Genomic DNA, 141,372 nt, shown 5'->3' on the forward strand with positions numbered 1-141,372 from the left:
CAAAACACTGGTATTTAGGTAGCTTCAAGGCAGCATGAATGGAGCTTTCAAAATGGGAAAGCAAGCCTTGTGCCATCAGGTCTCCGTTTCCAGGGAACACGCAGCCTACCCCCTTGTGATGTCTACCAAGTAAATATTCCCTCAAACTACACAATGGTCCCTTCCCTGAAGAATGTTTTCTTGGCACGGAGTTCTGCATGTAGCGAACTGCCTCTCCCAAGGAACGCTTTGGTAACGCTATCGGGGCTTAGGCTCTTCTAAAACCCTGCAGTGTAAGAGGAAGAACTGTGCTTTGGTTACAGGAGGAACGCAAGCCGAGTTTCTCCTGTAAGTATGGGGTCTTAAGGTATGACTTTGTAGAAGGAATGTGAAGCAGTTTTGATTTCTCAGTGCCGCTCAGCCTAGGGCATTGAGGCAATTTGCATGACATGTAGGACGTGAGAGAACAGATTACCTGGAGCTGTTGGAGTGCTGAGGAAATGTAGCTCTCCCAAGGAAGAGTGCAGTGTGTTGCCCTACACTTAGCATACACAGAGTGACTGGGAAAGGTATCCGGGCCTGGATGTTTCTTAGCAACCCAGTGGAGCCTGCCGGTACTCGGTGTTTTTGCACGGAATAGGGTGCCCAGGCGAGATCCTAGGTGTTTTGAAAAGCGTAGTAACGTTAAAAGAAAGGAGAACTGCAACTCATGTCTCAAGGAAACTTCTCCACGTGCCGCTTCAGCAGGGCTCTTCAAGGCTTTACCTTGAGGAAAGGACTCACGTCAAGTTTCCTGGTAGCTCTAGAGCGTCTCAGGAGGAGCTCCCACCCAGGCTATGAAAGCACCCTGTTGATTTCGAGAAAACTCGTTCCCTTCCCAGAGCCCTGCCTACAGTGACTAGAAACTCGTCCAAAACACTGGTATTTAGGTAGGTTCAAGGCGGCATGAATGGAGCTTTCAAAATGGGAAAGCAAGCATTGTGCCATCAGGTCCCCATTTCCAGTGAACACGCAGCCTACCTCCCTGTGATTTCTACCAAGTTAATATACATTCTAGCGACACACTGGTCCCTTCCCTGAATAACGTGTTCTTGGCACGGAGTTCTGCATGTAGCGAACTGCCTCTCCCAAGGAATGCTCTAGGTACGCTATAGGGGTTTAGCCTCTTCTAAAACCCTGCAGTGTAAGAGGAAGAACTGTGCTTTGGTTACAGCAGGAATGCAAGGCAACTTTCTCCTGTAAGTTTAGGGTCTTAAGGTATGACTTTGTAGAAGGAATGTGAAAGAGTATTGGTTTCTCAGTGCGGCTCAGACTAGGGCATTGAGGCAGATATGCATGACATGTAGACGTGAGACAACAGATTGCCTGGAGCTGTTGGAGTGCTGAGGAAATCTAGCTCTCCCAAGGAGGCGTGCAGTGTGTTGCCCTACCCTTAGCATATTGAGAGTGACTGGGAAAGGTTTCCGGGCCTGGATGTTTCTGAGCTTCCCAGTTGAGCATGCCGGTCCTCGGTGTTCTTGCAGGGAATAGGGTGCCCACGAGAGTTACTAGGTGTCTTCATAAGCGTACTAACGTTCAAAGAAAGCAGAACTGCAACTCATGTCTCCAGGAAACTGCTCCACGCTTCGGCTTCAGCAGGGCCCTTCAAGGCTTTACCTTGAGGAAACGACTCACGTCAATTTCCTTTGAGCTCTAGAGCGTCTCAGTTGGAGCTCCCACCCAGGCTACGAAAGCACCCTGTTGATTTAGAGAAAACTCGTTCCCTTCCCACAGCCCTGCCTACAGTGACTAGAGACCCGTCCAAAACACTGGTATTTAGGTAGCTTCAAGGCAGCATGAATGGAGCTTTCAAAATGGGAAGGCAAGCCTTGTGCCATCAGGTCTCCGTTTCCAGGGGACACGCAGCCTACCCCCTTGTGATGTCTACCAAGTAAATATTCCCTCAAACTACACAATGGTCCCTTCCCTGAAGAATGTTTTCTTGGCACGGAGTTCTGCATGTAGCGAACTGCCTCTCCCAAGGAACGCTTTGGTAACGCTATCGGGGCTTAGGCTCTTCTAAAACCCTGCAGTGTAAGAGGAAGAACTGTGCTTTGGTTACAGGAGGAACGCAAGCCGAGTTTCTCCTGTAAGTATGGGGTCTTAAGGTATGACTTTGTAGAAGGAATGCGAAGCAGTTTTGATTTCTCAGTGCCGCTCAGCCTAGGGCATTGAGGCAATTTGCATGACATGTAGGACGTGAGAGAACAGATTACCTGGAGCTGTTGGAGTGCTGAGGAAATGTAGCTCTCCCAAGGAAGAGTGCAGTGTGTTGCCCTACACTTAGCATACACAGAGTGACTGGGAAAGGTATCCGGGCCTGGATGTTTCTTAGCAACCCAGTGGAGCCTGCCGGTACTCGGTGTTCTTGCACGGAATAGGGTGCCCAGGCGAGATCCTAGGTGTCTTGAAAAGCGTACTAATGTTAAAAGAAAGGAGAACTGCAACTCATGTCTCAAGGAAACTTCTCCACGTTCCGCTTCAGCAGGGCTCTTCAAGGCTTTACCTTGAGGAAAGGACTCACGTCAAGTTTCCTTGAGGCTCTAGAGCGTCTCAGGAGGAGCTCCCACCCAGGCTATGAAAGCACCCTGTTGATTTAGAGAAAACTCGTTCCCTTCCCAGAGCCCTGCCTACAGTGACTAGAAACTCGTCCAAAACACTGGTATTTAGGTAGGTTCAAGGCGGCATGAATGGAGCTTTCAAAGTGGGAAAGCAAGACTTGTGCCATCAGGTCTCCGTTTCCAGTGAGCACGCAGCCTACCCCCTTGTGATGTCTACCAAGTAAATATTCCCTCAAACTACACAATGGTCCCTTCCCTGAAGAATGTTTTCTTGGCACGGAGTTCTGCATGTAGCGAACTGCCTCTCCCAAGGAACGCTTTGGTAACGCTTTCGGTGCTTAGGCTCTTCTAAAACCCTGCAGTGTAAGAGGAAGAACTGTGCTTTGGTTACAGGAGGAATGCAAGCCAACTTTCTCCTGTAAGTATGGGGTCTTAAGGTATGACTTTGTAGAAGGACTGTGAAACAGTATTGGTTACTCAGTGCCGCTCAGCCTAGGGCATTGAGGCAGATATGCATGACATGTAGACGTGAGACAACAGATTGCCTGGAGCTGTTGGAGTGCTGAGGAAATCTAGCTCTCCCAAGGAGGCGTGCAGTGTGTTGCCCTACACTTAGCATACACAGAGTGACTGGGAAAGGTTTCCGGGCCTGGATGTTTCTGAGCTTCCCAGTCGAGCATGCCAGTCCTCGGTGTTCTTGCAGGGAATAGGGTGCCCACGGGAGTTACTAGGTGTCTTCATAAGCATACTAACGTTCAAAGAAAGCAGAACTGCAACTCATGTCTCCGGGAAACTGCTCCACGCTTCGGCTTCAGCAGGGCCCTTCAAGGCTTTACCTTGAGGAAACGACTCACGTCAAGTTTCCTTTGAGCTCTAGAGCGTCTCAGTTGGAGCTCCCACCCAGGCTACGAAAGCACCCTGTTGATTTAGAGAAAACTCGTTCCCTTCCCACAGCCCTGCCTACAGTGACTAGAGACCCGTCCAAAACACTGGTATTTAGGTAGCTTCAAGGCAGCATGAATGGAGCTTTCAAAATGGGAAGGCAAGCCTTGTGCCATCAGGTCTCCGTTTCCAGGGAACACGCAGCCTACCCCCTTGTGATGTCTACCAAGTAAATATTCCCTCAAACTACACAATGGTCCCTTCCCTGAAGAATGTTTTCTTGGCACGGAGTTCTGCATGTAGCGAACTGCCTCTCCCAAGGAACGCTTTGGTAACGCTATCGGGGCTTAGGCTCTTCTAAAACCCTGCAGTGTAAGAGGAAGAACTGTGCTTTGGTTACAGGAGGAACGCAAGCCGAGTTTCTCCTGTAAGTATGGGGTCTTAAGGTATGACTTTGTAGAAGGAATGCGAAGCAGTTTTGATTTCTCAGTGCCGCTCAGCCTAGGGCATTGAGGCAATTTGCATGACATGTAGGACGTGAGAGAACAGATTACCTGGAGCTGTTGGAGTGCTGAGGAAATGTAGCTCTCCCAAGGAAGAGTGCAGTGTGTTGCCCTACACTTAGCATACACAGAGTGACTGGGAAAGGTATCCGGGCCTGGATGTTTCTTAGCAACCCAGTGGAGCCTGCCGGTACTCGGTGTTCTTGCACGGAATAGGGTGCCCAGGCGAGATCCTAGGTGTCTTGAAAAGCGTACTAATGTTAAAAGAAAGGAGAACTGCAACTCATGTCTCAAGGAAACTTCTCCACGTTCCGCTTCAGCAGGGCTCTTCAAGGCTTTACCTTGAGGAAAGGACTCACGTCAAGTTTCCTTGAGGCTCTAGAGCGTCTCAGGAGGAGCTCCCACCCAGGCTATGAAAGCACCCTGTTGATTTAGAGAAAACTCGTTCCCTTCCCAGAGCCCTGCCTACAGTGACTAGAAACTCGTCCAAAACACTGGTATTTAGGTAGGTTCAAGGCGGCATGAATGGAGCTTTCAAAATGGGAAAGCAAGACTTGTGCCATCAGGTCTCCGTTTCCAGTGAGCACGCAGCCTACCCCCTTGTGATGTCTACCAAGTAAATATTCCCTCAAACTACACAATGGTCCCTGCCCTGAAGAATGTTTTCTTGGCACGGAGTTCTGCATGTAGCGAACTGCCTCTCCCAAGGAACGCTTTGGTAACGCTTTCGGTGCTTAGGCTCTTCTAAAACCCTGCACTGTAAGAGGAAGAACTGTGCTTTGGTTACAGGAGGAATGCAAGCCAACTTTCTCCTGTAAGTATGGGGTCTTAAGGTATGACTTTGTAGAAGGACTGTGAAACAGTATTGGTTACTCAGTGCCGCTCAGCCTAGGGCACTGAGAGAGATATGCATGACATGTAGACGTGAGACAACAGATTGCCTGGAGCTGTTGGAGTGCTGAGGAAATCTAGCTCTCCCAAGGAGGCGTGCAGTGTGTTGCCCTACACTTAGCATACACAGAGTGACTGGGAAAGGTTTCCGGGCCTTGATGTTTCTGAGCTTCCCAGTCGAGCATGCCGGTCCTCGGTGTTCTTGCAGGGAATAGGGTGCCCACGGGAGTTACTAGGTGTCTTCATAAGCGTACTAACGTTCAAAGAAAGCAGAACTGCAACTCGTGTCTCCAGGAAACTGCTCCACGCTTTGGCTTCAGCAGGGCTCTTCAAGGCTTTACCTTGAGGAAACGACTCACGTCAAGTTTCCTTTGAGCTCTAGAGCTTCTAGGTGGAGCACCCACCAGGCTACGAAAGCACCCTGTTGTTTTAGAGAAAACTCGTTCCCTTCCCACAGCCCTGCCTACAGTGACTAGAGACCCGTCCAAAACACTGGTATTTAGGTAGCTTCAAGGCAGCATGAATGGAGCTTTCAAAATGGGAAAGCAAGCCTTGTGCCATCAGGTCCCCGTTTCCAGTGAACACGCAGCCTACCTCCCTGTGATTTCTACCAAGTTAATATACATTCTAGCGACACACTGGTCCCTTCCCTGAATAACGTGTTCTTGGCACGGAGTTCTGCATGTAGCGAACTGCCTCTCCCAAGGAATGCTCTAGGTACGCTATAGGGGCTTAGCCTCTTCTAAAACCCTGCAGTGTAAGAGGAAGAACTGTGCTTTGGTTACAGGAGGAACGCAAGCCGAGTTTCTCCTGTAAGTATGGGGTCTTAAGGTATGACTTTGTAGAAGGAATGCGAAGCAGTTTTGATTTCTCAGTGCCGCTCAGCCTAGGGCATTGAGGCAATTTGCATGACATGTAGGACGTGAGAGAACAGATTACCTGGAGCTGTTGGAGTGCTGAGGAAATGTAGCTCTCCCAAGGAAGAGTGCAGTGTGTTGCCCTACACTTAGCATACACAGAGTGACTGGGAAAGGTATCCGGGCCTGGATGTTTCTTAGCAACCCAGTGGAGCCTGCCGGTACTCGGTGTTCTTGCACGGAATAGGGTGCCCAGGCGAGATCCTAGGTGTCTTGAAAAGCGTACTAATGTTAAAAGAAAGGAGAACTGCAACTCATGCCTCAAGGAAACTTCTCCACGTTCCGCTTCAGCAGGGCTCTTCAAGGCTTTACCTTGAGGAAAGGACTCACGTCAAGTTTCCTTGAGGCTCTAGAGCGTCTCAGGAGGAGCTCCCACCCAGGCTATGAAAGCACCCTGTTGATTTAGAGAAAACTCGTTCCCTTCCCAGAGCCCTGCCTACAGTGACTAGAAACTCGTCCAAAACACTGGTATTTAGGTAGGTTCAAGGCGGCATGAATGGAGCTTTCAAAATGGGAAAGCAAGACTTGTGCCATCAGGTCTCCGTTTCCAGTGAGCACGCAGCCTACCCCCTTGTGATGTCTACCAAGTAAATATTCCCTCAAACTACACAATGGTCCCTTCCCTGAAGAATGTTTTCTTGGCACGGAGTTCTGCATGTAGCGAACTGCCTCTCCCAAGGAACGCTTTGGTAACGCTTTCGGTGCTTAGGCTCTTCTAAAACCCTGCAGTGTAAGAGGAAGAACTGTGCTTTGGTTACAGGAGGAATGCAAGCCAACTTTCTCCTGTAAGTATGGGGTCTTAAGGTATGACTTTGTAGAAGGACTGTGAAACAGTATTGGTTACTCAGTGCCGCTCAGCCTAGGGCATTGAGGCAGATATGCATGACATGTAGACGTGAGACAACAGATTGCCTGGAGCTGTTGGAGTGCTGAGGAAATCTAGCTCTCCCAAGGAGGCGTGCAGTGTGTTGCCCTACACTTAGCATACACAGAGTGACTGGGAAAGGTTTCCGGGCCTTGATGTTTCTGAGCTTCCCAGTCGAGCATGCCGGTCCTCGGTGTTCTTGCAGGGAATAGGGTGCCCACGGGAGTTACTAGGTGTCTTCATAAGCGTACTAACGTTCAAAGAAAGCAGAACTGCAACTCGTGTCTCCAGGAAACTGCTCCACGCTTTGGCTTCAGCAGGGCTCTTCAAGGCTTTACCTTGAGGAAACGACTCACGTCAAGTTTCCTTTGAGCTCTAGAGCTTCTAGGGGGAGCACCCACCAGGCTACGAAAGCACCCTGTTGTTTTAGAGAAAACTCGTTCCCTTCCCACAGCCCTGCCTACAGTGACTAGAGACCCGTCCAAAACACTGGTATTTAGGTAGCTTCAAGGCAGCATGAATGGAGCTTTCAAAATGGGAAAGCAAGCCTTGTGCCATCAGGTCCCCGTTTCCAGTGAACACGCAGCCTACCTCCCTGTGAGTTCTACCAAGTTAATATACATTCTAGCGACACACTGGTCCCTTCCCTGAATAACGTGTTCTTGGCACGGAGTTCTGCATGTAGCGAACTGCCTCTCCCAAGGAATGCTCTAGGTACGCTATAGGGGCTTAGCCTCTTCTAAAACCCTGCAGTGTAAGAGGAAGAACTGTGCTTTGGTTACAGCAGGAACACAAGGCAACTTTCTCCTGTAAGTATGGGGTCTTAAGGTATGACTTTGTAGAAGGAATGTGAAAGAGTATTGGTTTCTCAGTGCGGCTCAGCCTAGGGCATTGAGGCAGATATGCATGACATGTAGACGTGAGACAACAGATTGCCTGGAGCTGTTGGAGTGCTGAGGAAATCTAGCTCTCCCAAGGAGGCGTGCAGTGTGTTGCCCTACCCTTAGCATATTGAGAGTGACTGGGAAAGGTTTCCGGGCCTAGATGTTTCTGAGCTTCCCAGTCGAGCATGCCGGTCCTCGGTGTTCTTGCAGGGAATAGGGTGCCCACGAGAGTTACTAGGTGTCTTCATAAGCGTACTAACAATCAAAGAAAGCAGAACTGCAACTCATGTCTCCAGGAAACTGCTCCACGCTTCGGCTTCAGCAGGGCCCTTCAAGGCTTTACCTTGAGGAAACGACTCACGTCAAGTTTCCTTTGAGCTCTAGAGCGTCTCAGTTGGAGCTCCCACCCAGGCTACGAAAGCACCCTGTTGATTTAGAGAAAACTCGTTCCCTTCCCACAGCCCTGCCTACAGTGACTAGAGACCCGTCCAAAACACTGGTATTTAGGTAGCTTCAAGGCAGCATGAATGGAGCTTTCAAAATGGGAAGGCAAGCCTTGTGCCATCAGGTCTCCGTTTCCAGGGAACACGCAGCCTACCCCCTTGTGATGTCTACCAAGTAAATATTCCCTCAAACTACACAATGGTCCCTTCCCTGAAGAATGTTTTCTTGGCACGGAGTTCTGCATGTAGCGAACTGCCTCTCCCAAGGAACGCTTTGGTAACGCTATCGGGGCTTAGGCTCTTCTAAAACCCTGCAGTGTAAGAGGAAGAACTGTGCTTTGGTTACAGGAGGAACGCAAGCCGAGTTTCTCCTGTAAGTATGGGGTCTTAAGGTATGACTTTGTAGAAGGAATGCGAAGCAGTTTTGATTTCTCAGTGCCGCTCAGCCTAGGGCATTGAGGCAATTTGCATGACATGTAGGACGTGAGAGAACAGATTACCTGGAGCTGTTGGAGTGCTGAGGAAATGTAGCTCTCCCAAGGAAGAGTGCAGTGTGTTGCCCTACACTTAGCATACACAGAGTGACTGGGAAAGGTATCCGGGCCTGGATGTTTCTTAGCAACCCAGTGGAGCCTGCCGGTACTCGGTGTTCTTGCACGGAATAGGGTGCCCAGGCGAGATCCTAGGTGTCTTGAAAAGCGTACTAATGTTAAAAGAAAGGAGAACTGCAACTCATGTCTCAAGGAAACTTCTCCACGTTCCGCTTCAGCAGGGCTCTTCAAGGCTTTACCTTGAGGAAACGACTCACGTCAAGTTTCCTTGAGGCTCTAGAGCGTCTCAGGAGGAGCTCCCACCCAGGCTATGAAAGCACCCTGTTGATTTAGAGAAAACTCGTTCCCTTCCCAGAGCCCTGCCTACAGTGACTAGAAACTCGTCCAAAACACTGGTATTTAGGTAGGTTCAAGGCGGCATGAATGGAGCTTTCAAAATGGGAAAGCAAGACTTGTGCCATCAGGTCTCCGTTTCCAGTGAGCACGCAGCCTACCCCCTTGTGATGTCTACCAAGTAAATATTCCCTCAAACTACACAATGGTCCCTTCCCTGAAGAATGTTTTCTTGGCACGGAGTTCTGCATGTAGCGAACTGCCTCTCCCAAGGAACGCTTTGGTAACGCTTTCGGTGCTTAGGCTCTTCTAAAACCCTGCACTGTAAGAGGAAGAACTGTGCTTTGGTTACAGGAGGAATGCAAGCCAACTTTCTCCTGTAAGTATGGGGTCTTAAGGTATGACTTTGTAGAAGGACTGTGAAACAGTATTGGTTACTCAGTGCCGCTCAGCCTAGGGCACTGAGAGAGATATGCATGACATGTAGACGTGAGACAACAGATTGCCTGGAGCTGTTGGAGTGCTGAGGAAATCTAGCTCTCCCAAGGAGGCGTGCAGTGTGTTGCCCTACACTTAGCATACACAGAGTGACTGGGAAAGGTTTCCGGGCCTTGATGTTTCTGAGCTTCCCAGTCGAGCATGCCGGTCCTCGGTGTTCTTGCAGGGAATAGGGTGCCCACGGGAGTTACTAGGTGTCTTCATAAGCGTACTAACGTTCAAAGAAAGCAGAACTGCAACTCGTGTCTCCAGGAAACTGCTCCACGCTTTGGCTTCAGCAGGGCTCTTCAAGGCTTTACCTTGAGGAAACGACTCACGTCAAGTTTCCTTTGAGCTCTAGAGCTTCTAGGTGGAGCACCCACCAGGCTACGAAAGCACCCTGTTGTTTTAGAGAAAACTCGTTCCCTTCCCACAGCCCTGCCTACAGTGACTAGAGACCCGTCCAAAACACTGGTATTTAGGTAGCTTCAAGGCAGCATGAATGGAGCTTTCAAAATGGGAAAGCAAGCCTTGTGCCATCAGGTCCCCGTTTCCAGTGAACACGCAGCCTACCTCCCTGTGAGTTCTACCAAGTTAATATACATTCTAGCGACACACTGGTCCCTTCCCTGAATAACGTGTTCTTGGCACGGAGTTCTGCATGTAGCGAACTGCCTCTCCCAAGGAATGCTCTAGGTACGCTATAGGGGCTTAGCCTCTTCTAAAACCCTGCAGTGTAAGAGGAAGAACTGTGCTTTGGTTACAGCAGGAACACAAGGCAACTTTCTCCTGTAAGTATGGGGTCTTAAGGTATGACTTTGTAGAAGGAATGTGAAAGAGTATTGGTTTCTCAGTGCGGCTCAGCCTAGGGCATTGAGGCAGATATGCATGACATGTAGACGTGAGACAACAGATTGCCTGGAGCTGTTGGAGTGCTGAGGAAATCTAGCTCTCCCAAGGAGGCGTGCAGTGTGTTGCCCTACCCTTAGCATATTGAGAGTGACTGGGAAAGGTTTCCGGGCCTAGATGTTTCTGAGCTTCCCAGTCGAGCATGCCGGTCCTCGGTGTTCTTGCAGGGAATAGGGTGCCCACGAGAGTTACTAGGTGTCTTCATAAGCGTACTAACAATCAAAGAAAGCAGAACTGCAACTCATGTCTCCAGGAAACTGCTCCACGCTTCGGCTTCAGCAGGGCCCTTCAAGGCTTTACCTTGAGGAAACGACTCACGTCAAGTTTCCTTTGAGCTCTAGAGCGTCTCAGTTGGAGCTCCCACCCAGGCTACGAAAGCACCCTGTTGATTTAGAGAAAACTCGTTCCCTTCCCACAGCCCTGCCTACAGTGACTAGAGACCCGTCCAAAACACTGGTATTTAGGTAGCTTCAAGGCAGCATGAATGGAGCTTTCAAAATGGGAAGGCAAGCCTTGTGCCATCAGGTCTCCGTTTCCAGGGAACACGCAGCCTACCCCCTTGTGATGTCTACCAAGTAAATATTCCCTCAAACTACACAATGGTCCCTTCCCTGAAGAATGTTTTCTTGGCACGGAGTTCTGCATGTAGCGAACTGCCTCTCCCAAGGAACGCTTTGGTAACGCTATCGGGGCTTAGGCTCTTCTAAAACCCTGCAGTGTAAGAGGAAGAACTGTGCTTTGGTTACAGGAGGAACGCAAGCCGAGTTTCTCCTGTAAGTATGGGGTCTTAAGGTATGACTTTGTAGAAGGAATGCGAAGCAGTTTTGATTTCTCAGTGCCGCTCAGCCTAGGGCATTGAGGCAATTTGCATGACATGTAGGACGTGAGAGAACAGATTACCTGGAGCTGTTGGAGTGCTGAGGAAATGTAGCTCTCCCAAGGAAGAGTGCAGTGTGTTGCCCTACACTTAGCATACACAGAGTGACTGGGAAAGGTATCCGGGCCTGGATGTTTCTTAGCAACCCAGTGGAGCCTGCCGGTACTCGGTGTTCTTGCACGGAATAGGGTGCCCAGGCGAGATCCTAGGTGTCTTGAAAAGCGTACTAATGTTAAAAGAAAGGAGAACTGCAACTCATGTCTCAAGGAAACTTCTCCACGTTCCGCTTCAGCAGGGCTCTTCAAGGCTTTACCTTGAGGAAACGACTCACGTCAAGTTTCCTTGAGGCTCTAGAGCGTCTCAGGAGGAGCTCCCACCCAGGCTATGAAAGCACCCTGTTGATTTAGAGAAAACTCGTTCCCTTCCCAGAGCCCTGCCTACAGTGACTAGAAACTCGTCCAAAACACTGGTATTTAGGTAGGTTCAAGGCGGCATGAATGGAGCTTTCAAAATGGGAAAGCAAGACTTGTGCCATCAGGTCTCCGTTTCCAGTGAGCACGCAGCCTACCCCCTTGTGATGTCTACCAAGTAAATATTCCCTCAAACTACACAATGGTCCCTTCCCTGAAGAATGTTTTCTTGGCACGGAGTTCTGCATGTAGCGAACTGCCTCTCCCAAGGAACGCTTTGGTAACGCTTTCGGTGCTTAGGCTCTTCTAAAACCCTGCACTGTAAGAGGAAGAACTGTGCTTTGGTTACAGGAGGAATGCAAGCCAACTTTCTCCTGTAAGTATGGGGTCTTAAGGTATGACTTTGTAGAAGGACTGTGAAACAGTATTGGTTACTCAGTGCCGCTCAGCCTAGGGCACTGAGAGAGATATGCATGACATGTAGACGTGAGACAACAGATTGCCTGGAGCTGTTGGAGTGCTGAGGAAATCTAGCTCTCCCAAGGAGGCGTGCAGTGTGTTGCCCTACACTTAGCATACACAGAGTGACTGGGAAAGGTTTCCGGGCCTTGATGTTTCTGAGCTTCCCAGTCGAGCATGCCGGTCCTCGGTGTTCTTGCAGGGAATAGGGTGCCCACGGGAGTTACTAGGTGTCTTCATAAGCGTACTAACGTTCAAAGAAAGCAGAACTGCAACTCGTGTCTCCAGGAAACTGCTCCACGCTTTGGCTTCAGCAGGGCTCTTCAAGGCTTTACCTTGAGGAAACGACTCACGTCAAGTTTCCTTTGAGCTCTAGAGCTTCTAGGTGGAGCACCCACCAGGCTACGAAAGCACCCTGTTGTTTTAGAGAAAACTCGTTCCCTTCCCACAGCCCTGCCTACAGTGACTAGAGACCCGTCCAAAACACTGGTATTTAGGTAGCTTCAAGGCAGCATGAATGGAGCTTTCAAAATGGGAAAGCAAGCCTTGTGCCATCAGGTCCCCGTTTCCAGTGAACACGCAGCCTACCTCCCTGTGAGTTCTACCAAGTTAATATACATTCTAGCGACACACTGGTCCCTTCCCTGAATAACGTGTTCTTGGCACGGAGTTCTGCATGTAGCGAACTGCCTCTCCCAAGGAATGCTCTAGGTACGCTATAGGGGCTTAGCCTCTTCTAAAACCCTGCAGTGTAAGAGGAAGAACTGTGCTTTGGTTACAGCAGGAAAACAAGGCAACTTTCTCCTGTAAGTATGGGGTCTTAAGGTATGACTTTGTAGAAGGAATGTGAAAGAGTATTGGTTTCTCAGTGCGGCTCAGCCTAGGGCATTGAGGCAGATATGCATGACATGTAGACGTGAGACAACAGATTGCCTGGAGCTGTTGGAGTGCTGAGGAAATCTAGCTCTCCCAAGGAGGCGTGCAGTGTGTTGCCCTACCCTTAGCATATTGAGAGTGACTGGGAAAGGTTTCCGGGCCTAGATGTTTCTGAGCTTCCCAGTCGAGCATGCCGGTCCTCGGTGTTCTTGCAGGGAATAGGGTGCCCACGAGAGTTACTAGGTGTCTTCATAAGCGTACTAACAATCAAAGAAAGCAGAACTGCAACTCATGTCTCCAGGAAACTGCTCCACGCTTCGGCTTCAGCAGGGCCCTTCAAGGCTTTACCTTGAGGAAACGACTCACGTCAAGTTTCCTTTGAGCTCTAGAGCGTCTCAGTTGGAGCTCCCACCCAGGCTACGAAAGCACCCTGTTGATTTAGAGAAAACTCGTTCCCTTCCCACAGCCCTGCCTACAGTGACTAGAGACCCGTCCAAAACACTGGTATTTAGGTAGCTTCAAGGCAGCATGAATGGAGCTTTCAAAATGGGAAGGCAAGCCTTGTGCCATCAGGTCTCCGTTTCCAGGGAACACGCAGCCTACCCCCTTGTGATGTCTACCAAGTAAATATTCCCTCAAACTACACAATGGTCCCTTCCCTGAAGAATGTTTTCTTGGCACGGAGTTCTGCATGTAGCGAACTGCCTCTCCCAAGGAACGCTTTGGTAACGCTATCGGGGCTTAGGCTCTTCTAAAACCCTGCAGTGTAAGAGGAAGAACTGTGCTTTGGTTACAGGAGGAACGCAAGCCGAGTTTCTCCTGTAAGTATGGGGTCTTAAGGTATGACTTTGTAGAAGGAATGCGAAGCAGTTTTGATTTCTCAGTGCCGCTCAGCCTAGGGCATTGAGGCAATTTGCATGACATGTAGGACGTGAGAGAACAGATTACCTGGAGCTGTTGGAGTGCTGAGGAAATGTAGCTCTCCCAAGGAAGAGTGCAGTGTGTTGCCCTACACTTAGCATACACAGAGTGACTGGGAAAGGTATCCGGGCCTGGATGTTTCTTAGCAACCCAGTGGAGCCTGCCGGTACTCGGTGTTCTTGCACGGAATAGGGTGCCCAGGCGAGATCCTAGGTGTCTTGAAAAGCGTACTAATGTTAAAAGAAAGGAGAACTGCAACTCATGTCTCAAGGAAACTTCTCCACGTTCCGCTTCAGCAGGGCTCTTCAAGGCTTTACCTTGAGGAAACGACTCACGTCAAGTTTCCTTGAGGCTCTAGAGCGTCTCAGGAGGAGCTCCCACCCAGGCTATGAAAGCACCCTGTTGATTTAGAGAAAACTCGTTCCCTTCCCAGAGCCCTGCCTACAGTGACTAGAAACTCGTCCAAAACACTGGTATTTAGGTAGGTTCAAGGCGGCATGAATGGAGCTTTCAAAATGGGAAAGCAAGACTTGTGCCATCAGGTCTCCGTTTCCAGTGAGCACGCAGCCTACCCCCTTGTGATGTCTACCAAGTAAATATTCCCTCAAACTACACAATGGTCCCTTCCCTGAAGAATGTTTTCTTGGCACGGAGTTCTGCATGTAGCGAACTGCCTCTCCCAAGGAACGCTTTGGTAACGCTTTCGGTGCTTAGGCTCTTCTAAAACCCTGCAGTGTAAGAGGAAGAACTGTGCTTTGGTTACAGGAGGAATGCAAGCCAACTTTCTCCTGTAAGTATGGGGTCTTAAGGTATGACTTTGTAGAAGGACTGTGAAACAGTATTGGTTACTCAGTGCCGCTCAGCCTAGGGCACTGAGAGAGATATGCATGACATGTAGACGTGAGACAACAGATTGCCTGGAGCTGTTGGAGTGCTGAGGAAATCTAGCTCTCCCAAGGAGGCGTGCAGTGTGTTGCCCTACACTTAGCATACACAGAGTGACTGGGAAAGGTTTCCGGGCCTTGATGTTTCTGAGCTTCCCAGTCGAGCATGCCGGTCCTCGGTGTTCTTGCAGGGAATAGGGTGCCCACGGGAGTTACTAGGTGTCTTCATAAGCGTACTAACGTTCAAAGAAAGCAGAACTGCAACTCGTGTGTCCAGGAAACTGCTCCACGCTTTGGCTTCAGCAGGGCTCTTCAAGGCTTTACCTTGAGGAAATGACTCACGTCAAGTTTCCTTTGAGCTCTAGAGCTTCTAGGTGGAGCACCCACCAGGCTACGAAAGCACCCTGTTGTTTTAGAGAAAACTCGTTCCCTTCCCACAGCCCTGCCTACAGTGACTAGAGACCCGTCCAAAACACTGGTATTTAGGTAGCTTCAAGGCAGCATGAATGGAGCTTTCAAAATGGGAAAGCAAGCCTTGTGCCATCAGGTCCCCGTTTCCAGTGAACACGCAGCCTACCTCCCTGTGATTTCTACCAAGTTAATATACATTCTAGCGACACACTGGTCCCTTCCCTGAATAACGTGTTCTTGGCACGGAGTTCTGCATGTAGCGAACTGCCTCTCCCAAAGAATGCTCTAGGTACGCTATAGGGGCTTAGCCTCTTCTAAAACCCTGCAGTGTAAGAGAAGAACTGTGCTTTGGTTACAGCAGGAACACAAGGCAACTTTCTCCTGTAAGTATGGGGTCTTAAGGTATGACTTTGTAGAAGGAATGTGAAAGAGTATTGGTTTCTCAGTGCGGCTCAGCCTAGGGCATTGAGGCAGATATGCATGACATGTAGACGTGAGACAACAGATTGCCTGGAGCTGTTGGAGTGCTGAGGAAATCTAGCTCTCCCAAGGAGGCGTGCAGTGTGTTGCCCTACCCTTAGCATATTGAGAGTGACTGGGAAAGGTTTCCGGGCCTAGATGTTTCTGAGCTTCCCAGTCGAGCATGCCGGTCCTCGGTGTTCTTGCAGGGAATAGGGTGCCCACGAGAGTTACTAGGTGTCTTCATAAGCGTACTAACAATCAAAGAAAGCAGAACTGCAACTCATGTCTCCAGGAAACTGCTTCCTGCTTCGGCTTCAGCAGGGCCCTTCAAGGCTTTACCTTGAGGAAACGACTCACGTCAAGTTTCCTTTGAGCTCTAGAGCATCTCAGTTGGAGCTCCCACCCAGGCTACGAAAGCACCCTGTTGATTTAGAGAAAACTCGTTCCCTTCCCACAGCCCTGCCTACAGTGACTAGAGACCCGTCCAAAACACTGGTATTTAGGTAGCTTCAAGGCAGCATGAATGGAGCTTTCAAAATGGGAAGGCAAGCCTTGTGCCATCAGGTCTCCGTTTCCAGTGAACACGCAGACTACCCCCTTGTGATGTCTACCAAGTAAATATTCCCTCAAACTACACAATGGTCCCTTCCCTGAAGAATGTTTTCTTGGCACGGAGTTCTGCATGTAGCGAACTGCCTCTCCCAAGGAACGCTTTGGTAACGCTATCGGGGCTTAGGCTCTTCTAAAACCCTGCAGTGTAAGAGGAAGAACTGTGCTTTGGTTACAGGAGGAACGCAAGCCGAGTTTCTCCTGTAAGTATGGGGTCTTAAGGTATGACTTTGTAGAAGGAATGCGAAGCAGTTTTGATTTCTCAGTGCCGCTCAGCCTAGGGCATTGAGGCAATTTGCATGACATGTAGGACGTGAGAGAACAGATTACCTGGAGCTGTTGGAGTGCTGAGGAAATGTAGCTCTCCCAAGGAAGAGTGCAGTGTGTTGCCCTACACTTAGCATACACAGAGTGACTGGGAAAGGTATCCGGGCCTGGATGTTTCTTAGCAACCCAGTGGAGCCTGCCGGTACTCAGTGTTCTTGCACGGAATAGGGTGCCCACGAGAGTTACTAGGTGTCTTGAAAAGCGTAGTAACGTTAAAAGAAAGGAGAACTGCAACTCATGTCTCAAGGAAACTTCTCCACGTGCCGCTTCAGCAGGGCTCTTCAAGGCTTTACCTTGAGGAAAGGACTCACGTCAAGTTTCCTTTGAGCTCTAGAGGGTCTCAGGAGGAGCTCCCACCCAGGCTATGAAAGCACCCTGTTGATTTAGAGAAAACTCGTTCCCTTCCCAGAGCCCTGCCTACAGTGACTAGAAACTCGTCCAAAACTCTGGTATTTAGGTAGATTCAATGCGGCATGAATGGAGCTTTCAAAATGGGAAAGCAAGACTTGTGCCATCAGGTCTCCATTTCCAGTGATCACGCAGCCTACCCCCTTGTGATGTCTACCAAGTAAATATTCCCTCAAACTACACAATGGTCCCTTCCCTGAAGAATGTTTTCTTGGCACGGAGTTCTGCATGTAGCGAACTGCCTCTCCCAAGGAACGCTTTGGTAACGCTTTCAGTGCTTAGGCTCTTCTAAAACCCTGCAGTGTAAGAGGAAGAACTGTGCTTTGGTTACAGGAGGAATGCAAGCCAACTTTCTCTTGTAAGTATGGGGTCTTAATTTATGACTTTGTAGAAGGAATGTGAAACAGTATTGGTTACTCAGTGCCGCTCAGCCTAGGGCATTGAGGCAGATATGCATGACATGTAGACGTGAGACAACAGATTGCCTGGAGCTGTTGGAGTGCTGAGGAAATCTAGCTCTCCCAAGGAGGCGTGCAGTGTGTTGCCCTACCCTTAGCATATTGAGAGTGACTGGGAAAGGTTTCCGGGCCTGGATGTTTCTGAGCTTCCCAGTCGAGCATGCCGGTCCTCGGTGTTCTTGCAGGGAATAGGGTGCCCACGGGAGTTACTAGGTGTCTTCATAAGCGTACTAACGTTCAAAGAAAGCAGAACTGCAACTCATGTCTCCAGGAAACTGCTCCACGCTTCGGCTTCAGCAGGGCTCTTCAAGGCTTTACCTTGAGGAAACGACTCACGTCAAGTTTCCTTTGAGCTCTAGAGCGTCTCAGGTGGAGCTCCCACCCAGGCTACGAAAGCACCCTGTTGATTTAGAGAAAACTCGTTCCCTTCCCAGAGCCCTGCCTACAGTGACTAGAGACCCGTCCAAAACACTGGTATTTAGGTAGCTTCAAGGCAGCATGAATGGAGCTTTCAAAATGGGAAAGCAAGCCTTGTGCCATCAGGTCTCCGTTTCCAGGGAACACGCAGCCTACCCCCTTGTGATGTCTACCAAGTAAATATTCCCTCAAACTACACAATGGTCCCTTCCCTGAAGAATGTTTTCTTGGCACGGAGTTCTGCATGTAGCGAACTGCCTCTCCCAAGGAACGCTTTGGTAACGCTATCGGGGCTTAGGCTCTTCTAAAACCCTGCAGTGTAAGAGGAAGAACTGTGCTTTGGTTACAGGAGGAACGCAAGCTGAGTTTCTCCTGTACGTATGGGGTCTTAAGGTATGACTTTGTAGAAGGAATGCGAAGCAGTTGTGATTTCTCAGTGCCGCTCAGCCTAGGGCATTGAGGCAATTTGCATGACATGTAGGACATGAGAGAACAGATTACTTGGAGCTGTTGGAGTGCTGAGGAAATGTAGCTCTCCCAAGGAAGAGTGCAGTGTGTTGCCCTACACTTAGCATACACAGAGTGACTGGGAAAGGTATCCGGGCCTGGATGTTTCTTAGCAACCCAGTGGAGCCTGCCGGTACTCGGTGTTCTTGCACGGAATAGGGTGCCCAGGCGAGATCCTAGGTGTCTGGAAAAGCGTAGTAACGTTAAAAGAAAGGAGAACTGCAACTCCTGTCTCAAGGAAACTTCTCCACGTGCCGCTTCAGCAGGGCTCTTCAAGGCTTTACCTTGAGGAAAGGACTCACGTCAAGTTTCCTTGTAGCTCTAGAGCGTCTCAGGAGGAGCTCCCACCCAGGCTATGAAAGCACCCTGTTGATTTAGAGAAAACTCGTTCCCTTCCCAGAGCCCTGCCTACAGTGACTAGAAACTCGTCCAAAACACTGGTATTTAGGTAGGTTCAAGGCGGCATGAATGGAGCTTTCAAAATGGGAAAGCAAGCCTTGTGCCATCAGGTCCCCATTTCCAGTGAACACGCAGCCTACCTCCCTGTGATTTCTACCAAGTTAATATACATTCTAGCGACACACTGGTCCCTTCCCTGAATAACGTGTTCTTGGCACGGAGTTCTGCATGTAGCGAACTGCCTCTCCCAAGGAACGCTTTGGTAACACTATCGGGGCTTAGGCTCTTCTAAAACCCTGCAGTGTAAGAGGAAGAACTGTGCTTTGGTTACAGCAGGAACGCAAGGCAACTTTCTCCTGTAAGTATGGGGACTTAAGGTATGACTTTGTAGAAGGAATGTGAAAGAGTATTGGTTTCTCAGTGCCGCTCAGCCTAGGGCACTGAGGCAGATATGCATGACATGTAGACGTGAGACAACAGATTGCCTGGAGCTGTTGGAGTGCTGAGGAAATCTAGCTCTTCCAAGGAGGCGTGCAGTGTGTTGCCTTACACTTAGCATATTGAGAGTGACTGGGAATGGTTTCCGGGCCTAGATGTTTCTGAGCTTCCCAGTCGAGCATGCCGGTCCTCGGTGTTCTTGCAGGGAATAGGGTGCCCACGAGAGTTACTAGGTGTCTTCATAAGCGTACTAACAATCAAAGAAAGCAGAACTGCAACTCATGTCTCCAGGAAACTGCTCCACGCTTCGGCTTCAGCAGGGCCCTTCAAGGCTTTACCTTGAGGAAACGACTCACGTCAAGTTTCCTTTGAGCTCTAGAGCGTCTCAGTTGGAGCTCCCACCCAGGCTACGAAAGCACCCTGTTGATTTAGAGAAAACTCGTTCCCTTCCCACAGCCCTGCCTACAGTGACTAGAGACCCGTCCAAAACACTGGTATTTAGGTAGCTTCAAGGCAGCATGAATGGAGCTTTCAAAATGGGAAAGCAAGCCTTGTGCCATCAGGTCTCCGTTTCCAGGGAACACGCAGCCTACCCCCTTGTGATGTCTACCAAGTAAATATTCCCTCAAACTACACAATGGTCCCTTCCCTGAAGAATGTTTTCTTGGCACGGAGTTCTGCATGTAGCGAACTGCCTCTCCCAAGGAACGCTTTGGTAACGCTATCGGGGCTTAGGCTCTTCTAAAACACTGCAGTGTAAGAGGAAGAACTGTGCTTTGGTTACAGGAGGAACGCAAGCCGAGTTTCTCCTCTAAGTATGGGGTCTGAAGGTATGACTTTGTAGAAGGAATGCGAAGCAGTCTTGATTTCTCAGTGCCGCTCAGCCTAGGGCATTGAGGCAATTTGCATGACATGTAGGACGTGAGAGAACAGATTACCTGGAGCTGTTGGAGTGCTGAGGAAATGTAGCTCTCCCAAGGAAGAGTGCAGTGTGTTGCCCTACACTTAGCATACACAGAGTGACTGGGAAAGGTATCCGGGCCTGGATGTTTCTTAGCAACCCAGTGGAGCCTGCCGGTACTCGGTGTTCTTGCACGGAATAGGGTGCCCAGGCGAGATCCTAGGTGTCTTGAAAAGCGTAGTAACGTTAAAAAAAAGGAGAACTGCAACTCCTGTCTCAAGGAAACTTCTCCACGTGCCGCTTCAGCAGGGCTCTTCAAGGCTTTACCTTGAGGAAAGGACTCACGTCAAGTTTCCTTGAGGCTCTAGAGCGTCTCAGGAGGAGCTCCCACCCAGGCTATGAAAGCACCCTGTTGATTTAGAGAAAACTCGTTCCCTTCCCAGAGCCCTGCCTACAGTGACTAGAAACTCGTCCAAAACTCTGGTATTTAGGTAGGTTCAAGGCGGCATGAATGGAGCTTTCAAAATGGGAAAGCAAGACTTGTGCCATCAGGTCTCCGTTTCCAGTGAGCACGCAGCCTACCCCCTTGTGATGTCTACCAAGTAAATATTCCCTCAAACTACACAATGGTCCCTTCCCTGAAGAATGTTTTCTTGGCACGGAGTTCTGCATGTAGCGAACTGCCTCTCCCAAGGAACGCTTTGGTAACGCTTTCGGTGCTTAGGCTCTTCTAAAACCCTGCAGTGTAAGAGGAAGAACTGTGCTTTGGTTACAGGAGGAATGCAAGCCAACTTTCTCCTGTAAGTATGGGGTCTTAAGGTATGACTTTGTATAAGGACTGTGAAACAGTATTGGTTACTCAGTGCCGCTCAGCCTAGGGCATTGAGGCAGATATGCATGACATGTAGACGTGAGACAACAGATTGCCTGGAGCTGTTGGAGTGCTGAGGAAATCTAGCTCTCCCAAGGAGGCGTGCAGTGTGTTGCCCTACACTTAGCATACACAGAGTGACTGGGAAAGGTTTCCGGGCCTTGATGTTTCTGAGCTTCCCAGTCGAGCATGCCGGTCCTCGGTGTTCTTGCAGGGAATAGGGTGCCCACGGGAGTTACTAGGTGTCTTCATAAGCGTACTAACGTTCAAAGAAAGCAGAACTGCAACTCGTGTCTCCAGGAAACTGCTCCACGCTTTGGCTTCAGCAGGGCTCTTCAAGGCTTTACCTTGAGGAAACGACTCACGTCAAGTTTCCTTTGAGCTCTAGAGCTTCTAGGTGGAGCTCCCACCAGGCTACGAAAGCACCCTGTTGATTTAGAGAAAACTCGTTCCCTTCCCACAGCCCTGCCTACAGTGACTAGAGACCCGTCCAAAATACTGGTATTTAGGTAGCTTCAAGGCAGCATGAATGGAGCTTTCAAAATGGGAAAGCAAGCCTTGTGCCATCAGGTCTCCGTTTCCAGGGAACACGCAGCCTACCCCCTTGTGATGTCTACCAAGTAAATATTCCCTCAAACTACACAATGGTCCCTTCCCTGAAGAATGTTTTCTTGGCACGGAGTTCTGCATGTAGCGAACTGCCTCTCCCAAGGAACGCTTTGGTAACGCTATCGGGGCTTAGGCTCTTCTAAAACCCTGCAGTGTAAGAGGAAGAACTGTGCTTTGGTTACAGGAGGAACGCAAGCCGAGTTTCTCCTCTAAGTATGGGAACTTAAGGTATGACTTTGTAGAAGGAATGCAAAGCAGTTTTGATTTCTCAGTGCCGCTCAGCCTAGGGCATTGAGGCAATTTGCATGACATGTAGGACGTGAGAGAACAGATTACCTGGAGCTGTTGGAGTGCTGAGGAAATGTAGCTCTCCCAAGGAAGAGTGCAGTGTGTTGCCCTACACTTAGCATACACAGAGTGACTGGGAAAGGTATCCGGGCCTGGATGTTTCTTAGCAACCCAGTGGAGCCTGCCGGTACTCGGTGTTCTTGCACGGAATAGGGTGCCCAGGCGAGATCCTAGGTGTCTTGAAAAGCGTAGTAACGTTAAAAGAAAGGAGAACTGCAACTCCTGTCTCAAGTAAACTTCTCCACATGCCGCTTCAGCAGGGCTCTTCAAGGCTTTACCTTGAGGAAAGGACTCACGTCAAGTTTCCTTGTAGCTCTAGAGTGTCTCAGGAGGAGCTCCCACCCAGGCTATGAAAGCACCCTGTTGATTTCGAGAAAACTCGTTCCCTTCCCAGAGCCCTGCCTACAGTGACTAGAAACTCGTCCAAAACACTGGTATTTAGGTAGGTTCAAGGCGGCATGAATGGAGCTTTCAAAATGGGAAAGCAAGCCTTGTGCCATCAGGTCCCCGTTTCCAGTGAACACGCAGCCTACCTCCTTGTGATTTCTACCAAGTTAATATACACTCTAGAGACACACTGGTCCCTTCACTGAATAACGTGTTCTTGGCACGGAGTTCTGCATGTAGCGAACTGCCTCTCCCAAGGAATGCTCTAGGTACGCTATAGGTTCTTAGCCTCTTCTAAAACCCTGCAGTGTAAGAGGAAGAACTGTGCTTTGGTTACAGCAGGAGCGCAAGCCAACTTTCTCCTGTAAGTATGGGGTCGTAGGTATGAATTTGTAGAAGGAATGTGAAAGAGTATTGGTTTCTCAGTGCCGCACAGCCTAGGGCACTGAGGCAGATATGCATGACATGTAGATGTGAGATAACAGATTGCCTTGAGCTGTTGGAGTGCTGAGGAAATCTAGCTCTCCCAAGGAGGCGTGCAGTGTGTTGCCCTACACTTAGCATATTGAGAGTGACTGGGAAAGGTTTCCGGGCCTGGATGTTTCTGAGCTTCCCAGTCGAGCATGCCGGTCCTCGGTGTTCTTGCAGGGAATAGGGTGCCCACGGGAGTTACTAGGTGTCTTCATAAGCGTACTAACGTTCAAAGAAAGCAGAACTGAAACTCATGTCTCCAGGAAACTGCTCCACGCTTCGGCTTCAGCAGGGCTCTTCAAGGCTTTACCTTGAGGAAACGACTCACGTCAAGTTTCCTTTGAGCTCTAGAGCGTCTCAGGTGGAGCTCCCACCCAGGCTACGAAAGCACCCTGTTGATTTAGAGAAAACTCGTTCCCTTCCCAGAGCCCTGCCTACAGTGACTAGAGACCCGTCCAAAACACTGGTATTTAGGTAGCTTCAAGGCAGCATGAATGGAGCTTTCAAAATGGGAAAGCAAGCCTTGTGCCATCAGGTCTCCGTTTCCAGTGAGCACGCAGCCTACCTCCTAGTGATTTCTACCAAGTTAATATACATTCTAGTGACACACTGGTCCCTTCCCTGAATAACGTGTTCTTGGCACGGAGTTCTGCATGTAGCGAACTGCCTCTCCCAAGGAATGCTCTAGGTACGCTATAGGGGCTTAGCCTCTTCTAAAACCCTGCAGTGTAAGAGGAAGAACTGTGCTTTGGTTACAGCAGGAACGCAAGGCAACTTTCTCCTGTAAGTATGGGGTCTTAAGGTATGACTTTGTAGAAGGAATGCGAAGCAGTTTTGATTTCTCAGTGCCGCTCAGCCTAGGGCATTGAGGCAATTTGCATGACATGTAGGACGTGAGAGAACAGATTACCTGGAGCTGTTGGTGTGCTGAGGAAATGTAGCTCTCCCAAGGAAGAGTGCAGTGTGTTGCCCTACACTTAGCATACACAGAGTGACTGGGAAAGGTATCCGGGCCTGGATGTTTCTTAGCAACCCAGTGGAGCCTGCCGGTACTCGGTGTTCTTGCATGGAATAGGGTGCCCAGGCGAGATCCTAGGTGTCTTGAAAAGCGTAGTAACGTTAAAAGAAAGGAGAACTGCAACTCCTGTCTCAAGGAAACTTCTCCACGTGCCGCTTCAGCAGGGCTCTTCAAGGCTTTACCTTGAGGAAAGGACTCACGTCAAGTTTCCTTGAGGCTCTAGAGCGTCTCAGGAGGAGCTCCCACCCAGGCTATGAAAGCACCCTGTTGATTTAGAGAAAACTCGTTCCCTTCCCAGAGCCCTGCCTACAGTGACTAGAAACTCGTCCAAAACTCTGGTATTTAGGTAGGTTCAAGGCGGCATGAATGGAGCTTTCAAAATGGGAAAGCAAGCCTTGTGCCATCAGGTCTCCGTTTCCAGTGAGCACGCAGCCTACCCCCTTGTGATGTCTACCAAGTAAATATTCCCTCAAACTACACAATGGTCCCTTCCCTGAAGAATGTTTTCTTGGCACGGAGTTCTGCATGTAGCGAACTGCCTCTCCCAAGGAACGCTTTGGTAACGCTTTCGGTGCTTAGGCTCTTCTAAAACCCTGCAGTGTAAGAGGAAGAACTGTGCTTTGGTTACAGGAGGAATGCAAGCCAACTTTCTCCTGTAAGTATGGGGTCTTAAGGTATGACTTTGTAGAAGGACTGTGAAACAGTATTGGTTACTCAGTGCCGCTCAGCCTAGGGCATTGAGGCAGATATGCATGACATGTAGACGTGAGACAACAGATTGCCTGGAGCTGTTGGAGTGCTGAGGAAATCTAGCTCTCCCAAGGAGGCGTGCAGTGTGTTGCCCTACACTTAGCATACACAGAGTGACTGGGAAAGGTTTCCGGGCCTTGATGTTTCTGAGCTTCCCAGTCGAGCATGCCGGTCCTCGGTGTTCTTGCAGGGAATAGGGTGCCCACGGGAGTTACTAGGTGTCTTCATAAGCGTACTAACGTTCAAAGAAAGCAGAACTGCAACTCGTGTCTCCAGGAAACTGCTCCACGCTTTGGCTTCAGCAGGGCTCTTCAAGGCTTTACCTTGAGGAAACGACTCACGTCAAGTTTCCTTTAAGCTCTAGAGCTTCTAGGTGGAGCTCCCACCAGGCTACGAAAGCACCCTGTTGATTTCGAGAAAACTCGTTCCCTTCCCAGAGCCCTGCCTACAGTGACTAGAAACTCGTCCAAAACACTGGTATTTAGGTAGGTTCAAGGCGGCATGAATGGAGCTTTCAAAATGGGAAAGCAAGCCTTGTGCCATCAGGTCCCCGTTTCCAGTGAACACGCAGCCTACCTCCTTGTGATTTCTACCAAGTTAATATACACTCTAGAGACACACTGGTCCCTTCCCTGAATAACGTGTTCTTGGCACGGAGTTCTGCATGTAGCGAACTGCCTCTCCCAAGGAATGCTCTAGGTACGCTATAGGGGCTTAGCCTCTTCTAAAACCCTGCAGTGTAAGAGGAAGAACTGTGCTTTGGTTACAGCAGGAACGCAAGGCAACTTTCTCCTGTAAGTATGGGGTCTTATGGTATGACTTTGTAGAAGGAATGTGAAAGAGTATTGGTTACTCAGTGCCACTCAGCCTAGGGCATTGAGGCAGATATGCATGACATGTAGACGTGAGACAACAGATTGCCTGGAGCTGTTGGAGTGTTGAGGAAATCTAGCTCTCCCAAGGAGGCGTGCAGTGTGTTGCCCTACACTTAGCATATTGAGAGTGACGGGGAAAGGTTTCCGGGCCTGGATGTTTCTGAGCTTCCCAGTCGAGCATGCCGGTCCTCGGTCTTCGTGCAGGGAATAGGGTGCCCACGAGAGTTACTAGGTGTCTTCATAAGCGTACTAACGTTCAAAGAAAGCAGAACTGCAACTCATGTCTCCAGGAAACTGCTCCACGCTTCGGCTTCAGCAGGGCTCTTCAGGGCTTTACCTTGAGGAAACGACTCACGTCAAGTTTCCTTTGAGCTCTAGAGCTTCTAGGTGGAGCTCCCACCCAGGCTACGAAAGCACCCTGTTGATTTAGAGAAAACTCGTTCCCTTCCCAGAGCCCTGCCTACAGTGACTAGAGACCCGTCCAAAACACTGGTATTTAGGTAGCTTCAAGGCAGCATGAATGGAGCTTTCAAAATGGGAAAGCAAGCCTTGTGCCATCAGGTCTCCGTTTCCAGGGAACACGCAGCCTACCCCCTTGTGATGTCTACCAAGTAAATATTCCCTCAAACTACACAATGGTCCCTTCCCTGAAGAATGTTTTCTTGGCATGGAGTTCTGCATGTAGCGAACTGCCTCTCCCAAGGAACGCTTTGGTAACGCTATCGGGGCTTAGGCTCTTCTAAAACCCTGCAGTGTAAGAGGAAGAACTGTGCTTTGGTTACAGGAGGAACGCAAGCCGAGTTTCTCCTGTAAGTATGGGGTCTTAAGGTATGACTTTGTAGAAGGAATGCGAAGCAGTTTTGATTTCTCAGTGCCGCTCAGCCTAGGGCATTGAGGCAATTTGCATGACATGTAGGACGTGAGAGAACAGATTACCTGGAGCTGTTGGAGTGCTGAGGAAATGTAGCTCTCCCAAGGAAGAGTGCAGTGTGTTGCCCTACACTTAGCATACACAGAGTGACTGGGAAAGGTATCCGGGCCTGGATGTTTCTTAGCAACCCAGTGGAGCCTGCCGGTACTCGGTGTTCTTGCACGGAATAGGGTGCCCAGGCGAGATCCTAGGTGTCTTGAAAAGCGTACTAATGTTAAAAGAAAGGAGAACTGCAACTCATGTATCAAGGAAACTTCTCCACGTGCCGCTTCAGCAGGGCTCTTCAAGGCTTTACCTTGAGGAAAGGACTCACGTCAAGTTTCCTTGTAGCTCTAGAGCGTCTCAGGAGGAGCTCCCACCCAGGCTACGAAAGCACCCTGTTGATTTAAAGAAAACTCGTTCCCTTCCCAGAGCCCTGCCTACAGTGACTAGAAACTCGTCCAAAACACTGGTATTTAGGTAGGTTCAAGGCGGCATGAATGGAGCTTTCAAAATGGGAAAGCAAGCCTTGTGCCATCAGGTCCCCGTTTCCAGTGAACACGCAGACTACCTCCCTGTGATTTCTACCAAGTTAATATACATTCTAGCGACACACTGGTCCCTTCCCTGAATAACGTGTTCTTGGCACGGAGTTCTGCATGTAGCGAACTGCCTCTCCCAAGGAATGCTCTAGGTACGCTATAGGGGCTTAGCCTCTTCTAAAACCCTGCAGTGTAAGAGGAAGAACTGTGCTTTGGTTACAGCAGGAACGCAAGGCAACTTCCTCCTGTAAGTATGGGGTCTTAAGGTATGACTTTGTAGAAGGAATGTGAAACAGTATTGGTTTCTCAGTGCCGCTCAGCCTAGGGCATTGAGGCAGATATGCATGACATGTAGACGTGAGACAACAGATTGCCTGGAGCTGTTGGAGTGCTGAGGAAATCTAGCTCTCCCAAGGAGGCGTGCAGTGTGTTGCCCTACACTTAGCATACACAGAGTGACTGGGAAAGGTTTCCGGGCCTTGATGTTTCTGAGCTTCCCAGTCGAGCATGCCGGTCCTCGGTGTTCTTGCAGGGAATAGGGTGCCCACGGGAGTTACTAGGTGTCTTCATAAGCGTACTAACGTTCAAAGAAAGCAGAACTGCAACTCGTGTCTCCAGGAAACTGCTCCACGCTTTGGCTTCAGCAGGGCTCTTCAAGGCTTTACCTTGAGGAAACGACTCACGTCAAGTTTCCTTTAAGCTCTAGAGCTTCTAGGTGGAGCTCCCACCAGGCTACGAAAGCACCCTGTTGATTTCGAGAAAACTCGTTCCCTTCCCAGAGCCCTGCCTACAGTGACTAGAAACTCGTCCAAAACACTGGTATTTAGGTAGGTTCAAGGCGGCATGAATGGAGCTTTCAAAATGGGAAAGCAAGCCTTGTGCCATCAGGTCCCCGTTTCCAGTGAACACGCAGCCTACCTCCTTGTGATTTCTACCAAGTTAATATACACTCTAGAGACACACTGGTCCCTTCCCTGAATAACGTGTTCTTGGCACGGAGTTCTGCATGTAGCGAACTGCCTCTCCCAAGGAATGCTCTAGGTACGCTATAGGGGCTTAGCCTCTTCTAAAACCCTGCAGTGTAAGAGGAAGAACTGTGCTTTGGTTACAGCAGGAACGCAAGGCAACTTCCTCCTGTAAGTATGGGGTCTTAAGGTATGACTTTGTAGAAGGAATGTGAAACAGTATTGGTTTCTCAGTGCCGCTCAGCCTAGGGCATTGAGGCAGATATGCATGACATGTAGACGTGAGACAACAGATTGCCTGGAGCTGTTGGAGTGCTGAGGAAATCTAGCTCTCCCAAGGAGGCGTCCAGTGTGTTGCCCTACACTTAGCATATTGAGAGTGACTGGGAAAGGTTTCCGGGCCTGGATGTTTCTGAGCTTCCCAGTCGAGCATGCCGGTCCTCGGTGTTCTTGCAGGGAATAGGGTGCCCACGAGAGTTACTAGGTGTCTTCAAGAGCGTACTAACGTTCAAAGAAAGCAGAACTGCAACTCATGTCTCCAGGAAACTGCTCCACGCTTCGGCTTCAGCAGGGCTCTTCAAGGCTTTACCTTGAGGAAACGACTCACGTCAAGTTTCCTTTGAGCTCTAGAGCGTCTCAGGTGGAGCTCCCACCCAGGCTACGAAAGCACCCTGTTGATATAGATAAAACTCGTTCCCATCCCAGAGCCCTGCCTACAGTGACTAGAGACCCGTCCAAAACACTGGTATTTAGGTAGCTTCAAGGCAGCATGAATGGAGCTTTCAAAATGGGAAAGCAAGCCTTGTGCCATCAGGTCTCCGTTTCCAGTGAACACGCAGCCTACCCCCTTGTGATTTCTACAAGTAAATATTCCCTCAAACTACACAATGGTCCCTTCCCTGAAGAATGTTTTCTTGGCACGGAGTTCTGCATGTAGCGAACTGCCTCTCCCAAGGAACGCTTTGGTAACGCTATCGGGGCTTAGGCTCTTCTAAAACTCTGCAGTGTAAGAGGAAGAACTGTGCTTTGGTTACAGGAGGAACGCAAGCCGAGTTTCTCCTGTATGTATGAGGTCTGAAGGTATGACTTTGTAGAAGGAATGCGAAGCAGTTTTGATTTCTCAGTGCCGCTCAGCCTAGGGCATTGAGGCAATTTGCATGACATGTAGGACGTGAGAGAACAGATTACCTGGAGCTGTTGGAGTGCTGAGGAAATGTAGCTCTCGAAAGGAAGAGTGCAGTGTGTTGCCCTACACTTAGCATACACAGAGTGACTGGGAAAGGTATCCAGGCCTGGATGTTTCTTAGCAACCCAGTGGAGCCTGCCGGTACTCGGTGTTCTTGCACGGAATAGGGTGCCCAGGCGAGATCCTAGGTGTCTTGAAAAGCGTAGTAACGTTAAAAGAAAGGAGAACTGCAACTCCTGTCTCAAGGAAACTTCTCCACGTGCCGCTTCAGCAGGGCTCTTCAAGGCTTTACCTTGAGGAAAGGACTCACGTCAAGTTTCCTTGAGGCTCTAGAGCGTCTCAGGAGGAGCTCCCACCCAGGCTATGAAAGCACCCTGTTGATTTAGAGAAAACTCGTTCCCTTCCCAGAGCCCTGCCTACAGTGACTAGAAACTCGTCCAAAACTCTGGTATTTAGGTAGGTTCAAGGCGGCATGAATGGAGCTTTCAAAATGGGAAAGCAAGCCTTGTGCCATCAGGTCTCCGTTTCCAGTGAGCACGCAGCCTACCCCCTTGTGATGTCTACCAAGTAAATATTCCCTCAAACTACACAATGATCCCTTCCCTGAAGAATGTTTTCTTGGCACGGAGTTCTGCATGTAGCGAACTGCCTCTCCCAAGGAACGCTTTGGTAACGCTTTCGGTGCTTAGGCTCTTCTAAAACCCTGCAGTGTAAGAGGAAGAACTGTGCTTTGGTTACAGGAGGAATGCAAGCCAACTTTCTCCTGTAAGTATGGGGTCTTAAGGTATGACTTTGTAGAAGGAATGTGAAACAGTATTGGTTACTCAGTGCCGCTCAGCCTAGGGCATTGAGGCAGATATGCATGACATGTAGACGTGAGACAACAGATTGCCTGGAGCTGTTGGAGTGCTGAGGAAATCTAGCTCTCCCAAGGAGGCGTGCAGTGTGTTGCCCTACACTTAGCATACACAGAGTGACTGGGAAAGGTTTCCGGGCCTTGATGTTTCTGAGCTTCCCAGTCGAGCATGCCGGTCCTCGGTGTTCTTGCAGGGAATAGGGTGCCCACGGGAGTTACTAGGTGTCTTCATAAGCGTACTAACGTTCAAAGAAAGCAGAACTGCAACTCGTGTGTCCAGGAAACTGCTCCATGCTTTGGCTTCAGCAGGGCTCTTCAAGGCTTTACCTTGAGGAAACGACTCACGTCAAGTTTCCTTTGAGCTCTAGAGCTTCTAGGTGGAGCTCCCACCAGGCTACGAAAGCACCCTGCTGATTTAGAGAAAACTCGTTCCCTTCCCAGAGCCCTGCCTACAGTGACTAGAAACTCGTCCAAAACACTGGTATTTAGGTAGGTTCAAGGTGGCATGAATGGAGCTTTCAAAATGGGAAAGCAAGCCTTGTGCCATCAGGTCCCCATTTCCAGTGAACACGCAGCCTACCTCCTTGTGATTTCTACCAAGTTAATATACACTCTAGAGACACACTGTTCCCTTCCCTGAATAACGTGTTCTTGGCACGGAGTTCTGCATGTAGCGAACTGCCTCTCCCAAGGAATGCTCTAGGTACGCTATAGGGGCTTAGCCTCTTCTAAAACCCTGCAGTGTAAGAGGAAGAACTGTGCTTTGGTTACAGCAGGAACGCAAGGCAACTTCCTCCTGTAAGTATGGGGTCTTAAGGTATGACTTTGTAGAAGGAATGTGAAACAGTATTGGTTTCTCAGTGCCGCTCAGCCTAGGGCATTGAGGCAGATATGCATGACATGTAGACGTGAGACAACAGATTGCCTGGAGCTGTTGGAGTGCTGAGGAAATCTAGCTCTCCCAAGGAGGCGTGCAGTGTGTTGCCCTACACTTAGCATATTGAGAGTGACTGGGAAAGGTTTCCGGGCCTGGATGTTTCTGAGCTTCCCAGTCGAGCATGCCGGTCCTCGGTGTTCTTGCAGGGAATAGGGTGCCCACGAGAGTTACTAGGTGTCTTCAAGAGCGTACTAACGTTCAAAGAAAGCAGAACTGCAACTCATGTCTCCAGGAAACTGCTCCACGCTTCGGCTTCAGCAGGGCTCTTCAAGGCTTTACCTTGAGGAAACGACTCACGTCAAGTTTCCTTTGAGCTCTAGAGCGTCTCAGGTGGAGCTCCCACCCAGGCTACGAAAGCACCCTGTTGATATAGATAAAACTCGTTCCCATCCCAGAGCCCTGCCTACAGTTACTAGAGACCCGTCCAAAACACTGGTATTTAGGTAGCTTCAAGGCAGCATGAATGGAGCTTTCAAAATGGGAAAGCAAGCCTTGTGCCATCAGGTCTCCGTTTCCAGGGAACACGCAGCCTACCCCCTTGTGATGTCTACCAAGTAAATATTCCCTCAAACTACACAATGGTCCCTTCCCTGAAGAATGTTTTCTTGGCACGGAGTTCTGCATGTAGCGAACTGCCTCTCCCAAGGAACGCTTTGGTAACGCTTTCGGTGCTTAGGCTCTTCTAAAACCCTGCAGTGTAAGAGGAAGAACTGTGCTTTGGTTACAGGAGGAATGCAAGCCAACTTTCTCCTGTAAGTATGGGGTCTTAAGGTATGACTTTGTAGAAGGACTGTGAAACAGTATTGGTTACTCAGTGCCGCTCAGCCTAGGGCATTGAGGCAGATATGCATGACATGTAGACGTGAGACAACAGATTGCCTGGAGCTGTTGGAGTGCTGAGGAAATCTAGCTCTCCCAAGGAGGCGTGCAGTGTGTTGCCCTACACTTAGCATACACAGAGTGACTGGGAAAGGTTTCCGGGCCTTGATGTTTCTGAGCTTCCCAGTCGAGCATGCCGGTCCTCGGTGTTCTTGCAGGGAATAGGGTGCCCACGGGAGTTACTAGGTGTCTTCATAAGCGTACTAACGTTCAAAGAAAGCAGAACTGCAACTCGTGTCTCCAGGAAACTGCTCCACGCTTTGGCTTCAGCAGGGCTCTTCAAGGCTTTACCTTGAGGAAACGACTCACGTCAAGTTTCCTTTAAGCTCTAGAGCTTCTAGGTGGAGCTCCCACCAGGCTACGAAAGCACCCTGTTGATTTCGAGAAAACTCGTTCCCTTCCCAGAGCCCTGCCTACAGTGACTAGAAACTCGTCCAAAACACTGGTATTTAGGTAGGTTCAAGGCGGCATGAATGGAGCTTTCAAAATGGGAAAGCAAGCCTTGTGCCATCAGGTCCCCGTTTCCAGTGAACACGCAGCCTACCTCCTTGTGATTTCTACCAAGTTAATATACACTCTAGAGACACACTGGTCCCTTCCCTGAATAACGTGTTCTTGGCACGGAGTTCTGCATGTAGCGAACTGCCTCTCCCAAGGAATGCTCTAGGTACGCTATAGGGGCTTAGCCTCTTCTAAAACCCTGCAGTGTAAGAGGAAGAACTGTGCTTTGGTTACAGCAGGAACGCAAGGCAACTTTCTCCTGTAAGTATGGGGTCTTATGGTATGACTTTGTAGAAGGAATGTGAAAGAGTATTGGTTACTCAGTGCCACTCAGCCTAGGGCATTGAGGCAGATATGCATGACATGTAGACGTGAGACAACAGATTGCCTGGAGCTGTTGGAGTGTTGAGGAAATCTAGCTCTCCCAAGGAGGCGTGCAGTGTGTTGCCCTACACTTAGCATATTGAGAGTGACGGGGAAAGGTTTCCGGGCCTGGATGTTTCTGAGCTTCCCAGTCGAGCATGCCGGTCCTCGGTCTTCGTGCAGGGAATAGGGTGCCCACGAGAGTTACTAGGTGTCTTCATAAGCGTACTAACGTTCAAAGAAAGCAGAACTGCAACTCATGTCTCCAGGAAACTGCTCCACGCTTCGGCTTCAGCAGGGCTCTTCAGGGCTTTACCTTGAGGAAACGACTCACGTCAAGTTTCCTTTGAGCTCTAGAGCTTCTAGGTGGAGCTCCCACCCAGGCTACGAAAGCACCCTGTTGATTTAGAGAAAACTCGTTCCCTTCCCAGAGCCCTGCCTACAGTGACTAGAGACCCGTCCAAAACACTGGTATTTAGGTAGCTTCAAGGCAGCATGAATGGAGCTTTCAAAATGGGAAAGCAAGCCTTGTGCCATCAGGTCTCTGTTTCCAGGGAACACGCAGCCTACCCCCTTGTGATGTCTACCAAGTAAATATTCCCTCAAACTACACAATGGTCCCTTCCCTGAAGAATGTTTTCTTGGCATGGAGTTCTGCATGTAGCGAACTGCCTCTCCCAAGGAACGCTTTGGTAACGCTATCGGGGCTTAGGCTCTTCTAAAACCCTGCAGTGTAAGAGGAAGAACTGTGCTTTGGTTACAGGAGGAACGCAAGCCGAGTTTCTCCTGTAAGTATGGGGTCTTAAGGTATGACTTTGTAGAAGGAATGCGAAGCAGTTTTGATTTCTCAGTGCCGCTCAGCCTAGGGCATTGAGGCAATTTGCATGACATGTAGGACGTGAGAGAACAGATTACCTGGAGCTGTTGGAGTGCTGAGGAAATGTAGCTCTCCCAAGGAAGAGTGCAGTGTGTTGCCCTACACTTAGCATACACAGAGTGACTGGGAAAGGTATCCGGGCCTGGATGTTTCTTAGCAACCCAGTGGAGCCTGCCGGTACTCGGTGTTCTTGCACGGAATAGGGTGCCCAGGCGAGATCCTAGGTGTCTTGAAAAGCGTACTAATGTTAAAAGAAAGGAGAACTGCAACTCATGTCTCAAGGAAACTTCTCCACGTGCCGCTTCAGCAGGGCTCTTCAAGGCTTTACCTTGAGGAAAGGACTCACGTCAAGTTTCCTTGTAGCTCTAGAGCGTCTCAGGAGGAGCTCCCACCCAGGCTACGAAAGCACCCTGTTGATTTAAAGAAAACTCGTTCCCTTCCCAGAGCCCTGCCTACAGTGACTAGAAACTCGTCCAAAACACTGGTATTTAGGTAGGTTCAAGGCGGCATGAATGGAGCTTTCAAAATGGGAAAGCAAGCCTTGTGCCATCAGGTCCCCGTTTCCAGTGAACACGCAGACTACCTCCCTGTGATTTCTACCAAGTTAATATACATTCTAGCGACACACTGGTCCCTTCCCTGAATAACGTGTTCTTGGCACGGAGTTCTGCATGTAGCGAACTGCCTCTCCCAAGGAATGCTCTAGGTACGCTATAGGGGCTTAGCCTCTTCTAAAACCCTGCAGTGTAAGAGGAAGAACTGTGCTTTGGTTACAGCAGGAACGCAAGGCAACTTCCTCCTGTAAGTATGGGGTCTTAAGGTATGACTTTGTAGAAGGAATGTGAAACAGTATTGGTTTCTCAGTGCCGCTCAGCCTAGGGCATTGAGGCAGATATGCATGACATGTAGACGTGAGACAACAGATTGCCTGGAGCTGTTGGAGTGCTGAGGAAATCTAGCTCTCCCAAGGAGGCGTGCAGTGTGTTGCCCTACACTTAGCATACACAGAGTGACTGGGAAAGGTTTCCGGGCCTTGATGTTTCTGAGCTTCCCAGTCGAGCATGCCGGTCCTCGGTGTTCTTGCAGGGAATAGGGTGCCCACGGGAGTTACTAGGTGTCTTCATAAGCGTACTAACGTTCAAAGAAAGCAGAACTGCAACTCGTGTCTCCAGGAAACTGCTCCACGCTTTGGCTTCAGCAGGGCTCTTCAAGGCTTTACCTTGAGGAAACGACTCACGTCAAGTTTCCTTTAAGCTCTAGAGCTTCTAGGTAGAGCTCCCACCAGGCTACGAAAGCACCCTGTTGATTTCGAGAAAACTCGTTCCCTTCCCAGAGCCCTGCCTACAGTGACTAGAAACTCGTCCAAAACACTGGTATTTAGGTAGGTTCAAGGTGGCATGAATGGAGCTTTCAAAATGGGAAAGCAAGCCTTGTGCCATCAGGTCCCCGTTTCCAGTGAACACGCAGCCTACCTCCTTGTGATTTCTACCAAGTTAATATACACTCTAGAGACACACTGGTCCCTTCCCTGAATAACGTGTTCTTGGCACGGAGTTCTGCATGTAGCGAACTGCCTCTCCCAAGGAATGCTCTAGGTACGCTATAGGGGCTTAGCCTCTTCTAAAACCCTGCAGTGTAAGAGGAAGAACTGTGCTTTGGTTACAGCAGGAACGCAAGGCAACTTCCTCCTGTAAGTATGGGGTCTTAAGGTATGACTTTGTAGAAGGAATGTGAAACAGTATTGGTTTCTCAGTGCCGCTCAGCCTAGGGCATTGAGGCAGATATGCATGACATGTAGACGTGAGACAACAGATTGCCTGGAGCTGTTGGAGTGCTGAGGAAATCTAGCTCTCCCAAGGAGGCGTCCAGTGTGTTGCCCTACACTTAGCATATTGAGAGTGACTGGGAAAGGTTTCCGGGCCTGGATGTTTCTGAGCTTCCCAGTCGAGCATGCCGGTCCTCGGTGTTCTTGCAGGGAATAGGGTGCCCACGAGAGTTACTAGGTGTCTTCAAGAGCGTACTAACGTTCAAAGAAAGCAGAACTGCAACTCATGTCTCCAGGAAACTGCTCCACGCTTCGGCTTCAGCAGGGCTCTTCAAGGCTTTACCTTGAGGAAACGACTCACGTCAAGTTTCCTTTGAGCTCTAGAGCGTCTCAGGTGGAGCTCCCACCCAGGCTACGAAAGCACCCTGTTGATATAGATAAAACTCGTTCCCATCCCAGAGCCCTGCCTACAGTGACTAGAGACCCGTCCAAAACACTGGTATTTAGGTAGCTTCAAGGCAGCATGAATGGAGCTTTCAAAATGGGAAAGCAAGCCTTGTGCCATCAGGTCTCCGTTTCCAGTGAACACGCAGCCTACCCCCTTGTGATTTCTACAAGTAAATATTCCCTCAAACTACACAATGGTCCCTTCCCTGAAGAATGTTTTCTTGGCACGGAGTTCTGCATGTAGCGAACTGCCTCTCCCAAGGAACGCTTTGGTAACGCTATCGGGGCTTAGGCTCTTCTAAAACTCTGCAGTGTAAGAGGAAGAACTGTGCTTTGGTTACAGGAGGAACGCAAGCCGAGTTTCTCCTGTATGTATGGGGTCTGAAGGTATGACTTTGTAGAAGGAATGCGAAGCAGTTTTGATTTCTCAGTGCCGCTCAGCCTAGGGCATTGAGGCAATTTGCATGACATGTAGGACGTGAGAGAACAGATTACCTGGAGCTGTTGGAGTGCTGAGGAAATGTAGCTCTCGAAAGGAAGAGTGCAGTGTGTTGCCCTACACTTAGCATACACAGAGTGACTGGGAAAGGTATCCAGGCCTGGATGTTTCTTAGCAACCCAGTGGAGCCTGCCGGTACTCGGTGTTCTTGCACGGAATAGGGTGCCCAGGCGAGATCCTAGGTGTCTTGAAAAGCGTAGTAACGTTAAAAGAAAGGAGAACTGCAACTCCTGTCTCAAGGAAACTTCTCCACGTGCCGCTTCAGCAGGGCTCTTCAAGGCTTTACCTTGAGGAAAGGACTCACGTCAAGTTTCCTTGAGGCTCTAGAGCGTCTCAGGAGGAGCTCCCACCCAGGCTATGAAAGCACCCTGTTGATTTAGAGAAAACTCGTTCCCTTCCCAGAGCCCTGCCTACAGTGACTAGAAACTCGTCCAAAACTCTGGTATTTAGGTAGGTTCAAGGCGGCATGAATGGAGCTTTCAAAATGGGAAAGCAAGCCTTGTGCCATCAGGTCTCCGTTTCCAGTGAGCACGCAGCCTACCCCCTTGTGATGTCTACCAAGTAAATATTCCCTCAAACTACACAATGATCCCTTCCCTGAAGAATGTTTTCTTGGCACGGAGTTCTGCATGTAGCGAACTGCCTCTCCCAAGGAACGCTTTGGTAACGCTTTCGGTGCTTAGGCTCTTCTAAAACCCTGCAGTGTAAGAGGAAGAACTGTGCTTTGGTTACAGGAGGAATGCAAGCCAACTTTCTCCTGTAAGTATGGGGTCTTAAGGTATGACTTTGTAGAAGGAATGTGAAACAGTATTGGTTACTCAGTGCCGCTCAGCCTAGGGCATTGAGGCAGATATGCATGACATGTAGACGTGAGACAACAGATTGCCTGGAGCTGTTGGAGTGCTGAGGAAATCTAGCTCTCCCAAGGAGGCGTGCAGTGTGTTGCCCTACACTTAGCATACACAGAGTGACTGGGAAAGGTTTCCGGGCCTTGATGTTTCTGAGCTTCCCAGTCGAGCATGCCGGTCCTCGGTGTTCTTGCAGGGAATATGGTGCCCACGGGAGTTACTAGGTGTCTTCATAAGCGTACTAACGTTCAAAGAAAGCAGAACTGCAACTCGTGTCTCCAGGAAACTGCTCCATGCTTTGGCTTCAGCAGGGCTCTTCAAGGCTTTACCTTGAGGAAACGACTCACGTCAAGTTTCCTTTGAGCTCTACAGCTTCTAGGTGGAGCTCCCACCAGGCTACGAAAGCACCCTGCTGATTTAGAGAAAACTCGTTCCCTTCCCAGAGCCCTGCCTACAGTGACTAGAAACTCGTCCAAAACACTGGTATTTAGGTAGGTTCAAGGTGGCATGAATGGAGCTTTCAAAATGGGAAAGCAAGCCTTGTGCCATCAGGTCCCCATTTCCAGTGAACACGCAGCCTACCTCCTTGTGATTTCTACCAAGTTAATATACACTCTAGAGACACACTGTTCCCTTCCCTGAATAACGTGTTCTTGGCACGGAGTTCTGCATGTAGCGAACTGCCTCTCCCAAGGAATGCTCTAGGTACGCTATAGGGGCTTAGCCTCTTCTAAAACCCTGCAGTGTAAGAGGAAGAACTGTGCTTTGGTTACAGCAGGAACGCAAGGCAACTTCCTCCTGTAAGTATGGGGTCTTAAGGTATGACTTTGTAGAAGGAATGTGAAAGAGTATTGGTTTCTCAGTGCCGCTCAGCCTAGGGCATTGAGGCAGATATGCATGACATGTAGACGTGAGACAACAGATTGCCTGGAGCTGTTGGAGTGCTGAGGAAATCTAGCTCTCCCAAGGAGGCGTGCAGTGTGTTGCCCTACACTTAGCATATTGAGAGTGACTGGGAAAGGTTTCCGGGCCTGGATGTTTCTGAGCTTCCCAGTCGAGCATGCCGGTCCTCGGTGTTCTTGCAGGGAATAGGGTGCCCACGAGAGTTACTAGGTGTCTTCAAGAGCGTACTAACGTTCAAAGAAAGCAGAACTGCAACTCATGTCTCCAGGAAACTGCTCCACGCTTCGGCTTCAGCAGGGCTCTTCAAGGCTTTACCTTGAGGAAACGACTCACGTCAAGTTTCCTTTGAGCTCTAGAGCGTCTCAGGTGGAGCTCCCACCCAGGCTACGAAAGCACCCTGTTGATATAGATAAAACTCGTTCCCATCCCAGAGCCCTGCCTACAGTTACTAGAGACCCGTCCAAAACACTGGTATTTAGGTAGCTTCAAGGCAGCATGAATGGAGCTTTCAAAATGGGAAAGCAAGCCTTGTGCCATCAGGTCTCCGTTTCCAGTGAACACGCAGCCTACCCCCTTGTGATTTCTACAAGTAAATATTCCCTCAAACTACACAATGGTCCCTTCCCTGAAGAATGTTTTCTTGGCACGGAGTTCTGCATGTAGCGAACTGCCTCTCCCAAGGAACGCTTTGGTAACGCTATCGGGGCTTAGGCTCTTCTAAAACCCTGCAGTGTAAGAGGAAGAACTGTGCTTTGGTTACAGGAGGAACGCAAGCCGAGTTTCTCCTGTAAGTATGGGGTCTGAAGGTATGACTTTGTAGAAGGAATGCGAAGCAGTTTTGATTTCTCAGTGCCGCTCAGCCTAGGGCATTGAGGCAATTTGAATGACATGTAGGACGTGAGAGAACAGATTACCTGGAGCTGTTGGAGTGCTGAGGAAATGTAGCTCTCGAAAGGAAGAGTGCAGTGTGTTGCCCTACACTTAGCATACACAGAGTGACTGGGAAAGGTATCCGGGCATGGATGTTTCTTAGCAACCCAGTGGAGCCTGCCGGTACTCGGTGTTCTTGCACGGAATAGGGTGCCCAGGCGAGATCCTAGGTGTCTTGAAAAGCGTACTAACATTAAAAGAAAGGAGAACTACAACTCATGTCTCAAGGAAACTTCTCCACGTTCCGCTTCAGCACGGCTCTTCAAGGCTTTACCTTGAGGAAAGGACTCACGTCAAGTTTCCTTGAGGCTCTAGAGCGTCTCAGGAGGAGCTCCCACCCAGGCTATGAAAGCACCCTGTTGATTTAGAGAAAACTCGTTCCCTTCCCAGAGCCCTGCCTACAGTGACTAGAAACTCGTCGAAAACACTGGTATTTAGGTAGGTTCAAGGCGGCATGAATGGAGCTTTCAAAATGGAAAAGCAAACCTTCTGCCATCAGGTCCTCGTTTCCAGTGAACACGCAGCCTACCTCCCTGTGATTTCTACCAATTTAATATACACTCTAGCGACACACTGGTCCCTTCCCTGAATAACGTGTTCTTGGCACGGAGTTCTGCATGTAGCGAACTGCCTCTCCCAAGGAATGCTCTAGGTACGCTATAGGGGCTTAGCCTCTTCTAAAAACCTGCAGTGTAAGAGGAAGAACTGTGCTTTGGTTACAGCAGGAACGCAAGGCAACTTTCTCCTGTAAGTATGGGGTCTTAAGGTATGACTTTGTAGAAGGAATGTGAAACAGTATTGGTTTCTCAGTGCCGCTCAGCCTAGGGCACTGAGGCAGATATGCATGACATGTAGACGTGAGACAACAGATTGCCTGGAGCTGTTGGAGTGCTGAGGAAATCTAGCTCTCCCAAGGAGGCGTGCAGTGTGTTGCCCTACACTTAGCATATTGAGAGTGACTGGGAAAGGTTTCCGGGCCTGGATGTTTCTGAGCTTCCCAGTCGAGCATGCCGGTCCTCGGTGTTCTTGCAGGGAATAGGGTATCCACGAGAGTTCCTAGGTGTCTTCAAGAGCGTACTAACGTTCAAAGAAGCAGAACTGCAACTCATGTCTCCAGGAAACTGCTCCACGCTTTGGCTTCAGCAGGGCTCTTCAAGGCTTTACCTTGAGGAAACGACTCACGTCAAGTTTCCTTTGAGCTCTAGAGCGTCTCAGGTGGAGCTCCCACCCAGGCTACGAAAGCACCCTGTTGATTTAGAGAAAACTCGTTCCCTTCCCAGAGCCCTGCCTTCAGTGACTACAGACCCGTCCAAAACACTGGTATTTAGGTAGCTTCAAGGCAGCATGAATGGAGCTTTCAAAATGGGAAAGCAAGCCTTGTGCCATCAGGTCTCCGTTTCCAGTGAACATGCAGCCTACCCCCTTGTGATTTCTACCAAGTAAATATTCCCTCAAACTACACAATGGTCCCTTCCCTGAAGAATGTTTTCTTGGCACGGAGTTCTGCATGTAGCGAACTGCCTCTCCCAAGGAACGCTTTGGTAACGCTATCGGGGCTTAGGCTCTTCTAAAACCCTGCAGTGTAAGAGGAAGAACTGTGCTTTGGTTACAGGAGGAACGCAAGCCGAGTTTCTCCTGTAAGTATGGGGTCTGAAGGTATGACTTTGTAGAAAGAATGCGAAGCAATTTTGATTTCTCAGTGCCGCTCAGCCTAGGGCATTGAGGCAATTTGCATGACATGTAGGACGTGAGAGAACAGATTACCTGGAGCTGTTGGAGTGCTGAGGAAATGTAGCTCTCCCAAGGAAGAGTGCAGTGTGTTGCCCTACACTTAGCATACACAGCGTGACTGGGAATGGTATCCGGGCCTGGATGTTTCTTAGCAACCCAGTGGAGCCTGCCGGTACTCGGTGTTCTTGCACGGAATAGGGTGCCCACGAGAGTTACTAGGTGTCTTCATAAGCGTACTAACGTTCAAAGAAAGCAGAACTGCAACTCATGTCTCCAGGAAACTGCTCCACGCTTCGGCTTCAGCAGGGCCCTTCAAGGCTTTACCTTGAGGAAACGACTCACGTCAAGTTTCCTTTGAGCTCTAGAGCGTCTCAGTTGGAGCTCCCACCCAGGCTACGAAAGCACCCTGCTGATTTAGAGAAAACTCGTTCCCTTCCCAGAGCCCTGCCTACAGTGACTAGAAACTCGTCCAAAACTCTGGTATTTAGGTAGGTTCAAGGCGGCATGAATGGAGCTTTCAAAATGGGAAAGCAAGCCTTGTGCCATCAGGTCTCCGTTTCCAGTGAGCACGCAGCCTACCCCCTTGTGATGTCTACCAAGTAAATATTCCCTCAAACTACACAATGATCCCTTCCCTGAAGAATGTTTTCTTGGCACGGAGTTCTGCATGTAGCGAACTGCCTCTCCCAAGGAACGCTTTGGTAACGCTTTCGGTGCTTAGGCTCTTCTAAAACCCTGCAGTGTAAGAGGAAGAACTGTGCTTTGGTTACAGGAGGAATGCAAGCCAACTTTCTCCTGTAAGTATGGGGTCTTAAGGTATGACTTTGTAGAAGGACTGTGAAACAGTATTGGTTACTCAGTGCCGCTCAGCCTAGGGCATTGAGGCAGATATGCATGACATGTAGACGTGAGACAACAGATTGCCTGGAGCTGTGGGAGTGCTGAGGAAATCTAGCTCTCCCAAGGAGGCGTGCAGTGTGTTGCCCTACACTTAGCATACACAGAGTGACTGGGAAAGGTTTCCGGGCCTTGATGTTTCTGAGCTTCCCAGTCGAGCATGCCGGTCCTCGGTGTTCTTGCAGGGAATAGGGTGCCCACGGGAGTTACTAGGTGTCTTCATAAGCGTACTAACGTTCAAAGAAAGCAGAACTGCAACTCGTGTCTCCAGGAAACTGCTCCATGCTTTGGCTTCAGCAGGGCTCTTCAAGGCTTTACCTTGAGGAAACGACTCACGTCAAGTTTCCTTTGAGCTCTAGAGCTTCTAGGTGGAGATCCCACCAGGCTACGAAAGCACCCTGCTGATTTAGAGAAAACTCGTTCCCTTCCCAGAGCCCTGCCTACAGTGACTAGAAACTCGTCCAAAACACTGGTATTTAGGTAGGTTCAAGGCGGCATGAATGGAGCTTTCAAAATGGGAAAGCAAGCCTTGTGCCATCAGGTCCCCGTTTCCAGTGAACACGCAGCCTACCTCCTTGTGATTTCTACCAAGTTAATATACACTCTAGAGACACACTGGTCCCTTCCCTGAATAACGTGTTCTTGGCACGGAGTTCTGCATGTAGCGAACTGCCTCTCCCAAGGAATGCTCTAGGTACGCTATAGGGGCTTAGCCTCTTCTAAAACCCTGCAGTGTAAGAGGAAGAACTGTGCTTTGGTTACAGCAGGAACGCAAGGCAACTTCCTCCTGTAAGTATGGGGTCTTAAGGTATGACTTTGTAGAAGGAATGTGAAAGAGTATTGGTTTCTCAGTGCCGCTCAGCCTAGGGCATTGAGGCAGATATGCATGACATGTAGACGTGAGACAACTGATTGCCTGGAGCTGTTGGAGTGCTGAGGAAATCTAGCTCTCCCAAGGAGGCGTGCAGTGTGTTGCCCTACACTTAGCATATTGAGAGTGACTGGGAAAGGTTTCCGGGCCTGGATGTTTCTGAGCTTCCCAGTCGAGCATGCCGGTCCTCGGTGTTCTGGCAGGGAATAGGGTGCCCACGGGAGTTACTAGGTGTCTTCAAGAGCGTACTAACGTTCAAAGAAAGCAAAACTGCAACTCATGTCTCCAGGAAACTGCTCCACGCTTCGGCTTCAGCAGGGCTCTTCAAGGCTTTACCTTGAGGAAACGACTCACGTCAAGTTTCCTTTGAGCTCTAGAGCGTCTCAGGTGGAGCTCCCACCCAGGCTACGAAAGCACCCTGTTGATATAGATAAAACTCGTTCCCATCCCAGAGCCCTGCCTACAGTGACTAGAGACCCGTCCAAAACACTGGTATTTAGGTAGCTTCAAGGCAGCATGAATGGAGCTTTCAAAATGGGAAAGCAAGCCTTGTGCCATCAGGTCTCCGTTTCCAGTGAACACGCAGCCTACCCCCTTGTGATTTCTACAAGTAAATATTCCCTCAAACTACACAATGGTCCCTTCCCTGAAGAATGTTTTCTTGGCACGGAGTTCTGCATGTAGCGAACTGCCTCTCCCAAGGAACGCTTTGGTAACGCTATCGGGGCTTAGGCTCTTCTAAAACCCTGCAGTGTAAGAGGAAGAACTGTGCTTTGGTTACAGGAGGAACGCAAGCCGAGTTTCTCCTGTAAGTATGGGGTCTGAAGGTATGACTTTGTAGAAGGAATGCGAAGCAGTTTTGATTTCTCAGTGCCGCTCAGCCTAGGGCATTGAGGCAATTTGCATGACATGTAGGACGTGAGAGAACAGATTACCTGGAGCTGTTGGAGTGCTGAGGAAATGTAGCTCTCGAAAGGAAGAGTGCAGTGTGTTGCCCTACATTTAGCATACACAGAGTGACTGGGAAAGGTATCCGGGCATGGATGTTTCTTAGCAACCCAGTGGAGCCTGCCGGTACTCGGTGTTCTTGCACGGAATAGGGTGCCCAGGCGAGATCCTAGGTGTCTTGAAAAGCGTACTAACATTAAAAGAAAGGAAAACTACAACTCATGTCTCAAGGAAACTTCTCCACGTGCCGCTTCAGCAGGGCTCTTCAAGGCTTTACCTTGAGGAAAGGACTCACGTCAAGTTTCCTTGAGGCTCTAGAGCGTCTCAGGAGGAGCTCCCACCCAGGCTATGAAAGCACCCTGTTGATTTAGAGAAAACTCATTCCCTTCCCAGAGCCCTGCCTACAGTGACTAGAAACTCGTCCAAAACACTGGTATTTAGGTAGGTTCAAGGCGGCATGAATGGAGCTTTCAAAATGGAAAAGCAAACCTTCTGCCATCAGGTCCTCGTTTCCAGTGAACACGCAGCCTACCTCCCTGTGAGTTCTACCAATTTAATATACACTCTAGCGACACACTGGTCCCTTCCCTGAATAACGTGTTCTTGGCACGGAGTTCTGCATGTAGCGAACTGCCTCTCCCAAGGAATGCTCTAGGTACGCTATAGGGGCTTAGCCTCTTCTAAAAACCTGCAGTGTAAGAGGAAGAACTGTGCTTTGGTTACAGCAGGAACGCAAGGCAACTTTCTCCTGTAAGTATGGGGTCTTAAGGTATGACTTTGTAGAAGGAATGTGAAACAGTATTGGTTTCTCAGTGCCGCTCAGCCTAGGGCACTGAGGCAGATATGCATGACATGTAGACGTGAGACAACAGATTGCCTGGAGCTGTTGGAGTGCTGAGGAAATCTAGCTCTCCCAAGGAGGCGTGCAGTGTGTTGCCCTACACTTTGCATATTGAGAGTGACTGGGAAAGGTTTCCGGGCCTGGATGTTTCTGAGCTTCCCAGTCGAGCATGCCGGTCCTCGGTGTTCTTGCAGGGAATAGGGTATCCACGAGAGTTCCTAGGTGTCTTCAAGAGCGTACTAACGTTCAAAGAAGCAGAACTGCAACTCATGTCTCCAGGAAACTGCTCCACGCTTTGGCTTCAGCAGGGCTCTTCAAGGCTTTACCTTGAGGAAACGACTCACGTCAAGTTTCCTTTGAGCTCTAGAGTGTCTCAGGTGGAGCTGCCAACCAGGCTACGAAAGCACCCTGCTGATATAGAGAAAACTCTTTCCCATCCCAGAGCCCTGCCTACAGTGACTAGAAACTCATCCAAAACACTGGTATTTAGGTAGGTTCAAGGCGGCATGAATGGAGCTTTCAAAATGGGAAAGCAAGCCTTGTGCCATCAGGTCCCCGTTTCCAGTGAACACGCAGCCTACCTCCTTGTGATTTCTACCAAGTTAATATACACTCTAGCGACACACTGGTCCCTTCCCTGAATAACGTGTTCTTGGCACGGAGTTCTGCATGTAGCGAACTGCCTCTCCCAAGGAATGCTCTAGGTACGCTATCGGGGCTTAGGCTCTTCTAAAACCCTGCAGTGTAAGAGGAAGAACTGTGCTTTGGTTACAGGAGGTACGCAAGCCGCGTTTCTCCTGTAAGTATGGGGTCTTAAGGTATGACTTTGTAGAAGGAATGCGAAGCAGTTTTGATTTCTCAGTGCCGCTCAGCCTAGGGCATTGAGGCAATTTGCATGACATGTAGGACGTGAGAGAACAGATTATCTGGAGCTGTTGGAGTGCTGAGGAAATGTAGCTCTTCCAAGGAAGAGTGCAGTGTGTTGCCCTACACTTAGCATACACAGAGTGACTGGGAAAGGTATCCGGGCCTGGATGTTTCTTAGCAACCCAGTGGAGCCTGCCGGTACTCGGTGTTCTTGCACGGAATAGGGTGCCCAGGCGAGAACCTAGGTGTCTTGAAAAGCGTAGTAACGTTAAAAGAAAGGAGAACTGCAACTCATGTCTCAAGGAAACTTCTCCACGTTCCGCTTCAGCAGGGCTCTTCAAGGCTTTACCTTGAGGAAAGGACTCACGTCAAGTTTCCTTGAGGCTCTAGAGCGTCTCAGGAGGAGCTCCCACCCAGGCTATGAAAGCACCCTGTTGATTTAGAGAAAACTCGTTCCCTTCCCAGAGCCCTGCCTACAGTGACTAGAAACTCGTCCAAAACACTGGTATTTAGGTAGGTTCAAGGCGGCATGAATGGAGCTCTCAAAATGGGAAAGCAAACCTTCTGCCATCAGGTCCTCGTTTCCAGTGAACTCGCAGCCTACCTCCTTGTGATTTCTACCAAGTTAATATACACTCTAGCGACAAAATGGTCCCTTCCCTGAATAACGTGTTCTTGGCACGGAGTTCTGCATGTAGCGAACTGCCTCTCCCAAGGAATGCTCTAGGTACGCTATAGGGGCTTAGCCTCTTCTAAAACCCTGCAGTGTAAGAGGAAGAACTGTGCTTTGGTTACAGCAGGAACGCAAGGCAACTTTCTCCTGTAAGTATGGGGTCTTAAGGTATGACTTTGTAGAAGGAATGTGAAACAGTATTGGTTTCTCAGTGCCGCTCAGCCTAGGGCATTGAGGCAGATATGCATGACATGTAGACGTGAGACAACAGATTGCCTGGAGCTGTTGGAGTGCTGAGGAAATCTAGCTCTCCCAAGGAGGCGTGCAGTGTGTTGCCCTACACTTTGCATATTGAGAGTGACTGGGAAAGGTTTCCGGGCCTGGATGTTTCTGAGCTTCCCAGTCGAGCATGCCGGTCCTCCGTGTTCTTGCAGGGAATAGGGTGCCCACGAGAGTTACTAGGTGTCTTCCAGAGCGTACTAACGTTCAAAGAAAGCAGAACTGCAACTCATGTCTCCAGGTAACTGCTCCACGCTTCGGCTTCAGCAGGGCTCTTCAAGGCTTTACCTTGAGGAAACGACTCACGTCAAGTTTCCTTTGAGCTCTAGAGCGTCTCACGTGGAGCTCCCACCCAGGCTACGAAAGCACCCTGTTGATATAGAGAAAACTCGTTCCCATCCCAGAGCCCTGCCTACAGTGACTAGAGACCCGTCCAAAACACTGGTATTTAGGTAGGTTCAAGGCGGCATGAATGGAGCTCTCAAAATGGGAAAGCAAGCCTTGTGCCATCAGGTCCCCGTTTCGAGTGTACACGCAGCCTACCTCCTTGTGATTTCTACCAAGTTAATATACACTCTAGCGACACACTGGTCCCTTCCCTGAATAACGTGTTTTTGGCACGGAGTTCTGCATGTAGCGAACTGCCTCTCCCAAGGAATGCTCTAGGTACGCTATAGGGGCTTAGCCTCTTCTAAAACCCTGCAGTGTAAGAGGAAGAACTGTGCTTTGGTTACAGCAGGAACGCAAGGCAACTTCCTCCTGTAAGTATGGGGTCTTAAGGTATGACTTTGTAGAAGGAATGTGAAAGAGTATTGGTTTCTCAGTGCCGCTCAGCCTAGGGCATTGAGGCAGATATGCATGACATGTAGACGTGAGACAACAGATTGCCTGGAGCTGTTGGAGTGCTGAGGAAATCTAGCTCTCCCAAGGAGGCGTGCAGTGTGTTGCCCTACACTTAGCATATTGAGAGTGACTGGGAATGGTTTCCGGGCCTGGATGTTTCTGAATTTCCCAGTCGAGCATGCCGGTCCTCGGTGTTCTTGCAGGGAATAGGGTGCCCACGAGAGTTACTAGGTGTCTTCAAGAGCGTACTAATGTTCAAAGAAAGCAGAACTGCAACTCATGTCTCCAGGAAACTGCTCCACGCTTCAGCTTCAGCAGGGCTCTTCAAGGCTTTACCTTGAGGAAACAACTCACGTCAAGTTTCCTTTGAGCTCTAGAGCGTCTCAGGTGGAGCTCCCACCCAGGCTACGAAAGCACCCTGTTGATTTAGAGAAAACTCGTTCCCTTCCCACAGCCCTGCCTACAGTGACTAGAGACCCGTCCAAAACACTGGTATTTAGGTAGCTTCAAGGCAGCATGAATGGAGCTTTCAAAATGGGAAAGCAAGCCTTGTGCCATCAGGTCTCCCTTTCCAGTGAACACGCAGCCTACCCCCTTGTGATTTCTACAAGTAAATATTCCCTCAAACTACACAATGGTCCCTTCCCTGAAGAATGTTTTCTTGGCACGGAGTTCTGCATGTAGCGAACTGCCTCTTCCAAGGAACGCTTTGGTAACGCTATCGGTGCTTAGGCTCTTCTAAAACCCTGCAGTGTAAGAGGAAGAACTGTGCTTTGGTTACAGGAGGAACGCAAGCCGAGTTTCTCCTGTAAGTATGGGGTCTGAAGGTATGACTTTGTAGAAGGAATGCGAAGCAGTTTTGATTTCTCAGTGCCGCTCAGCCTAGGGCATTGAGGCAATTTGCATGACATGTAGGACGTGAGAGAACAGATTACCTGGAGCTGTTGGAGTGCTGAGGAAATGTAGCTCTCCCAAGGAAGAGTGCAGTGTGTTGCCCTACACTTAGCATACACAGAGTGACTGGGAAAGGTATCCGGGCCTGGATGTTTCTTAGCAACCCAGTGGAGCCTGCCGGTACTCAGTGTTCTTGCACGGAATAGGGTGCCCAGGCGAGATCCTAGGTGTCTTGAAAAGCGTAGTAACGTTAAAAGAAAGGAGAACTGCAACTCATGTCTCAAGGAAACTTCTCCACGTTCCGCTTCAGCAGGGCTCTTCAAGGCTTTACCTTGAGGAAAGGACTCACGTCAAGTTTCCTTGAGGCTCTAGAGCGTCTCAGGAGGAGCTCCCACCCAGGCTATGAAAGCACCCTGTTGATTTAGAGAAAACTCGTTCCCTTCCCAGAGCCCTGCCTACAGTGACTAGAAACTCGTCCAAAACACTGGTATTTAGGTAGGTTCAAGGCGGCATGAATGGAGCTCTCAAAATGGGAAAGCAAACCTTCTGCCATCAGGTCCTCGTTTCCAGTGAACTCGCAGCCTACCTCCTTGTGATTTCTACCAAGTTAATATACACTCTAGCGACAAAATGGTCCCTTCCCTGAATAACGTGTTCTTGGCACGGAGTTCTGCATGTAGCGAACTGCCTCTCCCAAGGAATGCTCTAGGTACGCTATAGGGGCTTAGCCTCTTCTAAAACCCTGCAGTGTAAGAGGAAGAACTGTGCTTTGGTTACAGCAGGAACGCAAGGCAACTTTCTCCTGTAAGTATGGGGTCTTAAGGTATGACTTTGTAGAAGGAATGTGAAACAGTATTGGTTTCTCAGTGCCGCTCAGCCTAGGGCACTGAGGCAGATATGCATGACATGTAGACGTGAGACAACAGATTGCCTGGAGCTGTTGGAGTGCTGAGGAAATCTAGCTCTCCCAAGGAGGCGTGCAGTGTGTTGCCCTACACTTTGCATATTGAGAGTGACTGGGAAAGGTTTCCGGGCCTGGATGTTTCTGAGCTTCCCAGTCGAGCATGCCGGTCCTCGGTGTTCTTGCAGGGAATAGGGTGCCCACGAGAGTTACTAGGTGTCTTCCAGAGCGTACTAACGTTCAAAGAAAGCAGAACTGCAACTCATGTCTCCAGGTAACTGCTCCACGCTTCGGCTTCAGCAGGGCTCTTCAAGGCTTTACCTTGAGGAAACGACTCACGTCAAGTTTCCTTTGAGCTCTAGAGCATCTCACGTGGAGCTCCCACCCAGGCTACGAAAGCACCCTGTTGATATAGAGAAAACTCGTTCCCATCCCAGAGCCCTGCCTACAGTGACTAGAGACCCGTCCAAAACACTGGTATTTAGGTAGGTTCAAGGCGGCATGAATGGAGCTCTCAAAATGGGAAAGCAAGCCTTGTGCCATCAGGTCCCCGTTTCGAGTGTACACGCAGCCTACCTCCTTGTGATTTCTACCAAGTTAATATACACTCTAGCGACACACTGGTCCCTTCCCTGAATAACGTGTTTTTGGCACGGAGTTCTGCATGTAGCGAACTGCCTCTCCCAAGGAATGCTCTAGGTTCGCTATAGGGGCTTAGCCTCTTCTAAATCCCTGCAGTGTAAGAGGAAGAACTGTGCTTTGGTTACAGCAGGAACGCAAGGCCACTTTCTCCTGTAAGTATGGGGTCTTAAGGTATGACTTTGTAGAAGGAATGTGAAACAGTATTGGTTTCTCAGTGCCGCTCAGCCTAGGGCATTGAGGCAGATATGCATGACATGTAGACGTGAGACAACCGATGGCCCGGAGCTGTTGGAGTGCTGAGGAAATCTAGCTCTCCCAAGGAGGCGTGCAGTGTGTTGCCCTACACTTAGCATATTGAGAGTGACTGGGAAAGGTTTCCGGGCCTGGATGTTTCTTAGCTTCCCAGTCGAGCATGCCGGTCCTCGGTGTTCTTGCAGGGAATAGGGTGCCCACGAGAGTTACTAGGTGTCTTCATAAGCGTACTAAGGTTAAAAGAAAGCAGAACTGCAACTCATGTCTCCAGGAAACTGCTCCACGCTTCGGCTTCAGCGGGGCTATTCAAGGCTTTACCTTGAGGAAACGACTCACGTCAAGTTTCCTTTGAGCTCTAGAGCGGCTCAGGTGGAGCTCCCACCCAGGCTACGAAAGCACCCTGTTGATTTAGAAAAAACTCGTTCCCTTCCCAGAGCCCTGCCTACAGTGACTAGAAACTCGTCCAAAACACTGGTATTTAGGTAGGTTCAAGGCGGCATGAATGGAGCTTTCAAAATGGGAAAGCAAGCCTTGTGCCATCAGGTCCCCGTTTCCAGTGAACACGCAGCCTGCCCCCTTGTGATTTCTGCCAAGTAAATATTCCCTCAAACTACACAGTGGTCCCTTCCCTGAAGAATGTTTTCTTGGCACGGAGTTCTGCATGTAGCGAACTGCCTCTCCCAAGGAACGCTTTGGTAACGCTATCGGGGCTTAGGCTCTTCCAAAACCCTGCCGTGTAAGAGGAAGAACTGTGCTTTGGTTACAGGAGGAACGCAAGCCGAGTTTCTCCTGTAAGTGTGGGGCCTTAAGGTATGACTTTGTGGAAGGAATGCGAAGCAGTTTTGATTTCTCCGTGCCGCTCAGCCTAGGGCATTGAGGCAATTTGCATGACATGTAGGACGTGAGAGAACAGATTACCTGGAGCTGTTGGAGTGCTGAGGAAATGTAGCTCTCCCAAGGAAGAGTGCAGTGTGTTGCCCTACACTTAGCATACACAGAGTGACTGGGAAAGGTATCCGGGCCTGGATGTTTCTTAGCAACCCAGTGGAGCCTGCCGGTACTCGGTGTTCTTGCACGGAATAGGGTGCCCAGGCGAGATCCTAGGTGTCTTGAAAAGCGTAGTAACGTTAAAAGAAAGGAGAACTGCAACTCCTGTCTCAAGGAAACTTCTCCACGTGCCGCTTCAGCAGGGCTCTTCAAGGCTTTACCTTGAGTAAAGGACTCACGTCAAGTTTCCTTGTAGCTCTAGAGCGTCTCAGGAGGAGCTCCCACGCAGGCTATGAAAGCACCCTGTTGATTTCGAGAAAACTCGTTCCCTTCCCAGAGCCCTGCCTACAGTGACTAGAAACTCGTCCAAAACACTGGTATTTAGGTAGGTTCAAGGCGGCATGAATGGAGCTTTCAAAATGGGAAAGCAAGCCTTGTGCCATCAGGTCCCCGTTTCCAGTGAACACGCAGTCTACCTCCTTGTGATTTCTACCAAGTTAATATACACTCTAGCGACACACTGGTCCCTTCCCTGAATAACGTGTTCTTGGCACGGAGTTCTGCATGTAGCGAACTGCCTCTCCCAAGGAATGCTCTAGGTACGCTATAGGGGCTTAGCCTCTTCTAAAACCCTGCAGTGTAAGAGGAAGAACTGTGCTTTGGTTACAGCAGGAACGCAAGGCAACTTTCTCCTGTAAGTATGGGGTCTTAAGGTATGACTTTGTAGAAGGAATGTGAAAGAGTATTGGTTTCTCAGTGCCGCTCAGCCTAGGGCACTGAGGCAGATATGCATGACATGTAGACGTGAGACAACAGATTGCCTGGAGCTGTTGGAGTGCTGAGGAAATCTAGCTCTCCCAAGGAGGCGTGCAGTGTGTTGCCTTACCCTTAGCATATTGAGAGTGACTGGGAAAGGTTTCCGGGCCTGGATGTTTCTGAGCTTCCCAGTCGAGCATGCCGGTCCTCGGTGTTCGTGCAGGGAATAGGGTGCCCACGAGAGTTACTTGTGTCTTCATAAGCGTACTAACGTTCAAAGAAAGCAGAACTACAACTCATGTCTCCAGGAAACTGCTCCACGCTTCGGCTTCAGCAGGGCTCTTAAGGCTTTACCTTGAGGAAACGACTCACGTCAAGTTTCCTTTGAGCTCTAGAGCGTCTCAGGTGGAGCTCCCACCCAGGCTACGAAAGCACCCTGTTGATTTAGAGAAAACTCGTTCCCTTCCCAGAGCCCTGCCTACAGTGACTAGAGACCCGTCCAAAACACTGGTATTTAGGTAGCTTCAAGGCAGCATGAATGGAGCTTTCAAAATGGGAAAGCAAGCCTTGTGCCATCAGGTCTCCGTTTCCAGTGAGCACGCAGCCTACCCCCTTGTGATGTCTACCAAGTAAATATTCCCTCAAACTACACAATGGTCCCTTCCCTGAAGAATGTTTTCTTGGCACGGAGTTCTGCATGTAGCGAACTGCCTCTCCCAAGGAACGCTTTGGTAACGCTATCGGGGCTTAGGCTCTTCTAAAACCCTGCAGTGTAAGAGGAAGAACTGTGCTTTGGTTACAGGAGGAACGCAAGCCGAGTTTCGCCTGTAAGTATGGGGTCTTAAGGTATGACTTTGTAGAAGGAATGCGAAGCAGTTTTGATTTCTCAGTGCCGCTCAGCCTAGGGCATTGAGGCAATTTGCATGACATGTAGGACTTGAAAGAACAGATTACCTGGAGCTGTTGGAGTGCTGAGGAAATGTAGCTCTCCCAAGGAAGAGTGCAGTGTGTTGCCCTACACTTAGCATACACAGAGTGACTGGGAAAGGTATCCGGGCCTGGATGTTTCTTAGCAACCCAGTGGAGCCTGCCGGTACTCGGTGTTCTTGCACGGAATAGGGTGCCCAGGCGAGATCCTAGGTGTCTGGAAAAGCGTAGTAACGTTAAAAGAAAGGAGAACTGCAACTCATGTCTCAAGGAAACTTCTCCACGTTCCGCTTCAGCAGGGCTCTTCAAGGCTTTACCTTGAGGAAAGGACTCACGTCAAGTTTCCTTGTAGCTCTAGAGCGTCTCAGGAGGAGCTCCCACCCAGGCTATGAAAGCACCCTGTTGATTTAGAGAAAACTCGTTCCCTTCCCAGAGCCCTGCCTACAGTGACTAGAGACCCGTCCAGAACACTGGTATTTAGGTAGCTTCAAGGCAGCATGAATGGAGCTTTCAAAATGGGAAAGCAAGCCTTGTGCCATCAGGTCTCCGTTTCCAGGGAACACGCAGCCTACCCCCTTGTGATGTCTACCAAGTAAATATTCCCTCAAACTACACAATGGTCCCTTCCCTGAAGAATGTTTTCTTGGCACGGAGTTCTGCATGTAGCGAACTGCCTCTCCCAAGGAACGCTTTGGTAACGCTATCGGGGCTTAGGCTCTTCTAAAACCCTGCAGTGTAAGAGGAAGAACTGTGCTTTGGTTACAGGAGGAACGCAAGCCGAGTTTCTCCTCTAAGTATGGGGTCTTAAGGTATGACTTTGTAGAAGGAATGCAAAGCAGTTTTGATTTCTCAGTGCCGCTCAGCCTAGGGCATTGAGGCAATTTGCATGACATGTAGGACGTGAGAGAACAGATTACCTGGAGCTGTTGGAGTGCTGAGGAAATGTAGCTCTCACAAGGAAGAGTGCAGTGTGTTGCCCTACACTTAGCATACACAGAGTGACTGGGAAAGGTATCCGGGCCTGGATGTTTCTTAGCAACCCAGTGGAGCCTGCCGGTACTCGGTGTTCTTGCACGGAATAGGGTGCCCAGGCGAGATCCTAGGTGTCTGGAAAAGCGTAGTAACGTTAAAAGAAAGGAGAACTGCAACTCATGTCTCAAGGAAACTTCTCCACGTTCCGCTTCAGCAGGGCTCTTCAAGGCTTTACCTTGAGGAAAGGACTCACGTCAAGTTTCCTTGTAGCTCTAGAGCGTCTCAGGAGGAGCTCCCACCCAGGCTATGAAAGCACCCTGTTGATTTAGAGAAAACTCGTTCCCTTCCCAGAGCCCTGCCTACAGTGACTAGAAACTCGTCCAAAACACTGGTATTTAGGTAGGTTCAAGGCGGCATGAATGGAGCTTTCAAAATGGGAAAGCAAGACTTGTGCCATCAGGTCCCCGTTTCCAGTGAACACGCAGCCTACCTCCTTGTGATTTCTAGCAAGTTAATATACACTCTAGCGACACACTGGTCCCTTCCCTGAATAACGTGTTCTTGGCACGGAGTTCTGCATGTAGCGAACTGCCTCTCCCAAGGAATGCTCTAGGTACGCTATAGGGGCTTAGCCTCTTCTAAAACCCTGCAGTGTAAGAGGAAGAACTGTGCTTTGGTTACAGCAGGAACGCAAGGCAACTTTCTCCTGTAAGTATGGGGTCTTAAGGTAAGACTTTGTAGAAGGAATGTGAAAGAGTATTGGTTTCTCAGTGCCGCTCAGCCTAGGGCATTGAGGCAGATATGCATGACATGTAGACGTGAGACAACAGATTGCCTGGAGCTGTTGGAGTGCTGAGGAAATCTAGCTCTCCCAAGGAGGCGTGCAGTGTGTTGCCCTACACTTAGCATATTGAGAGTGACTGGGAAAGGTTTCCGGGCCTGGATGTTTCTGAGCTTCCCAGTCGAGCATGCCGGTCCTCGGTGTTCTTGCAGGGAATAGGGTGCCCACGAGAGTTACTAGGTGTCTTCATAAGCGTACTAACGTTCAAAGAAAGCAGAACTGCAACTCATGTCTCCAGGAAGCTGCTCCACGCTTCGGCTTCAGCAGGGCTCTTCAAGCCTTTACCTTGAGGAAACGACTCACGTCAAGTTTCCTTTGAGCTCTAGAGCGTCTCAGGGGGAGCTCCCACCCAGGCTACGAAAGCACCCTGTTGATTTAGAGAAAACTCGTTCCCTTCCCAGAGCCCTGCCTACAGTGACTAGAGACCCGTCCAAAACACTGGTATTTAGGTAGCTTCAAGGCAGCATGAATGGAGTTTTCAAAATGGGAAAGCAAGCCTTGTGCCATCAGGTCTCCGTTTCCAGTGAGCACGCAGCCTACCCCCTTGTGATGTCTACCAAGTAAATATTCCCTCAAACTACACAATGTTCCCTTCCCTGAAGAATGTTTTCTTGGCACGGAGTTCTGCATGTAGCGAACTGCCTCTCCCAAGGAACGCTTTGGTAACGCTATCGGGGCTTAGGCTCTTCTAAAACCCTGCAGTGTAAGAGGAAGAACTGTGCTTTGGTTACAGGAGGAACGCAAGCCGAGTTTCTCCTGTAAGTATGGGGTCTTAAGGTATGACATTGTAAAAGGAATGTGAAGCAGTTTTGATTTCTCAGTGCCGCTCAGCCTAGGGCATTGAGGCAATTTGCATGACATGTAGGACGTGAGAGAACAGATTACCTGGAGCTGTTGGAGTGCTGAGGAAATGTAGCTCTCCCAAGGAAGAGTGCAGTGTGTTGCCCTACACTTAGCATACACAGAGTGACTGGGAATGGTATCCGGGCCTGGATGTTTCTTAGCAACCCAGTGGAGCCTGCCGGTACTCGGTGTTCTTGCACGGAATAGGGTGCCCAGGCGAGTTCCTAGGTGTCTTGAAAAGCGTACTAACGTTAAAAGAAAGGAGAACTGCAACTCCTGTCTCAAGGAAACTTCTCCACGTTCCGCTTCAGCAGGGCTCTTCAAGGCTTTACCTTGAGGAAAGGACTCACGTCAAGTTTCCTTGTAGCTCTAGAGCGTCTCAGGAGGAGCTCCCACCCAGGCTATGAAAGCACCCTGTTGATTTAGAGAAAACTCGTTCCCTTCCCAGAGCCCTGCCTACAGTGACTAGAAACTCGTCCAAAACACTGGTATTTAGGTAGGTTCAAGGCGGCATGAATGGAGCTTTCAAAATGGGAAAGCAAACCTTGTGCCATCAGGTCCCCGTTTCCAGTGAACATGCAGCCTACCTCCTTGTGATTTCTACCAAGTTAATATACACTCTAGCGACACACTGGTCCCTTCCCTGAATAACGTGTTCTTGGCACGGAGTTCTGCATGTAGCGAACTGCCTCTCCCAAGGAATGCTCTAGGTACGCTATAGGGGCTTAGCCTCTTCTGAAACCCTGCAGTGTAAGAGGAAGAACTGTGCTTTGGTTACAGCAGGAATGCAAGGCAACTTTCTCCTGTAAGTATGGGGTCTTAAGGTATGACTTTGTAGAAGGAATGTGAAAGAGTATTGGTTTCTCAGTGCCGCTCAGCCCAGGGCATTGAGGCAGATATGCATGACATGTAGACGTGAGACAACAGATTGCCTGGAGCTGTTGGAGTGCTGAGGAAATCTAGCTCTCCCAAGGAGGCGTGCAGTGTGTTGCCCTACCCTTAGCATATTGAGAGTGACTGGGAAAGGTTTCCGGGCCTGGATGTTTCTGAGCTTCCCAGTCGAGCATGCCGGTCCTCGGTGTTCTTGCAGGGAATAGGGTGCCCACGAGAGTTACTAGGTGTCTTCATAAGCGTACTAACGTTCAAAGAAAGCAGAACTGCAACTCATGTCTCCAGGAAGCTGCTCCACGCTTCGGCTTCAGCAGGGCTCTTCAAGCCTTTACCTTGAGGAAACGACTCACGTCAAGTTTCCTTTGAGCTCTAGAGCGTCTCAGGTGGAGCTCCCACCCAGGCTACGAAAGCACCCTGTTGATTTAGAGAAAACTCGTTCCCTTCCCAGAGCCCTGCCTACAGTGACTAGAGACCCGTCCAAAACACTGGTATTAGGTAGCTTCAAGGCAGCATGAATGGAGCTTTCAAAATGGGAAAGCAAGCCTTGTGCCATCAGGTCTCCGTTTCCAGGGAACACGCAGCCTACCCCCTTGTGATGTCTACCAAGTAAATATTCCCTCAAACTACACAATGGTCCCTTCCCTGAAGAATGTTTTCTTGGCACGGAGTTCTGCATGTAGCGAACTGCCTCTCCCAAGGAACGCTTTGGTAACGCTTTCGGTGCTTAGGCTCTTCTAAAACCCTGCAGTGTAAGAGGAAGAACTGTGCTTTGGTTACAGCAGGAATGCAAGCCGAGTTTGTCCTGTAAGTATGGGGTCTTAAGGTATGACTTTGTAGAAGGAATGTGAAACAGTATTGGTTACTCAGTGCCGCTCAGCCTAGGGCATTGAGGCCGATATGCATGACATGTAGACGTGAGACAACAGATTGCCTGGAGCTGTTGGAGTGCTCAGGAAATCCAGCTCTCCCAAGGAGGCGTGCAGTGTGTTGCCCTACCCTTAGCATATTGAGAGTGACTGGGAAAGGTTTCCGGGCCTGGATGTTTCTGAGCTTCCCAGTCGAGCATGCCGGTCCTCGGTGTTCGTGCAGGGAATAGGGTGCCCACGAGAGTTACTAGGTGTCTAAATAAGCGTACTAACGTTCAAAGAAAGCAGAACTGCAACTCGTGTCTCCAGGAAACTGCTCCACGCTTTGGCTTCAACAGGGCTCTTCAAGGCTTTACCTTGAGGAAACGACTCACGTCAAGTTTCCTTTCAGCTCTAGAGCGTCTCAGGTGGAGCTCCCACCCAGTTTACGAAAGCACCCTGTTGATTTAGAGAAAACTCGTTCCCTTCCCAGAGCCCTGCCTACAGTGACTAGAGACCCGTCCAGAACACTGGTATTTAGGTAGCTTCAAGGCAGCATGAATGGAGCTTTCAAAATGGGAAAGCAAGCCTTGTGCCATCAGGTCTCCGTTTCCAGGGAACACGCAGCCTACCCCCTTGTGATGTCTACCAAGTAAATATTCCCTCAAACTACACAATGGTCCCTTCCCTGAAGAATGTTTTCTTGGCACGGAGTTCTGCATGTAGCGAACTGCCTCTCCCAAGGAACGCTTTGGTAACGCTATCGGGGCTTAGGCTCTTCTAAAACCCTGCAGTGTAAGAGGAAGAACTGTGCTTTGGTTACAGGAGGAACGCAAGCCGAGTTTCTCCTCTAAGTATGGGGTCTTAAGGTATGACTTTGTAGAAGGAATGCAAAGCAGTTTTGATTTCTCAGTGCCGCTCAGCCTAGGGCATTGAGGCAATTTGCATGACATGTAGGACGTGAGAGAACAGATTACCTGGAGCTGTTGGAGTGCTGAGGAAATGTAGCTCTCACAAGGAAGAGTGCAGTGTGTTGCCCTACACTTAGCATACACAGAGTGACTGGGAAAGGTATCCGGGCCTGGATGTTTCTTAGCAACCCAGTGGAGCCTGCCGGTACTCGGTGTTCTTGCACGGAATAGGGTGCCCAGGCGAGTTCCTAGGTGTCTTGAAAAGCGTACTAACGTTAAAAGAAAGGAGAACTGCAACTCATGTCTCAAGGAAACTTCTCCACGTTCCGCTTCAGCAGGGCTCTTCAAGGCTTTACCTTGAGGAAAGGACTCACGTCAAGTTTCCTTGTAGCTCTAGAGCGTCTCAGGAGGAGCTCCCACCCAGGCTATGAAAGCACCCTGTTGATTTAGAGAAAACTCGTTCCCTTCCCAGAGCCCTGCCTACAGTGACTAGAAACTCGTCCAAAACACTGGTATTTAGGTAGGTTCAAGGCGGCATGAATGGAGCTTTCAAAATGGGAAAGCAAGACTTGTGCCATCAGGTCCCCGTTTCCAGTGAACACGCAGCCTACCTCCTTGTGATTTCTAGCAAGTTAATATACACTCTAGCGACACACTGGTCCCTTCCCTGAATAACGTGTTCTTGGCACGGAGTTCTGCATGTAGCGAACTGCCTCTCCCAAGGAATGCTCTAGGTACGCTATAGGGGCTTAGCCTCTTCTAAAACCCTGCAGTGTAAGAGGAAGAACTGTGCTTTGGTTACAGCAGGAACGCAAGGCAACTTTCTCCTGTAAGTATGGGGTCTTAAGGTAAGACTTTGTAGAAGGAATGTGAAAGAGTATTGGTTTCTCAGTGCCGCTCAGCCTAGGGCATTGAGGCAGATATGCATGACATGTAGACGTGAGACAACAGATTGCCTGGAGCTGTTGGAGTGCTGAGGAAATCTAGCTCTCCCAAGGAGGCGTGCAGTGTGTTGCCCTACACTTAGCATATTGAGAGTGACTGGGAAAGGTTTCCGGGCCTGGATGTTTCTGAGCTTCCCAGTCGAGCATGCCGGTCCTCGGTGTTCTTGCAGGGAATAGGGTGCCCACGAGAGTTACTAGGTGTCTTCATAAGCGTACTAACGTTCAAAGAAAGCAGAACTGCAACTCATGTCTCCAGGAAGCTGCTCCACGCTTCGGCTTCAGCAGGGCTCTTCAAGCCTTTACCTTGAGGAAACGACTCACGTCAAGTTTCCTTTGAGCTCTAGAGCGTCTCAGGGGGAGCTCCCACCCAGGCTACGAAAGCACCCTGTTGATTTAGAGAAAACTCGTTCCCTTCCCAGAGCCCTGCCTACAGTGACTAGAGACCCGTCCAAAACACTGGTATTTAGGTAGCTTCAAGGCAGCATGAATGGAGTTTTCAAAATGGGAAAGCAAGCCTTGTGCCATCAGGTCTCCGTTTCCAGTGAGCACGCAGCCTACCCCCTTGTGATGTCTACCAAGTAAATATTCCCTCAAACTACACAATGTTCCCTTCCCTGAAGAATGTTTTCTTGGCACGGAGTTCTGCATGTAGCGAACTGCCTCTCCCAAGGAACGCTTTGGTAACGCTATCGGGGCTTAGGCTCTTCTAAAACCCTGCAGTGTAAGAGGAAGAACTGTGCTTTGGTTACAGGAGGAACGCAAGCCGAGTTTCTCCTGTAAGTATGGGGTCTTAAGGTATGACATTGTAAAAGGAATGTGAAGCAGTTTTGATTTCTCAGTGCCGCTCAGCCTAGGGCATTGAGGCAATTTGCATGACATGTAGGACGTGAGAGAACAGATTACCTGGAGCTGTTGGAGTGCTGAGGAAATGTAGCTCTCCCAAGGAAGAGTGCAGTGTGTTGCCCTACACTTAGCATACACAGAGTGACTGGGAATGGTATCCGGGCCTGGATGTTTCTTAGCAACCCAGTGGAGCCTGCCGGTACTCGGTGTTCTTGCACGGAATAGGGTGCCCAGGCGAGTTCCTAGGTGTCTTGAAAAGCGTACTAACGTTAAAAGAAAGGAGAACTGCAACTCCTGTCTCAAGGAAACTTCTCCACGTTCCGCTTCAGCAGGGCTCTTCAAGGCTTTACCTTGAGGAAAGGACTCACGTCAAGTTTCCTTGTAGCTCTAGAGCGTCTCAGGAGGAGCTCCCACCCAGGCTATGAAAGCACCCTGTTGATTTAGAGAAAACTCGTTCCCTTCCCAGAGCCCTGCCTACAGTGACTAGAAACTCGTCCAAAACACTGGTATTTAGGTAGGTTCAAGGCGGCATGAATGGAGCTTTCAAAATGGGAAAGCAAACCTTGTGCCATCAGGTCCCCGTTTCCAGTGAACATGCAGCCTACCTCCTTGTGATTTCTACCAAGTTAATATACACTCTAGCGACACACTGGTCCCTTCCCTGAATAACGTGTTCTTGGCACGGAGTTCTGCATGTAGCGAACTGCCTCTCCCAAGGAATGCTCTAGGTACGCTATAGGGGCTTAGCCTCTTCTGAAACCCTGCAGTGTAAGAGGAAGAACTGTGCTTTGGTTACAGCAGGAATGCAAGGCAACTTTCTCCTGTAAGTATGGGGTCTTAAGGTATGACTTTGTAGAAGGAATGTGAAAGAGTATTGGTTTCTCAGTGCCGCTCAGCCCAGGGCATTGAGGCAGATATGCATGACATGTAGACGTGAGACAACATTGCCTGGAGCTGTTGGAGTGCTGAGGAAATCTAGCTCTCCCAAGGAGGCGTGCAGTGTGTTGCCCTACCCTTAGCATATTGAGAGTGACTGGGAAAGGTTTCCGGGCCTGGATGTTTCTGAGCTTCCCAGTCGAGCATGCCGGTCCTCGGTGTTCTTGCAGGCAATAGGGTGCCCACGAGAGTTACTAGGTGTCTTCATAAGCGTACTAACGTTCAAAGAAAGCAGAACTGCAACTCATGTCTCCAGGAAGCTGCTCCACGCTTCGGCTTCAGCAGGGCTCTTCAAGCCTTTACCTTGAGGAAACGACTCACGTCAAGTTTCCTTTGAGCTCTAGAGCGTCTCAGGTGGAGCTCCCACCCAGGCTACGAAAGCACCCTGTTGATTTAGAGAAAACTCGTTCCCTTCCCAGAGCCCTGCCTACAGTGACTAGAGACCCGTCCAAAACACTGGTATTAGGTAGCTTCAAGGCAGCATGAATGGAGCTTTCAAAATGGGAAAGCAAGCCTTGTGCCATCAGGTCTCCGTTTCCAGGGAACACGCAGCCTACCCCCTTGTGATGTCTACCAAGTAAATATTCCCTCAAACTACACAATGGTCCCTTCCCTGAAGAATGTTTTCTTGGCACGGAGTTCTGCATGTAGCGAACTGCCTCTCCCAAGGAACGCTTTGGTAACGCTTTCGGTGCTTAGGCTCTTCTAAAACCCTGCAGTGTAAGAGGAAGAACTGTGCTTTGGTTACAGCAGGAATGCAAGCCGAGTTTGTCCTGTAAGTATGGGGTCTTAAGGTATGACTTTGTAGAAGGAATGTGAAACAGTATTGGTTACTCAGTGCCGCTCAGCCTAGGGCATTGAGGCCGATATGCATGACATGTAGACGTGAGACAACAGATTGCCTGGAGCTGTTGGAGTGCTCAGGAAATCCAGCTCTCCCAAGGAGGCGTGCAGTGTGTTGCCCTACCCTTAGCATATTGAGAGTGACTGGGAAAGGTTTCCGGGCCTGGATGTTTCTGAGCTTCCCAGTCGAGCATGCCGGTCCTCGGTGTTCGTGCAGGGAATAGGGTGCCCACGAGAGTTACTAGGTGTCTTCATAAGCGTACTAACGTTCAAAGAAAGCAGAACTGCAACTCGTGTCTCCAGGAAACTGCTCCACGCTTTGGCTTCAACAGGGCTCTTCAAGGCTTTACCTTGAGGAAACGACTCACGTCAAGTTTCCTTTCAGCTCTAGAGCGTCTCAGGTGGAGCTCCCACCCAGTTTACGAAAGCACCCTGTTGATTTAGAGAAAACTCGTTCCCTTCCCAGAGCCCTGCCTACAGTGACTAGAGACCCGTCCAGAACACTGGTATTTAGGTAGCTTCAAGGCAGCATGAATGGAGCTTTCAAAATGGGAAAGCAAGCCTTGTGCCATCAGGTCTCCGTTTCAAGGGAACACGCAGCCTACCCCCTTGTGATGTCTACCAAGTAAATATTCCCTCAAACTACACAATGGTCCCTTCCCTGAAGAATGTTTTCTTGGCACGGAGTTCTGCATGTAGCGAACTGCCTCTCCCAAGGAACGCTTTGGTAACGCTATCGGGGCTTAGGCTCTTCTAAAACCCTGCAGTGTAAGAGGAAGAACTGTGCTTTGGTTACAGGAGGAACGCAAGCCGAGTTTCTCCTGTAAGTATGGGGTCTTAAGGTATGACTTTGTAGAAGGAATGCGAAGCAGTTTTGATTTCTCAGTGCCGCTCAGCCTAGGGCATTGAGGCAATTTGCATGACATGTAGGACGTGAGAGAACAGATTACCTGGAGCTGTTGGAGTGCTGAGGAAATGTAGCTCTCACAAGGAAGAGTGCAGTGTGTTGCCCTACACTTAGCATACACAGAGTGACTGGGAAAGGTATCCGGGCCTGGATGTTTCTTAGCAACCCAGTGGAGCCTGCCGGTACTCGGTGTTCTTGCACGGAATAGGGTGCCCAGGCGAGATCCTAGGTGTCTGGAAAAGCGTAGTAACGTTAAAAGAAAGGAGAACTGCAACTCATGTCTCAAGGAAACTTCTCCACATTCCGCTTCAGCAGGGCTCTTCAAGGCTTTACCTTGAGGAAAGGACTCACGTCAAGTTTCCTTGTAGCTCTAGAGCGTCTCAGGAGGAGCTCCCACCCAGGCTATGAAAGCACCCTGTTGATTTAGAGAAAACTCGTTCCCTTCCCAGAGCCCTGCCTACAGTGACTAGAAACTCGTCCAAAACACTGGTATTTAGGTAGGTTCAAGGCGGCATGAATGGAGCTTTCAAAATGGGAAAGCAAGACTTGTGCCATCAGGTCCCCGTTTCCAGTGAACACGCAGCCTACCTCCTTGTGATTTCTAGCAAGTTAATATACACTCTAGCGACACACTGGTCCCTTCCCTGAATAACGTGTTCTTGGCACGGAGTTCTGCATGTAGCGAACTGCCTCTCCCAAGGAATGCTCTAGGTACGCTATAGGGGCTTAGCCTCTTCTGAAACCCTGCAGTGTAAGAGGAAGAACTGTGCTTTGGTTACAGCAGGAACGCAAGGCAACTTTCTCCTGTAAGTATGGGGTCTTAAGGTAAGACTTTGTAGAAGGAATGTGAAAGAGTATTGGTTTCTCAGTGCCGCTCAGCCTAGGGCATTGAGGCAGATATGCATGACATGTAGACGTGAGACAACAGATTGCCTGGAGCTGTTGGAGTGCTGAGGAAATCTAGCTCTCCCAAGGAGGCGTGCAGTGTGTTGCCCTACACTTAGCATATTGAGAGTGACTGGGAAAGGTTTCCGGGCCTGGATGTTTCTGAGCTTCCCAGTCGAGCATGCCGGTCCTCGGTGTTCTTGCAGGGAATAGGGTGCCCACGAGAGTTACTAGGTGTCTTCATAAGCGTACTAACGTTCAAAGAAAGCAGAACTGCAACTCATGTCTCCAGGAAGCTGCTCCACGCTTCGGCTTCAGCAGGGCTCTTCAAGCCTTTACCTTGAGGAAACGACTCACGTCAAGTTTCCTTTGAGCTCTAGAGCGTCTCAGGGGGAGCTCCCACCCAGGCTACGAAAGCACCCTGTTGATTTAGAGAAAACTCGTTCCCTTCCCAGAGCCCTGCCTACAGTGACTAGAGACCCGTCCAAAACACTGGTATTTAGGTAGCTTCAAGGCAGCATGAATGGAGTTTTCAAAATGGGAAAGCAAGCCTTGTGCCATCAGGTCTCCGTTTCCAGTGAGCACGCAGCCTACCCCCTTGTGATGTCTACCAAGTAAATATTCCCTCAAACTACACAATGTTCCCTTCCCTGAAGAATGTTTTCTTGGCACGGAGTTCTGCATGTAGCGAACTGCCTCTCCCAAGGAACGCTTTGGTAACGCTATCGGGGCTTAGGCTCTTCTAAAACCCTGCAGTGTAAGAGGAAGAACTGTGCTTTGGTTACAGGAGGAACGCAAGCCGAGTTTCTCCTGTAAGTATGGGGTCTTAAGGTATGACATTGTAAAAGGAATGTGAAGCAGTTTTGATTTCTCAGTGCCGCTCAGCCTAGGGCATTGAGGCAATTTGCATGACATGTAGGACGTGAGAGAACAGATTACCTGGAGCTGTTGGAGTGCTGAGGAAATGTAGCTCTCCCAAGGAAGAGTGCAGTGTGTTGCCCTACACTTAGCATACACAGAGTGACTGGGAATGGTATCCGGGCCTGGATGTTTCTTAGCAACCCAGTGGAGCCTGCCGGTACTCGGTGTTCTTGCACGGAATAGGGTGCCCAGGCGAGTTCCTAGGTGTCTTGAAAAGCGTACTAACGTTAAAAGAAAGGAGAACTGCAACTCCTGTCTCAAGGAAACTTCTCCACGTTCCGCTTCAGCAGGGCTCTTCAAGGCTTTACCTTGAGGAAAGGACTCACGTCAAGTTTCCTTGTAGCTCTAGAGCGTCTCAGGAGGAGCTCCCACCCAGGCTATGAAAGCACCCTGTTGATTTAGAGAAAACTCGTTCCCTTCCCAGAGCCCTGCCTACAGTGACTAGAAACTCGTCCAAAACACTGGTATTTAGGTAGGTTCAAGGCGGCATGAATGGAGCTTTCAAAATGGGAAAGCAAGACTTGTGCCATCAGGTCCCCGTTTCCAGTGAACATGCAGCCTACCTCCTTGTGATTTCTACCAAGTTAATATACACTCTAGCGACACACTGGTCCCTTCCCTGAATAACGTGTTCTTGGCACGGAGTTCTGCATGTAGCGAACTGCCTCTCCCAAGGAATGCTCTAGGTACGCTATAGGGGCTTAGCCTCTTCTGAAACCCTGCAGTGTAAGAGGAAGAACTGTGCTTTGGTTACAGCAGGAATGCAAGGCAACTTTCTCCTGTAAGTATGGGGTCTTAAGGTATGACTTTGTAGAAGGAATGTGAAAGAGTATTGGTTTCTCAGTGCCGCTCAGCCCAGGGCATTGAGGCAGATATGCATGACATGTAGACGTGAGACAACAGATTGCCTGGAGCTGTTGGAGTGCTGAGGAAATCTAGCTCTCCCAAGGAGGCGTGCAGTGTGTTGCCCTACCCTTAGCATATTGAGAGTGACTGGGAAAGGTTTCCGGGCCTGGATGTTTCTGAGCTTCCCAGTCGAGCATGCCGGTCCTCGGTGTTCTTGCAGGGAATAGGGTGCCCACGAGAGTTACTAGGTGTCTTCATAAGCGTACTAACGTTCAAAGAAAGCAGAACTGCAACTCATGTCTCCAGGAAGCTGCTCCACGCTTCGGCTTCAGCAGGGCTCTTCAAGCCTTTACCTTGAGGAAACGACTCACGTCAAGTTTCCTTTGAGCTCTAGAGCGTCTCAGGTGGAGCTCCCACCCAGGCTACGAAAGCACCCTGTTGATTTAGAGAAAACTCGTTCCCTTCCCAGAGCCCTGCCTACAGTGACTAGAGACCCGTCCAAAACACTGGTATTAGGTAGCTTCAAGGCAGCATGAATGGAGCTTTCAAAATGGGAAAGCAAGCCTTGTGCCATCAAGTCTCCGTTTCCAGGGAACACGCAGCCTACCCCCTTGTGATGTCTACCAAGTAAATATTCCCTCAAACTACACAATGGTCCCTTCCCTGAAGAATGTTTTCTTGGCACGGAGTTCTGCATGTAGCGAACTGCCTCTCCCAAGGAACGCTTTGGTAACGCTTTCGGTGCTTAGGCTCTTCTAAAACCCTGCAGTGTAAGAGGAAGAACTGTGCTTTGGTTACAGCAGGAATGCAAGCCGAGTTTGTCCTGTAAGTATGGGGTCTTAAGGTATGACTTTGTAGAAGGAATGTGAAACAGTATTGGTTACTCAGTGCCGCTCAGCCTAGGGCATTGAGGCCGATATGCATGACATGTAGACGTGAGACAACAGATTGCCTGGAGCTGTTGGAGTGCTCAGGAAATCCAGCTCTCCCAAGGAGGCGTGCAGTGTGTTGCCCTACCCTTAGCATATTGAGAGTGACTGGGAAAGGTTTCCGGGCCTGGATGTTTCTGAGCTTCCCAGTCGAGCATGCCGGTCCTCGGTGTTCGTGCAGGGAATAGGGTGCCCACGAGAGTTACTAGGTGTCTTCATAAGCGTACTAACGTTCAAAGAAAGCAGAACTGCAACTCGTGTCTCCAGGAAACTGCTCCACGCTTTGGCTTCAACAGGGCTCTTCAAGGCTTTACCTTGAGGAAACGACTCACGTCAAGTTTCCTTTCAGCTCTAGAGCGTCTCAGGTGGAGCTCCCACCCAGTTTACGAAAGCACCCTGTTGATTTAGAGAAAACTCGTTCCCTTCCCAGAGCCCTGCCTACAGTGACTAGAGACCCGTCCAGAACACTGGTATTTAGGTAGCTTCAAGGCAGCATGAATGGAGCTTTCAAAATGGGAAAGCAAGCCTTGTGCCATCAGGTCTCCGTTTCCAGGGAACACGCAGCCTACCCCCTTGTGATGTCTACCAAGTAAATATTCCCTCAAACTACACAATGGTCCCTTCCCTGAAGAATGTTTTCTTGGCACGGAGTTCTGCATGTAGCGAACTGCCTCTCCCAAGGAACGCTTTGGTAACGCTATCGGGGCTTAGGCTCTTCTAAAACCCTGCAGTGTAAGAGGAAGAACTGTGCTTTGGTTACAGGAGGAACGCAAGCCGAGTTTCTCCTCTAAGTATGGGGTCTTAAGGTATGACTTTGTAGAAGGAATGCAAAGCAGTTTTGATTTCTCAGTGCCGCTCAGCCTAGGGCATTGAGGCAATTTGCATGACATGTAGGACGTGAGAGAACAGATTACCTGGAGCTGTTGGAGTGCTGAGGAAATGTAGCTCTCACAAGGAAGAGTGCAGTGTGTTGCCCTACACTTAGCATACACAGAGTGACTGGGAAAGGTATCCGGGCCTGGATGTTTCTTAGCAACCCAGTGGAGCCTGCCGGTACTCGGTGTTCTTGCACGGAATAGGGTGCCCAGGCGAGATCCTAGGTGTCTGGAAAAGCGTAGTAACGTTAAAAGAAAGGAGAACTGCAACTCATGTCTCAAGGAAACTTCTCCACGTTCCGCTTCAGCAGGGCTCTTCAAGGCTTTACCTTGAGGAAAGGACTCACGTCAAGTTTCCTTGTAGCTCTAGAGCGTCTCAGGAGGAGCTCCCACCCAGGCTATGAAAGCACCCTGTTGATTTAGAGAAAACTCGTTCCCTTCCCAGAGCCCTGCCTACAGTGACTAGAAACTCGTCCAAAACACTGGTATTTAGGTAGGTTCAAGGCGGCATGAATGGAGCTTTCAAAATGGGAAAGCAAGACTTGTGCCATCAGGTCCCCGTTTCCAGTGAACACGCAGCCTACCTCCTTGTGATTTCTAGCAAGTTAATATACACTCTAGCGACACACTGGTCCCTTCCCTGAATAACGTGTTCTTGGCACGGAGTTATGCATGTAGCGAACTGCCTCTCCCAAGGAATGCTCTAGGTACGCTATAGGGGCTTAGCCTCTTCTAAAACCCTGCAGTGTAAGAGGAAGAACTGTGCTTTGGTTACAGCAGGAACGCAAGGCAACTTTCTCCTGTAAGTATGGGGTCTTAAGGTAAGACTTTGTAGAAGGAATGTGAAAGAGTATTGGTTTCTCAGTGCCGCTCAGCCTAGGGCATTGAGGCAGATATGCATGACATGTAGACGTGAGACAACAGATTGCCTGGAGCTGTTGGAGTGCTGAGGAAATCTAGCTCTCCCAAGGAGGCGTGCAGTGTGTTGCCCTACACTTAGCATATTGAGAGTGACTGGGAAAGGTTTCCGGGCCTGGATGTTTCTGAGCTTCCCAGTCGAGCATGCCGGTCCTCGGTGTTCTTGCAGGGAATAGGGTGCCCACGAGAGTTACTAGGTGTCTTCATAAGCGTACTAACCTTCAAAGAAAGCAGAACTGCAACTCATGTCTCCAGGAAGCTGCTCCACGCTTCGGCTTCAGCAGGGCTCTTCAAGCCTTTACCTTGAGGAAACGACTCACGTCAAGTTTCCTTTGAGCTCTAGAGCGTCTCAGGGGGAGCTCCCACTCAGGCTACGAAAGCACCCTGTTGATTTAGAGAAAACTCGTTCCCTTCCCAGAGCCCTGCCTACAGTGACTAGAGACCCGTCCAAAACACTGGTATTTAGGTAGCTTCAAGGCAGCATGAATGGAGTTTTCAAAATGGGAAAGCAAGCCTTGTGCCATCAGGTCTCCGTTTCCAGTGAGCACGCAGCCTACCCCCTTGTGATGTCTACCAAGTAAATATTCCCTCAAACTACACAATGTTCCCTTCCCTGAAGAATGTTTTCTTGGCACGGAGTTCTGCATGTAGCGAACTGCCTCTCCCAAGGAACGCTTTGGTAACGCTATCGGGGCTTAGGCTCTTCTAAAACCCTGCAGTGTAAGAGGAAGAACTGTGCTTTGGTTACAGGAGGAACGCAAGCCGAGTTTCTCCTGTAAGTATGGGGTCTTAAGGTATGACATTGTAAAAGGAATGTGAAGCAGTTTTGATTTCTCAGTGCCGCTCAGCCTAGGGCATTGAGGCAATTTGCATGACATGTAGGACGTGAGAGAACAGATTACCTGGAGCTGTTGGAGTGCTGAGGAAATGTAGCTCTCCCAAGGAAGAGTGCAGTGTGTTGCCCTACACTTAGCATACACAGAGTGACTGGGAATGGTATCCGGGCCTGGATGTTTCTTAGCAACCCAGTGGAGCCTGCCGGTACTCGGTGTTCTTGCACGGAATAGGGTGCCCAGGCGAGTTCCTAGGTGTCTTGAAAAGCGTACTAACGTTAAAAGAAAGGAGAACTGCAACTCCTGTCTCAAGGAAACTTCTCCACGTTCCGCTTCAGCAGGGCTCTTCAAGGCTTTACCTTGAGGAAAGGACTCACGTCAAGTTTCCTTGTAGCTCTAGAGCGTCTCAGGAGGAGCTCCCACCCAGGCTATGAAAGCACCCTGTTGATTTAGAGAAAACTCGTTCCCTTCCCAGAGCCCTGCCTACAGTGACTAGAAACTCGTCCAAAACACTGGTATTTAGGTAGGTTCAAGGCGGCATGAATGGAGCTTTCAAAATGGGAAAGCAAACCTTGTGCCATCAGGTCCCCGTTTCCAGTGAACATGCAGCCTACCTCCTTGTGATTTCTACCAAGTTAATATACACTCTAGCGACACACTGGTCCCTTCCCTGAATAACGTGTTCTTGGCACGGAGTTCTGCATGTAGCGAACTGCCTCTCCCAAGGAATGCTCTAGGTACGCTATAGGGGCTTAGCCTCTTCTGAAACCCTGCAGTGTAAGAGGAAGAACTGTGCTTTGGTTACAGCAGGAATGCAAGGCAACTTTCTCCTGTAAGTATGGGGTCTTAAGGTATGACTTTGTAGAAGGAATGTGAAAGAGTATTGGTTTCTCAGTGCCGCTCAGCCCAGGGCATTGAGGCAGATATGCATGACATGTAGACGTGAGACAACAGATTGCCTGGAGCTGTTGGAGTGCTGAGGAAATCTAGCTCTCCCAAGGAGGCGTGCAGTGTGTTGCCCTACCCTTAGCATATTGAGAGTGACTGGGAAAGGTTTCCGGGCCTGGATGTTTCTGAGCTTCCCAGTCGAGCATGCCGGTCCTCGGTGTTCTTGCAGGGAATAGGGTGCCCACGAGAGTTACTAGGTGTCTTCATAAGCGTACTAACGTTCAAAGAAAGCAGAACTGCAACTCATGTCTCCAGGAAGCTGCTCCACGCTTCGGCTTCAGCAGGGCTCTTCAAGCCTTTACCTTGAGGAAACGACTCACGTCAAGTTTCCTTTGAGCTCTAGAGCGTCTCAGGTGGAGCTCCCACCCAGGCTACGAAAGCACCCTGTTGATTTAGAGAAAACTCGTTCCCTTCCCAGAGCCCTGCCTACAGTGACTAGAGACCCGTCCAAAACACTGGTATTAGGTAGCTTCAAGGCAGCATGAATGGAGCTTTCAAAATGGGAAAGCAAGCCTTGTGCCATCAGGTCTCCGTTTCCAGTGAGCACGCAGCCTACCCCCTTGTGATGTCTACCAAGTAAATATTCCCTCAAACTACACAATGTTCCCTTCCCTGAAGAATGTTTTCTTGGCACGGAGTTCTGCATGTAGCGAACTGCCTCTCCCAAGGAACGCTTTGGTAACGCTATCGGGGCTTAGGCTCTTCTAAAACCCTGCAGTGTAAGAGGAAGAACTGTGCTTTGGTTACAGGAGGAACGCAAGCCGAGTTTCTCCTGTAAGTATGGGGTCTTAAGGTATGACATTGTAAAAGGAATGTGAAGCAGTTTTGATTTCTCAGTGCCGCTCAGCCTAGGGCATTGAGGCAATTTGCATGACATGTAGGACGTGAGAGAACAGATTACCTGGAGCTGTTGGAGTGCTGAGGAAATGTAGCTCTCCCAAGGAAGAGTGCAGTGTGTTGCCCTACACTTAGCATACACAGAGTGACTGGGAATGGTATCCGGGCCTGGATGTTTCTTAGCAACCCAGTGGAGCCTGCCGGTACTCGGTGTTCTTGCACGGAATAGGGTGCCCAGGCGAGTTCCTAGGTGTCTTGAAAAGCGTACTAACGTTAAAAGAAAGGAGAACTGCAACTCCTGTCTCAAGGAAACTTCTCCACGTTCCGCTTCAGCAGGGCTCTTCAAGGCTTTACCTTGAGGAAAGGACTCACGTCAAGTTTCCTTGTAGCTCTAGAGCGTCTCAGGAGGAGCTCCCACCCAGGCTATGAAAGCACCCTGTTGATTTAGAGAAAACTCGTTCCCTTCCCAGAGCCCTGCCTACAGTGACTAGAAACTCGTCCAAAACACTGGTATTTAGGTAGGTTCAAGGCGGCATGAATGGAGCTTTCAAAATGGGAAAGCAAACCTTGTGCCATCAGGTCCCCGTTTCCAGTGAACATGCAGCCTACCTCCTTGTGATTTCTACCAAGTTAATATACACTCTAGCGACACACTGGTCCCTTCCCTGAATAACGTGTTCTTGGCACGGAGTTCTGCATGTAGCGAACTGCCTCTCCCAAGGAATGCTCTAGGTACGCTATAGGGGCTTAGCCTCTTCTGAAACCCTGCAGTGTAAGAGGAAGAACTGTGCTTTGGTTACAGCAGGAATGCAAGGCAACTTTCTCCTGTAAGTATGGGGTCTTAAGGTATGACTTTGTAGAAGGAATGTGAAAGAGTATTGGTTTCTCAGTGCCGCTCAGCCCAGGGCATTGAGGCAGATATGCATGACATGTAGACGTGAGACAACAGATTGCCTGGAGCTGTTGGAGTGCTGAGGAAATCTAGCTCTCCCAAGGAGGCGTGCAGTGTGTTGCCCTACCCTTAGCATATTGAGAGTGACTGGGAAAGGTTTCCGGGCCTGGATGTTTCTGAGCTTCCCAGTCGAGCATGCCGGTCCTCGGTGTTCTTGCAGGGAATAGGGTGCCCACGAGAGTTACTAGGTGTCTTCCAGAGCGTACTAACGTTCAAAGAAAGCAGAACTGCAACTCATGTCTCCAGGAAGCTGCTCCACGCTTCGGCTTCAGCAGGGCTCTTCAAGCCTTTACCTTGAGGAAACGACTCACGTCAAGTTTCCTTTGAGCTCTAGAGCGTCTCAGGTGGAGCTCCCACCCAGGCTACGAAAGCACCCTGTTGATTTAGAGAAAACTCGTTCCCTTCCCAGAGCCCTGCCTACAGTGACTAGAGACCCGTCCAAAACACTGGTATTAGGTAGCTTCAAGGCAGCATGAATGGAGCTTTCAAAATGGGAAAGCAAGCCTTGTGCCATCAGGTCTCCGTTTCCAGGGAACACGCAGCCTACCCCCTTGTGATGTCTACCAAGTAAATATTCCCTCAAACTACACAATGGTCCCTTCCCTGAAGAATGTTTTCTTGGCACGGAGTTCTGCATGTAGCGAACTGCCTCTCCCAAGGAACGCTTTGGTAACGCTTTCGGTGCTTAGGCTCTTCTAAAACCCTGCAGTGTAAGAGGAAGAACTGTGCTTTGGTTACAGCAGGAATGCAAGCCGAGTTTGTCCTGTAAGTATGGGGTCTTAAGGTATGACTTTGTAGAAGGAATGTGAAAGAGTATTGGTTTCTCAGTGCCGCTCAGCCTAGGGCATTGAGGCCGATATGCATGACATGTAGACGTGAGACAACAGATTGCCTGGAGCTGTTGGAGTGCTCAGGAAATCCAGCTCTCCCAAGGAGGCGTGCAGTGTGTTGCCCTACCCTTAGCATATTGAGAGTGACTGGGAAAGGTTTCCGGGCCTGGATGTTTCTGAGCTTCCCAGTCGAGCATGCCGGTCCTCGGTGTTCGTGCAGGGAATAGGGTGCCCACGAGAGTTACTAGGTGTCTTCATAAGCGTACTAACGTTCAAAGAAAGCAGAACTGCAACTCGTGTCTCCAGGAAACTGCTCCACGCTTTGGCTTCAACAGGGCTCTTCAAGGCTTTACCTTGAGGAAACGACTCACGTCAAGTTTCCTTTCAGCTCTAGAGCGTCTCAGGTGGAGCTCCCACCCAGTTTACGAAAGCACCCTGTTGATTTAGAGAAAACTCGTTCCCTTCCCAGAGCCCTGCCTACAGTGACTAGAGACCCGTCCAGAACACTGGTATTTAGGTAGCTTCAAGGCAGCATGAATGGAGCTTTCAAAATGGGAAAGCAAGCCTTGTGCCATCAGGTCTCCGTTTCCAGGGAACACGCAGCCTACCCCCTTGTGATGTCTACCAAGTAAATATTCCCTCAAACTACACAATGGTCCCTTCCCTGAAGAATGTTTTCTTGGCACGGAGTTCTGCATGTAGCGAACTGCCTCTCCCAAGGAACGCTTTGGTAACGCTATCGGGGCTTAGGCTCTTCTAAAACCCTGCAGTGTAAGAGGAAGAACTGTGCTTTGGTTACAGGAGGAACGCAAGCCGAGTTTCTCCTCTAAGTATGGGGTCTTAAGGTATGACTTTGTAGAAGGAATGCAAAGCAGTTTTGATTTCTCAGTGCCGCTCAGCCTAGGGCATTGAGGCAATTTGCATGACATGTAGGACGTGAGAGAACAGATTACCTGGAGCTGTTGGAGTGCTGAGGAAATGTAGCTCTCACAAGGAAGAGTGCAGTGTGTTGCCCTACACTTAGCATACACAGAGTGACTGGGAAAGGTATCCGGGCCTGGATGTTTCTTAGCAACCCAGTGGAGCCTGCCGGTACTCGGTGTTCTTGCACGGAATAGGGTGCCCAGGCGAGATCCTAGGTGTCTGGAAAAGCGTAGTAACGTTAAAAGAAAGGAGAACTGCAACTCACGTCTCAAGGAAACTTCTCCACGTTCCGCTTCAGCAGGGCTCTTCAAGGCTTTACCTTGAGGAAAGGACTCACGTCAAGTTTCCTTGTAGCTCTAGAGCGTCTCAGGAGGAGCTCCCACCCAGGCTATGAAAGCACCCTGTTGATTTAGAGAAAACTCGTTCCCTTCCCAGAGCCCTGCCTACAGTGACTAGAAACTCGTCCAAAACACTGGTATTTAGGTAGGTTAAAGGCGGCATGAATGGAGCTTTCAAAATGGGAAAGCAAGACTTGTGCCATCAGGTCCCCGTTTCCAGTGAACACGCAGCCTACCTCCTTGTGATTTCTAGCAAGTTAATATACACTCTAGCGACACACTGGTCCCTTCCCTGAATAACGTGTTCTTGGCACGGAGTTCTGCATGTAGCGAACTGCCTCTCCCAAGGAATGCTCTAGGTACGCTATAGGGGCTTAGCCTCTTCTAAAACCCTGCAGTGTAAGAGGAAGAACTGTGCTTTGGTTACAGCAGGAACGCAAGGCAACTTTCTCCTGTAAGTATGGGGTCTTAAGGTAAGACTTTGTAGAAGGAATGTGAAAGAGTATTGGTTTCTCAGTGCCGCTCAGCCTAGGGCATTGAGGCAGATATGCATGACATGTAGACGTGAGACAACAGATTGCCTGGAGCTGTTGGAGTGCTGAGGAAATCTAGCTCTCCCAAGGAGGCGTGCAGTGTGTTGCCCTACACTTAGCATATTGAGAGTGACTGGGAAAGGTTTCCGGGCCTGGATGTTTCTGAGCTTCCCAGTCGAGCATGCCGGTCCTCGGTGTTCTTGCAGGGAATAGGGTGCCCACGAGAGTTACTAGGTGTCTTCATAAGCGTACTAACGTTCAAAGAAAGCAGAACTGCAACTCATGTCTCCAGGAAGCTGCTCCACGCTTCGGCTTCAGCAGGGCTCTTCAAGCCTTTACCTTGAGGAAACGACTCACGTCAAGTTTCCTTTGAGCTCTAGAGCGTCTCAGGGGGAGCTCCCACCCAGGCTACGAAAGCACCCTGTTGATTTAGAGAAAACTCGTTCCCTTCCCAGAGCCCTGCCTACAGTGACTAGAGACCCGTCCAAAACACTGGTATTTAGGTAGCTTCAAGGCAGCATGAATGGAGTTTTCAAAATGGGAAAGCAAGCCTTGTGCCATCAGGTCTCCGTTTCCAGTGAGCACGCAGCCTACCCCCTTGTGATGTCTACCAAGTAAATATTCCCTCAAACTACACAATGTTCCCTTCCCTGAAGAATGTTTTCTTGGCACGGAGTTCTGCATGTAGCGAACTGCCTCTCCCAAGGAACGCTTTGGTAACGCTATCGGGGCTTAGGCTCTTCTAAAACCCTGCAGTGTAAGAGGAAGAACTGTGCTTTGGTTACAGGAGGAACGCAAGCCGAGTTTCTCCTGTAAGTATGGGGTCTTAAGGTATGACATTGTAAAAGGAATGTGAAGCAGTTTTGATTTCTCAGTGCCGCTCAGCCTAGGGCATTGAGGCAATTTGCATGACATGTAGGACGTGAGAGAACAGATTACCTGGAGCTGTTGGAGTGCTGAGGAAATGTAGCTCTCCCAAGGAAGAGTGCAGTGTGTTGCCCTACACTTAGCATACACAGAGTGACTGGGAATGGTATCCGGGCCTGGATGTTTCTTAGCAACCCAGTGGAGCCTGCCGGTACTCAGTGTTCTTGCACGGAATAGGGTGCCCAGGCGAGTTCCTAGGTGTCTTGAAAAGCGTACTAACGTTAAAAGAAAGGAGAACTGCAACTCCTGTCTCAAGGAAACTTCTCCACGTTCCGCTTCAGCAGGGCTCTTCAAGGCTTTACCTTGAGGAAAGGACTCACGTCAAGTTTCCTTGTAGCTCTAGAGCGTCTCAGGAGGAGCTCCCACCCAGGCTATGAAAGCACCCTGTTGATTTAGAGAAAACTCGTTCCCTTCCCAGAGCCCTGCCTACAGTGACTAGAAACTCGTCCAAAACACTGGTATTTAGGTAGGTTCAAGGCGGCATGAATGGAGCTTTCAAAATGGGAAAGCAAACCTTGTGCCATCAGGTCCCCGTTTCCAGTGAACATGCAGCCTACCTCCTTGTGATTTCTACCAAGTTAATATACACTCTAGCGACACACTGGTCCCTTCCCTGAATAACGTGTTCTTGGCACGGAGTTCTGCATGTAGCGAACTGCCTCTCCCAAGGAATGCTCTAGGTACGCTATAGGGGCTTAGCCTCTTCTGAAACCCTGCAGTGTAAGAGGAAGAACTGTGCTTTGGTTACAGCAGGAATGCAAGGCAACTTTCTCCTGTAAGTATGGGGTCTTAAGGTATGACTTTGTAGAAGGAATGTGAAAGAGTATTGGTTTCTCAGTGCCGCTCAGCCCAGGGCATTGAGGCAGATATGCATGACATGTAGACGTGAGACAACAGATTGCCTGGAGCTGTTGGAGTGCTGAGGAAATCTAGCTCTCCCAAGGAGGCGTGCAGTGTGTTGCCCTACCCTTAGCATATTGAGAGTGACTGGGAAAGGTTTCCGGGCCTGGATGTTTCTGAGCTTCCCAGTCGAGCATGCCGGTCCTCGGTGTTCTTGCAGGGAATAGGGTGCCCACGAGAGTTACTAGGTGTCTTCCAGAGCGTACTAACGTTCAAAGAAAGCAGAACTGCAACTCATGTCTCCAGGAAGCTGCTCCACGCTTCGGCTTCAGCAGGGCTCTTCAAGCCTTTACCTTGAGGAAACGACTCACGTCAAGTTTCCTTTGAGCTCTAGAGCGTCTCAGGTGGAGCTCCCACCCAGGCTACGAAAGCACCCTGTTGATTTAGAGAAAACTCGTTCCCTTCCCAGAGCCCTGCCTACAGTGACTAGAGACCCGTCCAAAACACTGGTATTAGGTAGCTTCAAGGCAGCATGAATGGAGCTTTCAAAATGGGAAAGCAAGCCTTGTGCCATCAGGTCTCCGTTTCCAGGGAACACGCAGCCTACCCCCTTGTGATGTCTACCAAGTAAATATTCCCTCAAACTACACAATGGTCCCTTCCCTGAAGAATGTTTTCTTGGCACGGAGTTCTGCATGTAGCGAACTGCCTCTCCCAAGGAACGCTTTGGTAACGCTTTCGGTGCTTAGGCTCTTCTAAAACCCTGCAGTGTAAGAGGAAGAACTGTGCTTTGGTTACAGCAGGAATGCAAGCCGAGTTTGTCCTGTAAGTATGGGGTCTTAAGGTATGACTTTGTAGAAGGAATGTGAAAGAGTATTGGTTTCTCAGTGCCGCTCAGCCTAGGGCATTGAGGCCGATATGCATGACATGTAGACGTGAGACAACAGATTGCCTGGAGCTGTTGGAGTGCTCAGGAAATCCAGCTCTCCCAAGGAGGCGTGCAGTGTGTTGCCCTACCCTTAGCATATTGAGAGTGACTGGGAAAGGTTTCCGGGCCTGGATGTTTCTGAGCTTCCCAGTCGAGCATGCCGGTCCTCGGTGTTCGTGCAGGGAATAGGGTGCCCACGAGAGTTACTAGGTGTCTTCATAAGCGTACTAACGTTCAAAGAAAGCAGAACTGCAACTCGTGTCTCCAGGAAACTGCTCCACGCTTTGGCTTCAACAGGGCTCTTCAAGGCTTTACCTTGAGGAAACGACTCACGTCAAGTTTCCTTTCAGCTCTAGAGCGTCTCAGGTGGAGCTCCCACCCAGTTTACGAAAGCACCCTGTTGATTTAGAGAAAACTCGTTCCCTTCCCAGAGCCCTGCCTACAGTGACTAGAGACCCGTCCAGAACACTGGTATTTAGGTAGCTTCAAGGCAGCATGAATGGAGCTTTCAAAATGGGAAAGCAAGCCTTGTGCCATCAGGTCTCCGTTTCCAGGGAACACGCAGCCTACCCCCTTGTGATGTCTACCAAGTAAATATTCCCTCAAACTACACAATGGTCCCTTCCCTGAAGAATGTTTTCTTGGCACGGAGTTCTGCATGTAGCGAACTGCCTCTCCCAAGGAACGCTTTGGTAACGCTATCGGGGCTTAGGCTCTTCTAAAACCCTGCAGTGTAAGAGGAAGAACTGTGCTTTGGTTACAGGAGGAACGCAAGCCGAGTTTCTCCTCTAAGTATGGGGTCTTAAGGTATGACTTTGTAGAAGGAATGCAAAGCAGTTTTGATTTCTCAGTGCCGCTCAGCCTAGGGCATTGAGGCAATTTGCATGACATGTAGGACGTGAGAGAACAGATTACCTGGAGCTGTTGGAGTGCTGAGGAAATGTAGCTCTCACAAGGAAGAGTGCAGTGTGTTGCCCTACACTTAGCATACACAGAGTGACTGGGAAAGGTATCCGGGCCTGGATGTTTCTTAGCAACCCAGTGGAGCCTGCCGGTACTCGGTGTTCTTGCACGGAATAGGGTGCCCAGGCGAGATCCTAGGTGTCTGGAAAAGCGTAGTAACGTTAAAAGAAAGGAGAACTGCAACTCATGTCTCAAGGAAACTTCTCCACGTTCCGCTTCAGCAGGGCTCTTCAAGGCTTTACCTTGAGGAAAGGACTCACGTCAAGTTTCCTTGTAGCTCTAGAGCGTCTCAGGAGGAGCTCCCACCCAGGCTATGAAAGCACCCTGTTGATTTAGAGAAAACTCGTTCCCTTCCCAGAGCCCTGCCTACAGTGACTAGAAACTCGTCCAAAACACTGGTATTTAGGTAGGTTAAAGGCGGCATGAATGGAGCTTTCAAAATGGGAAAGCAAGACTTGTGCCATCAGGTCCCCGTTTCCAGTGAACACGCAGCCTACCTCCTTGTGATTTCTAGCAAGTTAATATACACTCTAGCGACACACTGGTCCCTTCCCTGAATAACGTGTTCTTGGCACGGAGTTCTGCATGTAGCGAACTGCCTCTCCCAAGGAATGCTCTAGGTACGCTATAGGGGCTTAGCCTCTTCTAAAACCCTGCAGTGTAAGAGGAAGAACTGTGCTTTGGTTACAGCAGGAACGCAAGGCAACTTTCTCCTGTAAGTATGGGGTCTTAAGGTAAGACTTTGTAGAAGGAATGTGAAAGAGTATTGGTTTCTCAGTGCCGCTCAGCCTAGGGCATTGAGGCAGATATGCATGACATGTAGACGTGAGACAACAGATTGCCTGGAGCTGTTGGAGTGCTGAGGAAATCTAGCTCTCCCAAGGAGGCGTGCAGTGTGTTGCCCTACACTTAGCATATTGAGAGTGACTGGGAAAGGTTTCCGGGCCTGGATGTTTCTGAGCTTCCCAGTCGAGCATGCCGGTCCTCGGTGTTCTTGCAGGGAATAGGGTGCCCACGAGAGTTACTAGGTGTCTTCATAAGCGTACTAACGTTCAAAGAAAGCAGAACTGCAACTCATGTCTCCAGGAAGCTGCTCCACGCTTCGGCTTCAGCAGGGCTCTTCAAGCCTTTACCTTGAGGAAACGACTCACGTCAAGTTTCCTTTGAGCTCTAGAGCGTCTCAGGGGGAGCTCCCACCCAGGCTACGAAAGCACCCTGTTGATTTAGAGAAAACTCATTCCCTTCCCAGAGCCCTGCCTACAGTGACTAGAGACCCGTCCAAAACACTGGTATTTAGGTAGCTTCAAGGCAGCATGAATGGAGTTTTCAAAATGGGAAAGCAAGCCTTGTGCCATCAGGTCTCCGTTTCCAGTGAGCACGCAGCCTACCCCCTTGTGATGTCTACCAAGTAAATATTCCCTCAAACTACACAATGTTCCCTTCCCTGAAGAATGTTTTCTTGGCACGGAGTTCTGCATGTAGCGAACTGCCTCTCCCAAGGAACGCTTTGGTAACGCTATCGGGGCTTAGGCTCTTCTAAAACCCTGCAGTGTAAGAGGAAGAACTGTGCTTTGGTTACAGGAGGAACGCAAGCCGAGTTTCTCCTGTAAGTATGGGGTCTTAAGGTATGACATTGTAAAAGGAATGTGAAGCAGTTTTGATTTCTCAGTGCCGCTCAGCCTAGGGCATTGAGGCAATTTGCATGACATGTAGGACGTGAGAGAACAGATTACCTGGAGCTGTTGGAGTGCTGAGGAAATGTAGCTCTCCCAAGGAAGAGTGCAGTGTGTTGCCCTACACTTAGCATACACAGAGTGACTGGGAATGGTATCCGGGCCTGGATGTTTCTTAGCAACCCAGTGGAGCCTGCCGGTACTCGGTGTTCTTGCACGGAATAGGGTGCCCAGGCGAGTTCCTAGGTGTCTTGAAAAGCGTACTAACGTTAAAAGAAAGGAGAACTGCAACTCCTGTCTCAAGGAAACTTCTCCACGTTCCGCTTCAGCAGGGCTCTTCAAGGCTTTACCTTGAGGAAAGGACTCACGTCAAGTTTCCTTGTAGCTCTAGAGCGTCTCAGGAGGAGCTCCCACCCAGGCTATGAAAGCACCCTGTTGATTTAGAGAAAACTCGTTCCCTTCCCAGAGCCCTGCCTACAGTGACTAGAAACTCGTCCAAAACACTGGTATTTAGGTAGGTTCAAGGCGGCATGAATGGAGCTTTCAAAATGGGAAAGCAAACCTTGTGCCATCAGGTCCCCGTTTCCAGTGAACATGCAGCCTACCTCCTTGTGATTTCTACCAAGTTAATATACACTCTAGCGACACACTGGTCCCTTCCCTGAATAACGTGTTCTTGGCACGGAGTTCTGCATGTAGCGAACTGCCTCTCCCAAGGAATGCTCTAGGTACGCTATAGGGGCTTAGCCTCTTCTGAAACCCTGCAGTGTAAGAGGAAGAACTGTGCTTTGGTTACAGCAGGAATGCAAGGCAACTTTCTCCTGTAAGTATGGGGTCTTAAGGTATGACTTTGTAGAAGGAATGTGAAAGAGTATTGGTTTCTCAGTGCCGCTCAGCCTAGGGCATTGAGGCCGATATGCATGACATGTAGACGTGAGACAACAGATTGCCTGGAGCTGTTGGAGTGCTCAGGAAATCCAGCTCTCCCAAGGAGGCGTGCAGTGTGTTGCCCTACCCTTAGCATATTGAGAGTGACTGGGAAAGGTTTCCGGGCCTGGATGTTTCTGAGCTTCCCAGTCGAGCATGCCGGTCCTCGGTGTTCTTGCAGGGAATAGGGTGCCCACGAGAGTTACTAGGTGTCTTCATAAGCGTACTAACGTTCAAAGAAAGCAGAACTGCAACTCATGTCTCCAGGAAGCTGCTCCACGCTTCGGCTTCAGCAGGGCTCTTCAAGCCTTTACCTTGAGGAAACGACTCACGTCAAGTTTCCTTTGAGCTCTAGAGCGTCTCAGGTGGAGCTCCCACCCAGGCTACGAAAGCACCCTGTTGATTTAGAGAAAACTCGTTCCCTTCCCAGAGCCCTGCCTACAGTGACTAGAGACCCGTCCAAAACACTGGTATTAGGTAGCTTCAAGGCAGCATGAATGGAGCTTTCAAAATGGGAAAGCAAGCCTTGTGCCATCAGGTCTCCGTTTCCAGGGAACACGCAGCCTACCCCCTTGTGATGTCTACCAAGTAAATATTCCCTCAAACTACACAATGGTCCCTTCCCTGAAGAATGTTTTCTTGGCACGGAGTTCTGCATGTAGCGAACTGCCTCTCCCAAGGAACGCTTTGGTAACGCTTTCGGTGCTTAGGCTCTTCTAAAACCCTGCAGTGTAAGAGGAAGAACTGTGCTTTGGTTACAGCAGGAATGCAAGCCGAGTTTGTCCTGTAAGTATGGGGTCTTAAGGTATGACTTTGTAGAAGGAATGTGAAAGAGTATTGGTTTCTCAGTGCCGCTCAGCCTAGGGCATTGAGGCCGATATGCATGACATGTAGACGTGAGACAACAGATTGCCTGGAGCTGTTGGAGTGCTCAGGAAATCCAGCTCTCCCAAGGAGGCGTGCAGTGTGTTGCCCTACCCTTAGCATATTGAGAGTGACTGGGAAAGGTTTCCGGGCCTGGATGTTTCTGAGCTTCCCAGTCGAGCATGCCGGTCCTCGGTGTTCGTGCAGGGAATAGGGTGCCCACGAGAGTTACTAGGTGTCTTCATAAGCGTACTAACGTTCAAAGAAAGCAGAACTGCAACTCGTGTCTCCAGGAAACTGCTCCACGCTTTGGCTTCAACAGGGCTCTTCAAGGCTTTACCTTGAGGAAACGACTCACGTCAAGTTTCCTTTCAGCTCTAGAGCGTCTCAGGTGGAGCTCCCACCCAGTTTACGAAAGCACCCTGTTGATTTAGAGAAAACTCGTTCCCTTCCCAGAGCCCTGCCTACAGTGACTAGAGACCCGTCCAGAACACTGGTATTTAGGTAGCTTCAAGGCAGCATGAATGGAGCTTTCAAAATGGGAAAGCAAGCCTTGTGCCATCAGGTCTCCGTTTCCAGGGAACACGCAGCCTACCCCCTTGTGATGTCTACCAAGTAAATATTCCCTCAAACTACACAATGGTCCCTTCCCTGAAGAATGTTTTCTTGGCACGGAGTTCTGCATGTAGCGAACTGCCTCTCCCAAGGAACGCTTTGGTAACGCTATCGGGGCTTAGGCTCTTCTAAAACCCTGCAGTGTAAGAGGAAGAACTGTGCTTTGGTTACAGGAGGAACGCAAGCCGAGTTTCTCCTCTAAGTATGGGGTCTTAAGGTATGACTTTGTAGAAGGAATGCAAAGCAGTTTTGATTTCTCAGTGCCGCTCAGCCTAGGGCATTGAGGCAATTTGCATGACATGTAGGACGTGAGAGAACAGATTACCTGGAGCTGTTGGAGTGCTGAGGAAATGTAGCTCTCACAAGGAAGAGTGCAGTGTGTTGCCCTACACTTAGCATACACAGAGTGACTGGGAAAGGTATCCGGGCCTGGATGTTTCTTAGCAACCCAGTGGAGCCTGCCGGTACTCGGTGTTCTTGCACGGAATAGGGTGCCCAGGCGAGATCCTAGGTGTCTGGAAAAGCGTAGTAACGTTAAAAGAAAGGAGAACTGCAACTCATGTCTCAAGGAAACTTCTCCACGTTCCGCTTCAGCAGGGCTCTTCAAGGCTTTACCTTGAGGAAAGGACTCACGTCAAGTTTCCTTGTAGCTCTAGAGCGTCTCAGGAGGAGCTCCCACCCAGGCTATGAAAGCACCCTGTTGATTTAGAGAAAACTCGTTCCCTTCCCAGAGCCCTGCCTACAGTGACTAGAAACTCGTCCAAAACACTGGTATTTAGGTAGGTTAAAGGCGGCATGAATGGAGCTTTCAAAATGGGAAAGCAAGACTTGTGCCATCAGGTCCCCGTTTCCAGTGAACACGCAGCCTACCTCCTTGTGATTTCTAGCAAGTTAATATACACTCTAGCGACACACTGGTCCCTTCCCTGAATAACGTGTTCTTGGCACGGAGTTCTGCATGTAGCGAACTGCCTCTCCCAAGGAATGCTCTAGGTACGCTATAGGGGCTTAGCCTCTTCTAAAACCCTGCAGTGTAAGAGGAAGAACTGTGCTTTGGTTACAGCAGGAACGCAAGGCAACTTTCTCCTGTAAGTATGGGGTCTTAAGGTAAGACTTTGTAGAAGGAATGTGAAAGAGTATTGGTTTCTCAGTGCCGCTCAGCCTAGGGCATTGAGGCAGATATGCATGACATGTAGACGTGAGACAACAGATTGCCTGGAGCTGTTGGAGTGCTGAGGAAATCTAGCTCTCCCAAGGAGGCGTGCAGTGTGTTGCCCTACACTTAGCATATTGAGAGTGACTGGGAAAGGTTTCCGGGCCTGGATGTTTCTGAGCTTCCCAGTCGAGCATGCCGGTCCTCGGTGTTCTTGCAGGGAATAGGGTGCCCACGAGAGTTACTAGGTGTCTTCATAAGCGTACTAACGTTCAAAGAAAGCAGAACTGCAACTCATGTCTCCAGGAAGCTGCTCCACGCTTCGGCTTCAGCAGGGCTCTTCAAGCCTTTACCTTGAGGAAACGACTCACGTCAAGTTTCCTTTGAGCTCTAGAGCGTCTCAGGGGGAGCTCCCACCCAGGCTACGAAAGCACCCTGTTGATTTAGAGAAAACTCATTCCCTTCCCAGAGCCCTGCCTACAGTGACTAGAGACCCGTCCAAAACACTGGTATTTAGGTAGCTTCAAGGCAGCATGAATGGAGTTTTCAAAATGGGAAAGCAAGCCTTGTGCCATCAGGTCTCCGTTTCCAGTGAGCACGCAGCCTACCCCCTTGTGATGTCTACCAAGTAAATATTCCCTCAAACTACACAATGTTCCCTTCCCTGAAGAATGTTTTCTTGGCACGGAGTTCTGCATGTAGCGAACTGCCTCTCCCAAGGAACGCTTTGGTAACGCTATCGGGGCTTAGGCTCTTCTAAAACCCTGCAGTGTAAGAGGAAGAACTGTGCTTTGGTTACAGGAGGAACGCAAGCCGAGTTTCTCCTGTAAGTATGGGGTCTTAAGGTATGACATTGTAAAAGGAATGTGAAGCAGTTTTGATTTCTCAGTGCCGCTCAGCCTAGGGCATTGAGGCAATTTGCATGACATGTAGGACGTGAGAGAACAGATTACCTGGAGCTGTTGGAGTGCTGAGGAAATGTAGCTCTCCCAAGGAAGAGTGCAGTGTGTTGCCCTACACTTAGCATACACAGAGTGACTGGGAATGGTATCCGGGCCTGGATGTTTCTTAGCAACCCAGTGGAGCCTGCCGGTACTCGGTGTTCTTGCACGGAATAGGGTGCCCAGGCGAGTTCCTAGGTGTCTTGAAAAGCGTACTAACGTTAAAAGAAAGGAGAACTGCAACTCCTGTCTCAAGGAAACTTCTCCACGTTCCGCTTCAGCAGGGCTCTTCAAGGCTTTACCTTGAGGAAAGGACTCACGTCAAGTTTCCTTGTAGCTCTAGAGCGTCTCAGGAGGAGCTCCCACCCAGGCTATGAAAGCACCCTGTTGATTTAGAGAAAACTCGTTCCCTTCCCAGAGCCCTGCCTACAGTGACTAGAAACTCGTCCAAAACACTGGTATTTAGGTAGGTTCAAGGCGGCATGAATGGAGCTTTCAAAATGGGAAAGCAAACCTTGTGCCATCAGGTCCCCGTTTCCAGTGAACATGCAGCCTACCTCCTTGTGATTTCTACCAAGTTAATATACACTCTAGCGACACACTGGTCCCTTCCCTGAATAACGTGTTCTTGGCACGGAGTTCTGCATGTAGCGAACTGCCTCTCCCAAGGAATGCTCTAGGTACGCTATAGGGGCTTAGCCTCTTCTGAAACCCTGCAGTGTAAGAGGAAGAACTGTGCTTTGGTTACAGCAGGAATGCAAGGCAACTTTCTCCTGTAAGTATGGGGTCTTAAGGTATGACTTTGTAGAAGGAATGTGAAAGAGTATTGGTTTCTCAGTGCCGCTCAGCCTAGGGCATTGAGGCCGATATGCATGACATGTAGACGTGAGACAACAGATTGCCTGGAGCTGTTGGAGTGCTCAGGAAATCCAGCTCTCCCAAGGAGGCGTGCAGTGTGTTGCCCTACCCTTAGCATATTGAGAGTGACTGGGAAAGGTTTCCGGGCCTGGATGTTTCTGAGCTTCCCAGTCGAGCATGCCGGTCCTCGGTGTTCGTGCAGGGAATAGGGTGCCCACGAGAGTTACTAGGTGTCTTCATAAGCGTACTAACGTTCAAAGAAAGCAGAACTGCAACTCGTGTCTCCAGGAAACTGCTCCACGCTTTGGCTTCAACAGGGCTCTTCAAGGCTTTACCTTGAGGAAACGACTCACGTCAAGTTTCCTTTCAGCTCTAGAGCGTCTCAGGTGGAGCTCCCACCCAGTTTACGAAAGCACCCTGTTGATTTAGAGAAAACTCGTTCCCTTCCCAGAGCCCTGCCTACAGTGACTAGAGACCCGTCCAGAACACTGGTATTTAGGTAGCTTCAAGGCAGCATGAATGGAGCTTTCAAAATGGGAAAGCAAGCCTTGTGCCATCAGGTCTCCGTTTCCAGGGAACACGCAGCCTACCCCCTTGTGATGTCTACCAAGTAAATATTCCCTCAAACTACACAATGGTCCCTTCCCTGAAGAATGTTTTCTTGGCACGGAGTTCTGCATGTAGCGAACTGCCTCTCCCAAGGAACGCTTTGGTAACGCTATCGGGGCTTAGGCTCTTCTAAAACCCTGCAGTGTAAGAGGAAGAACTGTGCTTTGGTTACAGGAGGAACGCAAGCCGAGTTTCTCCTCTAAGTATGGGGTCTTAAGGTATGACTTTGTAGAAGGAATGCAAAGCAGTTTTGATTTCTCAGTGCCGCTCAGCCTAGGGCATTGAGGCAATTTGCATGACATGTAGGACGTGAGAGAACAGATTACCTGGAGCTGTTGGAGTGCTGAGGAAATGTAGCTCTCACAAGGAAGAGTGCAGTGTGTTGCCCTACACTTAGCATACACAGAGTGACTGGGAAAGGTATCCGGGCCTGGATGTTTCTTAGCAACCCAGTGGAGCCTGCCGGTACTCGGTGTTCTTGCACGGAATAGGGTGCCCAGGCGAGATCCTAGGTGTCTGGAAAAGCGTAGTAACGTTAAAAGAAAGGAGAACTGCAACTCATGTCTCAAGGAAACTTCTCCACGTTCCGCTTCAGCAGGGCTCTTCAAGGCTTTACCTTGAGGAAAGGACTCACGTCAAGTTTCCTTGTAGCTCTAGAGCGTCTCAGGAGGAGCTCCCACCCAGGCTATGAAAGCACCCTGTTGATTTAGAGAAAACTCGTTCCCTTCCCAGAGCCCTGCCTACAGTGACTAGAAACTCGTCCAAAACACTGGTATTTAGGTAGGTTCAAGGCGGCATGAATGGAGCTTTCAAAATGGGAAAGCAAGACTTGTGCCATCAGGTCCCCGTTTCCAGTGAACACGCAGCCTACCTCCTTGTGATTTCTAGCAAGTTAATATACACTCTAGCGACACACTGGTCCCTTCCCTGAATAACGTGTTCTTGGCACGGAGTTCTGCATGTAGCGAACTGCCTCTCCCAAGGAATGCTCTAGGTACGCTATAGGGGCTTAGCCTCTTCTGAAACCCTGCAGTGTAAGAGGAAGAACTGTGCTTTGGTTACAGCAGGAATGCAAGGCAACTTTCTCCTGTAAGTATGGGGTCTTAAGGTATGACTTTGTAGAAGGAATGTGAAAGAGTATTGGTTTCTCAGTGCCGCTCAGCCTAGGGCATTGAGGCCGATATGCATGACATGTAGACGTGAGACAACAGATTGCCTGGAGCTGTTGGAGTGCTCAGGAAATCCAGCTCTCCCAAGGAGGCGTGCAGTGTGTTGCCCTACCCTTAGCATATTGAGAGTGACTGGGAAAGGTTTCCGGGCCTGGATGTTTCTGAGCTTCCCAGTCGAGCATGCCGGTCCTCGGTGTTCGTGCAGGGAATAGGGTGCCCACGAGAGTTACTAGGTGTCTTCATAAGCGTACTAACGTTCAAAGAAAGCAGAACTGCAACTCGTGTCTCCAGGAAACTGCTCCACGCTTTGGCTTCAACAGGGCTCTTCAAGGCTTTACCTTGAGGAAACGACTCACGTCAAGTTTCCTTTCAGCTCTAGAGCGTCTCAGGTGGAGCTCCCACCCAGTTTACGAAAGCACCCTGTTGATTTAGAGAAAACTCGTTCCCTTCCCAGAGCCCTGCCTACAGTGACTAGAGACCCGTCCAGAACACTGGTATTTAGGTAGCTTCAAGGCAGCATGAATGGAGTTTTCAAAATGGGAAAGCAAGCCTTGTGCCATCAGGTCTCCGTTTCCAGTGAGCACGCAGCCTACCCCCTTGTGATGTCTACCAAGTAAATATTCCCTCAAACTACACAATGTTCCCTTCCCTGAAGAATGTTTTCTTGGCACGGAGTTCTGCATGTAGCGAACTGCCTCTCCCAAGGAACGCTTTGGTAACGCTATCGGGGCTTAGGCTCTTCTAAAACCCTGCAGTGTAAGAGGAAGAACTGTGCTTTGGTTACAGGAGGAACGCAAGCCGAGTTTCTCCTGTAAGTATGGGGTCTTAAGGTATGACATTGTAAAAGGAATGTGAAGCAGTTTTGATTTCTCAGTGCCGCTCAGCCTAGGGCATTGAGGCAATTTGCATGACATGTAGGACGTGAGAGAACAGATTACCTGGAGCTGTTGGAGTGCTGAGGAAATGTAGCTCTCCCAAGGAAGAGTGCAGTGTGTTGCCCTACACTTAGCATACACAGAGTGACTGGGAATGGTATCCGGGCCTGGATGTTTCTTAGCAACCCAGTGGAGCCTGCCGGTACTCGGTGTTCTTGCACGGAATAGGGTGCCCAGGCGAGTTCCTAGGTGTCTTGAAAAGCGTACTAACGTTAAAAGAAAGGAGAACTGCAACTCCTGTCTCAAGGAAACTTCTCCACGTTCCGCTTCAGCAGGGCTCTTCAAGGCTTTACCTTGAGGAAAGGACTCACGTCAAGTTTCCTTGTAGCTCTAGAGCGTCTCAGGAGGAGCTCCCACCCAGGCTATGAAAGCACCCTGTTGATTTAGAGAAAACTCGTTCCCTTCCCAGAGCCCTGCCTACAGTGACTAGAAACTCGTCCAAAACACTGGTATTTAGGTAGGTTCAAGGCGGCATGAATGGAGCTTTCAAAATGGGAAAGCAAACCTTGTGCCATCAGGTCCCCGTTTCCAGTGAACATGCAGCCTACCTCCTTGTGATTTCTACCAAGTTAATATACACTCTAGCGACACACTGGTCCCTTCCCTGAATAACGTGTTCTTGGCACGGAGTTCTGCATGTAGCGAACTGCCTCTCCCAAGGAATGCTCTAGGTACGCTATAGGGGCTTAGCCTCTTCTGAAACCCTGCAGTGTAAGAGGAAGAACTGTGCTTTGGTTACAGCAGGAATGCAAGGCAACTTTCTCCTGTAAGTATGGGGTCTTAAGGTATGACTTTGTAGAAGGAATGTGAAAGAGTATTGGTTTCTCAGTGCCGCTCAGCCCAGGGCATTGAGGCAGATATGCATGACATGTAGACGTGAGACAACAGATTGCCTGGAGCTGTTGGAGTGCTGAGGAAATCTAGCTCTCCCAAGGAGGCGTGCAGTGTGTTGCCCTACCCTTAGCATATTGAGAGTGACTGGGAAAGGTTTCCGGGCCTGGATGTTTCTGAGCTTCCCAGTCGAGCATGCCGGTCCTCGGTGTTCTTGCAGGGAATAGGGTGCCCACGAGAGTTACTAGGTGTCTTCATAAGCGTACTAACGTTCAAAGAAAGCAGAACTGCAACTCATGTCTCCAGGAAGCTGCTCCACGCTTCGGCTTCAGCAGGGCTCTTCAAGCCTTTACCTTGAGGAAACGACTCACGTCAAGTTTCCTTTGAGCTCTAGAGCGTCTCAGGGGGAGCTCCCACCCAGGCTACGAAAGCACCCTGTTGATTTAGAGAAAACTCGTTCCCTTCCCAGAGCCCTGCCTACAGTGACTAGAGACCCGTCCAAAACACTGGTATTTAGGTAGCTTCAAGGCAGCATGAATGGAGTTTTCAAAATGGGAAAGCAAGCCTTGTGCCATCAGGTCTCCGTTTCCAGTGAGCACGCAGCCTACCCCCTTGTGATGTCTACCAAGTAAATATTCCCTCAAACTACACAATGTTCCCTTCCCTGAAGAATGTTTTCTTGGCACGGAGTTCTGCATGTAGCGAACTGCCTCTCCCAAGGAACGCTTTGGTAACGCTATCGGGGCTTAGGCTCTTCTAAAACCCTGCAGTGTAAGAGGAAGAACTGTGCTTTGGTTACAGGAGGAACGCAAGCCGAGTTTCTCCTGTAAGTATGGGGTCTTAAGGTATGACATTGTAAAAGGAATGTGAAGTAGTTTTGATTTCTCAGTGCCGCTCAGCCTAGGGCATTGAGGCAATTTGCATGACATGTAGGACGTGAGAGAACAGATTACCTGGAGCTGTTGGAGTGCTGAGGAAATGTAGCTCTCCCAAGGAAGAGTGCAGTGTGTTGCCCTACACTTAGCATACACAGAGTGACTGGGAATGGTATCCGGGCCTGGATGTTTCTTAGCAACCCAGTGGAGCCTGCCGGTACTCAGTGTTCTTGCACGGAATAGGGTGCCCAGGCGAGTCCCTAGGTGTCTTGAAAAGCGTACTAACGTTAAAAGAAAGGAGAACTGCAACTCCTGTCTCAAGGAAACTTCTCCACGTTCCGCTTCAGCAGGGCTCTTCAAGGCTTTACCTTGAGGAAAGGACTCACGTCAAGTTTCCTTGTAGCTCTAGAGCGTCTCAGGAGGAGCTCCCACCCAGGCTATGAAAGCACCCTGTTGATTTAGAGAAAACTCGTTCCCTTCCCAGAGCCCTGCCTACAGTGACTAGAAACTCGTCCAAAACACTGGTATTTAGGTAGGTTCAAGGCGGCATGAATGGAGCTTTCAAAATGGGAAAGCAAACCTTGTGCCATCAGGTCCCCGTTTCCAGTGAACATGCAGCCTACCTCCTTGTGATTTCTACCAAGTTAATATACACTCTAGCGACACACTGGTCCCTTCCCTGAATAACGTGTTCTTGGCACGGAGTTCTGCATGTAGCGAACTGCCTCTCCCAAGGAATGCTCTAGGTACGCTATAGGGGCTTAGCCTCTTCTGAAACCCTGCAGTGTAAGAGGAAGAACTGTGCTTTGGTTACAGCAGGAATGCAAGGCAACTTTCTCCTGTAAGTATGGGGTCTTAAGGTATGACTTTGTAGAAGGAATGTGAAAGAGTATTGGTTTCTCAGTGCCGCTCAGCCCAGGGCATTGAGGCAGATATGCATGACATGTAGACGTGAGACAACAGATTGCCTGGAGCTGTTGGAGTGCTGAGGAAATCTAGCTCTCCCAAGGAGGCGTGCAGTGTGTTGCCCTACCCTTAGCATATTGAGAGTGACTGGGAAAGGTTTCCGGGCCTGGATGTTTCTGAGCTTCCCAGTCGAGCATGCCGGTCCTCGGTGTTCTTGCAGGGAATAGGGTGCCCACGAGAGTTACTAGGTGTCTTCATAAGCGTACTAACGTTCAAAGAAAGCAGAACTGCAACTCATGTCTCCAGGAAGCTGCTCCACGCTTCGGCTTCAGCAGGGCTCTTCAAGCCTTTACCTTGAGGAAACGACTCACGTCAAGTTTCCTTTGAGCTCTAGAGCGTCTCAGGTGGAGCTCCCACCCAGGCTACGAAAGCACCCTGTTGATTTAGAGAAAACTCGTTCCCTTCCCAGAGCCCTGCCTACAGTGACTAGAGACCCGTCCAAAACACTGGTATTAGGTAGCTTCAAGGCAGCATGATTGGAGCTTTCAAAATGGGAAAGCAAGCCTTGTGCCATCAGGTCTCCGTTTCCAGGGAACACGCAGCCTACCCCCTTGTGATGTCTACCAAGTAAATATTCCCTCAAACTACACAATGGTCCCTTCCCTGAAGAATGTTTTCTTGGCACGGAGTTCTGCATGTAGCGAACTGCCTCTCCCAAGGAACGCTTTGGTAACGCTTTCGGTGCTTAGGCTCTTCTAAAACCCTGCAGTGTAAGAGGAAGAACTGTGCTTTGGTTACAGCAGGAATGCAAGCCGAGTTTGTCCTGTAAGTATGGGGTCTTAAGGTATGACTTTGTAGAAGGAATGTGAAACAGTATTGGTTACTCAGTGCCGCTCAGCCTAGGGCATTGAGGCCGATATGCATGACATGTAGACGTGAGACAACAGATTGCCTGGAGCTGTTGGAGTGCTCAGGAAATCCAGCTCTCCCAAGGAGGCGTGCAGTGTGTTGCCCTACCCTTAGCATATTGAGAGTGACTGGGAAAGGTTTCCGGGCCTGGATGTTTCTGAGCTTCCCAGTCGAGCATGCCGGTCCTCGGTGTTCGTGCAGGGAATAGGGTGCCCACGAGAGTTACTAGGTGTCTTCATAAGCGTACTAACGTTCAAAGAAAGCAGAACTGCAACTCGTGTCTCCAGGAAACTGCTCCACGCTTTGGCTTCAACAGGGCTCTTCAAGGCTTTACCTTGAGGAAACGACTCACGTCAAGTTTCCTTTCAGCTCTAGAGCGTCTCAGGTGGAGCTCCCACCCAGTTTACGAAAGCACCCTGTTGATTTAGAGAAAACTCGTTCCCTTCCCAGAGCCCTGCCTACAGTGACTAGAGACCCGTCCAGAACACTGGTATTTAGGTAGCTTCAAGGCAGCATGAATGGAGCTTTCAAAATGGGAAAGCAAGCCTTGTGCCATCAGGTCTCCGTTTCCAGGGAACACGCAGCCTACCCCCTTGTGATGTCTACCAAGTAAATATTCCCTCAAACTACACAATGGTCCCTTCCCTGAAGAATGTTTTCTTGGCACGGAGTTCTGCATGTAGCGAACTGCCTCTCCCAAGGAACGCTTTGGTAACGCTATCGGGGCTTAGGCTCTTCTAAAACCCTGCAGTGTAAGAGGAAGAACTGTGCTTTGGTTACAGGAGGAACGCAAGCCGAGTTTCTCCTGTAAGTATGGGGTCTTAAGGTATGACTTTGTAGAAGGAATGCGAAGCAGTTTTGATTTCTCAGTGCCGCTCAGCCTAGGGCATTGAGGCAATTTGCATGACATGTAGGACGTGAGAGAACAGATTACCTGGAGCTGTTGGAGTGCTGAGGAAATGTAGCTCTCCCAAGGAAGAGTGCAGTGTGTTGCCCTACACTTAGCATACACAGAGTGACTGGGAAAGGTATCCGGGCCTGGATGTTTCTTAGCAACCCAGTGGAGCCTGCCGGTACTCGGTGTTCTTGCACGGAATAGGGTGCCCAGGCGAGATCCTAGGTGTCTTGAAAAGCGTAGTAACGTTAAAAGAAAGGAGAACTGCAACTCATGTCTCAAGGAAACTTCTCCACGTGCCGCTTCAGCAGGGCTCTTCAAGGCTTTACCTTGAGGAAAGGACTCACGTCAAGTTTCCTTGTAGCTCTAGAGCGTCTCAGGAGGAGCTCCCACCCAGGCTACGAAAGCACCCTGTTGATTTAGAGAAAACTCGTTCCCTTCCCAGAGCCCTGCCTACAGTGACTAGAAACTCGTCCAAAACACTGGTATTTAGGTAGGTTCAAGGCGGCATGAATGGAGCTTTCAAAATGGGAAAGCAAGCCTTGTGCCATCAGGTCCCCGTTTCCAGTGAACACGCAGCCTACCTCCCTGTGATTTCTACCAAGTTAATATACATTCTAGCGACACACTGGTCCCTTCCCTGAATAACGTGTTCTTGGCACGGAGTCCTGCATGTAGCGAACTGCCTCTCCCAAGGAACGCTTTGGTAACGCTTTCGGTGCTTAGGCTCTTCTAAAACCCTGCAGTGTAAGAGGAAGAACTGTGCTTTGGTTACAGCAGGAACGCAAGGCAACTTTCTCCTGTAAGTATGGGGTCTTAAGGTAAGACTTTGTAGAAGGAATGTGAAAGAGTATTGGTTTCTCAGTGCCGCTCAGCCTAGGGCATTGAGGCAGATATGCATGACATGTAGACGTGAGACAACAGATTGCCTGGAGCTTTTGGAGTGCTGAGGAAATCTAGCTCTCCCAAGGAGGCGTGCAGTGTGTTGCCCTACACTTAGCATATTGAGAGTGACTGGGAAAGGTTTCCGGGCCTGGATGTTTCTGAGCTTCCCAGTCGAGCATGCCGGTCCTCGGTGTTCTTGCAGGGAATAGGGTGCCCACGAGAGTTACTAGGTGTCTTCATAAGCGTACTAACGTTCAAAGAAAGCAGAACTGCAACTCATGTCTCCAGGAAGCTGCTCCACGCTTCGGCTTCAGCAGGGCTCTTCAAGGCTTTACCTTGAGGAAACGACTCACGTCAAGTTTCCTTTGAGCTCTAGAGCGTCTCAGGGGGAGCTCCCACCCAGGCTACGAAAGCACCCTGTTGATTTAGAGAAAACTCGTTCCCTTCCCAGAGCCCTGCCTACAGTGACTAGAGACCCGTCCAAAACACTGGTATTTAGGTAGCTTCAAGGCAGCATGAATGGAGTTTTCAAAATGGGAAAGCAAGCCTTGTGCCATCAGGTCTCCGTTTCCAGTGAGCACGCAGCCTACCCCCTTGTGATGTCTACCAAGTAAATATTCCCTCAAACTACACAATGTTCCCTTCCCTGAAGAATGTTTTCTTGGCACGGAGTTCTGCATGTAGCGAACTGCCTCTCCCAAGGAACGCTTTGGTAACGCTATCGGGGCTTAGGCTCTTCTAAAACCCTGCAGTGTAAGAGGAAGAACTGTGCTTTGGTTACAGGAGGAACGCAAGCCGAGTTTCTCCTGTAAGTATGGGGTCTTAAGGTATGACATTGTAAAAGGAATGTGAAGCAGTTTTGATTTCTCAGTGCCGCTCAGCCTAGGGCATTGAGGCAATTTGCATGACATGTAGGACGTGAGAGAACAGATTACCTGGAGCTGTTGGAGTGCTGAGGAAATGTAGCTCTCCCAAGGAAGAGTGCAGTGTGTTGCCCTACACTTAGCATACACAGAGTGACTGGGAATGGTATCCGGGCCTGGATGTTTCTTAGCAACCCAGTGGAGCCTGCCGGTACTCAGTGTTCTTGCACGGAATAGGGTGCCCAGGCGAGTTCCTAGGTGTCTTGAAAAGCGTACTAACGTTAAAAGAAAGGAGAACTGCAACTCCTGTCTCAAGGAAACTTCTCCACGTTCCGCTTCAGCAGGGCTCTTCAAGGCTTTACCTTGAGGAAAGGACTCACGTCAAGTTTCCTTGTAGCTCTAGAGCGTCTCAGGAGGAGCTCCCACCCAGGCTATGAAAGCACCCTGTTGATTTAGAGAAAACTTGTTCCCTTCCCAGAGCCCTGCCTACAGTGACTAGAAACTCGTCCAAAACACTGGTATTTGGTAGGTTCAAGGCGGCATGAATGGAGCTTTCAAAATGGGAAAGCAAACCTTGTGCCATCAAGTCCCCGTTTCCAGTGAACATGCAGCCTACCTCCTTGTGATTTCTACCAAGTTAATATACACTCTAGCGACACACTGGTCCCTTCCCTGAATAACGTGTTCTTGGCACGGAGTTCTGCATGTAGCGAACTGCCTCTCCCAAGGAATGCTCTAGGTACGCTATAGGGGCTTAGCCTCTTCTGAAACCCTGCAGTGTAAGAGGAAGAACTGTGCTTTGGTTACAGCAGGAATGCAAGGCAACTTTCTCCTGTAAGTATGGGGTCTTAAGGTATGACTTTGTAGAAGGAATGTGAAAGAGTATTGGTTTCTCAGTGCCGCTCAGCCCAGGGCATTGAGGCAGATATGCATGACATGTAGACGTGAGACAACAGATTGCCTGGAGCTGTTGGAGTGCTGAGGAAATCTAGCTCTCCCAAGGAGGCGTGCAGTGTGTTGCCCTACCCTTAGCATATTGAGAGTGACTGGGAAAGGTTTCCGGGCCTGGATGTTTCTGAGCTTCCCAGTCGAGCATGCCGGTCCTCGGTGTTCTTGCAGGGAATAGGGTGCCCACGAGAGTTACTAGGTGTCTTCATAAGCGTACTAACGTTCAAAGAAAGCAGAACTGCAACTCATGTCTCCAGGAAGCTGCTCCACGCTTCGGCTTCAGCAGGGCTCTTCAAGGCTTTACCTTGAGGAAACGACTCACGTCAAGTTTCCTTTGAGCTCTAGAGCGTCTCAGGTGGAGCTCCCACCCAGGCTACGAAAGCACCCTGTTGATTTAGAGAAAACTCGTTCCCTTCCCAGAGCCCTGCCTACAGTGACTAGAGACCCGTCCAAAACACTGGTATTAGGTAGCTTCAAGGCAGCATGAATGGAGCTTTCAAAATGGGAAAGCAAGCCTTGTGCCATCAGGTCTCCGTTTCCAGGGAACACGCAGCCTACCCCCTTGTGATGTCTACCAAGTAAATATTCCCTCAAACTACACAATGGTCCCTTCCCTGAAGAATGTTTTCTTGGCACGGAGTTCTGCATGTAGCGAACTGCCTCTCCCAAGGAACGCTTTGGTAACGCTTTCGGTGCTTAGGCTCTTCTAAAACCCTGCAGTGTAAGAGGAAGAACTGTGCTTTGGTTACAGCAGGAATGCAAGCCGAGTTTGTCCTGTAAGTATGGGGTCTTAAGGTATGACTTTGTAGAAGGAATGTGAAACAGTATTGGTTACTCAGTGCCGCTCAGCCTAGGGCATTGAGGCCGATATGCATGACATGTAGACGTGAGACAACAGATTGCCTGGAGCTGTTGGAGTGCTCAGGAAATCCAGCTCTCCCAAGGAGGCGTGCAGTGTGTTGCCCTACCCTTAGCATATTGAGAGTGACTGGGAAAGGTTTCCGGGCCTGGATGTTTCTGAGCTTCCCAGTCGAGCATGCCGGTCCTCGGTGTTCGTGCAGGGAATAGGGTGCCCACGAGAGTTACTAGGTGTCTTCATAAGCGTACTAACGTTCAAAGAAAGCAGAACTGCAACTCGTGTCTCCAGGAAACTGCTCCACGCTTTGGCTTCAACAGGGCTCTTCAACGCTTTACCTTGAGGAAACGACTCACGTCAAGTTTCCTTTCAGCTCTAGAGCGTCTCAGGTGGAGCTCCCACCCAGTTTACGAAAGCACCCTGTTGATTTAGAGAAAACTCGTTCCCTTCCCAGAGCCCTGCCTACAGTGACTAGAGACCCGTCCAGAACACTGGTATTTAGGTAGCTTCAAGGCAGCATGAATGGAGCTTTCAAAATGGGAAAGCAAGCCTTGTGCCATCAGGTCTCCGTTTCCAGGGAACACGCAGCCTACCCCCTTGTGATGTCTACCAAGTAAATATTCCCTCAAACTACACAATGGTCCCTTCCCTGAAGAATGTTTTCTTGGCACGGAGTTCTGCATGTAGCGAACTGCCTCTCCCAAGGAACGCTTTGGTAACGCTATCGGGGCTTAGGCTCTTCTAAAACCCTGCAGTGTAAGAGGAAGAACTGTGCTTTGGTTACAGGAGGAACGCAAGCCGAGTTTCTCCTCTAAGTATGGGGTCTTAAGGTATGACTTTGTAGAAGGAATGCAAAGCAGTTTTGATTTCTCAGTGCCGCTCAGCCTAGGGCATTGAGGCAATTTGCATGACATGTAGGACGTGAGAGAACAGATTACCTGGAGCTGTTGGAGTGCTGAGGAAATGTAGCTCTCACAAGGAAGAGTGCAGTGTGTTGCCCTACACTTAGCATACACAGAGTGACTGGGAAAGGTATCCGGGCCTGGATGTTTCTTAGCAACCCAGTGGAGCCTGCCGGTACTCGGTGTTCTTGCACGGAATAGGGTGCCCAGGCGAGTTCCTAGGTGTCTTGAAAAGCGTACTAACGTTAAAAGAAAGGAGAACTGCAACTCATGTCTCAAGGAAACTTCTCCACGTTCCGCTTCAGCAGGGCTCTTCAAGGCTTTACCTTGAGGAAAGGACTCACGTCAAATTTCCTTGTAGCTCTAGAGCGTCTCAGGAGGAGCTCCCACCCAGGCTATGAAAGCACCCTGTTGATTTAGAGAAAACTCGTTCCCTTCCCAGAGCCCTGCCTACAGTGACTAGAAACTCGTCCAAAACACTGGTATTTAGGTAGGTTCAAGGCGGCATGAATGGAGCTTTCAAAATGGGAAAGCAAACCTTGTGCCATCAGGTCCCCGTTTCCAGTGAACACGCAGCCTACCTCCTTGTGATTTCTACCAAGTTAATATACACTCTAGCGACACACTGGTCCCTTCCCTGAATAACGTGTTCTTGGCACGGAGTTCTGCATGTAGCGAACTGCCTCTCCCAAGGAATGCTCTAGGTACGCTATAGGGGCTTAGCCTCTTCTGAAACCCTGCAGTGTAAGAGGAAGAACTGTGCTTTGGTTACAGCAGGAATGCAAGGCAACTTTCTCCTGTAAGTATGGGGTCTTAAGCTATGACTTTGTAGAAGGAATGTGAAAGAGTATTGGTTTCTCAGTGCCGCTCAGCCCAGGGCATTGAGGCAGATATGCATGACATGTAGACGTGAGACAACAGATTGCCTGGAGCTGTTGGAGTGCTGAGGAAATCTAGCTCTCCCAAGGAGGCGTGCAGTGTGTTGCCCTACCCTTAGCATATTGAGAGTGACTGGGAAAGGTTTCCGGGCCTGGATGTTTCTGAGCTTCCCATTCGAGCATGCCGGTCCTCGGTGTTCTTGCAGAGAATAGGGTCCCCACGGGAGTTACTAGGTGTCTTCATAAGCGTACTAACATTCAAAGAAAGCAGAACTGCAACTCATGTCTCCAGGAAACTGCTCCACGCTTCGGCTTCAGCAGGGCTCTTCAAGGATTTACCTTGAGGAAACGACTCACGTCAAGTTTCCTTTGAGCTCTAGAGCGTCTCAGGTGGAGCTCCCACCCAGGCTACGAAAGCACCCTGTTGATTTAGAGAAAACTCGTTCCCTTCCCACAGCCCTGCCTACAGTGACTAGAGACCCGTCCAAAACACTGGTATTTAGGTAGCTTCAAGGCAGCATGAATGGAGCTTTCAAAATGGGAAAGCAAGCCTTGTGCCATCAGGTCTCCGTTTCCAGGGAACACGCAGCCTACCCCCTTGTGATGTCTTCCAAGTAAATATTCCCTCAAACTACACAATGGTCCCTTCCCTGAAGAATGTTTTCTTGGCACGGAGTTCTGCATGTAGCGAACTGCCTCTCCCAAGGAACGCTTTGGTAACGCTATCGGGGCTTAGGCTCTTCTAAAACCCTGCAGTGTAAGAGGAAGAACTGTGCTTTGGTTACAGGAGGAACGCAAGCCGAGTTTCTCCTCTAAGTATGGGGTCTTAAGGTATGACTTTGTAGAAGGAATGCGAAGCAGTTTTGATTTCTCAGTGCCGCTCAGCCTAGGGCATTGAGGCAATTTGCATGACATGTAGGACGTGAGAGAACAGATTACCTGGAGCTGTTGGAGTGCTGAGGAAATGTAGCTCTCCCAAGGAAGAGTGCAGTGTGTTGCCCTACACTTAGCATACACAGAGTGACTGGGAAAGGTATCCGGGCCTGGATGTTTCTTAGCAACCCAGTGGAGCCTGCCGGTACTCGGTGTTCTTGCACGGAATAGGGTGCCCAGGCGAGATCCTAGGTGTCTTGAAAAGCGTAGTAACGTTAAAAGAAAGGAGAACTGCAACTCATGTCTCAAGGAAACTTCTCCACGTGCCGCTTCAGCAGGGCTCTTCAAGGCTTAACCTTGAGGAAAGGACTCACGTCAAGTTTCCTTGTAGCTCTAGAGCGTCTCAGGAGGAGCTCCCACCCAGGCTACGAAAGCACCCTGTTGATTTAGAGAAAACTCGTTCCCTTCCCAGAGCCCTGCCTACAGTGACTAGAAACTCGTCCAAAACACTGGTATTTAGGTAGGTTCAAGGCGGCATGAATGGAGCTTTCAAAATGGGAAAGCAAGCCTTGTGCCATCAGGTCCCCGTTTCCAGTGAACACGCAGCCTACCTCCTTGTGATTTCTACCAAGTTAATATACACTCTAGTGACACACTGGTCCCTTCCCTGAATAACGTGTTCTTGGCACGGAGTTCTGCATGTAGCGAACTGCCTCTCCCAAGGAATGCTCTAGGTACGCTATAGGGGCTTAGCCTCTTCTAAAACCCTGCAGTGTAAGAGGAAGAACTGTTCTTTGGTTACAGCAGGAACGCAAGCAAACATTCTCCTGTAAGTATGGGGTCGTAAGGTATGACTTTGTAGAAGGAATGTGAAAGAGTTTTGGTTTCTCAGTGCAGCTCAGCCTAGGGCACTGAGGCAGATATGCATGACATGTAGATGTGAGACAACAGATTGCCTGGAGCTGTTGGAGTGCTGAGGAAATCTAGCTCTCCCAAGGAGGCGTGCAGTGTGATGCCCTACCCTTAGCATATTGAGAGTGACTGGGAAAGGTTTCCGGGCCTGGATGTTTCTGAGCTTCCCAGTCGAGCATGCCGGTCCTCGGTGTTCTTGCAGGGAACAGGGTGCCCACGGGAGTTACTAGGTGTCTTCATAAGCGTACTAACGTTCAAAGAAAGCAGAACTGCAACTCATGTCTCCAGGAAACTGCTCCACACTTCGGCTTCAGCAGGGCTCTTCAAGGCTTTACCTTCAGGAAACGACTCACGTCAAGTTTCCTTTGAGCTCTAGAGCGTCTCAGGTGGAGCTCCCACCCAGGCTACGAAAGCACCCTGTTGATTTAGAGAAAACTCTTTCCCTTCCCAGAGCCCTGCCTACAGTGACTAGAGACCCGTCCAAAACACTGGTATTTAGGTAGCTTCAAGGCAGCATGAATGGAGCTTTCAAAATGGGAAAGCAAGCCTTGTGCCATCAGGTCTCCGTTTCCAGTGAGCACGCAGCCTACCCCCTTGTGATGTCTACCAAGTAAATATTCCCTCAAACTACACAATGGTCCCTTCCCTGAAGAATGTTTTCTTGGCACGGAGTTCTGCATGTAGCGAACTGCCTCTCCCAAGGAACCCTTTGGTAACGCTATCGGGGCTTAGGCTCTTCTAAAACCCTGCAGTGTAAGAGGAAGAACTGTGCTTTGGTTACAGGAGGAACGCAAGCCGAGTTTCTCCTGTAAGTATGGGGTCTTAAGGTATGACTTTGTAGAAGGAATGCGAAGCAGTTTTGATTTCTCAGTGCAGCTCAGCCTAGGGCATTGAGGGAATTTGCATGACATTTAGGACATGAGAGAACAGATTACTTGGAGCTGTTGGAGTGCTGAGGAAATGTAGCTCTCCCAAGGAAGAGTGCAGTGTGTTGCCCTACACTTAGCATACACAGAGTGACTGGGAAAGGTATCCGGGCCTGGATGTTTCTTAGCAACCCAGTGGAGCCTGCCGGTACTCGGTGTTATTGCACGGAATAGGGTGCCCAGGCGAGATCCTAGGTGTCTTGAAAAGCGTAGTAACGTTAAAAGAAAGGAGAACTGCAACTCCTGTCTCAAGGAAACTTCTCCACGTGCCGCTTCAGCAGGGCTCTTCAAGGCTTTACTTTGAGGAAAGGACTCACGTCAAGTTTCCTTGTAGCTCTAGTGCGTCTCAGGAGGAGCTCCCACCCAGGCTATGAAAGCACCCTGTTGATTTCGAGAAAACTCGTTCCCTTCCCAGAGCCCTGCCTACAGTGACTAGAAACTCGTCCAAAACACTGGTATTTAGGTAGGTTCAAGGCGGCATGAATGGAGCTTTCAAAATGGGAAAGCAAGCCTTGTGCCATCAGGTCCCCGTTTCCAGTGAACACGCAGCCTACCTCCCTGTGATTTCTACCAAGTTAATATACATTCTAGCGACACACTGGTCCCTTCCCTGAATAACGTGTTCTTGGCACGGAGTCCTGCATGTAGCGAACTGCCTCTCCCAAGGAACGCTTTGGTAACGCTTTCGGTGCTTAGGCTCTTCTAAAACCCTGCAGTGTAAGAGGAAGAACTGTGCTTTGGTTACAGGAGGAATGCAAGCCAACTTTCTCCTGTAAGTTTGGGGTCTTAAGGTATGACATTGTAGAAGGAATGTGAAACAGTATTGGTTACTCAGTGCCGCTCAGCCTAGGGCATTGAGGCAGATATGCATGACATGTAGACGTGAGACAACAGATTGCCTGGAGCTGTTGGAGTGCTGAGGAAATCCAGCTCTCCCAAGGAGGCGTGCAGTGTGTTGCCCTACCCTTAGCATATTGAGAGTGACTGGGAAAGGTTTCCGGGCCTGGATGTTTCTGAGCTTCCCAGTCGAGCATGCCGGTCCTCGGTGTTCTTGCAGGGAATAGGGTGCCCACGAGAGTTACTAGGTGTCTTCATAAGCGTACTAACGTTCAAAGAAAGCAGAACTGCAACTCATGTCTCCAGGAAACTGCTCCACGCTTCGGCTTCAGCAGGGCCCTTCAAGGCTTTACCTTGAGGAAACGACTCACGTCAAGTGTCCTTTGAGCTCTAGAGCGTCTCAGTTGGAGCTCCCACCCAGGCTACGAAAACACCCTGTTGATTTAGAGAAAACTCGTTCCCTTCCCAGAGCCCTGCCTACAGTGACTAGAGACCCGTCCAACACACTGGTATTTAGGTAGCTTCAAGGCAGCATGAATGGAGCTTTCAAAATGGGAAAGCAAGCCTTGTGCCATCAGGTCTCCGTTTCCAGGGAACACGCAGCCTACCCCCTTGTGATGTCTACCAAGTAAATATTCCCTCAAACTACACAATGGTCCCTTCCCTGAAGAATGTTTTCTTGGCACGGAGTTCTGCATGTAGCGAACTGCCTCTCCCAAGGAACGCTTTGGTAACGCTATCGGGGCTTAGGCTCTTCTAAATCCCTGCAGTGTAAGAGGAAGAACTGTGCTTTGGTTACAGGAGGAACGCAAGCCGAGTTTCTCCTGTAAGTATGGGGTCTTAAGGTATGACTTTGTAGAAGGAATGCGAAGCAGTTTTGATTTCTCAGTGCCGCTCAGCCTAGGGCATTGAGGCAATTTGCATGACATGTAGGACGTGAGAGAACAGATTACCTGGAGCTGTTGGAGTGCTGAGGAAATGTAGCTCTCCCAAGGAAGAGTGCAGTGTGTTGCCCTACACTTAGCATACACAGAGTGACTGGGAAAGGTATCCGGGCCTGGATGTTTCTAAGCAACCCAGTGGAGCCTGCCGGTACTCGGTGTTCTTGCACGGAATAGGGTGCCCAGGCGAGATCCTAGGTGTCTTGAAAAGCGTACTAATGTTAAAAGAAAGGAGAACTGCAACTCATGTCTCAAGGAAACTTCTCCACGTGCCGCTTCAGCAGGGCTCTTCTAGGCTTTACCTTGAGGAAAGGACTCACGTCAAGTTTCCTTGAGGCTCTAGAGCGTCTCAGGAGGAGCTCCCACCCAGGCTATGAAAGCACCCTGTTGATTTAGAGCAAACTCGTTCCCTTCCCAGAGCCCTGCCTACAGTGACTAGAAACTCGTCCAAAACTCTGGTATTTAGGTAGGTTCAAGGTGGCATGAATGGAGCTTTCAAAATGGGAAAGCAAGCCTTGTGCCATCAGGTCTCCGTTTCCAGGGAACACGCAGCCTACCCCCTTGTGATGTCTACCAAGTAAATATTCCCTCAAACTACACAATGGTCCCTTCCCTGAAGAATGTTTTCTTGGCACGGAGTTCTGCATGTAGCGAACTGCCTCTCCCAAGGAACGCTTTGGTAACACTATCGGGGCTTAGGCTCTTCTAAAACCCTGCAGTGTAAGAGGAAGAACTGTGCTTTGGTTACAGGAGGAACGCAAGCCGAGTTTCTCCTGTAAGTATGGGGTCTTAAGGTATGACTTTGTAGAAGGAATGCAAAGCAGTTTTGATTTCTCAGTGCCGCTCAGCCTAGGGCATTGAGGCAATTTGCATGACATGTAGGACGTGAGAGAACAGATTACCTGGAGCTGTTGGAGTGCTGAGGAAATGTAGCTCTCCCAAGGAAGAGTGCAGTGTGTTACCCTACACTTAGCATACACAGAGTGACTGGGAAAGGTATCCGGGCCTGGATGTTTCTTAGCAACCCAGTGGAGCCTGCCGGTACTCGGTGTTCTTGCACGGAATAGGGTGCCCAGGCGAGATCCTAGGTGTCTTGAAAAGCGTAGTAACGTTAAAAGAAAGGAGAACTGCAACTCATGTCTCAAGGAAACTTCTCCACGTGCCGCTTCAGCAGGGCTCTTCAAGGCTTTACCTTGAGGAAAGGACTCACGTCAAGTTTCCTTGTAGCACTAGAGCGTCTCAGGAGGAGCTCCCACCCAGGCTATGAAAGCACCCTGTTGATTTACAGAAAACTCGTTCCCTTCCCAGTGCCCTGCCTACAGTGACTAGAAACTCGTCCAAAACACTGGTATTTAGGTAGGTTCAAGGCGGCATGAATGGAGCTTTCAAAATGGGAAAGCAAGCCTTGTGCCATCAGGTCCCCGTTTCCAGTGAACACGCAGCCTACCTCCTTGTGATTTCTACCAAGTTAATATACACTCTAGCGACACACTGGTCCCTTCCCTGAATAACGTGTTCTTGGCACGGAGTTATGCATGTAGCGAACTGCCTCTCCCAAGGAATGCTCTAGGTACGCTATAGGGGCTTAGCCTCTTCTAAAACCCTGCAGTGTAAGAGGAAGAACTGTGCTTTGGTTACAGCAGGAACGCAAGGCAACTTTCTCCTGTAAGTATGGGGTCATAAGGTATGACTTTGTAGAAGGAATGTGAAAGAGTATTGGTTTCTCAGTGCGGCTCAGCCTAGGGCATTGAGGCAGATATGCATGACATGTAGACGTGAGACAACAGATTGCCTGGAGCTGTTGGAGTGCTGAGGAAATCTAGCTCTCCCAAGGAGGCGTGCAGTGTGTTGCCTTACCCTTAGCATATTGAGAGTGACTGGGAAAGGTTTCCGGGCCTGGATGTTTCTGAGCTTCCCAGTCGAGCATGCCGGTCCTCGGTGTTCTTGCAGGGAATAGGGTGCCCACGAGAGTTACTAGGTGTCTTCATAAGCGTACTAACGTTCAAAGAAAGCAGAACTGCAACTCATGTCTCCAGGAAACTGCTCCACGCTTCGGCTTCAGCAGGGCCCTTCAAGGCTTTACCTTGAGGAAATGACTCACGTCAAGTTTCCTTTGAGCTCTAGAGCGTCTCAGTTGGAGCTCCCACCCAGGCTACGAAAGCACCCTGTAGATTTAGAGAAAACTCGTTCCCTTCCCAGAGCCCTGCCTACAGTGACTAGAGACCCGTCCAAAACACTGGTATTTAGGTAGCTTCAAGGCAGCATGAATGGAGCTTTCAAAATGGGAAAGCAAGCCTTGTGCCATCAGGTCTCCGTTTCCAGGGAACACGCAGCCTACCCCCTTGTGATGTCTACCAAGTAAATATTCCCTCAAACTACACAATGGTCCCTTCCCTGAAGAATGTTTTCTTGGCACGGAGTTCTGCATGTAGCGAACTGCCTCTCCCAAGGAATGCTTTGGTAACGCTATCGGGGCTTAGGCTCTTCTAAAACCCTGCAGTGTAAGAGGAAGAACTGTGCTTTGGTTACAGGAGGAACGCAAGCCGAGTTTCTCCTGTAAGTATGGGGTCTTAAGTTATGACTTTGTAGAAGGAATGTGAAAGAGTATTGGTTTCTCAGTGCCGCTCAGCCTAGGGCATTGAGGCAGATATGCATGACATGTAGACGTGAGACAACAGATTGCCTGGAGCTGTTGGAGTGCTGAGGAAATCCAGCTCTCCCAAGGAGGCGTGCAGTGTGTTGCCCTACCCTTAGCATATTGAGAGTGACTGGGAAAGGTTTCCGGGCCTGGATGTTTCTGAGCTTCCCAGTCGAGCATGCCGGTCCTCGGTGTTCTTGCAGGGAATAGGGTGCCCACGAGAGTTACTAGGTGTCTTCATAAGCGTACTAACGTTCAAAGAAAGCAGAACTGCAACTCGTGTCTCCAGGAAATTGCTCCACGCTTTGGCTTCAACAGGGCTCTTCAAGGCTTTACCTTGAGGAAACGACTCACGTCAAGTTTCCTTTGAGCTCTAGAGCGTCTCAGTTGGAGCTCCCACCCAGGCTACGAAAGCACCCTGTTGATTTAGAGAAAACTCGTTCCCTTCCCAGAGCCCTGCCTACAGTGACTAGAGACCCATCCAAAACACTGGTATTTAGGTAGCTTCAAGGCAGCATGAATGGAGCTTTCAAAATGGGAAAGCAAGCCTTGTGCCATCAGGTCTCCGTTTCCAGTGAGCAGGCAGCCTAATCCCTTGTGATGTCTACCAAGTAAATATTCCCTCAAACTACACAATGGTCCCTTCCCTGAAGAATGTTTTCTTGGCACGGAGTTCTGCATGTAGCGAACTGCCTCTCTCAAGGAACTCTTTGGAAACGCTTTCGGTGCTTAGGCTCTTCTAAAACCCTGCAGTGTAAGAGGAAGAACTGTGCTTTGGTTACAGGAGGAATGCAAGCCAACTTTCTCCTGTAAGTATGGGGTCTTAAGGTATGACTTTGTAGAAGGAATGTGAAACAGTATTGGTTTCTCAGTGCCGCTCAGCCTAGGGCATTGAGGCCGATATGCATGACATGTAGACGTGAGACAACAGATTGCCTGGAGCTGTTGGAGTGCTCAGGAAATCCAGCTCTCCCAAGGAGGCGTGCAATGTGTTGCCCTACCCTTAGCATATTGAGAGTGACTGGGAAAGGTTTCCGGGCCTGGATGTTTCTGAGCTTCCCAGTCGAGCATGCCGGTCCTCGGTGTTCGTGCAGGGAATAGGGTGCCCACGAGAGTTACTAGGTGTCTTCATAAGCGTACTAACGTTCAAAGAAAGCAGAACTGCAACTCGTGTCTCCAGGAAACTGCTCCACGCTTTGGCTTCAACAGGGCTCTTCAAGGCTTTACCTTGAGGAAACGACTCACGTCAAGTTTCCTTTCAGCTCTAGAGCGTCTCAGGTGGAGCTCCCACCCAGTTTACGAAAGCACCCTGTTGATTTAGAGAAAACTCTTTCCCTTCCCAGAGCCCTGCCTACAGTGACTAGAGACCCGTCCAGAACACTGGTATTTAGGTAGCTTCAAGGCAGCATGAATGGAGCTTTCAAAATGGGAAAGCAAGCCTTGTGCCATCAGGTCTCCGTTTCCAGGGAACACGCAGCCTACCCCCTTGTGATGTCTACCAAGTAAATATTCCCTCAAACTACACAATGGTCCCTTCCCTGAAGAATGTTTTCTTGGCACGGAGTTCTGCATGTAGCGAACTGCCTCTCCCAAGGAACGCTTTGGTAACGCTATCGGGGCTTAGGCTCTTCTAAAACCCTGCAGTGTAAGAGGAAGAACTGTGCTTTGGTTACAGGAGGAACGCAAGCCGAGTTTCTCCTGTAAGTATGGGGTCTTAAGGTATGACTTTGTAGAAGGAATGCGAAGCAGTTTTGATTTCTCAGTGCCGCTCAGCCTAGGGCATTGAGGCAATTTGCATGACATGTAGGACGTGAGAGAACAGATTACCTGGAGCTGTTGGAGTGCTGAGGAAATGTAGCTCTCCCAAGGAAGAGTGCAGTGTGTTGCCCTACACTTAGCATACACAGAGTGACTGGGAAAGGTATCCGGGCCTGGATGTTTCTTAGCAACCCAGTGGAGCCTGCCGGTACTCGGTGTTCTTGCACGGAATAGGGTGCCCAGGCGAGATCCTAGGTGTCTTGAAAAGCGTAGTAACGTTAAAAGAAAGGAGAACTGCAACTCATGTCTCAAGGAAACTTCTCCACGTGCCGCTTCAGCAGGGCTCTTCAAGGCTTTACCTTGAGGAAAGGACTCACGTCAAGTTTCCTTGTAGCTCTAGAGCGTCTCAGGAGGAGCTCCCACCCAGGCTATGAAAGCACCCTGTTGATTTCGAGAAAACTCGTTCCCTTCCCAGAGCCCTGCCTACAGTGACTAGAAACTCGTCCAAAACACTGGTATTTAGGTAGGTTCAAGGCGGCATGAATGGAGCTTTCAAAATGGGAAAGCAAGCCTTGTGCCATCAGGTCCCCGTTTCCAGTGAACACGCAGCCTACCTCCTTGTGATTTCTACCAAGTTAATATACACTCTAGCGACACACTGGTCCCTTCCCTGAATAACGTGTTCTTGGCACGGAGTTATGCATGTAGCGAACTGCCTCTCCCAAGGAATGCTCTAGGTACGCTATAGGGGCTTAGCCTCTTCTAAAACCCTGCAGTGTAAGAGGAAGAACTGTGCTTTGGTTACAGCAGGAACGCAAGGCAACTTTCTGCTGTAAGTATGGGGTCTTAAGGTATGACTTTGTAGAAGGAATGTGAAACAGTATTGGTTTCTCAGTGCCGCTCAGCCTAGGGCATTGAGGCAGATATGCATGACATGTAGACGTGAGACAACAGATTGCCTGGAGCTGCTGGAGTGCTGAGGAAATCTAGCTCTCCCAAGGAGGCATGCAGTGTGTTGCCCTACCCTTAGCATATTGAGAGTGACTGGGAAAGGTTTCCGGGCCTGGATGTTTCTGAGCTTCCCAGTCGAGCATGCCGGTCCTCGGTGTTCTTGCAGGGAATAGTTTGCCCACGAGAGTTACTAGGTGTCTTCATAAGCGTACTAACGTTCAAAGAAAGCAGAACTGCAACTCATGTCTCCAGGAAACTGCTCCACGCTTCGGCTTCAGCAGGGCTCTTCAAGGCTTTACCTTGAGGAAACGACTCACGTCAAGTTTCCTTTGTGCTCTAGAGCGTCTCAGGTGGAGCTCCCACCCAGGCTACGAGAGCACCCTGTTGATTTAGAGAAAACTCGTTCCCTTCCCAGAGCCCTGCCTACAGTGACTAGAGACCCGTCCAAAACACTGGTATTAGGTAGCTTCAAGGCAGCATGAATGGAGCTTTCAAAATGGGAAAGCAAGCCTTGTGCCATCAGGTCTCCGTTTCCAGTGAGCACGCAGCCTACCCCCTTGTGATGTCTACCAAGTAAATATTCCCTCAAACTACACAATGGTCCCTTCCCTGAAGAATGTTTTCTTGGCACGGAGTTCTGCATGTAGCGAACTGCCTCTCCCAAGGAACGCTTTGGTAACGCTATCGGGGCTTAGGCTCTTCTAAAACCCTGCAGTGTAAGAGGAAGAACTGTGCTTTGGTTACAGGAGGAACGCAAGCCGAGTTTCTCCTGTAAGTATGGGGTCTTAAGGTATGACTTTGTAGAAGGAATGCGAAGCAGTTTTGATTTCTCAGTGCCGCTCAGCCTAGGGCATTGAGGCAATTTGCATGACATGTAGGACATGAGAGAACAGATTACTTGGAGCTGTTGGAGTGCTGAGGAAATGTAGCTCTCCCAAGGAAGAGTGCAGTGTGTTGCCCTACACTTAGCATACACAGAGTGACTGGGAAAGGTATCCGGGCCTGGATGTTTCTTAGCAACCCAGTGGAGCCTGCCGGTACTCGGTGTTCTTGCACGGAATAGGGTGCCCAGGCGAGATCCTAGGTGTCTTGAAAAGCGTAGTAACGTTAAAAGAAAGGAGAACTGCAACTCATGTCTCAAGGAAATTTCTCCACGTGCCGCTTCAGCAGGGCTCTTCAAGGCTTTACCTTGAGGAAAGGACTCACGTCAAGTTTCCTTGTAGCTCTAGAGCGTCTCAGGAGGAGCTCCCACCCAGGCTACGAAAGCACCCTGTTGATTTAGAGAAAACTCGTTCCCTTCCCAGAGCCCTGCCTACAGTGACTAGAAACTCGTCCAAAACACTGGTATTTAGGTAGGTTCAAGGCGGCATGAATGGAGCTTTCAAAATGGGAAAGCAAGCCTTGTGCCATCAGGTCCCCGTTTCCAGTGAACACGCAGCCTACCTCCTTGTGATTTCTACCAAGTTAATATACATTCTAGCAACACACTGGTCCCTTCCCTGAATAACGTGTTCTTGGCACGGAGTTCTGCATGTAGCGAACTGCCTCTCCCAAGGAATGCTCCAGGTACGCTATAGGGGCTTAGCCTCTTCTAAAACCCTGCAGTGTAAGAGGAAGAACTGTGCTTTGGTTACAGCAGGAACGCAAGGCAACTTTCTCCTGTAAGTATGGGGTCTTAAGGTATGACTTTGTAGAAGGAATGTGAAACAGTATTGGTTTCTCAGTGCCGCTCAGCCTAGGGCATTGAGGCAGATATGCATGACATGTAGACGTGAGACAACAGATTGCCTGGAGCTGTTGGAGTGCTGAGGAAATCTAGCTCTCCCAAGGAGGCGTGCAGTGTGTTGCCCTACCCTTAGCATATTGAGAGTGACTGGGAAAGGTTTCCGGGCCTGGATGTTTCTGAGCTTCCCAGTCGAGCATGCCGGTCCTCGGTGTTCTTGCAGGGAATAGGGTGCCCACGAGAGTTACTAGGTGTCTTCATAAGCGTACTAACGTTCAAAGAAAGCAGAACTGCAACTCGTGTCTCCAGGAAACTGCTCCACTCTTTGGCTTCAACAGGGCTCTTCAAGGCTTTACCTTGAGGAAACGACTCATGTCAAGTTTCCTTTGAGCTCTAGAGCGTCTCAGTTGGAGCTCCCACCCAGGCTACGAAAGCACCCTGTTGATTTAGAGAAAACTCGTTCCCTTCCCAGAGCCCTGCCTACAGTGACTAGAGACCCGTACAAAACACTGGTATTTAGGTAGCTTCAAGGCAGCATGAATGGAGCTTTCAAAATGGGAAAGCAAGCCTTGTGCCATCAGGTCTCCGTTTCCAGTGAGCACGCAGCCTACCCCCTTGTGATGTCTACCAAGTAAATATTCCCTCAAACTACACAATGGTCCCTTCCCTGAAGAATGTTTTCTTGGCACGGAGTTCTGCATGTAGCGAACTGCCTCTCTCAAGGAACGCTTTGGAAACGCTTTCGGTGCTTAGGCTCTTCTAAAACCCTGCAGTTCAAGAGGAAGAACTGTGCTTTGGTTACAACAGGAATGCAAGCCAACTTTCTCCTGTAAGTATGGGGTCTTAAGGTATGACTTTGTAGAAGGAATGTGAAACAGTATTGGTTTCTCAGTGCCGCTCAGCCTAGGGCATTGAGGCAGATATGCATGACATGTAGACGTGAGACAACAGATTGCCTGGAGCTGTTGGAGTGCTCAGGAAATCCAGCTCTCCCAAGGAGGCGTGCAGTGTGTTGCCCTACCCTTAGCATATTGAGAGTGACTGGGAAAGGTTTCCGGGCCTGGATGTTTCTGAGCTTCCCAGTCGAGCATGCCGGTCCTCGGTGTTCGTGCAGGGAATAGGGTGCCCACGAGAGTTACTAGGTGTCTTCATAAGCGTACTAACGTTCAAAGAAAGCAGAACTGCAACTCGTGTCTCCAGGAAACTGCTCCACGCTTTGGCTTCAACAGGGCTCTTCAAGGCTTTACCTTGAGGAAACGACTCACGTCAAGTTTCCTTTGAGCTCTAGAGCGTCTCAGGTGGAGCTCCCACCCAGTTTACGAAAGCACCCTGTTGATTTAGAGAAAACTCGTTCCCTTCCCAGAGCCCTGCCTACAGTGACTAGAGACCGTCCAGAACACTGGTATTTAGGTAGCTTCAAGGCAGCATGAATGGAGCTTTCAAAATGGGAAAGCAAACCTTGTGCCATCAGGTCTCCGTTTCCAGAGAACACGCAGCCTACCCCCTTGTGATGTCTACCAAGTAAATATTCCCTCAAACTACACAATGGTCCCTTCCCTGAAGAATGTTTTCTTGGCACGGAGTTCTGCATGTAGCGAACTGCCTGTCCCAAGGAACGCTTTGGTAACGCTATCGGGGCTTAGGCACTTCTAAAACCCTGCAGTGTAAGAGGAAGAACTGTGCTTTGGTTACAGCAGGAACGCAAGGCAACTTTCCCCTGTAAGTATGGGGTCTTAAGGTAAGACTTTGTAGAAGGAATGTGAAACAGTATTGGTTTCTCAGTGCGGCTCAGCCTAGGGCATTGAGGCAGATATGCATGACATGTAGACGTGAGACAACAGATTGCCTGGAGCTGCTGGAGTGCTGAGGAAATCTAGCTCTCCCAAGGAGGCGTGCAGTGTGTTGCCCTACACTTAACATATTGAGAGTGACTGGGAAAGGTTTCCGGGCCTGGATGTTTCTGAGCTTCCCAGTCGAGCATGCCGGTCCTCGGTGTTCTTGCAGGAAATAGTTTGCCCACGAAAGTTACTAGGTGTCTTCATAAGCGTACTAACGTTCAAAGAAAGCAGAACTGCAACTCATGTCTCCAGGAAACTGCTCCACGCTTCGGTTTCGGCAGGGCTCTTCAAGGCTTTACCTTGAGGAAACGACTCACGTCAAGTTTCCTTTGAGCTGTAGAGCGTCTCAGGTGGAGCTCCCACCCAGGCTACGAGAGCACCCTGTTGATTTAGAGAAAACTCGTTCCCTTCCCAGAGCCCTGCCTACAGTGACTAGAGACCCGTCCAAAACACTGGTATTAGGTAGCTTCAAGGCAGCATGAATGGAGCTTTCAAAATGGGAAAGCAAGCCTTGTGCCATCAGGTCTCCGTTTCCAGTGAGCACGCAGCCTACCCCCTTGTGATGTCTACCAAGTAAATATTCCCTCAAACTACACAATGGTCCCTTCCCTGAAGAATGTTTTCTTGGCACGGAGTTCTGCATGTAGCGAACTGCCTCTCCCAAGGAACGCTTTGGTAACGCTATCGGGGCTTAGGCTCTTCTAAAACCCTGCAGTGTAAGAGGAAGAAGTGTGCTTTAGTTACAGGAGGAACGCAAGCCGAGTTTCTCCTGTAAGTATGGGGTCTTAAGGTATGATTTTGTAGAAGGAATGCGAAGCAGTTTTGATTTCTCAGTGCCGCTCATCCTAGGGCATTGAGGCAATTTGCATGACATGTAGGACATGAGAGAACAGATTACTTGGAGCTGTTGGAGTGCTGAGGAAATGTAGCTCTCCCAAGGAAGAGTGCAGTGTGTTACCCTACACTTAGCATACACAGAGTGACTGGGAAAGGTATCCGGGCCTGGATGTTTCTTAGCAACCCAGTGGAGCCTGCCGGTACTCGGTGTTCTTGCACGGAATAGGGTGCCCAGGCGAGATCCTAGGTGTCTTGAAAAGCGTAGTAACGTTAAAAGAAAGGAGAACTGCAACTCATGTCTCAAGGAAACTTCTCCACGTGCCGCTTCAGCAGGGCTCTTCAAGGCTTTACCTTGAGGAAAGGACTCACGTCAAGTTTCCTTGTAGCTCTAGAGCGTCTCAGGAGGAGCTCCCACCCAGGCTATGAAAGCACCGTGTTGATTTAGAGAAAACTCGTTCCCTTCCCAGAGCCCTGCCTACAGTGACTAGAGACCCGTCCAAAACACTGGTATTTAGGTAGGTTCAAGGCGGCATGAATGGACCTTTCAAAATGGGAAAGCAAGCCTTGTGCCATCAGGTCTCCATTTCCAGGGAACACGCAGCCTACCCCCTTGTGATGTCTACCAAGTAAATATTCCCTCAAACTACACAATGGTCCCTTCCCTGAAGAATGTTTTCTTGGCACGGAGTTCTGCATGTAGCGAACTGCCTCTCCCAAGGAATGCTCTAGGTACGCTATAGGGGCTTAGCCTCTTCTAAAACCCTGCAGTGTAAGAGGAAGAACTGTGCTTTGGTTACAGCAGGAACGCAAGGCAACTTTCTCCTGTAAGTATGGGGTCTTAAGGTATGACTTTGTAGAAGGAATGTGAAACAGTATTGGTTTCTCAGTGCCGCTCAGCCTAGGGCATTGAGGCAGATATGCATGACATGTAGACGTGAGACAACAGATTGCCTGGAGCTGCTGGAGTGCTGAGGAAATCTAGCTCTCCCAAGGAGGCATGCAGTGTGTTGCCCTACCCTTAGCATATTGAGAGTGACTGGGAAAGGTTTCCGGGCCTGGATGTTTCTGAGCTTCCCAGTCGAGCATGCCGGTCCTCGGTGTTCTTGCAGGGAATAGTTTGCCCACGAGAGTTACTAGGTGTCTTCATAAGCGTACTAACGTTCAAAGAAAGCAGAACTGCAACTCATGTCTCCAGGAAACTGCTCCACGCTTCGGCTTCAGCAGGGCTCTTCAAGGCTTTACCTTGAGGAAACGACTCACGTCAAGTTTCCTTTGTGCTCTAGAGCGTCTCAGGTGGAGCTCCCACCCAGGCTACGAGAGCACCCTGTTGATTTAGAGAAAATTCGTTCCCTTCCCAGAGCCCTGCCTACAGTGACTAGAGACCCGTCCAAAACACTGGTATTAGGTAGCTTCAAGGCAGCATGAATGGAGCTTTCAAAATGGGAAAGCAAGCCTTGTGCCATCAGGTCTCCGTTTCCAGTGAGCACGCAGCCTACCCCCTTGTGATGTCTACCAAGTAAATATTCCCTCAAACTACACAATGGTCCCTTCCCTGAAGAATGTTTTCTTGGCACGGAGTTCTGCATGTAGCGAACTGCCTCTCCCAAGGAACGCTTTGGTAACGCTATCGGGGCTTAGGCTCTTCTAAAACCCTGCAGTGTAAGAGGAAGAACTGTGCTTTGGTTACAGGAGGAACGCAAGCCGAGTTTCTCCTGTAAGTATGGGGTCTTAAGGTATGACTTTGTAGAAGGAATGCGAAGCAGTTTTGATTTCTCAGTGCCGCTCAGCCTAGGGCATTGAGGCAATTTGCATGACATGTAGGACATGAGAGAACAGATTACTTGGAGCTGTTGGAGTGCTGAGGAAATGTAGCTCTCCCAAGGAAGAGTGCAGTGTGTTGCCCTACACTTAGCATACACAGAGTGACTGGGAAAGGTATCCGGGCCTGGATGTTTCTTAGCAACCCAGTGGAGCCTGCCGGTACTCGGTGTTCTTGCACGGAATAGGGTGCCCAGGCGAGATCCTAGGTGTCTTGAAAAGCGTAGTAACGTTAAAAGAAAGGAGAACTGCAACTCATGTCTCAAGGAAATTTCTCCACGTGCCGCTTCAGCAGGGCTCTTCAAGGCTTTACCTTGAGGAAAGGACTCACGTCAAGTTTCCTTGTAGCTCTAGAGCGTCTCAGGAGGAGCTCCCACCCAGGCTACGAAAGCACCCTGTTGATTTAGAGAAAACTCGTTCCCTTCCCAGAGCCCTGCCTACAGTGACTAGAAACTCGTCCAAAACACTGGTATTTAGGTAGGTTCAAGGCGGCATGAATGGAGCTTTCAAAATGGGAAAGCAAGCCTTGTGCCATCAGGTCCCCGTTTCCAGTGAACACGCAGCCTACCTCCTTGTGATTTCTACCAAGTTAATATACATTCTAGCAACACACTGGTCCCTTCCCTGAATAACGTGTTCTTGGCACGGAGTTCTGCATGTAGCGAACTGCCTCTCCCAAGGAATGCTCCAGGTACGCTATAGGGGCTTAGCCTCTTCTAAAACCCTGCAGTGTAAGAGGAAGAACTGTGCTTTGGTTACAGCAGGAACGCAAGGCAACTTTCTCCTGTAAGTATGGGGTCTTAAGGTATGACTTTGTAGAAGGAATGTGAAACAGTATTGGTTTCTCAGTGCCGCTCAGCCTAGGGCATTGAGGCAGATATGCATGACATGTAGACGTGAGACAACAGATTGCCTGGAGCTGTTGGAGTGCTGAGGAAATCTAGCTCTCCCAAGGAGGCGTGCAGTGTGTTGCCCTACCCTTAGCATATTGAGAGTGACTGGGAAAGGTTTCCGGGCCTGGATGTTTCTGAGCTTCCCAGTCGAGCATGCCGGTCCTCGGTGTTCTTGCAGGGAATAGGGTGCCCACGAGAGTTACTAGGTGTCTTCATAAGCGTACTAACGTTCAAAGAAAGCAGAACTGCAACTCGTGTCTCCAGGAAACTGCTCCACTCTTTGGCTTCAACAGGGCTCTTCAAGGCTTTACCTTGAGGAAACGACTCATGTCAAGTTTCCTTTGAGCTCTAGAGCGTCTCAGTTGGAGCTCCCACCCAGGCTACGAAAGCACCCTGTTGATTTAGAGAAAACTCGTTCCCTTCCCAGAGCCCTGCCTACAGTGACTAGAGACCCGTACAAAACACTGGTATTTAGGTAGCTTCAAGGCAGCATGAATGGAGCTTTCAAAATGGGAAAGCAAGCCTTGTGCCATCAGGTCTCCGTTTCCAGTGAGCACGCAGCCTACCCCCTTGTGATGTCTACCAAGTAAATATTCCCTCAAACTACACAATGGTCCCTTCCCTGAAGAATGTTTTCTTGGCACGGAGTTCTGCATGTAGCGAACTGCCTCTCTCAAGGAACGCTTTGGAAACGCTTTCGGTGCTTAGGCTCTTCTAAAACCCTGCAGTGTAAGAGGAAGAACTGTGCTTTGGTTACAACAGGAATGCAAGCCAACTTTCTCCTGTAAGTATGGGGTCTTAAGGTATGACTTTGTAGAAGGAATGTGAAACAGTATTGGTTTCTCAGTGCCGCTCAGCCTAGGGCATTGAGGCAGATATGCATGACATGTAGACGTGAGACAACAGATTGCCTGGAGCTGTTGGAGTGCTCAGGAAATCCAGCTCTCCCAAGGAGGCGTGCAGTGTGTTGCCCTACCCTTAGCATATTGAGAGTGACTGGGAAAGGTTTCCGGGCCTGGATGTTTCTGAGCTTCCCAGTCGAGCATGCCGGTCCTCGGTGTTCGTGCAGGGAATAGGGTGCCCACGAGAGTTACTAGGTGTCTTCATAAGCGTACTAACGTTCAAAGAAAGCAGAACTGCAACTCGTGTCTCCAGGAAACTGCTCCACGCTTTGGCTTCAACAGGGCTCTTCAAGGCTTTACCTTGAGGAAACGACTCACGTCAAGTTTCCTTTGAGCTCTAGAGCGTCTCAGGTGGAGCTCCCACCCAGTTTACGAAAGCACCCTGTTGATTTAGAGAAAACTCGTTCCCTTCCCAGAGCCCTGCCTACAGTGACTAGAGACCGTCCAGAACACTGGTATTTAGGTAGCTTCAAGGCAGCATGAATGGAGCTTTCAAAATGGGAAAGCAAACCTTGTGCCATCAGGTCTCCGTTTCCAGAGAACACGCAGCCTACCCCCTTGTGATGTCTACCAAGTAAATATTCCCTCAAACTACACAATGGTCCCTTCCCTGAAGAATGTTTTCTTGGCACGGAGTTCTGCATGTAGCGAACTGCCTGTCCCAAGGAACGCTTTGGTAACGCTATCGGGGCTTAGGCACTTCTAAAACCCTGCAGTGTAAGAGGAAGAACTGTGCTTTGGTTACAGCAGGAACGCAAGGCAACTTTCCCCTGTAAGTATGGGGTCTTAAGGTAAGACTTTGTAGAAGGAATGTGAAACAGTATTGGTTTCTCAGTGCGGCTCAGCCTAGGGCATTGAGGCAGATATGCATGACATGTAGACGTGAGACAACAGATTGCCTGGAGCTGCTGGAGTGCTGAGGAAATCTAGCTCTCCCAAGGAGGCGTGCAGTGTGTTGCCCTACACTTAACATATTGAGAGTGACTGGGAAAGGTTTCCGGGCCTGGATGTTTCTGAGCTTCCCAGTCGAGCATGCCGGTCCTCGGTGTTCTTGCAGGAAATAGTTTGCCCACGAAAGTTACTAGGTGTCTTCATAAGCGTACTAACGTTCAAAGAAAGCAGAACTGCAACTCATGTCTCCAGGAAACTGCTCCACGCTTCGGTTTCGGCAGGGCTCTTCAAGGCTTTACCTTGAGGAAACGACTCACGTCAAGTTTCCTTTGAGCTGTAGAGCGTCTCAGGTGGAGCTCCCACCCAGGCTACGAGAGCACCCTGTTGATTTAGAGAAAACTCGTTCCCTTCCCAGAGCCCTGCCTACAGTGACTAGAGACCCGTCCAAAACACTGGTATTAGGTAGCTTCAAGGCAGCATGAATGGAGCTTTCAAAATGGGAAAGCAAGCCTTGTGCCATCAGGTCTCCGTTTCCAGTGAGCACGCAGCCTACCCCCTTGTGATGTCTACCAAGTAAATATTCCCTCAAACTACACAATGGTCCCTTCCCTGAAGAATGTTTTCTTGGCACGGAGTTCTGCATGTAGCGAACTGCCTCTCCCAAGGAACGCTTTGGTAACGCTATCGGGGCTTAGGCTCTTCTAAAACCCTGCAGTGTAAGAGGAAGAACTGTGCTTTGGTTACAGGAGGAACGCAAGCCGAGTTTCTCCTGTAAGTATGGGGTCTTAAGGTATGACTTTGTAGAAGGAATGCGAAGCAGTTTTGATTTCTCAGTGCCGCTCAGCCTAGGGCATTGAGGCAATTTGCATGACATGTAGGACATGAGAGAACAGATTACTTGGAGCTGTTGGAGTGCTGAGGAAATGTAGCTCTCCCAAGGAAGAGTGCAGTGTGTTGCCCTACACTTAGCATACACAGAGTGACTGGGAAAGGTATCCGGGCCTGGATGTTTCTTAGCAACCCAGTGGAGCCTGCCGGTACTCGGTGTTCTTGCACGGAATAGGGTGCCCAGGCGAGATCCTAGGTGTCTTGAAAAGCGTAGTAACGTTAAAAGAAAGGAGAACTGCAACTCATGTCTCAAGGAAATTTCTCCACGTGCCGCTTCAGCAGGGCTCTTCAAGGCTTTACCTTGAGGAAAGGACTCACGTCAAGTTTCCTTGTAGCTCTAGAGCGTCTCAGGAGGAGCTCCCACCCAGGCTACGAAAGCACCCTGTTGATTTAGAGAAAACTCGTTCCCTTCCCAGAGCCCTGCCTACAGTGACTAGAAACTCGTCCAAAACACTGGTATTTAGGTAGGTTCAAGGCGGCATGAATGGAGCTTTCAAAATGGGAAAGCAAGCCTTGTGCCATCAGGTCCCCGTTTCCAGTGAACACGCAGCCTACCTCCTTGTGATTTCTACCAAGTTAATATACATTCTAGCAACACACTGGTCCCTTCCCTGAATAACGTGTTCTTGGCACGGAGTTCTGCATGTAGCGAACTGCCTCTCCCAAGGAATGCTCCAGGTACGCTATAGGGGCTTAGCCTCTTCTAAAACCCTGCAGTGTAAGAGGAAGAACTGTGCTTTGGTTACAGCAGGAACGCAAGGCAACTTTCTCCTGTAAGTATGGGGTCTTAAGGTATGACTTTGTAGAAGGAATGTGAAACAGTATTGGTTTCTCAGTGCCGCTCAGCCTAGGGCATTGAGGCAGATATGCATGACATGTAGACGTGAGACAACAGATTGCCTGGAGCTGTTGGAGTGCTGAGGAAATCTAGCTCTCCCAAGGAGGCGTGCAGTGTGTTGCCCTACCCTTAGCATATTGAGAGTGACTGGGAAAGGTTTCCGGGCCTGGATGTTTCTGAGCTTCCCAGTCGAGCATGCCGGTCCTCGGTGTTCTTGCAGGGAATAGGGTGCCCACGAGAGTTACTAGGTGTCTTCATAAGCGTACTAACGTTCAAAGAAAGCAGAACTGCAACTCGTGTCTCCAGGAAACTGCTCCACTCTTTGGCTTCAACAGGGCTCTTCAAGGCTTTACCTTGAGGAAACGACTCATGTCAAGTTTCCTTTGAGCTCTAGAGCGTCTCAGTTGGAGCTCCCACCCAGGCTACGAAAGCACCCTGTTGATTTAGAGAAAACTCGTTCCCTTCCCAGAGCCCTGCCTACAGTGACTAGAGACCCGTACAAAACACTGGTATTTAGGTAGCTTCAAGGCAGCATGAATGGAGCTTTCAAAATGGGAAAGCAAGCCTTGTGCCATCAGGTCTCCGTTTCCAGTGAGCACGCAGCCTACCCCCTTGTGATGTCTACCAAGTAAATATTCCCTCAAACTACACAATGGTCCCTTCCCTGAAGAATGTTTTCTTGGCACGGAGTTCTGCATGTAGCGAACTGCCTCTCTCAAGGAACGCTTTGGAAACGCTTTCGGTGCTTAGGCTCTTCTAAAACCCTGCAGTGTAAGAGGAAGAACTGTGCTTTGGTTACAACAGGAATGCAAGCCAACTTTCTCCTGTAAGTATGGGGTCTTAAGGTATGACTTTGTAGAAGGAATGTGAAACAGTATTGGTTTCTCAGTGCCGCTCAGCCTAGGGCATTGAGGCAGATATGCATGACATGTAGACGTGAGACAACAGATTGCCTGGAGCTGTTGGAGTGCTCAGGAAATCCAGCTCTCCCAAGGAGGCGTGCAGTGTGTTGCCCTACCCTTAGCATATTGAGAGTGACTGGGAAAGGTTTCCGGGCCTGGATGTTTCTGAGCTTCCCAGTCGAGCATGCCGGTCCTCGGTGTTCGTGCAGGGAATAGGGTGCCCACGAGAGTTACTAGGTGTCTTCATAAGCGTACTAACGTTCAAAGAAAGCAGAACTGCAACTCGTGTCTCCAGGAAACTGCTCCACGCTTTGGCTTCAACAGGGCTCTTCAAGGCTTTACCTTGAGGAAACGACTCACGTCAAGTTTCCTTTGAGCTCTAGAGCGTCTCAGGTGGAGCTCCCACCCAGTTTACGAAAGCACCCTGTTGATTTAGAGAAAACTCGTTCCCTTCCCAGAGCCCTGCCTACAGTGACTAGAGACCGTCCAGAACACTGGTATTTAGGTAGCTTCAAGGCAGCATGAATGGAGCTTTCAAAATGGGAAAGCAAACCTTGTGCCATCAGGTCTCCGTTTCCAGAGAACACGCAGCCTACCCCCTTGTGATGTCTACCAAGTAAATATTCCCTCAAACTACACAATGGTCCCTTCCCTGAAGAATGTTTTCTTGGCACGGAGTTCTGCATGTAGCGAACTGCCTGTCCCAAGGAACGCTTTGGTAACGCTATCGGGGCTTAGGCACTTCTAAAACCCTGCAGTGTAAGAGGAAGAACTGTGCTTTGGTTACAGCAGGAACGCAAGGCAACTTTCCCCTGTAAGTATGGGGTCTTAAGGTAAGACTTTGTAGAAGGAATGTGAAACAGTATTGGTTTCTCAGTGCGGCTCAGCCTAGGGCATTGAGGCAGATATGCATGACATGTAGACGTGAGACAACAGATTGCCTGGAGCTGCTGGAGTGCTGAGGAAATCTAGCTCTCCCAAGGAGGCGTGCAGTGTGTTGCCCTACACTTAACATATTGAGAGTGACTGGGAAAGGTTTCCGGGCCTGGATGTTTCTGAGCTTCCCAGTCGAGCATGCCGGTCCTCGGTGTTCTTGCAGGAAATAGTTTGCCCACGAAAGTTACTAGGTGTCTTCATAAGCGTACTAACGTTCAAAGAAAGCAGAACTGCAACTCATGTCTCCAGGAAACTGCTCCACGCTTCGGTTTTGGCAGGGCTCTTCAAGGCTTTACCTTGAGGAAACGACTCACGTCAAGTTTCCTTTGAGCTCTAGAGCGTCTCAGGTGGAGCTCCCACCCAGGCTACGAGAGCACCCTGTTGATTTAGAGAAAACTCGTTCCCTTCCCACAGCCCTGCCTACAGTGACTAGAGACCCGTCCAAAACACTGGTATTAGGTAGCTTCAAGGCAGCATGAATGGAGCTTTCAAAATGGGAAAGCAAGCCTTGTGCCATCAGGTCTCCGTTTCCAGTGAGCACGCAGCCTACCCCCTTGTGATGTCTACCAAGTAAATATTCCCTCAAACTACACAATGGTCCCTTCCCTGAAGAATGTTTTCTTGGCACGGAGTTCTGCATGTAGCGAACTGCCTCTCCCAAGGAACGCTTTGGTAACGCTATCGGGGCTTAGGCTCTTCTAAAACCCTGCAGTGTAAGAGGAAGAACTGTGCTTTGGTTACAGGAGGAACGCAAGCCGAGTTTCTCCTGTAAGTATGGGGTCTTAAGGTATGACTTTGTAGAAGGAATGCGAAGCAGTTTTGATTTCTCAGTGCCGCTCATCCTAGGGCATTGAGGCAATTTGCATGACATGTAGGACATGAGAGAACAGATTACTTGGAGCTGTTGGAGTGCTGAGGAAATGTAGCTCTCCCAAGGAAGAGTGCAGTGTGTTACCCTACACTTAGCATACACAGAGTGACTGGGAAAGGTATCCGGGCCTGGATGTTTCTTAGCAACCCAGTGGAGCCTGCCGGTACTCGGTGTTCTTGCACGGAATAGGGTGCCCAGGCGAGATCCTAGGTGTCTTGAAAAGCGTAGTAACGTTAAAAGAAAGGAGAACTGCAACTCATGTCTCAAGGAAACTTCTCCACGTGCCGCTTCAGCAGGGCTCTTCAAGGCTTTACCTTGAGGAAAGGACTCACGTCAAGTTTCCTTGTAGCTCTAGAGCGTCTCAGGAGGAGCTCCCACCCAGGCTATGAAAGCACCGTGTTGATTTAGAGAAAACTCGTTCCCTTCCCAGAGCCCTGCCTACAGTGACTAGAGACCCGTCCAAAACACTGGTATTTAGGTAGGTTCAAGGCGGCATGAATGGACCTTTCAAAATGGGAAAGCAAGCCTTGTGCCATCAGGTCTCCATTTCCAGGGAACACGCAGCCTACCCCCTTGTGATGTCTACCAAGTAAATATTCCCTCAAACTACACAATGGTCCCTTCCCTGAAGAATGTTTTCTTGGCACGGAGTTCTGCATGTAGCGAACTGCCTCTCCCAAGGAACGCTTTGGTAACGCTTTCGGTGCTTAGGCTCTTCTAAAACCCTGCAGTGTAAGAGGAAGAACTGTGCTTTGGTTATAGGAGGAATGCAAGCCGAGTTTCTCCTGTAAGTATGGGGTCTTAAGGTATGACTTTGTAGAAGGAATGTGAAAGAGTATTGGTTTCTCAGTGCGGCTCAGCCTAGGGCATTGAGGCAGATATGCATGACATGTAGACGTGAGACAACAGATTGCCTGGAGCTGTTGGAGTGCTGAGGAAATCTAGCTCTCCCAAGGAGGCGTGCAGTGTGTTGCCCTAACCTTAGCATATTGAGAGTGACTGGGAAAGTTTTCCGGGCCTGGATGTTTCTGAGCTTCCCAGTCGAGCATGCCGGTCCTCGGTGTTCGTGCAGGGAATAGGGTGCCCACGAGAGTTACTAGGTGTCTAAATAAGCGTACTAACGTTCAAAGAAAGCAGAACTGCAACTCATGTCTCCAGGAAACTGCTCCACGCTTCGGCTTCAGCAGGGCTCTTCAAGGCTTTACCTTGAGGAAAAGACTCACGTCAAGTTTCCTTTGAGCTCTAGAGCATCTCAGGTGGAGCTCCCACCCAGGCTACGAGAGCACCCTGTTGATTTAGAGAAAACTCGTTCCCTTCCCACAGCCCTGCCTACAGTGACTAGAGACCCGTCCAAAACACTGGTATTAGGTAGCTTCAAGGCAGCATGAATGGAGCTTTCAAAATGGGAAAGCAAGCCTTGTGCCATCAGGTCTCCGTTTCCAGTGAGCACGCAGCCTACCCCCTTGTGATGTCTACCAAGTAAATATTCCCTCAAACTACACAATGGTCCCTTCCCTGAAGAATGTTTTCTTGGCACGGAGTTCTGCATGTAGCGAACTGCCTCTCCCAAGGAACGCTTTGGTAACGCTATCGGGGCTTAGGCTCTTCTAAAACCCTGCAGTGTAAGAGGAAGAACTGTGCTTTGGTTACAGGAGGAACGCAAGCCGAGTTTCTCCTGTAAGTATGGGGTCTTAAGGTATGATTTTGTAGAAGGAATGCGAAGCAGTTTTGATTTCTCAGTGCCGCTCATCCTAGGGCATTGAGGCAATTTGCATGACATGTAGGACATGAGAGAACAGATTACTTGGAGCTGTTGGAGGGCTGAGGAAATGTAGCTCTCCCAAGGAAGAGTGCAGTGTGTTGCCCTACACTTAGCATACACAGAGTGACTGGGAAAGGTATCCGGGCCTGGATGTTTCTTAGCAACTCAGTGGAGCCTGCCGGTACTCGGTGTTCTTGCACGGAATAGGGTGCCCAGGCGAGATCCTAGGTGTCTTGAAAAGCGTAGTAACGTTAAAAGAAAGGAGAACTGCAACTCCTGTCTCAAGGAAACTTCTCCACGTGCCGCTTCAGCAGGGCTCTTCAAGGCTTTACCTTGAGGAAAGGACTCACGTCAAGTTTCCTTGTAGCTCTAGAGCGTCTCAGGAGGAGCTCCCACCCAGGCTATGAAAGCACCCTGTTTATTTCGAGAAAACTCGTTCCCTTCCCAGAGCCCTGCCTACAGTGACTAGAAACTCGTCCAAAACACTGGTAGTTAGGTAGGTTCAAGGCGGCATGAATGGAGCTTTCAAAATGGGAAAGCAAGCCTTGTGCCATCAGGTCCCCGTTTCCAGTGAACACGCAGCCTACCTCCTTGTGATTTCTACCAAGTTAATATACACTCTAGCGACACACTGGTCCCTTCCCTGAATAACGTGTTCTTGGCACGGAGTTCTGCATGTAGCGAACTGCCTCTCCCAAGGAATGCTCTAGGTACGCTATAGGGGCTTAGCCTCTTCTAAAACCCTGCAGTGTAAGAGGAAGAACAGTGCTTTGGTTACAGCAGGAACGCAAGGCAACTTTCTCCTGTAAGTATGGGGTCTTAAGGTATGACTTTGTAGAAGGAATGTGAAACAGTATTGGTTTCTCAGTGCCGCTCAGCCTAGGGCATTGAGGCAGATATGCATGACATGTAGACGTGAGACAACAGATTGCCTGGAGCTGTTGGAGTGCTGAGGAAATCTAGCTCTCCCAAGGAGGCGTGCAGTGTGTTGCCCTACCCTTAGCATATTGAGAGTGACTGGGAAAGGTTTCCGGGCCTGGATGTTTCTGAGCTTCCCAGTCGAGCATGCCGGTCCTCGGTGTTCTTGCAGGGAATAGGGTGCCCACGAGAGTTACTAGGTGTCTTCATAAGCGTACTAACGTTCAAAGAAAGCAGAACTGCAACTCGTGTCTCCAGGAAACTGCTCCACTCTTTGGCTTCAACAGGGCTCTTCAAGGCTTTACCTTGAGGAAACGACTCACGTCAAGTTTCCTTTCAGCTCTAGAGCGTCTCAGTTGGAGCTCCCACCCAGGCTACGAAAGCACCCTGTTGATTTAGAGAAAACTCGTTCCCTTCCCAGAGCCCTGCCTACAGTGACTAGAGACCCGTACAAAACACTGGTATTTAGGTAGCTTCAAGGCAGCATGAATGGAGCTTTCAAAATGGGAAAGCAAGCCTTGTGCCATCAGGTCTCCGTTTCCAGTGAGCACGCAGCCTACCCCCTTGTGATGTCTACCAAGTAAATATTCCCTCAAACTACACAATGGTCCCTTCCCTGAAGAATGTTTTCTTGGCACGGAGTTCTGCATGTAGCGAACTGCCTCTCTCAAGGAACGCTTTGGAAACGCTTTCGGTGCTTAGGCTCTTCTAAAACCCTGCAGTGTAAGAGGAAGAACTGTGCTTTGGTTACAACAGGAATGCAAGCCAACTTTCTCCTGTAAGTATGGGGTCTTAAGGTATGACTTTGTAGAAGGAATGTGAAACAGTATTGGTTTCTCAGTGCCGCTCAGCCTAGGGCATTGAGGCAGATATGCATGACATGTAGACGTGAGACTACAGATTGCCTGGAGCTGTTGGAGTGCTCAGGAAATCCAGCTCTCCCAAGGAGGCGTGCAGTGTGTTCCCCTACCCTTAGCATATTGAGAGTGACTGGGAAAGGTTTCCGGGCCTGGTTGTTTCTGAGCTTCCCAGTCGAGCATGCCGGTCCTCGGTGTTCGTGCAGGGAATAGGGTGCCCACGAGAGTTACTAGGTGTCTTCATAAGCGTACTAACGTTCAAAGAAAGCAGAACTGCAACTCGTGTCTCCAGGAAACTGCTCCACGCTTTGGCTTCAACAGGGCTCTTCAAGGCTTTACCTTGAGGAAACGACTCACGTCAAGTTTCCTTTGAGCTCTAGAGCGTCTCAGGTGGAGCTCCCACCCAGTTTACGAAAGCACCCTGTTGATTTAGAGAAAACTCGTTCCCTTCCCAGAGCCCTGCCTACAGTGACTAGAGACCGTCCAGAACACTGGTATTTAGGTAGCTTCAAGACAGCATGAATGGAGCTTTCAAAATGGGAAAGCAAGCCTTGTGCCATCAGGTCTCCGTTTCCAGAGAACACGCAGCCTACCCCCTTGTGATGTCTACCAAGTAAATATTCCCTCAAACTACACAATGGTCCCTTCCCTGAAGAATGTTTTCTTGGCACGGAGTTCTGCATGTAGCGAACTGCCTGTCCCAAGGAACGCTTTGGTAACGCTATCGGGGCTTAGGCTCTTCTAAAACCCTGCAGTGTAAGAGGAAGAACTGTGCTTTGGTTACAAGAGGAACGCAAGCCGAGTTTCTCCTGTAAGTATGGGGTCTTAAGGTATGACTTTGTAGAAGGAATGCAAAGCAGTTTTGATTTCTCAGTGCCGCTCAGCCTAGGGCATTGAGGCAATTTGCATGACATGTAGGACGTGAGAGAACAGATTACCTGGAGCTGTTGGAGTGCTGAGGAAATGTAGCTCTCCCAAGGAAGAGTGCAGTGTGTTGCCCTACACTTAGCATACACAGAGTGACTGGGAAAGGTATCCGGGCCTGGATGTTTCTTAGCAACCCAGTGGAGCCTGCCGGTACTCGGTGTTCTTGCACGGAATAGGGTGCCCAGGCGAGATCCTAGGTGTCTTGAAAAGCGTAGTAACGTTAAAAGAAAGGAGAACTGCAACTCCTGTCTCAAGGAAACTTCTCCACGTGCCGCTTCAGCAGGGCTCTTCAAGGCTTTACCTTGAGGAAAGGACTCACGTCAAGTTTCCTTGTAGCTCTAGAGCGTCTCAGGAGGAGCTCCCACCCAGGCTATGAAAGCACCCTGTTGATTTCGAGAAAACTCGTTCCCTTCCCAGAGCCCTGCCTACAGTGACTATAAACTCGTCCAAAACACTGGTATTTAGGTAGGTTCAAGGCGGCATGAATGGAGCTTTCAAAATGGGAAAGCAAGCCTTGTGCCATCAGGTCCCCGTTTCCAGTGAACACGCAGCCTACCTCCTTGTGATTTCTACCAAGTTAATATACACTCTAGCGACACACTGGTCCCTTCCCTGAATAACGTGTTCTTGGCATGGAGTTCTGCATGTAGCGAACTGCCTCTCCCAAGGAATGCTCTAGGTACGCTATAGGGGCTTAGCCTCTTCTAAAACCCTGCAGTGTAAGAGGAAGAACTGTGCTTTGGTTACAGCAGGAACGCAAGGAAACTTTCTCCTGTAAGTATGGGGTCTTAAGGTATGACTTTGTAGAAGGAATGTGAAACAGTATTGGTTTCTCAGTGCCGCTCAGCCTAGGGCATTGAGGCAGATATGCATGACATGTAGACGTGAGACAACAGATTGCCTGGAGCTGTTGGAGTGCTGAGGAAATCTAGCTCTCCCAAGGAGGCGTGCAGTGTGTTGCCCTACCCTTAGCATATTGAGAGTGACTGGGAAAGGTTTCCGGGCCTGGATGTTTTATGAGCTTCCCAGTCGAGCATGCCGGTCCTCGGTGTTCTTGCAGGGAATAGGGTGCCCACGAGAGTTACTAGGTGTCTTCATAAGCGTACTAACGTTCAAAGAAAGCAGAACTGCAACTCATGTCTCCAGGAAACTGCTCCACGCTTCGGCTTCAGCAGGGCCCTTCAAGGCTTTACCTTGAGGAAACGACTCACGTCAAGTTTCCTTTGAGCTCTAGAGCGTCTCAGTTGGAGCTCCCACCCAGGCTACGAAAGCACCCTGTTGATTTAGAGAAAACTCGTTCCCTTCCCAGAGCCCTGCCTACAGTGACTAGAGACCCGTCCAAAACACTGGTATTTAGGTAGCTTCAAGGCAGCATGAATGGAGCTTTCAAAATGGGAAAGCAAGCCTTGTGCCATCAGGTCTCCGTTTCCAGGGAACACGCAGCCTACCCCCTTGTGATGTCTACCAAGTAAATATTCCCTCAAACTACACAATGGTCCCTTCCCTGAAGAATGTTTTCTTGGCACGGAGTTCTGCATGTAGCGAACTGCCTCTCCCAAGGAACGCTTTGGTAACGCTATCGGGGCTTAGGCTCTTCTAAAACCCTGCAGTGTAAGAGGAAGAACTGTGCTTTGGTTACAGGAGGAACGCAAGCCGAGTTTCTCCTGTAAGTATGGGGTCTTAAGGTATGACTTTGTAGAAGGAATGTGAAAGAGTATTGGTTTCTCAGTGCCGCTCAGCCTAGGGCATTGAGGCCGATATGCATGACATGTAGACGTGAGACAACAGATTGCCTGGAGCTGTTGGAGTGCTCAGGAAATCCAGCTCTCCCAAGGCGGCGTGCAGTGTGTTGCCCTACCCTTAGCATATTGAGAGTGACTGGGAAAGGTTTCCGGGCCTGCATGTTTCTGAGCTTCCCAGTCGAGCATGCCGGTCCTCGGTGTTCTTGCAGGGAATAGGGTGCCCACGAGAGTTACTAGGTGTCTTCATAAGCGTACTAACGTTCAAAGAAAGCAGAACTGCAACTCATGTCTCCAGGAAACTGCTCCACGCTTCGGCTTCAGCAGGGCTCTTCAAGGCTTTACCTTGAGGAAACGACTCACGTCAAGTTTCCTTTGTGCTCTAGAGCGTCTCAGGTGGAGCTCCCACCCAGGCTACGAGAGCACCCTGTTGATTTAGAGAAAACTCGTTCCCTTCCCAGAGCCCTGCCTACAGTGACTAGAGACCCGTCCAAAACACTGGTATTAGGTAGCTTCAAGGCAGCATGAATGGAGCTTTCAAAATGGGAAAGCAAGCCTTGTGCCATCAGGTCTCCGTTTCCAGTGAGCACGCAGCCTACCCCCTTGTGATGTCTACCAAGTAAATATTCCCTCAAACTACACAATGGTCCCTTCCCTGAAGAATGTTTTCTTGGCACGGAGTTCTGCATGTAGCGAACTGCCTCTCCCAAGGAACGCTTTGGTAACGCTATCGGGGCTTAGGCTCTTCTAAAACCCTGCAGTGTAAGAGGAAGAACTGTGCTTTGGTTACAGCAGGAACGCAAGCCGAGTTTCTCCTGTAAGTATGGGGTCTTAAGGTATGACTTTGTAGAAGGAATGTGAAAGAGTATTGGTTTCTCAGTGCCGCTCAGCCTAGGGCACTGAGGCAGATATGCATGACATGTAGACGTGAGACAACAGATTGCCTGGAGCTGTTGGAGTGCTGAGGAAATCTAGCTCTGCCAAGGAGGCGTGCAGTGTGTTGCCTTACACTTAGCATATTGAGAGTGACTGGGAAAGGTTTCCGGGCCTGGATGTTTCTGAGCTTCCCAGTCGAGCATGCCAGTCCTCGGTGTTCGTGCAGGGAATAGGGTGCGCACGAGAGTTACTAGGTGTCTTCATAAGCGTACTAACGTTCAAAGAAAGCAGAACTACAACTCATGTCTCCAGGAAGCTGCTCCACGCTTCGGCTTCAGCAGGGCTCTTAAGGCTTTACCTTGAGGAAACGACTCACGTCAAGTTTCCTTTGAGCTCTAGAGCGTCTCAGGTGGAGCTCCCACCCAGGCTACGAAAGCACCCTGTTGATTTAGAGAAAACTCGTTCCCTTCATAGAGCCCTGCCTACAGTGACTAGAGACCCGTCCAAAACACTGGTATTTAGGTAGCTTCAAGGCAGCAGGAATGGAGCTTTCAAAATGGGAAAGCAAGCCTTGTGCCATCAGGTCTCCGTTTCCAGTGAGCACGCAGCCTACCCCCTTGTGATGTCTACCAAGTAAATATTCCCTCAAACTACACAATGGTCCCTTCCCTGAAGAATGTTTTCTTGGCACGGAGTTCTGCATGTAGCGAACTGCCTCTCCCAAGGAACGCTTTGGTAACGCTATCGGGGCTTAGGCTCTTCTAAAACCCTGCAGTGTAAGAGGAAGAACTGTGCTTTGGTTACAGGAGGAACGCAAGCCGAGTTTCTCCTGTAAGTATGGGGTCTTAAGGTATGACTTTGTAGAAGGAATGCGAAGCAGTTTTGATTTCTCAGTGCCGCTCAGCCTAAGGCATTGAGGCAATTTGCATGACATGTAGGACATGAGAGAACAGATTACTTGGAGCTGTTGGAGTGCTGAGGAAATGTAGCTCTCCCAAGGAAGAGTGCAGTGTGTTGCCCTACACTTAGCATACACAGAGTGACTGGGAAAGGTATCCGGGCCTGGATGTTTCTTAGCAACCCAGTGGAGCCTGCCGGTACTCGGTGTTCTTGCACGGAATAGGGTGCCCAGGCGAGATCCTAGGTGTCTTGAAAAGCGTAGTAACGTTAAAAGAAAGGAGAACTGCAACTCATGTCTCAAGGAAACTTCTCCACGTGCCGCTTCAGCAGGGCTCTTCAAGGCTTTACCTTGAGGAAAGGACTCACGTCAAGTTTCCTTGTAGCTCTAGAGCGTCTCAGGAGGAGCTCCCACCCAGGCTATGAAAGCACCGTGTTGATTTAGAGAAAACTCGTTCCCTTCCCAGAGCCCTGCCTACAGTGACTAGAGACCCGTCCAAAACACTGGTATTTAGGTAGGTTCAAGGCGGCATGAATGGAGCTTTCAAAATGGGAAAGCAAGCCTTGTGCCATCAGGTCTCCATTTCCAGGGAACACGCAGCCTACCCCCTTGTGATGTCTACCAAGTAAATATTCCCTCAAACTACACAATGGTCCCTTCCCTGAAGAATGTTTTCTTGGCACGGCGTTCTGCATGTAGCGAACTGCCTCTCCCAAGGAACGCTTTGGTAACGCTTTCGGTGCTTAGGCTCTTCTAAAACCCTGCAGTGTAAGAGGAAGAACTGTGCTTTGGTTATAGGAGGAATGCAAGCCGAGTTTCTCCTGTAAGTATGGGGTCTTAAGGTATGACTTTGTAGAAGGAATGTGAAAGAGTATTGGTTTCTCAGTGCGGCTCAGCCTAGGGCATTGAGGCAGATATGCATGACATGTAGACGTGAGACAACAGATTGCCTGGAGCTGTTGGAGTGCTGAGGAAATCTAGCTCTCCCAAGGAGGCGTGCAGTGTGTTGCCCTACCCTTAGCATATTGAGAGTGACTGGGAAAGTTTTCCGGGCCTGGATGTTTCTGAGCTTCCCAGTCGAGCATGCCGGTCCTCGGTGTTCGTGCAGGGAATAGGGTGCCCACGAGAGTTACTAGGTGTCTAAATAAGCGTACTAACGTTCAAAGAAAGCAGAACTGCAACTCATGTCTCCAGGAAACTGCTCCACGCTTCGGCTTCAGCAGGGCTCTTCAAGGCTTTACCTTGAGGAAAAGACTCACGTCAAGTTTCCTTTGAGCTCTAGAGCATCTCAGGTGGAGCTCCCACCCAGGCTACGAGAGCACCCTGTTGATTTAGAGAAAACTCGTTCCCTTCCCACAGCCCTGCCTACAGTGACTAGAGACCAGTCCAAAACACTGGTATTAGGTAGCTTCAAGGCAGCATGAATGGAGCTTTCAAAATGGGAAAGCAAGCCTTGTGCCATCAGGTCTCCGTTTCCAGTGAGCACGCAGCCTACCCCCTTGTGATGTCTACCAAGTAAATATTCCCTCAAACTACACAATGGTCCCTTCCCTGAAGAATGTTTTCTTGGCACGGAGTTCTGCATGTAGCGAACTGCCTCTCCCAAGGAACGCTTTGGTAACGCTATCGGGGCTTAGGCTCTTCTAAAACCCTGCAGTGTAAGAGGAAGAACTGTGCTTTGGTTACAGGAGGAACGCAAGCCGAGTTTCTCCTGTAAGTATGGGGTCTTAAGGTATGACTTTGTAGAAGGAATGCGAAGCAGTTTTGATTTCTCAGTGCCGCTCAGCCTAGGGCATTGAGGCAATTTGCATGACATGTAGGACATGAGAGAACAGATTACTTGGAGCTGTTGGAGTGCTGAGGAAATGTAGCTCTCCCAAGGAAGAGTGCAGTGTGTTGCCCTAAACTTAGCATACACAGAGTGACTGGGAAAGGTATCCGGGCCTGGATGTTTCTTAGCAACCCAGTGGAGCCTGCCGGTACTCGGTGTTCTTGCACGGAATAGGGTGCCCAGGCGAGATCCTAGGTGTCTTGAAAAGCGTAGTAACGTTAAAAGAAAGGAGAACTGCAACTCCTGTCTCAAGGAAACTTCTCCACGTGCCGCTTCAGCAGGGCTCTTCAAGGCTTTACCTTGAGGAAAGGACTCACGTCAAGTTTCCTTGTAGCTCTAGAGCGTCTCAGGAGGAGCTCCCACCCAGGCTATGAAAGCACCCTGTTGAATTCGAGAAAACTCATTCCCTTCCCAGAGCCCTGCCTACAGTGACTAGAAACTCGTCCAAAACACTGGTATTTAGGTAGGTTCAAGGCGGCATGAATGGAGCTTTCAAAATGGGAAAGCAAGCCTTGTGCCATCAGGTCCCCGTTTCCAGTGAACATGCAGCCTACCTCCTTGTGATTTCTACCAAGTTAATATACACTCTAGCGACACACTGGTCCCTTCCCTGAATAACGTGTTCTTGGCACGGAGTTCTGCATGTAGCGAACTGCCTCTCCCAAGGAATGCTCTAGGTACGCTATAGGGGCTTAGCCTCTTCTAAAACCCTGCAGTGTAAGAGGAAGAACTGTGCTTAGGTTACAGCAGGAACGCAAGGCAACTTTCTCCTGTAAGTATGGGGTCTTAAGGTATGACTTTGTAGAAGGAATGTGAAACAGTATTGGTTTCTCAGTGCCGCTCAGCCTAGGGCATTGAGGCAGATATGCATGACATGTAGACGTGACACAACAGATTGCCTGGAGCTGTTGGAGTGCTGAGGAAATCCAGCTCTCCCAAGGAGGCGTGCAGTGTGTTGCCCTACCCTTAGCATATTGAGAGTGACTGGGAAAGGTTTCCGGGCCTGGATGTTTCTGAGCTTCCCAGTCGAGCATGCCGGTCCTCGGTGTTCTTGCAGGGAATAGGGTGCCCACGAGAGTTACTAGGTGTCTTCATAAGCGTACTAACGTTCAAAGAAAGCAGAACTGCAACTCGTGTCTCCAGGAAACTGCTCCACGCTTTGGCTTCAACAGGGCTCTTCAAGGCTTTACCTTGAGGAAACGACTCACGTCAAGTTTCCTTTCAGCTCTAGAGCGTCTCAGGTGGAGCTCCCACCCAGGCTACGAAAGCACCCTGTTGATTTAGAGAAAACTCGTTCCCTTCCCACAGCCCTGCCTACAGTGACTAGAGACCCGTCCAAAACACTGGTATTTAGGTAGCTTCAAGGCAGCATGAATGGAGCTTTCAAAATGGGAAAGCAAGCCTTGTGCCATCAGGTCTCCGTTTCCAGGGAACACGCAGCCTACCCCCTTGTGATGTCTACCAAGTAAATATTCCCTCAAACTACACAATGGTCCCTTCCCTGAAGAATGTTTTCTTGGCACGGAGTTCTGCATGTAGCGAACTGCCTCTCCCAAGGAACGCTTTGGTAACGCTATCGGGGCTTAGGCTCTTCTAAAACCCTGCAGTGTAAGAGGAAGAACTGTGCTTTGGTTACAGGAGGAACGCAAGCCGAGTTTCTCCTGTAAGTATGGGGTCTTAAGGTATGACTTTGTAGAAGGAATGCAAAGCAGTTTTGATTTCTCAGTGCCGCTCAGCCTAGGGCATTGAGGCAATTTGCATGACATGTAGGACGTGAGAGAACAGATTACCTGGAGCTGTTGGAGTGCTGAGGAAATGTAGCTCTCCCAAGGAAGAGTGCAGTGTGTTGCCCTACACTTAGCATACACAGAGTGACTGGGAAAGGTATCCGGGCCTGGATGTTTCTTAGCAACCCAGTGGAGCCTGCCGGTACTCGGTGTTCTTGCACGGAATAGGGTGCCCAGGCGAGATCCTAGGTGTCTTGAAAAGCGTAGTAACGTTAAAAGAAAGGAGAACTGCAACTCCTGTCTCAAGGAAACTTCTCCACGTGCCGCTTCAGCAGGGCTCTTCAAGGCTTTACCTTGAGGAAAGGACTCACGTCAAGTTTCCTTGTAGCTCTAGAGCGTCTCAGGAGGAGCTCCCACCCAGGCTATGAAAGCACCCTGTTGATTTCGAGAAAACTCGTTCCCTTCCCAGAGCCCTGCCTACAGTGACTAGAAACTCGTCCAAAACACTGGTATTTAGGTAGGTTCAAGGCGGCATGAATGGAGCTTTCAAAATGGGAAAGCAAGCCTTGTGCCATCAGGTCCCCGTTTCCAGTGAACACGCAGCCTACCTCCTTGTGATTTCTACCAAGTTAATATACACTCTAGCGACACACTGGTCCCTTCCCTGAATAACGTGTTCTTGGCATGGAGTTCTGCATGTAGCGAACTGCCTCTCCCAAGGAATGCTCTAGGTACGCTATAGGGGCTTAGCCTCTTCTAAAACCCTGCAGTGTAAGAGGAAGAACTGTGCTTTGGTTACAGCAGGAACGCAAGGAAACTTTCTCCTGTAAGTATGGGGTCTTAAGGTATGACTTTGTAGAAGGAATGTGAAACAGTATTGGTTTCTCAGTGCCGCTCAGCCTAGGGCATTGAGGCAGATATGCATGACATGTAGACGTGAGACAACAGATTGCCTGGAGCTGTTGGAGTGCTGAGGAAATCTAGCTCTCCCAAGGAGGCGTGCAGTGTGTTGCCCTACCCTTAGCATATTGAGAGTGACTGGGAAAGGTTTCCGGGCCTGGATGTTTCTGAGCTTCCCAGTCGAGCATGCCAGTCCTCGGTGTTCGTGCAGGGAATAGGGTGCCCACGAGAGTTACTAGGTGTCTTCATAAGCGTACTAACGTTCAAAGAAAGCAGAACTACAACTCATGTCTCCAGGAAGCTGCTCCACGCTTCGGCTTCAGCAGGGCTCTTAAGGCTTTACCTTGAGGAAACGACTCACGTCAAGTTTCCTTTGAGCTCTAGAGCGTCTCAGGTGGAGCTCACACCCAGGCTACGAAAGCACCCTGTTGATTTAGAGAAAACTCGTTCCCTTCCTAGAGCCCTGCCTACAGTGACTAGAGACCCGTCCAAAACACTGGTATTTAGGTAGCTTCAAGGCAGCATGAATGGAGCTTTCAAAATGGGAAAGCAAGCCTTGTGCCATCAGGTCTCCGTTTCCAGAGAACACGCAGCCTACCCCCTTGTGATGTCTACCAAGTAAATATTCCCTCAAACTACACAATGGTCCCTTCCCTGAAGAATGTTTTCTTGGCACGGAGTTCTGCATGTAGCGAACTGCCTGTCCCAAGGAACGCTTTGGTAACGCTATCGGGGCTTAGGCTCTTCTAAAACCCTGCAGTGTAAGAGGAAGAACTGTGCTTTGGTTACAGCAGGAACGCAAGGCAACTTTCCCCTGTAAGTATGGGGTCTTAAGGTAAGACTTTGTAGAAGGAATGTGAAACAGTATTGGTTTCTCAGTGGGGCTCAGCCTAGGGCATTGAGGCAGATATGCATGACATGTAGACGTGAGACAACAGATTGCCTGGAGCTGTTGGAGTGCTGAGGAAATCTAGCTCTCCCAAGGAGGCGTGCAGTGTGTTGCCGTACCCTTAGCATATTGAGAGTGACTGGGAAAGGTTTCCGGGCCTGGATGTTTCTGAGCTTCCCAGTCGAGCATGCCGGTCCTCGGTGTTCTTGCAGGGAATAGGGTGCCCACGAGAGTTACTAGGTGTCTTCATAAGCGTACTAACGTTCAAAGAAAGCAGAACTGCAACTCATGTCTCCAGAAAACTGCTCCACGCTTCGGCTTCAGCAGGGCCCTTCAAGGCTTTACCTTGAGGAAACGACTCACGTCAAGTTTCCTTTGAGCTCTAGAGCGTCTCAGTTGGAGCTCCCACCCGAGCTACGAAAGCACCCTGTTGATTTAGAGAAAACTCGTTCCCTTCCCAGAGCCCAGCCTACAGTGACTAGAGACCCGTCCAAAACACTGGTATTTAGGTAGCTTCAAGGCAGCATGAATGGAGCTTTCAAAATGGGAAAGCAAGCCTTGTGCCATCAGGTCTCCGTTTCCAGGGAACACGCAGCCTACCCCCTTGTGATGTCTACCAAGTAAATATTCCCTCAAACTACACAATGGTCCCTTCCCTGAAGAATGTTTTCTTGGCACGGAGTTCTGCATGTAGCGAACTGCCTCTCCCAAGGAACGCTTTGGTAACGCTATCAGGGCTTAGGCTCTTCTAAAACCCTGCAGTGTAAGAGGAAGAACTGTGCTTTGGTTACAGCAGGAACGCAAGCCGAGTTTCTCCTGTAAGTATGGGGTCTTAAGGTATGACTTTGTAGAAGGAATGTGAAAGAGTATTGGTTTCTCAGTGCCGCTCAGCCTAGGGCACTGAGGCAGATATGCATGACATGTAGACGTGAGACAACAGATTGCCTGGAGCTGTTGGAGTGCTGAGGAAATCTAGCTCTCCCAAGGAGGCGTGCAGTGTGTTGCCTTACACTTAGCATATTGAGAGTGACTGGGAAAGGTTTCCGGGCCTGGATGTTTCTGAGCTTCCCAGTCGAGCATGCCAGTCCTCGGTGTTCGTGCAGGGAATAGGGTGCCCACGAGAGTTACTAGGTGTCTTCATAAGCGTACTAACGTTCAAAGAAAGCAGAACTACAACTCATGTCTCCAGGAAGCTGCTCCACGCTTCGGCTTCAGCAGGGCTCTTAAGGCTTTACCTTGAGGAAACGACTCACGTCAAGTTTCCTTTGAGCTCTAGAGCGTCTCAGGTGGAGCTCCCACCCAGGCTACGAAAGCACCCTGTTGATTTAGAGAAAACTCGTTCCCTTCCTAGAGCCCTGCCTACAGTGACTAGAGACCCGTCCAAAACACTGGTATTTAGGTAGCTTCAAGGCAGCAGGAATGGAGCTTTCAAAATGGGAAAGCAAGCCTTGTGCCATCAGGTCTCCGTTTCCAGTGAGCACGCAGCCTACCCCCTTGTGATGTCTACCAAGTAAATATTCCCTCAAACTACACAATGGTCCCTTCCCTGAAGAATGTTTTCTTGGCACGGAGTTCTGCATGTAGCGAACTGCCTCTCCCAAGGAACGCTTTGGTAACGCTATCGGGGCTTAGGCTCTTCTAAAACCCTGCAGTGTAAGAGGAAGAACTGTGCTTTGGTTACAGGAGGAACGCAAGCCGAGTTTCTCCTGTAAGTATGGGGTCTTAAGGTATGACTTTGTAGAAGGAATGCGAAGCAGTTTTGATTTCTCAGTGCCGCTCAGCCTAAGGCATTGAGGCAATTTGCATGACATGTAGGACATGAGAGAACAGATTACTTGGAGCTGTTGGAGTGCTGAGGAAATGTAGCTCTCCCAAGGAAGAGTGCAGTGTGTTGCCCTACACTTAGCATACACAGAGTGACTGGGAAAGGTATCCGGGCCTGGATGTTTCTTAGCAACCCAGTGGAGCCTGCCGGTACTCGGTGTTCTTGCACGGAATAGGGTGCCCAGGCGAGATCCTAGGTGTCTTGAAAAGCGTAGTAACGTTAAAAGAAAGGAGAACTGCAACTCATGTCTCAAGGAAACTTCTCCACGTGCCGCTTCAGCAGGGCTCTTCAAGGCTTTACCTTGAGGAAAGGACTCACGTCAAGTTTCCTTGTAGCTCTAGAGCGTCTCAGGAGGAGCTCCCACCCAGGCTATGAAAGCACCCTGTTGATTTCGAGAAAACTCGTTCCCTTCCCAGAGCCCTGCCTACAGTGACTAGAAACTCGTCCAAAACACTGGTATTTAGGTAGGTTCAAGGCGGCATGAATGGAGCTTTCAAAATGGGAAAGCAAGCCTTGTGCCATCAGGTCCCGATTACCAGTGAACACGCAGCCTACCTCCTTGTGATTTCTACCAAGTTAATATACATTCTAGCAACACACTGGTCCCTTCCCTGAATAACGTGTTCTTGGCACGGAGTTCTGCATGTAGCGAACTGCCTCTCCCAAGGAATGCTCTAGGTACGCTATAGGGGCTTAGCCTCTTCTAAAACCCTGCAGTGTAAGAGGAAGAACTGTGCTTTGGTTACAGGAGGAACGCAAGCCGAGTTTCTCCTGTAAGTATCGGGTCTTAATGTATGACTTTGTAGAAGGAATGAGAAGCAGTTTTGATTTTTCAGTGCCGCTCAGCCTAGGGCGCTGAGGCAATTTGCATGACATGTAGGACGTGAGAGAACAGATTACCTGGAGCTGTTGGAGTGCTGAGGAAATGTAGCTCTCCCAAGGAAGAGTGCAGTGTGTTGCCCTACACTTAGCATACACAGAGTGACTGGGAAAGGTATCCGGGCCTGGATGTTTCTTAGCAACCCAGTGGAGCCTGCCGGTACTCGGTGTTCTTGCACGGAATAGGGTGCCCAGGCGAGATCCTAGGTGTCTTGAAAAGCGTAGTAACGTTAAAAGAAAGGAGAACTGCAACTCATGTCTCAAGGAAACTTCTCCACGTGCCGCTTCAGCAGGGCTCTTCAAGGCTTTACCTTGAGGAAAGGACTCACGTCAAGTTTCCTTGTAGCTCTAGAGCGTCTCAGGAGGAGCTCCCACCCAGGCTACGAAAGCACCCTGTTGATTTAGAGAAAACTCGTTCCCTTCCCAGAGCCCTGCCTACAGTGACTAGAAACTCGTCCAAAACACTGGTATTTAGGTAGGTTCAAGGCGGCATGAATGGAGCTTTCAAAATGGGAAAGCAAGCCTTGTGCCATCAGGTCCCCGTTTCCAGTGAACACGCAGCCTACCTCCTTGTGATTTCTACCAAGTTAATATACACTCTAGTGACACACTGGTCCCTTCCCTGAATAACGTGTTCTTGGCACGGAGTTCTGCATGTAGCGAACTGCCTCTCCCAAGGAATGCTCTAGGTACGCTATAGGGGCTTAGCCTCTTCTAAAACCCTGCAGTGTAAGAGGAAGAACTGTGCTTTGGTTACAGCAGGAACGCAAGCCAACTTTCTCCTGTAAGTATGGGGTCGTAAGGTATGACTTTGTAGAAGGAATGTGAAACAGTATTGGTTACTCAGTGCCGCTCAGCCTAGGGCATTGAGGCCGATATGCAAGACATATAGACGTGAGACAACAGATTGCCTGGAGCTGTTGGAGTGCTCAGGAAATCCAGCTCTCCCAAGGAGGCGTGCAGTGTGTTGCCCTACCTTTAGCATATTGAGAGTGACTGGGAAAGGTTTCCGGGCCTGGATGTTTCTGAGCTTCCCAGTCGAGCATGCCGGTCCTCGGTGTTCGTGCAGGGAATAGGGTGCCCACGAGAGTTACTAGGTGTCTTCATAAGCATACTAACGTTCAAAGAAAGCAGAACTGCAACTCGTGTCTCCAGGAAACTGCTCCACGCTTTGGCTTCAACAGGGCTCTTCAAGGCTTTACCTTGAGGAAACGACTCACGTCAAGTTTCCTTTCAGCTCTAGAGCGTCTCAGGTGGAGCTCCCACCCAGGCTACGAAAGCACCCTGTTGATTTAGAGAAAACTCGTTCCCTTCCCAGAGCCCTGCCTACAGTGACTAGAGACCCGTCCAGAACACTGGTATTTAGGTAGCTTCAAGGCAGCATGAATGGAGCTTTCAAAATGGGAAAGCAAGCCTTGTGCCATCAGGTCTCCGTTTCCAGGGAACACGCAGCCTACCCCCTTGTGATGTCTACCAAGTAAATATTCCCTCAAACTACACAATGGTCCCTTCCCTGAAGAATGTTTTCTTGGCACGGATTTCTGCATGTAGCGAACTGCCTCTCCCAAGGAACGCTGTGGTAACGCTATCGGGGCTTAGGCTCTTCTAAAACCCTGCAGTGTAAGAGGAAGAACTGTGCTTTGGTTACAGGAGGAACGCAAGCCGAGTTTCTCCTGTAAGTATGGGGCCTTAAGGTATGATTTGTAGAAGGAATGCAAAGCAGTTTTGATTTCTCAGTGCCGCTCAGCCTAGGTCATTGAGGCAATTTGCATGACATGTAGGACGTGAGAGAACAGATTACCTGGAGCTGTTGGAGTGCTGAGGAAATGTAGCTCTCCCAAGGAAGAGTGCAGTGTGTTGCCCTACACTTAGCATACACAGAGTGACTGGGAAAGGTATCCGGGCCTGGATGTTTCTTAGCAACCCAGTGGAGCCTGCCGGTACTCGGTGTTCTTGCACGGAATAGGGTGCCCAGGCGAGATCCTAGGTGTCTTGAAAAGCGTAGTAACGTTAAAAGAAAGGAGAACTGCAACTCCTGTCTCAAGGAAACTTCTCCACGTGCCGCTTCAGCAGGGCTCTTCAAGGCTTTACCTTGAGGAAAGGACTCACGTCAAGTTACCTTGTAGCTCTAGAGCGTCTCAGGAGGAGCTCCCACCCAGGCTATGAAAGCACCCTGTTGATTTCGAGAAAACTCGTTCCCTTCCCAGAGCCCTGCCTACAGTGACTAGAAACTCGTCCAAAACACTGGTAGTTAGGTAGGTTCAAGGCGGCATGAATGGAGCTTTCAAAATGGGAAAGCAAGCCTTGTGCCATCAGGTCCCCGTTTCCAGTGAACACGCAGCCTAGCTACTTGTGATTTCTACCAAGTTAATATACACTCTAGCGACACACTGGTCCCTTCCCTGAATAACGTGTTCTTGGCACGGAGTTCTGCATGTAGCGAACTGCCTCTCCCAAGGAATGCTCTAGGTACGCTATAGGGGCTTAGCCTCTACTAAAACCCTGCAGTGTAAGAGGAAGAACTGTGCTTTGGTTACAGCAGGAACGCAAGGCAACTTTCTCCTGTAAGTATGGGGTCTTAAGGTATGACTTTGTAGAAGGAATGTGAAACAGTATTGGTTTCTCAGTGCCGCTCAGCCTAGGGCATTGAGGCAGATATGCATGACATGTAGACGTGAGACAACAGATTGCCTGGAGCTGTTGGAGTGCTGAGGAAATCCAGCTCTCCCAAGGAGGCGTGCAGTGTGTTGCCCTACCCTTAGCATATTGAGAGTGACTGGGAAAGGTTTCTGGGCCTGGATGTTTCTGAGCTTCCCAGTCGAGCATGCCGGTCCTCGGTGTTCTTGCAGGGAATAGGGTGCCCACGAGAGTTACTAGGTGTCTTCATAAGCGTACTAACGTTCAAAGAAAGCAGAACTGCAACTCGTGTCTCCAGGAAACTGCTCCACTCTTTGGCTTCAACAGGGCTCTTCAAGGCTTTACCTTGAGGAAACGACTCACGTCAAGTTTCCTTTCAGCTCTAGAGCGTCTCAGGTGGAGCTCCCACCCAGGCTACGAAAGCACCCTGTTGATTTAGAGAAAACTCGTTCCCTTCCCAGAGCCCTGCCTACAGTGACTAGAGACCCGTCCAGAACACTGGTATTTAGGTAGCTTCAAGGCAGCATGAATGGAGCTTTCAAAATGGGAAAGCAAGCCTTGTGCCATCAGGTCTCCGTTTCCAGGGAACACGCAGCCTACCCCCTTGTGATGTCTACCAAGTAAATATTCCCTCAAACTACACAATGGTCCCTTCCCTGAAGAATGTTTTCTTGGCACGGATTTCTGCATGTAGCGAACTGCCTCTCCCAAGGAACGCTGTGGTAACGCTATCGGGGCTTAGGCTCTTCTAAAACCCTGCAGTGTAAGAGGAAGAACTGTGCTTTGGTTACAGGAGGAACGCAAGCCGAGTTTCTCCTGTAAGTATGGGGTCTTAAGGTATGATTTGTAGAAGGAATGCAAAGCAGTTTTGATTTCTCAGTGCCGCTCAGCCTAGGTCATTGAGGCAATTTGCATGACATGTAGGACGTGAGAGAACAGATTACCTGGAGCTGTTGGAGGGCTGAGGAAATGTAGCTCTCCCAAGGAAGAGTGCAGTGTGTTGCCCTACACTTAGCATACACAGAGTGACTGGGAAAGGTATCCGGGCCTGGATGTTTCTTAGCAACCCAGTGGAGCCTGCCGGTACTCGGTGTTCTTGCACGGAATAGGGTGCCCAGGCGAGATCCTAGGTGTCTTGAAAAGCGTAGTAACGTTAAAAGAAAGGAGAACTGCAACTCCTGTCTCAAGGAAACTTCTCCACGTGCCGCTTCAGCAGGGCTCTTCAAGGCTTTACCTTGAGGAAAGGACTCACGTCAAGTTACCTTGTAGCTCTAGAGCGTCTCAGGAGGAGCTCCCACCCAGGCTATGAAAGCACCCTGTTGATTTCGAGAAAACTCGTTCCCTTCCCAGAGCCCTGCCTACAGTGACTAGAAACTCGTCCAAAACACTGGTAGTTAGGTAGGTTCAAGGCGGCATGAATGGAGCTTTCAAAATGGGAAAGCAAGCCTTGTGCCATCAGGTCCCCGTTTCCAGTGAACACGCAGCCTAGCTACTTGTGATTTCTACCAAGTTAATATACACTCTAGCGACACACTGGTCCTTTCCCTGAATAACGTGTTCTTGGCACGGAGTTCTGCATGTAGCGAACTGCCTCTCCCAAGGAATGCTCTAGGTACGCTATAGGGGCTTAGCCTCTTCTAAAACCCTGCAGTGTAAGAGGAAGAACTGTGCTTTGGTTACAGCAGGAACGCAAGGCAACTTTCCCCTGTAAGTATGGGGTCTTAAGGTATGACTTTGTAGAAGGAATGTGAAACAGTATTGGTTTCTCAGTGCGGCTCAGCCTAGGGCATTGAGGCAGATATGCATGACATGTAGACGTGAGACAACAGATTGCCTGGAGCTGCTGGAGTGCTGAGGAAATCTAGCTCTCCCAAGGAGGCGTGCAGTGTGTTGCCCTACACTTAACATATTGAGAGTGACTGGGAAAGGTTTCCGGGCCTGGATGTTTCTGAGCTTCCCAGTCGAGCATGCCGGTCCTCGGTGTTCTTGCAGGAAATAGTTTGCCCACGAAAGTTACTAGGTGTCTTCATAAGCGTACTAACGTTCAAAGAAAGCAGAACTGCAACTCATGTCTCCTGGAAACTGCTCCACGCTTCGGCTTCAGCAGGGCTCTTCAAGGCTTTACCTTGAGGAAACGACTCACGTCAAGTTTCCTTTGAGCTCTAGAGCGTCTCAGGTGGAGCTCCCACCCAGGCTACGAGAGCACCCTGTTGATTTAGAGAAAACTCGTTCCCTTCCCAGAGCCCTGCCTACAGTGACTAGAGACCCGTCCAAAACACTGGTATTAGGTAGCTTCAAGGCAGCATGAATGGAGCTTTCAAAATGGGAAAGCAAGCCTTGTGCCATCAGGTCTCCGTTTCCAGTGAGCACGCAGCCTACCCCCTTGTGATGTCTACCAAGTAAATATTCCCTCAAACTACACAATGGTCCCTTCCCTGAAGAATGTTTTCTTGGCACGGAGTTCTGCATGTAGCGAACTGCCTCTCCCAAGGAACGCTTTGGTAACGCTATCGGGGCTTAGGCTCTTCTAAAACCCTGCAGTGTAAGAGGAAGAACTGTGCTTTGGTTACAGGAGGAACGCAAGCCGAGTTTCTCCTGTAAGTATGGGGTCTTAAGGTATGACTTTGTAGAAGGAATGCGAAGCAGTTTTGATTTCTCAGTGCCGCTCATCCTAGGGCATTGAGGCAATTTGCATGACATGTAGGACATGAGAGAACAGATTACTTGGAGCTGTTGGAGTGCTGAGGAAATGTAGCTCTCCCAAGGAAGAGTGCAGTGTGTTGCCCTACACTTAGCATACACAGAGTGACTGGGAAAGGTATCCGGGCCTGGATGTTTCTTAGCAACCCAGTGGAGCCTGCCGGTACTCGGTGTTCTTGCACAGAATAGGGTGCCCAGGCGAGATCCTAGGTGTCTTGAAAAGCGTAGTAACGTTAAAAGAAAGGAGAACTGCAACTCATGTCTCAAGGAAACTTCTCCACGTGACGCTTCAGCA

Source organism: Eubalaena glacialis, chromosome 4 (genome assembly GCF_028564815.1).
Source record: "Eubalaena glacialis isolate mEubGla1 chromosome 4, mEubGla1.1.hap2.+ XY, whole genome shotgun sequence".
Lineage (NCBI taxonomy): Eukaryota > Metazoa > Chordata > Mammalia > Artiodactyla > Balaenidae > Eubalaena > Eubalaena glacialis.